The 133,875-nt window shown below is 37.9% G+C and overlaps 2 protein-coding genes across 2 annotated transcripts; both read left to right on the top strand.

Annotated features, from left to right (window-relative positions):
- The first annotated feature begins 15,380 nt into the window (after positions 1–15,380).
- Positions 15,381–66,965, top strand: LOC139731529 (dihydrolipoyllysine-residue succinyltransferase component of 2-oxoglutarate dehydrogenase complex, mitochondrial-like). Its single transcript, XM_071642411.1, has 15 exons — positions 15,381–15,462; positions 21,855–21,888; positions 25,330–25,384; positions 27,880–27,971; positions 28,586–28,660; positions 39,186–39,241; positions 44,360–44,468; positions 46,550–46,732; positions 55,859–55,944; positions 56,648–56,745; positions 60,671–60,801; positions 62,486–62,553; positions 63,913–63,996; positions 64,679–64,846; positions 66,135–66,965. Exons 1-15 carry the CDS (start codon positions 15,385–15,387, stop codon positions 66,267–66,269), a joined length of 1,452 nt encoding a protein of 483 aa, XP_071498512.1. The 5' UTR covers positions 15,381–15,384; the 3' UTR covers positions 66,270–66,965.
- A 29,914-nt stretch (positions 66,966–96,879) lies between these two features.
- LOC139731536 (uncharacterized) lies at positions 96,880–109,457 on the top strand. Its single transcript, XM_071642419.1, has 3 exons — positions 96,880–97,249; positions 103,565–103,764; positions 109,062–109,457. The coding sequence occupies exons 1-3, from the start codon at positions 96,880–96,882 to the stop codon at positions 109,455–109,457; spliced, it is 966 nt and encodes a 321-aa protein (XP_071498520.1).
- Positions 109,458–133,875: the final 24,418 nt, after the last annotated feature.

Here is a 133,875-nt window from a genome sequence, read left to right as displayed (position 1 = left end):
GAATTTTTTTTTTTTTTTTTTGGGGGGGGGGGGGGGGGTGGGACCAAAGAGGGACAAGGTCAATGGTATGGAAATGGAACCCTTGGAAGTTTGTGGGTGCTACGATTTTTCCCCCTTTTTTCCCCCGATTTTTTCTTGACGAGCACCTGTCTATCTTGTTACCCACTTCCTACCTACGACACATCGAGACTAACATTACAGTGTACTTCAGGAAAGACCTCAAAGTCTAGATAGAAAAGTATATATTATATACTTCATATTATTCCAAATGACAATATTTCATACCTCCTTTAACCATGACCCCTGCTGCACAAAAAAAAAGAAAAAGAAAAAGAAAAAGAAATTGCAGTGCCCTGGGCCAGCCTTGGGCTGGCTTATATTTTTGGTATAAATGCACACAGGACCAAATGCGGGACCAAATGCGGGACCAAATTCATAATGAGAGATGAGGCATGATGCCAGTGTATGCAAGAGCATGAACCACATGCACTCCAGCTGTCCTCATACTCATGCACCATTGCATGCAGAATTCCCTTTATTTTAAACATATCAATATTTCGAGATATTGTAGCTAAAAAAAGAGAAATTAATTAGTTTTGTATTGTTCTGTGGGAGACATTTCATCAATTAATGTGGGTTGTTATTTTTGTAAACTTTTTGAACTCGACACCAGTGTGAAAATTACATTAGTAAATTACTGTCCCATGCACCCATTTTCATTAAATGTCAAATGAAATTTCAATGAATGTTGCTATTCCTGGATCAATTTTACAAAGATTTTGTGAAAGCACTGACAAATTTTTCATTTACATGTAGGTCGGCCCCAAATCACCAGTGTAAATGCACAATTTGCAGGCCTGAGTACACACTTTGGGCTGGCCTGGCAGTGTAAACAGGATCTACAAGTATATGTGCCATTAAAAGCAGTCATCTTAATATGATGTCAACCCGCATTCTACACAATTATCAGTTTTTCATTTGCATGTTTGTCAATAACTGCCTGAAAACCTATGCTGATGGTTGCAATAGCTTGGCAATGCTTCTTTCTCAAAAATACAAAGTCTCTTGAAAGAAACACTAATATTTGCAGGTACACAGAACACATACATGCATTTATACAACACACAGACAGACATTCAAAACATACAGGATGTATGCATTAGATAATTCATGTTCTATGAAGAACCCTATCAATGTTCCACAAAAACAATCACAAGGAGATCGCACTGATTCGCATTCCTGCATTGCCAAATCTGGCAGCAGTTGAGTTGAGTTTTGAGTTGAGTTGATTTATTGAAATTTACAGGAGTTTGCTAGAAATTGGATGGCTTAACACAAAGAAAGCAGTACTAGTACTACAGCTGAAAATGCACAAATGGCAAGAAGGGAACTACTTGAAGGGTGGCCAGAATAATTTCTCATGGAAAATGCTCAAAATAAGTTTACCCAAGACATAAAACTAGTTCAAGTAGAGGCCCACTGAGAATATCTTAAAGCGTGGGAAAATATTCTCGTAGACCCATCATGTTTCACTTACCAAATATGACTTGAGGAAGTCATACATTTGTTCAAAACTTCAATCGTAAATGGGTGCACTTCCTGCACGAGGAATGGAGGGCAGAAAAGGGAGCTCTTACAACACACAACTCACAGGTGGTTATAATTATCCAACAGCTCCTCAGATGTCAACTTGCCAGCTACTGTGTCACGAATGGCCAGCTCCTTTAGGGATGTGCGCTAGATAAGAAAAACAATAATACACTGCACCTGCTTCCGTCAGGAGGAACCCCAGAGGAACACGTAATCATCCTCCGTCTTGAGAGCTTGCTTTCTCGCCTTGTGGTGGCGGTGCGTCCGTGTGCGGACGAAAAGGAGACCAAGCGAGATTGCGGCTCAGCCTGGTTATATAAGCCCCATATACCTTCCTCTTCAGATAATGAGCATTAAATCTCTACCACTGGACTCTATCCTGCTACCAACTCCGTGGAGGTCACACAATCAGCTATAATGCATTGTCTTCTCTTCCACCTTACAGGGAATCTATACTGGCTGGGGGAAGTGGAAAGTATTGATCTGCGGCCATATGGCCCATTTCACAGAACACAGTCTTTAAGGACACTCTCATATACACCTTGGCATTCAGCGGTATTTGACAAGTCCCTCCTTTTGTTTGAGAAGGAAAATAATACACAGTCTTGTGGCGACACCCAAATCAATATCTAGCAGTATGCAAGCTGTTACGTTTCTTTGCGAGGACAAAGGTTACAGAATTTTACATGCACATTTACATGATCAAAGAAAGGATGCAAAGAGACTGCTCAGTGTTGAATACTCGGTTATAACTCTACCCTCTGCCAGAAAAATTACAATTCATAACTTATCAAGCAAGCAAAAAAAAGAAAAAAGAAAAAAAAGTAGTACACATCCTGAAACACAAAAGAAATGCAGAGTACAATGAAAGCTGCTTTTGTTTTCGTTGAATCTCCTCACTTTCTGTCTTGTAGAACTGTTGTTTAGAGAGCCTTATTCATACCCTTATGAAACAACCGACTATCTTATGTTATAACGTAATTGCCACATCAACAGTACGCAAAGTCTTACAATGCCGTTTATCAAGACAGGGAAATTGAACAGCCATGTAGGAGTCAGCAGTATTCCTAAACAAATACAACTTTCACTGCAACTGAACATTGACAAGGTTGTAACAGATAGGCCCTATATCCCCCACTACCAATGTAATCATGATAGAACATGAGATCTCCACTGAGCCGAGCACTGCTATATATACCTGTATAAATGATTGGCTGTATAGAATCCTCCACGTTTCCAGATCCTTGATAATCTCGGTTCTTATGAAATCCTTACATCTATAGACTGTAAACAGAAATGCCGGCACAGATGTTCCTGCTCAGCTCATTTGCATTTTAATCACCTTCAAGAGAAGTTGGCACAGCATACCATCACGCTCAGGGAGACACTCTCAAGTTCCGATCAATAGGTACTGATTTTTTTTCCCCTCCCTGTTTCTATGCATCATGTCTAATTGCCTAGAGATCCAGATCGGTGCTAACAAGAGTAGGGAAATAAAGTGTCCTTTGATAAGTACGAAAGAAATCAGAGTAATCAGCAAAACATAAACTTCACTATGCCTTGCTCAACTTTGTGTCTCATTGAACTGCTGTATAATGAGCTGTTTTGTTCTTCTTCCTTTTATTTTCTCTTTGTGCATAGTGCACAAACATAGAAATGCTTTTAGATATCTATTCTTAAGCTGCATCTGATATCTGTGGTCTTTTACTCATAAAGCGAATTATCTTATCAACCATTAAGAACGCAATGCTCAGCCAGGTCATCAGTATAAATGTATTCCTTGCTTTTCAAGTATATTAACCTAAATTTAAGACTTGCTTGCACTGTGCTTCCTCTCCTTTGTCTTTCTATAGTTCTACTTAACAATGCGCATACACAATTATAAAATGTGCATAATCATATAATTTTTCAGCACATGATAACAATACAGAAATAAATGTATATAAGGTACAGAGTATGACCTAAAGCACATAAGCCAAAGTAGTAAACAATTTACATAGCACAGAAGTAGATTTAAACAATTAAAAGTGGATGAGAGGAAACAATGCTTTGTATGCTAATCATCAGAGAAAAAAAGTTAATGTTGAGCCCTGACTAGAGCATATAATGCATGTTGGGCCACAAATATTTATGTGTGCCACAAGACATATCAGTGTGCACATTTTATGATTAACTATGATATCCTAGTACTAAATCACAAACATTTAAACTGAGACAATGGTCAAGTAAGGGATTTGAAGAATAAAAAAAAAGAGACTGTTATCAAAATTTGAGTTTGATATTTACTGGGCTTTTGTCCAATTTTCAAAGTGTAAGGATGATTCAAAGTGATTGAAGCACCTTGACTACCTCTAAAAGTGACTATTCTCTAAAAACTGTGTTTCTGTGATGGTCTATTCTTATGGTCAAATATCACAAACATTGTGAGACAATTAATAAAATAATAATAATAATAATGAGATATTGTTGGAGAGCTTAGAGCATGGAGAATTCACATATGCTGAATTCTTATCTTAATATGTGTCATGTTTGTCTGAATAATATCCAATGAACTTTATGATATATGAGTCTACAAAATTTAGTCAATGCTGAAGCAAGGATCTCTTTTATAGAGGTCAAATTCTATCTTAAGTTGATTCCAACTGTGACATTGAGTTTCTTGCACTGTAGCCTTACTCAAGTTGTTCTACTTAGCTGTGCTTTCATTTTCAAACTAAATCTTTAAGATATCAAAATCCCCATAACCAATCTCAATCATCTTAATCTTGAGACTTATGGCTGCGCTTTACGATACAACCCTTCTGAAAAAACAAAAAACAAAATCAAACAAGCCAAACACAAGTGACACCTCACCTCATATCGCAATTTGTGACTGTAGTGTTTGTCAATGCATTAAGTTCATTGACCTTTCGACCTTTGACCTGGTTGGCTTCACCACTATTTGAACTTGACTCGCATCTTTAGGTGATGTACCTGTGGTGTGAATTTGGTGGTTATAGCTCAAAGCTGTGAAAACTTTTGAACAGTACACCACAATACTATGAGTACAGTGATTAGGTAAAGTTCATTGACCTTTTGACCATTGACCTTGACGGACTTCACCAATAGTCCAGCTTGACCAGATAGGTGATGTACCTGTGGTGTGAATTTAGCTCAAAGCAATGGAAAATTATTAAGAGTACACCATAACACTGTGAGCAAAGTGCTTATAATCAGGGAAAGTTCAGTGACCTTTTGACCTTTGACCTTGTATGACTTGCATTTTAAGTTATGTACCGATGGCATGAGATTGGCGGTCATAGTTCAAAGCTGTAGAAAGTTATTGAGAGTACACCAAATTGTTGAAAACGCTGCTGCCAATGCGACGACAGTGACAATGACTGAAAAGTGATGCCTGTTTCTAGCTTCCACTACACAGGCAAGACAAAATGAAAAATACAATAACAAACAAGAGACCTGGGGTCTTGCAGTCACCTGAGTATTGCAACATCACCTTCCACACATTCTTGCTGACTATTACCCAAGAAGAATACAACAAACTTGGATGGACATTTGAACAAATCTAGATGCTATCACTTTAGGGATGCTACAATACTTGCAAAGTTTGGTGAACTCCATTATGGAGTTTTCAAGAAGAAGCTGAAAATTGCCCTTGCAGACTCGAGAATGATATCTAAATAGTTTCATATCTTTGTCAGCAAAAGAAAAAAAAATATATCAGGGACCTTCATCTGTATTTCAATTATTGCACACAAATGTACAGAGCCCCACATACAAGAATCTCTTTTTCTTAATCTGTCCTTGGAATGAGGAGACATGACAGTAGGTCCAAACTGCTTTCATGTTTATTCAGACTAAGATCTCTGATTATTGTTTTATTCTCTTTTGTATTGCACAATTCTTTTATATATCCTTAGTACTGCTTGTTTGCAGTCTGACTGAACTGTAGTGGAGAGTTCGACTCAGATTTGCGGCATTTCCTCCAATCGCTCTGGGGCTTAGCCCCACTCAATAAGAAGTCTGATGACTCCAGATGTTCTAAATGGCAGATCAATACACATCCAGGACAAGGAACACTCCCAAACCTTTCCACGTCTCAATAATTACCAGAGTCCATTAAACCCAGTTTGCTAATCAATACGTGAGTAAGATTCTGACACGCGACAGCTGCCCTACGACTCACAGTATGCGATTCATCTCTTCATGACCCTCCAGAACTAATTCAATATTTTCATTGTGTCCACCCAACAACTCAATTGCATGTTTCACAGACTTTTTATCCTGTAAACATTGCTTGGAGCTAAACACAATTTACCTAAGAATAAACTTCTTTTACTACATCATCTGCAGAGATAAACTTTTTCAACTACATCACTTTGTCTTTATGACCATAGCATATACTAAGGTACAATCATCATTATCAGAACAGGCTGCTCCCTACCCTTTGCTTAGTTATGAAGAAAATCATCTTAATAATAGACAGTTGTTACGGCAGAATTGATGCAACCAATCAGAGAAAGTCTGCATGAGGTCTGATTCTGAAGCTATTACAGCACCTTGAGGGGAAGTGAATTCAATCCAGCAGGGATGTCAGAGTGGCTGTGTTGGTCTAATAGCCATGCTTCCACTTGCATGGAATTTCTGATTGTACAATGAGACAAAATATGAACTTTCTCCACTTTGTATAAAAGCCATCACAAGTTTTCTACAGGGAGAATACATAATAACACAAAACATTTAATATTCATTTGTACCTCAGCAGAGAAAAAAAAAACCTTTGAATAAACACCGGAAAGTAGGGACATTTTTTTAACGGAACAAATGCAGAGTATTATGTAAGAGAGGCCATACACACATCTACATTCAAATTACTCTTTCAAAGTGGCCACAAAAATCAATGTTCAAAGACTTTAACATGGACATTTGCAAACATCACAACTTTGACAATACTTGCCATGTATTCTCAAAGTCACAAGTCTACTGTTTTTTGTCAGAAGAATATAAAGTGTTTTTTTTTTTGTATAGGGCATATTTTCCTTCAATGAAACTGAGACTGGCTAGAAAGACTGCACAGATATGCGTGGGCACTCATGTCTATTTTCTTTGTAGATTACTTCTTCTTTTTTTTTTGGCATTTTGTTGGTTCACATAATTTCATGTAACATAATCTAGGATATTGCAAATAATTATGTTCCTCTTTTTTACCTTTGTGCCCTTCTTGTTTCTTCTTTTTGCCAGTATGTTCTTTCTATTCTTGTGACTAGTACTGTATCATGTGCTATTCTATTCTGTAAATCAATGTACCAAACCACTGAAAAACAGCCCTGAGGCTGATAGTGGCTTTTTTTGAACTGTATCAAAATGAATAAAACAAAACAAACAACCAAGTCACACTTCAGTTGCCAAAGAAGAAAAATATAGGTTGCTTCAGAACATCTTCGCTAAAAATCAGTTTGTGTGCTAACATTCACTCACACTCATGACTAGAGCGTGAGATTTGCATTGGGATCACTGGGGCTAAATTACAGAGTAGTGACTTAAAATCCTAATATGAAATCATTTTTTTTTTTTCAAAACGTAATCCACTTTGACCTGCTGCAACAGTCTACAAGGCAGAGTTTCCTGATACAGCGGCTTGAGTTTAGCTAGGTAAGATTTCAACAGACGGATTGCCGTGAATGGATGCTGTGTCAGACGCGGGAGATGATTAATGACGAGTCTGTGACTCACTTTCTAAGATGTACACGGAGAGCGAACACTCTGCTCGATCCTCTCAAAGACTGTCCCGCCTGATTGCAAGTAGCAACTCGTCGTTTTTCCAACCTCTGCCACTCTGACCTCCTGCGTGACAAAGTGCCGCTGCAGCTTGCTCCAAGACAGCTGCTGAGGTTTAGACGACGACACCTTTCCACTTAGCTGGTGAGGACGAATGACGACACACCTGTCTCACAGCCACCCTTGCCGGCAGGAAGGCCCCTCCCCTCCTTCCATTTACTTCATTTCTCCCAAATTTCTTCCTTTACATTCAGTTTGAAGCAATCTCAGAGTATCTAATATAGTGGCTTCTCTCTTCTGAGTAAGTCATTAATACATCTTCACATTTTCACAAGGCTTTTCATTTTTTTTTTTCTTTCAAGGAGAGGGAAAGCTGTGCTTCTCTCCGAGCAAGGGATACGCCCTCCTTCTAAATGGACAACCAGAAGTCAGGAAGCTGTATATTTACTGTTATAAAGGAGATAAACCATGGCACTTTAATTTTCATGTGTGACACATCATCATGGACTTACTATGAAAATCATTGTGGCTAAATAGGAAGAATACGGTAACATCCATCTAATTTGTTGAGCAACAGATGCTAGCTAGAGAGTTACTTAGCCTAGACCATTATCCAGAAAATAAGTGGGCTGCAGTGCCAATCTGCCAGAAATTTGTCATAATCAAGGATTTTTTTTTTTGAATGACAGCTGCAAAATAATGCACCTGGATGGTTCAGCTTTGAGCACAATGAAAATTTCTTCACAAGTATGATATGGCATTGGTATCTCAACACTATTGTTTAATACACATTGTGACATACAGATTGTATGACCTACAGATATATCATGATTGAAACACAAAAAACCTGGCACCCAATGCTGGTCATTAAAAAAAAAAAAAAATACTAAAATGGCAATTATTCAAGTATATTTCATAAAATCACTTGGCATAATTCTACCCTGAGCATGACAAGGTTGCCATCTTCTGACAAATCTTCAAAGAAAAAAAGCGTAAAGGAAGAATACGATCTTATAATGGATGACAAAGCATAATCATTCTTTCATTCAAAAAAACTCAGTGTCAATCAAGCAATTTTCTAGAAACTCAGAACTGGTACTTTTGTCATGTGATGGAGACTTTACCTTGAGGTACTGAAATAATGCCATAACTATTCAATGATCATGTGACTGACAGAAAATTTGTGAGACTATTTTAATTAACTTTCAAACTTTGCTGACACAAATCTTGCTTCTATTCCAGGGGTTTCTTACCAAACCAGGAGACTGCATCTTATAGTAATGGTACCAGTGGAGTGAAATTTCACACAAAATAGTGAGTACTTCTTGTATAAAATTTGGTATGTCCACAAATGGAAGGTGGAGAGTACAGGCAGTGCAATATAAAATGAGTACGATTGAGGGAAATGCAGAGTCACATTGGAGAGTAAAGAGATGGTGTTAGGATCTCATTAAATGTTTTAATTGACATTATTTTACAAAGCTTCAGTGTATGATGCAGTCCTGATTTACCAGAATTGCACATATTACTGAACACTGTGACTCGCTCTTGGCCTTGCATCTGAACATCTTATCAGGTTGTTCATATATCATGTAATTTGAAGCATCGTCTTTTCAGTCTGTTTTACAGCAATGTTAAAGAAACTATTAAAAAAAAAGAACAAATACTTGAATACCAGCAAGTCAGAGTGACAACATATGGTGAAACCATGAGAGCTCTAGCTAACTCCATGAAAACATTTCTCATGAGACCTCTCATTCATTTTCCACATGAAATGTCACCACTGCTACATGTACAACTTGTATTACATGCATGCATATGTTTATGTTTATATGTCATATAATAATCTCTGATATAACTCTGCTCACAGTTTAACAACATAATGCTCTAACAAACTCTGCAAGACAATCTGCAAGACACAAAAGTAAAAATTACAGTGATTATCTCTATATTATGTGAACAAACTAAATTAGAAGTACTATGTGAAGCACATGATAGTTTTGCTTGCATGTGATTTTAGAAATATGTACACTAAAATCTTCCCACGGGATGGCCATGTGATAACATTTATCATAATATGGACCATTGTACTTTCCGTTTCCTCACTGTAATTTTTCTGTATCTTTGTTGATCTGGTGCATTTATGCTCAAAGCAACTTTCTCTTTCATGCAGGTTTCTCATTTCTGGTATCAGTACGCCAAACAAAAACAAAAAACTGTCAGTCCGATAGAATGTACAGTACATTTCAATTTAATGAAATCTTTCCCAATTTACCCTTTACCCCTGACCTTTGCTGTATTTTCCTCCACATCAATTCATTTCATTTCCCTGTAATATTTCATTCTTGTGCTGACTTTCACCAAACCAAGAAGCATACCCTGATGTCCATGTGTTAAGGAAAAAGAAAAAAAATGTACATTTAGACAGACAAATGCTACTTAGGCCTCTTGAAATACATGTTGGTAGCTGACAAACTAAATGGAAATTTCTCTGGTTGGCACATATACTTGTACACTTTGCATAGAATACCTGGCCATAGCATCAATGCAATTCATCATAGGACTTTTTAAAATGACAAATGGTTTTAAAATGGACAGATGACTATAATGCCTCTCACAACCTTTGGGGGCTAGAGATATCAAAATATAGTGATTTCAAATTCTTTTGATTGGAGTAACTTAAAGAAAATGGTAAAAATGCAAGGTTATGGATTTAATCAAGTACTGTGAGATATAATGAAAAAAAAAAGAATACTCATAGTACATATATGTATATATATATATATATATATATATATATATATATATATATATATATATTTATATATATATAGTTATTTGCATTTTTTTTTTCTGTACGACATTACTTAGTATACACACATAGTGACGAAGACATTGCTGGAGACAGGGTTGTCCGAGTGTGAGTGAACACTCCACTATCTTTCTTCCATAAAGTATGCAAACGATTACAGTTCCCATGGTGCTATCAAGCACAGGGAAACAGTACAGATATAGCATTATAAATTTACAACACTTTATTGTATCTCAACTACAATTCACACAATCTTCACATCCATTATTTCATTTCCAGAGCATTTATCAGGAATTTCACATGAGATGGATTTACAAGAAATGTAACAGTTTATCAATAAGACATTACAATCCCTGATCTTCTTCGAAAGATCATTCAAAGAAAGAGAGAGTGGAAACAAAAGATCCCATGGAGTTCACCTTGAGATTTAAATCCTCATTTTGCATCATTCATACTGCATACAAGAGACTTCAATCACTTCTTTGCATTCAGTAATGGAAGTTTCCATGGTGCCTGCCTTTGCATTTTCTGCAGATGAATGTAATTGAAGTCAAGAAGGCTTCTGAAATGTCACATCATACTTCATAAGCTGCAGTTCTGCATCATTTGCTGATCTTTCTACTCAGAATCACACCATCATTACAATGAATCTTTCAGATCATAAACAAAATTGCATTTTGGCAGCTATTTCTATCTAACTATCTAACTATCAAACTATCTATCTATCTATCTATCTATCTATCTATCTATTGATCCTTCTTGATTTGAGATTTACTGGTAGATGCAGAAGTTGTCATTATTACCATTTTCATTGACTATATTTACCATTATCATTTATCATCATTACTATTTTCACTGTTGTTATTGCTACTATTTCTATCACTTCTATTACTGTGTTACGCAGAAACTCTCAAAGCTATATTCATTTTGCAGGACATGTCCTATACAAACACTTTTTTTTTCTAATTATGAAGCAAAGGTCAAGCTCAAGTATTTAAAAAGCCTTGCAGGGCATTTTTCTTATCTGTTACTATTTTTCCACTTGTACAAATGAAATCATTATGACAAAATCAACAACTTTCACATCAAAATATAAACAATCTTTAGTTGTCAAAAGAAATAGATATAATTACTTGTATGTATATGTATATACACTCAGCAAAAAAAGTAAGTTCCCCCCTAACATTTTTGGATATATCTCAAAAAGTATTTTACGGATGTTCATAATTCGAACGGGAATGGATAGGGAATTTCATTACTCATAACATGAATGGCATATCATTGCCACCAGATATCATTATTGGTGTAAAAAATCGCATTTTATGTCAAAATGCACGGGAAAAAAGTTGCACTTTAGGCCATAGGAAGCATATTGTATAGATTTCCTGTGTAAGTTATCAAATGATCTTTTTAAATTGTGTAATTCTCAGGAATTTCTTCAGGTACAATGTGCTTCCCTATTAAACAGATGTTATGCATACTTTTTGAACAATAGGCCTTCTCAATATGAACATATTGGTAGAAGCCATGTGATTTGTAATTCCAATTTAGGTTGATCACATTAATGTGCCTGTGGGCATTTTGCATCATGCCCTCAAGTTGAAGATCAGTTTGCTGAGGGAAATGGCATCGAACGTATGGAGAGGCCTGCAAGATCCCCTATCTGTAATCCAGTAGAGAATCTTTGGGATATCATTGTGGAGAGCGAGCAAGAAGGTGAAAGATGACACTTCACTGCAAGAATTTCAGCGCATCTTGCAGAGAGCATGGGCCAACATTGAGCAGCTCCAAGTACAAACTTTAGTTAACAGTATAAGGAGGAGATGGCGGCTGGTCATTGCGGGTGGTGGACACATCAATTTTCAAATACTTCACTATATGCTCATGAAAAGAAAGAGATAGAGAAAATAAATATGCAATAACCCATGCTTAAATGTTCAGAATCATGAGTGATTGTTTGATTATTTGTGTAAAAGTCATTGCAAATCACTAAAGTGCAACTTTTGTTTCCATGCATTTTGACATAAAATGCATTTTTTCACACCAATAATGATATCTGGTGGCAATGATTTGCCACTCATGTTATGAGTAATAAAATTCTTTATCCATTTCCGTTTGAATTATGAAAATCGGTTGAATACTTTTTGAGATATATCCACAAATGCTAGGGGGGAACTTACTTTTTTTGCTGAGTGTATATGTATATATGTACATACATTTCATCGTATCTATAATTGTTTGATGGTACATGTACAGTTTAACTGCTTTTGCACAGGCAGACTACCAACCTGCCCATTCCTTGTCAATAGGCAAGAAGAATCTCATTTGGTGGCCTTGAAGGTTCTTGGAGAATTGCGGAAGGAACAGGTTAAGCTAAGTGATGTACTTGGGCATATTAAGAGTTTAATATAAAAACAGGCGGACACTAGACAATGTGATTTTTTTTTTTTTTTTTTTTTAATCAGAGCGATATGTTTGACACTTTTTGTATCGCTCCTGATATTAGGTGAGATAGATTATCATGTAATCAAATGGCACCACATCCCATCCCCCTTTAGCTGGGCAGAAGCCTTAAAATAATAAAAGTCAGATCCTAGATGGACCCATTTGTAAGGTGTGAGAGATTAGATGTTGATTGCAGCATCTAATTCTCATGCATTTATGGCATTACATCCGGTACTACGGTGCTTTAGACACAAGAATTAAGGTCATGTAATCTTCTTTGATGGCATTAGTCATTACCGAATGAAGTGGTTCACAACATTTTACATGTCAGCAGTCTACTTGGAATCTATGTTGATTGTACGACATCAATCTCATTCATTTCAATGATGCCCTTGCCGCCGGGCAAGTCAAAATGCGTAGACGAAGATTTGGCACTTCAATAATGCTAATTCTGTAGCTGAAGTTTGAAACTCAAGCACAGAGGTGGATAGACTGTCTTTGTGGACTCAAGTGGAGAGCTGACTGGGTCCTCGCGTCAATCGAACGATGGATTGAACGCAAGTGACTCCGTCGTCGCCCGACCGAGCGAGATCGAGAGAATCCACTAGGAACTAGCTAGCTGTGAGCTAGTAGTAGAATCGAGTCGAGACGTGGAGACAGACAGCGAGCGCGCGGCGCACAGCATGCGGCAGAGAGAAAAAGGGGGTAAAATGTAGGGTACACCGTCCATTATTTCTCGTCGACAGGGAAAGGTTTCATCACAATATAAAAAGGAGAACTTAGAAGATCACACTTCACACATACTTCAATATCGAGGCAAAACTTTATACTACTCTTACTTGTTTACAGCCAGCAGGCAGAGGTAGTAGGTAGACAAAGTACCGCGCATGTTGTTCTTTTCCGTCCAGTCGTAGGGGATAAACCAACGCCGATTTACTGTGGGTGTGTGTACGTGTGGTGTGAGTGTGTACAATGTGTTGATAACCACGTGCGCGGGCGCAGACTGGTGTTTACAAAATGATCGCGATGTGCTATTTGTTTTTGTTTTGTTTTTCTGTGTTTTTCCCTTTTCAAGAACTCGGTACTTTTCTCCTCTGTAGCTGAATGGGAGGGTGGGGTAAGTCAATGAGCCATTTAGAAGGAGGAGGAAGAAGAAGAAGAGGAGGAGGGTCAGAGCAGGGAGAAAAAGACGAGGAGGGAGGAGGAGATAGGAAGCCGAGGAGAGGGGGAGGGGAGGTGAGGCGCAGAGGACGAGGGAGCGGGATTCAATCCTTTGAGGAAGACGGGGAGGAAACATGAGAGGGATAAGCGTTTCGAGATCATTTTTTTTTTTTTAAATCTTAATGGACTTGCCACCTTAAAACAAAACAGAGAAATACACTTGTAATATATTATGTTGAGTTTGGCTCTTTCCTTCAATTGTCTATTCAGTGCTTCTGCTTCTTACTGAACCATGCATGGCAGGATCAAATGCCCTGGAAAGTTGTTGTTGTTGTTGTTGTTGTTTTTTTTTTTGGGGGGGGGGTCGCTGCACCGTCGGGATGGGTGCAAACTCTGGATGGGTCAACCAGGGTCACGTTTCATAAAACCAGGGAGGTGGAAAGAGCACACCTCCCTGATAAAACTAATTGTTATCAGTGACAACTGCCAAATTTCTGTGACAAATTTGCTCTTAGCCAATCAGATGCAAGGATTTCAGTAGCTTATAACAACCATGACAACTTGTCACTGCATATAACAAGTTTTATGAAATGGGGCCTTGGTCATCTATGGTAGGCGTAACTCCTACCCCCTCCGGAGTTGACGGAAAAGAATCTCCGGATGGAATCCTCTGGAAGGGGGTTTGTTATAATTTTTAATAACTTTTTGAAGAGCCAATTTTTTTTTTTTTTTTTTTTTTTTTGCTCCTTAAAAACAGGGAGGGGGCGAAAATTACATAAAACCAACCTATAAACGCAAATAAAAGACCATGACTCCTTCAGCGTTTCTCCAAAGGTGGGGATGGTATGATTGATCCTTGACGCCCCTCCCTTATTGGCCATAGCCCTCTCCCCTCCCCCCCCCCCCCCACAAAAAAAAAAAAATCCAATCATATACCAGTGGCAGTATAGTATTAGGCCTACATATTTATACGTTTTTTGCCTGTCAAATCAAGACCGTAGATGTTATTGGCGTTTTGATCATCCACCTTTCCGACAAAAGAAAAAAAAATATCATGTGTTTTGTCCGGGTATCAGTTTTCCTGCCCCTTTGCTACTCTTCCTTATTACTTTTTTGTTTTAATTCTTTGATTCATCGCACTGTTTTGATTTTATCACTACATTGTAGTTATGGTTGGCCTTCTGTGTATGTGTCGGCTTCCCTTCGATGAATCGACGTTGCGATATGGACAGTCTAATACCGTTCGTTGTAATCGATAGAATAATTTATAATCGATATACATTAGACTTTTTATCCACGAGGATTTTCGTCTTTCGCAGAAAATTCATCCTCACAACATTGGTACTTGTGTACTAACAGTGTGATTAGAGACTAATGTGAAAATATCCATAATCGATCTGCTTATAGAACTTCTAATTAAATATTTTTTATTATGATATATATCTTTTTCAAACCCTTAAACCTATCACATATAATTCATTTATTCTTTTATTATTAAAAATCTTATATTTGGCAGTTTCATATTGCTCATCAATCGGTAATTTAAACCAATAGCGCATGGGAGATATGCATTACCAAATTGGCAGCTGAAAACCGGCGAGATGGCGATGTTGTCGGCTAACATTTTGCGACGGATTACGCGATTTCATCCTAATCGTGTCACATTTTCAGCAAATCAGGTATATTTCTGTTTGAATATACTTCAAGTGGTATGTCAGTAGGTCAATTATATGTGGATCCACATCAGTAACGAAGTCTTACGTTCATTTATTACACCCTACTGATCCCTCATAATCATCAAATGGTCATACAAACTCATAGTCGTACATAGGCCTAGTCCGTACAGCATATTACTGGAATACTGGCAATGCATACAGACTGTGTAGGCCGATATTGTGTGCACACAGTCACAGTACAGTAGTACACGCACAGCTACAACTTCACTTCGGCTGTTATTTTGTACTAATTGTAGAGTTGTAACCAAAGACGCTTAACTGATAAGACAGGAAAGTGCGCGCTAATCCTGTACAAAACAAATGGACTGTGCGCGGTCCTCATGCGTATTACGCATATCACCTGAGAGTGAGACCACTCGGTTAACTTTACAACAGTGCGTCTCGGCTCATTGCCTCAGGTGATGTGCGTCTTTGCCTGAGACGCGCTGTCTTTGAAGATGTTGTTGTTTATCAAGCGTCTTTGTTTGTGATATCATGTCATTGCCAAATTTTTACCTCTACGAAATAATCCTTATTACTTTCAAATCTCGTTCTTTAAAATAATCCCCTTAATTGACAAAAAGCTACGACTATAATTTTTAAATCTTTTTAAGATAATAAAAATACCACGACCTTTGGAAATGAATGATGTTTCTAGGTGTACCGTAGTTATGGGTAAACTCGGCCTAGCGGGTAAAGTCGCCCCCAAGCGCGCGCATTACAAGTAGTTGTGCTGCGCGCGCTGGGGGCCGACTTTACCCGCTAGGCCGAGTTTACCCATATGTACGGTACTGAGTTTGTACTTATTTCTAGCTCTCTTTTGTATTGTCATGTAGGGTAGCCATTTTGTGTCCATTTTTATCGCCCGCCTTCGTATCTTGTTATCTCTACTATCTTTGGTTGTAACCAAAGACGCTTAACTAATAATAAGACAGGAAAGTGCGTGCTAATCCTGTACAAAACAAATGGACAGCGCGCGGTCCTCAAGCGTATTACGCGCATCAACTGAGACGCGCTGCCTTGACGCTTGATAAACAGCAGCAGCAGCTTCGGGGACAGCGCGTCTCGGGTGATGTGTGTCTTTGCCTGAGACGCGCTGTCGTTTAAGATGTTGTTGTTTATCAAGCGTTTTGATTGTGAGATCATGTTGTTGCCAAATTTACCTCCACGAAATAATCCTTATTACTCTAAAATCTCGTTCTTCAAAATAATCCTCTTAATCGAAAAAAAGCTACGACTATAATTTTTAAATCTTTTTAAGATAATAAAAATACCACTACCTTTGGAAATGAATGATGTTTCTAGGTGTACTGAGTTTGTACTTAGCTCTCTTTTGTATCGTCATGTAGGGTAGCCATTTTGTGTCAATTTTTATCGCGCGCCTTCGTATCTTGTTATCTACTATCTTTGGTTGTAACATGGGTTTTGTCATGCCTGTATACAACATAGCATAACGTTAGTTCCGGTGTAGATAAATGGGCATACTTGTGAAATAGGCCCCACCGCTGTGTGTCCGTACTAAATACAACCTTACCTTGTGTACCTAACCCTTAACCCAAACCCTAACTTAACCTTGCCTGCGAACGCAAGGGTGCACGCGCACTGCGGTGGGGCCTATTTCACAATTTTGAAGATAAATGATTCCTACCGATAGCTTGACTGGAGTCTCTCTATATGGCGGCAACACATTGGCACAGACTGTCATGTAGATCTAGACTTCTAGTTCTAATTTTAGCTCTCCGTACTAGTGGTGTATGTTGCCATTAATTAAGTTCCAACCCTGTACTGAGCACTATGGTTTGACTGCCGTATGCCATGTATTAAATTTTACGCAGCGCCTTGGTCAACGCAGCAGCGCAAGCGCGGATCCCTGACATGCATAATTCATGTCGCCCCAGAACCCACTGAGAATGCCTGCCGCTTCACCACTCAACTCCCGATTGCGTACAGAATATCGTTATCTCGACTATCGGCTGTGCGATCGCAGCAAGGAGAGAGCTAAAAATATCTTGGCCTCTTCTCTCTCGGGCTCTCTCCGCTCCGCGATGCGCTTGCCAGGTCTTACCTCGTTGCTGATTGGCTGAGTCACGACTGCATTGGCCATGTATATTGTGAGCACCGTGTCTCGCTTGCTGCTTCGCTAGCATGCACAGCACGTGTAGTCACTGCACACTATCCCGCTCTCGTAACCCGTTTGTATGTACTCTAACAGCCTCGCAGTCCACCGCTGGTATCGGGTAGGTCGCTCGCTACGGAAATCAAACATTTTCAACATTGATCTATGCACTTCAAACATCCTCGCACATACATTGCACATACTCGCACACGGTAAAAGTAGCATCAAAACACTGATAAATCGCTCGAGAATTCATTAAAAAATATCACGAGGATGAAAAAAAATTGCATGTACGACCAAAACTACTCCTTTGATGACATATTCCTGGCACAGATTGCCGGAAAATTCTATAATATAGGGCGAAATTATATGGAAAATTTACGTTGTTTTCCAATAAGCCATGGAGGTGTACATGGTATCAACGTAAAGCTTATGAATGGAAGAAAGCGATGATGTCGTTTTTGGAAGGCATTGTGGGAGAGCAAGCCGACCAACGAGGGAAAACCCTTCATAGTTGAAAGCGATAGCAAATCGATCATCAACCGATACTAGCTTGCCGTCGTCTGCTGTGGTCTGACGTCATCGCTCATGAATGGCGGGAGTGCAAACCGTAGTGCTGAGTGATGAAATGGCGGAGTATGTAGCCATAGACTGAGAATATGATGGGTCTACTGAGCAAGTGTCAATACATTGCATAATAGTGTAAAGTATGACACTGCACTGTCACTGTGGCCTGTGTATTAACGTTGTAGTTAGACCCCCTACACATTGACCACTTTTTGATTAAATACCTTGTATTGTAGAAAATATCCCTCAGTTTCACCTTTGATATTCTCATTTCACTCAAATGGTCAAGCAAGGAAGGCAGAAAATACCGCAGATTCATATCCCGGGCTTGCCTTTAGATTGTTGGCTTGTAGACAACTAGTCGAAAGTGCAGAATTCGTGATGACAAACGCAAGTAATATCTTTTTACTGCACGCTGCTGGTGCAAGCTCACTTTAATTGACTGCCCATTCTCCCATTGATAAAGTGAATGGCAAAGACATGTTAACAATGCAATTTAATTACCGGTATGTGTATTAGCCTATTACTAGTGAGGGTTTTCTTTAGTCCTTTTTCCTATTGTTTCTTCGGGTTATTTACCTGTAAAGCAAGCTGCCCATGATTCGACCATAACGCTGTCCAAAATTCGACTGCCTGCTACATGTACAACGTACAGCGTGTGGTCGAATGTTGGCACGGGAGGGGGGGGGGGTGGTCGAACCTTGGCATTTTTGCTTTATCACCCTAATTTCTCTTGTTTTGTATTCATGTTCGAATATTCCAGCATATTGCACTCTGTCCCACATGTATTTTTTATTTTAAATGCAAAAAAGCCAATGCCCGAGGGTCGTTGATCTAAATACATTTTGTACATGTACATGTACATGAAGGTGGTCAATGAGTAGTAGACTTTCTATAATGGAAGATTTGATCAGCATTAGATCGGGCTCGATGCAGGAACTAAAAATCAATTAGCAATTTTGGCAATTTAAAGAAGTTCAAAATTTGGAGAAAAAAAATGCATATTGACATTATGTGTGTGTGTATCTGTGTGTGTCAGTTTATCAGTCTTTATGTGCGTGGTCTTGTGCAATCAAGGAACTGCATGTCTATCCAACTTCATTCAACTTGCCATAAATCATTTTGTTGTGCAATGTTTTGTTTTTTTTTTTCTCCTGGTTTCTTGAAAGGGTTGTTGTATAATATTACATGGCTAACAGTTTCAGATAGTGCAGGCAGTGTACACGGAGATCGCTTGTATTTGTAAACTAAAAAGCGAGTTGTTTTGAGTGACGACATGAAAGTCAACGTCTATATTGACACTACCCACTGACTGATTTGGTTCAAAATTACGTGAGTGACTGCAAATTACAGTACGTACAAAATAAGATGTTAAGTATATCATGTGATTTTTGATTTTGGTGCAATTGGGTTTCTGGAATTTGAGATATCTACCCGGATCCGAAAGTTCATTAGCGCTGGTTCTATTCCAGTTCAAGACTGCAGGCACAAATTGTAGGCTTCTACTTGGGGTTTGTTACTGGGTAAATTCCAATAATTTAGGGTAATACTCCAGGTTTGTATCTAGTCTATGGAATTACATGGAATGACATGTTTGCAGCTGCAGCTGGCTGGTGCCTTCTTCCATATGGTTTATTACTGCAATCCTTGTCTACTTTGCAGTTGTGTAATAATTGTACAAATTCAATACTTTAGTATGTTATTTAGTACTTTGTTAGTTCTTGATAAAATTATAAATGTCATAAGCAATGCTGTTATGCAGGATGCATGCAGTGTACAATTGTATGTGGATATGCACACACACACACATACAAAAAAGAAAAAGAAAATAGGTATGCTACACACTGCAGTATACTCCCTGCCTGTGGGCATTTTGAAGTTCGCTAATTATTCAGGAAAAGGTTTTTGACATCCAATATGAAGATGCAAATAGTGAAGTGATGATGTTATCCCCTGAAACCTTGCAATATGATTTATACATACAAACTTTTGTAAAATTTCCAGTTTTTCATTCAAATGCAATTACGCTCCAATATGAATTCCTGATATCTAATTGATCATCATTCTGAAGTTATTCAACCAGAAATTACATGTACACATTATGTTTAGCAATTTACAACAGAAACATTGAATTTTTGTATTTTTTTTTTGTACATGATCAATGGAAAATTGTGAGGTTATTACAGTTGTACATCATCAGCTCACTAATTTGCATATTCATATCATCTTTACAAGAACTGTTCTACAGAAATTAGGAAAATTCTACAAAATCATAACGTCCCTAATTCTTATCCAATATTGATTAAATTTTCACTGTTACGCTCATAAGATTTACTCTTTCTTATCAGACTAACTTATAACTGGACTGAAATTCCTCTTTAAAGATCCAGTAGCATGGAGACACCATGGAAATTGATTTGGAAGGCTGGCTGGCTGGGATATATATATTTGAGAATGCCCTTAGCAAAGTGTGTACTGCTTTCTCGCTGATCTCTCTGTATTACACACACAGCCAAAGAATCTCAACTGGAGTCGACTGATACCAATAGAGCGTACGCTTTAATGCACATGCAATTGCTGATAGGCACTGTATGTGTTTTTTAGCTGAATGTGAAAATTTCACGCATTAGTGATTAAAGATGAAATACTTGATGTAAAACATTAATACATTACCAGGCTTTATTTTGCACAGAGCTGTTTGAAGTTGAAATTAGAATTAGGGAGGAAGAGTATCGCTGTTCTCTTCTTGTACTGGAAAATTTTTTCTCTAGAGATAAAAATCATGAAAAAAAAATGATATAAGTCAAGGGTATACCTGCTCCGTTCCTGTTGGGGAAAATTTTATGTGGATACAAATCTTGGGTGTAATTGTGTGTGGCATTATCCCATATATACCACAAGAACAGTAATCACAGTTTAATAAATTGATATGAATTGATTCATATTCCATGATTCATTCAAATTAGTTCAAAGGGTAATCAGTGATAACCCCGACCATATGCTAATGAGATCTTATTTTGAATGTCAGAGACGCATGAGCAATGTAAGTAGAAAATAGTGTCTTTTCACTTTTAACATGATCGTCTGAATTTTCTAATCAGTGTGATTTATCTTAGCTTTTAAACCTTGCTAATTGAAACTCATGGATTATTTGCAAGGGTGGAAATAGTGTGCAGTTTAAAATCACTTATAAAAAAAAAAATCTCTGAAATGATCAAGCTAGTGCTCTTGTGACTTATACCCTACAGTTTAGAAGCAAGTTTTGATCATTTGTGTATCATTAAGATGCACAAACAGATGAAAGTCATGCACGGAATTTATAATAATCTACCTGTCAAATTAAAATGCCATCAATTATCTCGGTTTTCTCTTTACAAAAATCTTAGCCATGCCATAGACATTTCGTTAGCATGTGTGTGTGTGTGTGTGTGTGTGTGTGTGTGTGTGTTTAGAACAAAACAGATGAAGAAAAGTCTTCCGTAGCCTAGAGATGCCCTTTAAATTTCAATAACTATGGGATTCTGATGAAACTCCCACAATTCTGTTGATTTTATTTGATTCTACCAAAACAACAAAAGCATGACAGTGAATTGCATCTTACCAGTTGGGACTCAGGAAACCTTTAAGTTGCCATGGATTGCTCTATTTCTCATTTTCGGTTTTGTCTTTGCAGACTTGCTTGCCAAGGACCATTCAGAAGGAACTTGGTAAGTACAGGACAGCTGTGAGTAGTTTTTATGCCTCCGCCATGAAGTGGTGCCGGAGGCATTATGTTTTCGGGTTGTCCGTCCGTCCGTCCGTAATGAATTTTGTGGGCAGCGTAACTAAAAAACCTTTTGAGGTATCCTAATGAAACTTGGCATGTATGTGTATTAGGGGGTGAAGTTGTGCCTATCAACTTTTGGGTGCACATGCTCAAGGCCAAAGGTCAAAAGGTCATGGTCATATACGTAAAATTTCACTATTTCCACCATATCTATGCAATGCCAGAAGATATTTTCTTGAAACGTAGTGTATATACATGTATTACCCAATTAAGATTCTCTGGTAGAAGTTTGGGGTCATGAGGTCAAAGGTCAAAAGGTCAAGTAAAAATATTAAAACTTCACTTTTTTTTCCGTAACTTGGAAATTGTTCAAGGTATCTTCATGGGACATAGTATGTATACATGTACTAACTGGCAGTAATTATCTAGAGAATGTAGGGTTCATGGGGGTCAAAGGTCAGGGGTCAAAGGTCAAGGGCAACACTTCAAAATTTTACTATTTCCCTCATATTTATGCAATGCCACAGGATTATTTTTTTTTTTACACTTGGTGTATGCATGTATAACCTAATAGAGATTCTCTGGAAACTTTCTTCTTTTTTTTTTCTTCTTTTTTTTGCCTCAAAGGTCAAAAGGTCAAAGATCAAGGGGAAGTGCTGAACTAACTTTTTCCTCCATATCTCGGAAGTGGCTCAAGTTATCTTGAAACTTAGTACATATTTATGCATGTTCTGCCTGACAGTGATTATCCTATGAATTTTAGGGTCAAAGGCCAGATAAAAATAGTAACAATGTACTTTTCAATACAGAAATTGCACTTTTTCTCCATACTTTGAAAATTACTCAATGCATAAACTTATGAATGAGTCAAAGTCAAGTTAAAGTCCTTAAACCCGCAAATACATGCTCTCGTATTCATCCAATTAAATCTAGGTCAAGGAAGGTGAACATTCAACACATTTGTTACAAACTTGTCATTGTAATATTTTGCCAATTTTGTGAAAATGTAATCACACATTGTCCACATGTACGTACTATAGACCTATTTGGAGAATCATGCATTATGGCGGAGGCATACAACCAGTCGCCTTAGCGACATTTCTAGTTAGCCATAGTTAATACAGTATTCAAATCCACAACATGACTTGACTTGGAGATAATTAAGTAGACTTCTCCCAAGCAGCAGTGAGATGTCATATTTGCAAGTGATGGTAAACTACAGCTGAATATAAGTAGTGTTCTGATCATTACGTAGATGTCAGAAATAATTATTGCCATCAACGTGAATCTTTTAAAATGTATTCTTTTGTACCTTTCAGCAGTGGCTAGAGGAAACAATAGTTCTTGTCTCTATTAAAGTATCCTATGAGGGTTTTAGGCTCATGAAATGCATAATCTTGACTTGTGAAGCTTACATGTACAATACATGCATGTATAGTTCTGATAGATGGGTGTGGATAAAATGTTCTCCAAAGCAAAAACATCCCCAAATAACCCTTTTGATGTCAAAGACCAAGTAAGTTAAATCTATTGTCAATCTGGCAAGAAGGTACAGACATATCAACAATGCAGGTTAATGTGCATTGTAATTATAAATTTGTGTTCAGCGATTGACTACTCAAATTCTTAAGTATTGGCAAAATAAAACTGAATGAAATGGACTTGTGTATGGGGAGGATTAAAATTGTTCTGTTCTGCTCTTTCATCATAAAGTTAATCTTATCTATGACCAAATAGCTTACGCACGATGATATCATCTAGGTATTTAATACTATGAAGAATATTTATGATGATAACTTTGTGATTGTTTTAAAAATTAGGTAATTAATTGAATGGGAAGTAGCAACATTCTTGTCCAAATTTCATGTGCCTGTACATCATGATTTACATACTATGTATGACATTTTCTGTGATATCATCAAAAATATGTGTGAAGACAACAAAGTTATGGTGATTTTGGATAGCTTCAGGCAAAGACTACCCTTTGCTCTAAAGCATACTTCTGCCAATTCATTTGCACAAAGTGCAGGTTGATATTTTTATGGGTGATTATACTATAGGTATGTTGTGATGTCCTTGACTATAGAAGGATCTATGTAAAATTTGATGATGAAGAGATGTTTTATAAGCAATTTGGAAGAGAAGCCAGAAGGTCACACTGCTATGCATTACATTACTCTTTTACTGTTGCAAATCATTTATACTGTTAGGACGATACAACTGTATTTTATCTCAAATAAGAAGTTGTGATGGATTCCATTGATAATGATTGACTTCAGTGGTTTCAGATAAAAATGAAAAGAAGTTTGTGAAAAACAAATTGGCAAATAATAGAAGTGATGCCATTTAAATAACATTACATTGTATTTAAAAACAAAGAATGTGAGATTTTTGTTTTCTTAGATTTTTTTTTTTAATGGACTTTTCCTCTCTGTCTTGGAGGATTGTAACAACTTCATTGTTATCAAGCCATACAGAACATGTGAAAGCAGCCTTAGTTTGTATGCTCAGATTTTATTTATCTTGATACATGTATTGCTTACCTTTCTAACTTACTGCAGTCATTAGAAATTACTTTTACATGGGAGTATTTTTCCCCTAATAGAATGTCAATACATGACTATCGAGCATTATACCATTTTGGTCCATGAATTTTGTGTGATAAACTGCACTGACTTTATGCTCAAATGCGGATGTTACTATTGTTACTATTTTGATTCATTTTCAAATTTTATGCATGACCAGAATGAATGTATTAATGGAATATTAGAAGTAAATATGAGTTGCATAGATTTTCTCCCCTCTAAAACAACATCAGGCAGAAGAAAAAGGATATTGAGTGTTATTTTGTGAACATATGAGGCAAGGTTTAATGCAGTATGAAAGTTGCTGCAACCAAGAGTAGTGGAATGAGAGCAATTCATTGAGAATGATAGAGTAGAGAAAATGTTAATTATCTACAACTTTCTCAGTATTTTTTCTATTTTGCTCAAATTGTCGCATTTCACTGCTCTGCCTGCACAGAATTGTATTTATTTGTTTGTTTGTTTGTGTTTGTTTGGGAGGTGGGGGGGGGGTGTATTCTTCATCTTATTTAAAAGTGGCCAAAACATTCTCGCATTTGTCTGCATTGCCTTGAGTTTGCTATACTTTTGATGAGGTATGAAACCCTCCCTGGACAACCAAATTAGTCCTATCTTCTGCTTTGTAAACCCTCCCTGGACAACCAAATTAGTCCTATCTTCTGCTTTGTTACAAGACAAATGTATTCCCCTCTCTTTTATCTTTCCATCACTACTTGGCAATATGCAGAAGTGCATAGTTTACACATTGTTTTCATTGTGAGAATAACAATTTGTCTCTCTTGCTCTGCCTGGGGCAGGCTCTGATGGCTGCCCAGGAAGATTCTACAGCAGACACTGCCATCAGTCTCTAAGGTAGGTAGACCACAGTCTTACCCCATCCTCTCTCCCTCGCCACGGCCGAGCGTCTTTTCATGCTGGCTCTTAATTTCACCCCCGAGTAACCACATTAACGGTGCTGACGGGCGACTTGTTGCTTTCCATTCACTGGCTTCACAAAGGATCCCCCCTACCACCGATTGTTGGTAGCGTTATTGATCGCAAGAGTATGGAAACTTGGGGTCCTTCATTTCCATTCTTACAATCATATTGATATGGATCATTAATAACGAAAGAAGGCCACAGCGGGAGTACAAATTGTCTCGCGCATGGCGGATTATGAATAATTCACACCCCTGCTTGGATGCATTAAGAAGATCAACAAGACGACAATAAAATAAGGGAGTTTTATTGATGCCCTCTTTCCCAGTCAGATGAAATAGAATGATATTAATTTCCATCTCTCTCTTTCTCTCTTGGTGTGCTGTTATGCAACGAAGCATGGACAAGTGATGGGGCACTCTTGTGTGGCAGGATAAGCAGAAAGGATGCTGCTCATCTTGCAAGTTGGTCAGAAATGGGCAGAACTCGGGGGAGAGACAATGCAAATATTGTAGCTCTCATGAATGAAATACAAATCAGTCATCAAAATGGAATCGGTTGTCGAGGGAAATGAATGAATTGGCAGCAGGGAGCACACAATGGGAATAAATTGCACTGCAGAATTAGCGTTTTTCCAAAACTTGGGAAGGTGGAAGAAACCTCTCCATCAGCTAGATAATATGTCTGACCCATTTTAAGTGCCCACAAATTATCTTGCATCCCCTTGATTAGGTGTAGTGCTCCGCTATTAGATTAGAAGCGAGAGTCTCTTTTTGTGTGTGGGTAAATGCACTCTGGAAGTAGGCTTGCGCTATCAGTCATCTGAGGGAAATCAATTGGAATTGATGAAGGAGATGGATGCAGCTTGCCGCGGCAACAGGTCTCTGCTTGGCTTGAGACCGATGTGTGAGGATTAGCCTCTAATGTGTCGCTCGTTTGTAATCTTTTACCAGCGTGGTGAAAGGCTCATTGCGAAATTGGCTAATGTGTAATTTTTCCTCTGAGATGTATATTCATTAAGTTTCAATGTCATATCCTCAAATTTCACTGGCGTTTGCCTTCTATTGTGGTGGCAAAGTGTCATTCCCGTGGGCCTTCTTGTGTTTAACCACATCTTCATCCCTCCTTTACCAAGCAGAAAGGCCTAGATATAGCGAGCAGTTAAGTGGCTTCTTCACAGTCATAGCAATTATGGCCTTCGTAATTAAAGTACCAAAACTGCCATATATAGACAGACAGTCATGTTCCACACAAAGGGTGTATTTGTGTGTGTGTGGGGGGGGGGGGGGGGGGGGAGGCAAAATAACTCTGCCCCCTGCACCACTGGGCAGCCATGTTTACAAATTGCTACCGATGAAACCACTTATCTGTATATGTAAGCAAAGCTACAACATCAAAGTGGTTATAGCTATGGAAAATGTTCTGTGACAGAATGTATGTGTCTGTCTGTGTTTGTGTATATATCTTTGTTAACTGTAAATTTGAAATAACATAAAAATCTCCTTAAAGCTAGATTTCACCCCCATGCTAAGTGAACAAATGAAGAGAAAGAAGAATTTCAGCATATTAGACATATAGCATAAAGAAATTTTAAGACTTTGAAGGAGTTTCACATCCATTTCAATAAAACAGTGCTATTCAATTGTCAAAACGACATTTGCTGGGTTATGATGTCATTTCCCCATGATTCTTCTGTTGACCTGCACACAAATCTTTAGTAGATTTCAGTTGTTGCACTGAATTCTAGTAGAAACAGTTGTATCCAAGACATCAAATTATTGTGATGTTGAAGTAACCTGGCAGTGATGCCTGTAGATGGAAAGTGGTTGCAGTTTGCTAAAGTATTGACTAAGAATACTATTTTCGTAAGATCTTCTGAGCAAACCAATGTGAGAGTTATGAGGTAATGACATTATTACTTTGTGTGATGTACAAATGTGGCTGTGACCTCGGTCACTGTCCACTGAAAACAAGACGCTTGTTCATCTTGTGTCTGATTTTGATTAAAAAGTGTGCCCTTGTGTTCGGTTGATTTTAGTTTACTCTGTTTACGAAGGAGAGCCTGGATGATGAGTGGCTTTGCACTTTAAGTAGCATCCTGTTCAGAAGTAGGGAAAAAAGGGTTTAACAAGTTCTTGTAACAGCTTTAACCCAAATAGTGAGTCAATGCCATTTTTGGCATGCAAGAAACAGTGTCAGTTTTCATTGAACTTGCAAGTCTTATGATAGCATGGTGAAGTAGGACTATTTACTTTCACACTGTTTTAGTGGTGCTCTTTTTCTTTTTTTCTTTTTTTTTGTGTCTTTGGAATGTGTAATTGTTACACTGAGGTTTGTTTGTTTGTTTGTTTGTTTGTTTTCACACCCATGCTCACTTTAGTTTGATTCCCCCCCCCCCCCCCTCGTATGATGGGATTGCATTTCTATAGGCTACGACCTGTGGCAGCTGCACACCAGAGACTATGTGACTGGCAGTTCTTCAGCACACCTTGCAGGGAATTCAGAGTCACAGCTGTTGCCTGTATGTTCATATAAGATTTTCTTACTCTTCCTTATTACTATTAAGTTATAATTTGTGAAGTGATGGAGGCCTTCCTTTCCTTAGATAGTCTTCTGAGGCAATGTTGATCTATTTTGAGATAAATCAACATCAAGTTTTGTGTGATTTTGCTGTGGGATGTCGTCGGAACAAACCCTTGAGATGAGCAAATCTGACTTAGTGCCCAATGTGCAGAAAGACAAAAGATATTAAGGTATACAGACAAACTGTGAGACACAAGGACTGAATATGCTTGCTAAGTGAAGTTTTATTATTTCAGTAATTCTCCATCATATTTAGAATCCACTGTACTGATTTTTTTGTTATCTTTATTTTTTTTTTGTGATTTCACTGCCTTCATATGTGCTTATTCTGTGCTGCATGAGATATAGCATGTTCTGATATAAAGGGTAACCAATTTTCGAGCTTAACTTCCATACCATTGATTAATCTTGCAGGACATATTTATTTGCAGGATTTAGTATGCCATAGGTTTGTAGTACATGTCAAACGTTCTCCAACGGTATGATTACACCTGGTTTCATTGACTCCACAATTTTTTATTCTCTCTCTCTTTTATTTTCTATGTAATAAAGGTGATGAAGTGAGAGTAGTTGAGACGCCACCCTTTGCAGAGTCTGTGTCAGAGGGAGATGTGAGGTGGGACAAAGGTGAGTAACAGCACACCATTTTCTCAGATACATATGTCTTTGGTGTAAGTAGTGAGAATATTGATCCATTACAGGTTGGTTGAATGTTACGCATGTTCCTTAAAACCCGTCAGTGGTGCAAGCTATCACAGTTTTTCCATAGTGAATAGCAGGAAGGTATTATAAAGTCCATCTTATGAGTCATCATCATTCGTACATAGAGAGTGAGAGAGAGAGAGAGAGACAGCGAGGGAAAGAGATTGAGAGAGAGAGCTGTGTCACGTTTGAAAACATCCATCTGCCTGTTCAGCTTAGCTGAGTCTCTCATTGCAATGGCATCATCTTTGCTACTTTAGATGTGATTGAAGAAAAGTAAAAGGGTGAGCACAGGTAGTTTGTGGGTGGAATGAATAGAGAAATAAATAGATAAATCAATCAGAATATTTGAAATACATAAATGAATGTGTATTCATGAAAAGTTTATTTGTTTAGGCATTTACTACCAGGAAAAAAAAAGGTGAGTTGTATATTGTCGCAAGACAACAAACATCAATATTTTTATCTATGTGTCCTTTATGACAGTGAAATGGGAAAATTATCAAACACTTATGAGCCCATTAGCTGGAAATCTGGTCAAGTGATTAATGTATTTTATGTGTAGGTTTATTTACCCATTTTAGCCAAGAAAACCAAAAATTGGGTCCATTTCTTATGTGATACTACACATATTATTAATGAGAAGTTCTCGCATATATACAATATAAAGCTGTAGTAGGTTGTATACTTACATTTGTACAGCTTCTATTGCTATTGTCAGTGTTGAAGTATTAGTAACAGAGGTCAGAAGTAGTGAATAATTTCATTAATTCCTGGCAGGAGCCAGAATTGCAGCTATGAAATCATATTAAAGAAGTGGGTTGCCAGCCATTGAATAGTCAAATTTCACACAAGAAACTTGTCCGCGAGCCACGTGGTGAGACCGTTGGAGGCGTGATTCTGTACGATTTCAATATCAGGAAGGATTAAACAGGGCTATGAATCCATGTGAAAAGAAAAAGACATCAAGCACCATTCTTGGAAGCTGTGGCAACACACAGCTGTACTTCCCCTAGCTGCCAAAGATTTCCTCCGCCAAGTCGAAGAGGAGAAGCCCGTTGATGTGTGTGTGCAAGGGAGATCGATGTCGCGAAGATGCGGATGAAAGGGCTTCAGGGGTGATGCCGAGGGGGATATGAGCTTGAACCTGACAAGTTCAAGGTGTGAACAGCTGTGGAGGAGCCATGCGCTTCACACCGTGTGACTGCACAGGAGTGTCAGCATTTCCTTCTCGGACTTTTCCTCCAGATGGCATGCCTCCCAGAGACTTGTTGTCGTGATGTGTGTGGAAGTGGCGTTTGAAGTGAATTTAATACCTCAAGTGGGCGTCAAATATCGCAGATCAAGAAGGCAATGTCTGTCTAATGAAGCAAGGGTTGTTTTTCAACTTGGAAAACTAGGTTTTGTGGGCCTCTTTCTTTGGTTATTGAATAACTTGTGTCACCATGTATTTGATGTTTGTTTGTTTGATTTTGTGTGTGTGCGTGTGTGTGTGAGTTTTTTTTTTTTTTTTTTTTTAATGGGGGGCAGATGTTAGATTCCTTATAAATGCCTCATTGTGTTGTTGATTAAAAAAGGAAAGCGGTACCACTGGGCGAAAAAAAGAAGTCTTTATATGTGTTTTATTTTCCTATCATAGTAACAGCTTACCCTTGATTCTGGTTGATCTGATTTTGTAGTGCTTTTTATTTACTTGGCAGATACATGAATCAATAATCAACATATTAATTGTGGGCGTCATTAGCGAGACAAGATAGATTGAATAAAAGGCTTGAATGGTGAACTCTTGAAAACACAAATACAAGATACCACAGTAGGCTTGTGAAATTGATTTGTAGTGATACACAAGACAGTTTGTGAATAAAACTTGTACTTTTTTATGCCTCCACAAGGCATTATGTTTTCGGGTTGTCTGTCCTTCCATCCGTCCGTCCGTCTGTCCGTCCGTCATGAATTTTGTGGACAGCGGAACTAAAAAACCTTTTGAGGTATCCTAATGAAACTTGGCATGTATGTGTATTAGGGGGTGAAGTTGTGCCTATCAACTTTTGGGTGCACATGCTCAAGGTCAAAGGTCAAAAGGTCAAGGTTAAATGCTTAAAATTTCACTATTTCCCCCATATATCTATGCAATGCCTGAAGATACACTGTATTTTCTTGAAACCTAGTGTATAGCGTCCACGTGTGTATTACCCAATTAAGATTCTCTGGTAAAAGTTTGGGGTCATGAGGTCAAAGGTCAAAAGGTCAAGTAAAAATGGTAAAAGGTATCTTCATTGAACATAGTATATATACATGAACTGACTGGCAATGATTATCTAGGCAGTTTGGGGTTCATGGGATCAAAGGTCAGGGGTCAAAGGTCAAGGGCAACACTTCAAAATTTTACTATTTCCATCATATTTATGCAATGCCAGCAGGATTATTTTTTTTTTTAAACTTGGTGTATGCATGTATAACCGAATAGAGATTCTCTGGGTATTTTTTTTTTTTTTTTGCCAAAAAGGTCAAAGGTTAAAAGGTCAAAGATCAAGTGAAAGTGCTGAACTTACTTCTTCCTCCATATCTCGGAAGTGGCTCAAGTTATCTTGAAACTTAGTACATATTTATGCATGTTCTGCCTGACAGTGATTCTCTTATTAATTATAGGGTCAAAGGCCAGATGAAAATGGTAAAAATTTACCATTCAATACAGAAATTGCACTTTTTCTCCATACCTTGAAAATTACTCAATGCATAAACGTATGAAAGGGTAAAGTCAAGTTAAAGTCCTTAAATCCCCAAATACATGCTCTCCTATTCATCCAATTAAATCTAGGTCAAGGAAGGTGAACATTCAACACATTTGTGACAAACATGTCATTTTGATATTTTGCCAATTTTGTGAAAATGTATTATAAAATGGGTTCAAGAATGTAGACAATAGGAAGCGCTGAAATGAGACACACCTCCTTCCTTTACTTCAGTACAATTGCACTGCCTGTAATCCTATGGTAGATTGCCGATCGTCTGTGCGCGCGGCGGCTCCTTTGATGAATTGCATGCATACGCGCTGTCAATCCTGTAAACAACTTCTAGTTCGGGCTGCCGGCCGGCCGGCCTGTCTTCCCTTGTGCATAACATGTGTGGCGTACGTACGTATACTCTACTATACGTACACTTTGTACAGTACAGTAGACCAAGCGTTATGGGACCGGACGCGTACATGGAGTCACTTTGAAGAGCAAATCCAACGATTTAGCAGGTTAATTCTCACGCCGTTTTCAGAGTATGTTGTCTAGTAGGCCTATATGAGGAGTCTATATCAAGTCTTTAAGGTAAAGGGTGCATATTCTATGTAAAATAAGTAAGTTTTCATGCGGGAACTTAAGTGTCCGGAAACCCAACCCCCCATTATACTTATACTGTACATGCGGGACTTCCGCGAGTGCGACGTGCGTAAATGTTTGGGACGAACATCTTCGGACGTCTTGACCCTCAAAGGTACGTGAAAAACGCTGAAAAATGATGTTAGTTTTCGAATTTTCGACCCATTTTATAAAGCAAATGATGCACAGGATTATTTTGTGGCGTTAGTGGAGGCGTAGCTCACACTCAGATATTTACAATGTAGTGCAACATGCACTCGGCTTCGCCTCGTGCATGTTTCACAATTGTAAATACCCTCGAGTGCACCACGCCTACACTAACACACTCTATCCTGTGCATCATTTGTATAATCACACATTGTCCACATGTACTATAGACCTATTAGGAGAATCACGCATTGTGGGAGGCATACCAGTCGCCATAGCGAGATTTCTAGTTTTTCATTATATATTCTTTAATGAATTCATCTGTACATTGTGTTATTGTATTTAGTGTGTATCAATGATGTATGCCACTCTCTGAAGTTGAGAAGTGCTTCTTTTCTTTTCTTTTTTTTTGTACCCTTATTTATTTTTTGCTACGCTCTGTGTCAGATTGACAAAGCTTATACTTTCCTCTTCACATTTATCTAACAATGGTGGATTTGTTATGTGTAAATATTATCACTTTTGAATTCAAATAAGACTAAGAGGTGATATATATTTGTAAACCACATTTGAAAATCCAGAAGCCAAGTTGTAGCGTCTTAGTGGGTTGAGTGAATTTGTCTGTCTGTGTGTGTCTGTGTCTGTTTGTGTGTGTCTGTGTTTTATTGTCTTCGCTTAGCAATGTACTTAACTCCAGCAGGAAGGCCATGGTGACACAGTCGGGATTAGGGGGATTAGGTAATCTCTAATCATTATCATTGACAATAAGTTCCCAGACATCTGTGTCAGTCTATGAAGAAAGCACTCCATCTTGCTTGCTGATTGGTGTACAAAGCACAGTCAGTAAGGTTATATGCCATATTGACAGACCATTTCTTCTCCTGATCAGGAGCGTAGACAAACAGGAACGACGTGTACCTACTCAAAGTGTGCAAGCCAACAACAGACCGTCTGAAGAGCTCAGGGAAATAAGCAGAGATAATTATGGACATGCTCTTTGATAAGTTGGTTTCTGAATGCAAGGCCATGTAGTCAGTAATATTCTTATTTAAAGTGGCCAAGTGATGACCAAGTGATGGCGAGTGTCATCTACTTTACATTAAAATCTTCACATTCTTATTGATTTGTTTAGGGGTCTTGAATGAAAAAAAAAAAAGTATGGCTGTGCTGTAAAACGGACATTCTTGAATTTAAATCATCCTCACGCTATCAAGTAAATATGGACTAAAGAATTCAAGATGATGAAATGAATGTATATTCAGTATTTAATATCTGCGTTTTATGGTGGATCATTTCACTGCATTTAGGCCCTATATACGTAGACATATTTTTCCAATCATTTTCTTTTTTGACTGTTGTACTATACGTACATCACAGAAGTCTGCTGTCAGTAATAGTGTTATATTTTTAAATGTATTATCTTGAACTAGTTAAAATAATTTCTGTCCGATATCAGCGTTAGGATTTGTGTATATGCATGTGCAATGTATATACCTGTTCATGTAGTGTCACATAAAGCAGACTGGAGGGTTTGTTGCTTTGCTATATTAAAAGAAGTGTTCATTTGGCATTCTTAATTCAATTGGAGTATGCAATGTACAATGTCGTCCCACCTGTACATATCTTTGTATATTTACTTGTATCTTTAATAGAAAAGTAGAAAAAATTGAAAATCACATGGGTAATTTTTTACTTTGAGTGATCAGCTGAGTAAATTTTGATCATGGATTTTCCTTAAAACTGTCAATGCGTGGTCACACATGATTTGTGACACTTATCTATAAGAAATGAATAATGGATCAAAATGTGTTAGTCATGTAGCCACACTTGCATGAATTACATTGTATGTCATCCCGAATGTACTTTGTACTGTTGACTTTTGTAACTTGGTGTAAGCACTACTCAAAGGTATGAAATCACTGAAAAGATTTTAATGAAAGTTAGAGCAGCATACAGAATAAAGCTGTTTCCATTGAAAAAAGCCAGCACACAGGCTGAACATGATGTATGCTTCTCAATTCTTTTTTTTTTTTTTTTTATTGAAATTGATGTACCTGTTGTGTTATGAGCCTTGGTAATATTCACCAGAATCAAATTTGGATTTTATGAGTTGTTTCATTTTTTTTTTTTCATTCACATCAATTAGTGTTAAATGTTGATATTTCTTGCATAACATCTACAGCACCAGAACTACAGTCAACTTGATTATTAATTTAGTAATGTGTCAATTATAGTACCTCCTCAAGTGGTATACAATACAGGCTGCATGAGAAATATGAAAGGGGAATGTCAACCAAATATATATGTGGAGTGAATGAATGCAGCAATATTTGTCAAACACACCATTTAATTGCAACTAATTGACAAAATAGAAATGTTGATTTCCAGGAACAAGTAGAGTTAATGAGGGGTGGTTGCTCTGAAATGCCTGGAGTACTAGTAAATAGAAACAGTGGGATTTTATCAGTCACCAGATCTATGTAAAATTAGTATGGCTAAACATGAATTACAAAGGATCAGTCAGCTGGTATAAGATATAATGTAAAAAGTTGTCTTCATATTTAGCATTTGCTGTTTGGTAGTTTGTTTGTTTGTTTGTTTTTCATTTTTGCGTTGATCTTTAACTCAGCTGAGTTTTAAATTGGTCAGGAAGATCACAAGCTGTTATGAAGCATTTGATAATGTGAGAGTTTGTATAAAACTCTGTCTTGGAATCCCTGTAAAACTTCAAAATGAATCGCTAACACACACTTCCATACAATGTACCTGCATACATGTTTAAGGTGATGCCAATTGTGTTGTTGTTGTTGTTGTTGTTGTTTTTAGTACTTCACATCTGATGTATTTCTTGTTATACTGTGGAATTATGATGTTAATTGACAAAATACAAATGAAAGGTGGATCTTTCGATACCCAATGGCCGTGAAAGAGCCTTGTATTGCCTATCTAAAACATAATAGCCATTTAAAACTTAACACCTTTCAATGGGCCTCCTGGATTTAAAGATTCAGTCATGTATACATGTTCTCAGGAATACATTAGGCCTCTTTCAGAAATGAGATATAAATGTACAATGAGAATGAATATTGCCTCTATATATATTTAAATACCAACACCATAAAAAAAAAAAAAACTACTTGAACGACATTATCAATAATAAGTGTCCTTTGTTGATGACTATTGCAATCATTTTATTGCTGCCAGCAAGTTCACATCTCCTTATGATTTCTGACATTGTACTAAATGCTCCGTCAGTCAACCCAGGCAGGATTGCTCAATTACTTACAATATACTCCACGCTATTCTTGGAGTGCTATCAAATATTTATTCAGCATGGTGAAATGGAAAAATAAAATCACCATCGTGCTATCCTTGCTTATCGCTATATCAGTGGGCAGATGAGAACACAAACTTGTGTCTTTCAAAGCAAATATCTTTTCTTGCAGTTTTTTTTTACCTTGACTCACTTAAGCAGATATTACCATACCAGTTATTGATATTTTGCAAAAGAGACGGGCAGTATAGATTGTATCAAATGTCTACATTTAAAACTTGTCCTAATGCTTGCCTTGTCTATGACTTCTGTGCCTCCAACTCTGTATGGCCCCTCACCTTATACAGCCACTGCAAACTCCTGAGGAATTATGTGTTTAAGACTTTGCAGATATTGATAACTTGTTTATGATGGCAATCATCATCCACCAAATACATGTTATGTGTCCCCAAGGGCCAGATTTTCCTGGGTCTCTTACCCAAGGACTCCACAGCAAGCCCATTGTCTGCAAACTACGAGAAATTCCATATCTTGCTCATGGGCCTCTGTACTATATGAATAGTTACCGAGAGTGAAAGAAACGAAAACCAAAATGCTTTGTTTATGCTTATCTAGTTCTGGGATAAGTATGTGTTGTCAAGTGTCTTGATTTTGTGCATTCATGTTTGAGAGAAACGAAAAACAAAATGGGTTGTATGAACTCCTCTAGTTCTTGGATAAGTGTGTGTTGTCAGGTGTCTTGATTTTGTGCATTCGTGTTTGAGAGAAACGAAAAACAAAATGGGTTGTATGAACTCCTCTAGTTCTTGGATAAGTGTGTGTTGTCAGGTGTCTTGATTTTGTGCATTCATGTTTGTACTTATAACTTGAATGCAATGTCTATAGATGATATGCATTGGTGTCAATTTGACCACCAACCTGTCTGTACTGGCCACCTGTCTTCAGGGGTCACTAATGTTTTGGTTGCCATTTTATGGGGATATGACTGTATGTGATTACTTAACTGGTTTGTTGAAATTCTTCTCTTGCATAAGGAAGAAATTAAAGAAGTACTTTAAAAACAGTATCTGAACAGTATCTGTTCACAGTATTTTGTTTTAACCAGTAACATGTCAATAGTCAGTAAACCTACAATTGAATGATGAAATTCAGTGAATACATCTGAATGCAATATAGTGATTGCAGAAAATTTCTGCTTTATACAGTGGAATCTAGTGCAATCTTTTTTCTTTTTTTTCAGAGTACATTGCCATTGGATAGTAAAGTTGTATGCAGTCAATCAAAAGCTGACTGCTCTTTCAGTGCTCTTCTTGATGTGCAATTGTAACCTCTTCATCTTGTAGATGTCATGCCTTTCCGAGTTATACATGTACCTCGTTTTTTGTCGGCCATTTCTCTCAATTGAAGTCACTCTGAATTTTTCATGTATGTGCATATAGTGTGCCAAATGCTTTGTGTGAATCAAAAAATAATGGCTGAGTGATGAAAGATTTGGGGTGGGATGGGGTAAGATGATGTCTCGTCCCAGTCGTCCTTGAAAGTTTCATCCCTCAGGAGTGAGGAGAGCTGACTTGAGCAATCAATGCCGTCAGGTAAAAATAATTGGTAGTTTTAGGAGCTGCCTCTCCGCTGTTTGGGCCACGAGTCATTTATTCCCATCTTACTGACACCTCATTTAAAGACAAGGCTAATTGAGCTATCCAAAGATGAATGACAAATTAGATAAAGTGCTCATCCTTCTTGTCCCGAAACTAATCATTTTCCAGTCCTTGCCTTTTTGTCGGTCTGTGTGTGTTTGTGTGTGCTTACATTTTGTCTGATACCTGCCGTGTGCTGCATACAAGTCCCATTACCGATCTCAAGGGGCTCGTTGGATTCTCATTTCCAACGCTTCATTTGCTCGCCTAAATAATTGATGACATCTTGCTGCTGTCGCATCCTTCTCCCTCCTCCTCACTGCATCTTTCTCTCTCATCCAACTGTTGCTTTTTGCCGCAAGTATAGGGTATTCAAAAACTCAAAGATTTCTACCAGGGTGTGACTTTTTTTCCCCTCTCTCTCCGTACCGGTATATGAATTGTATTTGAGGAATGAAAATGCCTGAGTGCTTTTGCCTCTTTTCATAATCTTGCTATGATATTGTTTTGGAAGAGGTTGTTCTGGATTGAAGCACTGCATCATGCATTGTATTGAAATTGCACTCACAAGCCACATCATTACACAGTGGCACTCCGTCATACAATTGTACCTCAGAGTACAGAAGGAATCGTGTGCTGTTTCAGAAGAGACTTGAACAGAGACTAAGGTTAAGGATACCATGTTATGTCTCTAGCAGTTGTGGTCCTACAGGGGTATGGAGTTTGAAGTCCAATGTAGATTCCTCATAATGTGAAAAAGGTGTTTACTTCTACACAAGATAGTGACACGTTGCATTATCTCTGAAAGTTTGCCACCAATGGCAACGAGAGATGAAATGTTGGCTTGGCATTTGATATGCAAGTCTGTCAACTTATCATCTTTGCTGTTTTTATGTTCTATGTGATTTGTCGTTGTTGTTGTTGTTGTTGAAAAGTACTTGAAAATCAAAAATGTACATTATATACGTAGGTGTATGTGTCTAGCTGAAGTGTGGAAGACAAGGCCATGAGTGCACAAATGTACCTGGCATACTACAATGTACGATGTGTATGTTGCCACCTGTGGGCAGTGGCATTACAATAAATATGCTGCATCACAACTCGACTGGCATTGCTATCAAGGGGAGATTTAAAGAATAAGAATAATGAATGAACTGATTCCAGGCAGATTCTTCTCCAGAAATGTATTATTTATGATACATGTGGTGAACACAGCCCATGAAAGTGTGATTGTAGCACTTCTCCTTTTTGGTATCCCTTCTTCATCTTTCAGCATACCCTGTAGCTGTGATCAGGTCTCAGTTTGTGGCTTGGCTGTTATCATCTAAAGTGCCTGATACATATTTGATAAGACATTTCATGGAATAGTTGCCATGATGGGATGGTCTCCTTTGCTTCATCAAATTCTTCTCGGGGGCGAATTAAAAAGATGTTGATGATTTTGTAGTCATGTAATGAAACTGAGTATCAATGTGTGATTGGAACATTTTTTTTTTCTTTTTTTAAATAGCAGATTAGGTGTGGCTGGAAAGAACTGTACGAGTACGAAAAATGTTGTCATGTCGCTGTATAGTGCAGGCAATCTTGTTTCCCTACCATGGGGCATTTTGCTCTTATCCATGTGATTAGAAAAAGCAGTGGTTTGGTTTCAATATCTTTGATTTTCAGTGTAGTCTTAAGAAAATGGTCTCCCAATACTCTGCATTTCAGAGCATTTCAGAGCTATCATAATGTCACTCATTGTGTGTAGATACGGGAGTGTTGGGATGATTGGGGGGGGGGGATGTGAGTTGACGTGGGGTTGAAAAGGGGACAGTACTCGGAGACTGCTTGATACTTGGGTGACATCTCATCCCCTTGAGATTTAAACAGAAAATATTTGGTAGTTTTTATGAATCACTTGATGCCAGTGACCCTTCCATGTCTGTTAATTGAAGTTTCTGTCTGGAACATAATGATTGCTGAGGACAGTTGAGGACTAAATGTGTATTTCCAACTGTGATTCTCATCTTTTGCCCTTTCAGAGGTTGGTGACTTTGTCGCTGAAGATGAGGTGGTTGGTGAGATAGAGACAGACAAAGTAAGTACACCATGTGTCACTCTGTTCTATAATCCCCTTACCCATACAATGGACTCAGACAGTGGAGTGCATTATGAGCGTATCAAAAAGCTTCAGTGAAATCAACCTTGAAGACTTTCTCTGATTTGAGATACCTGTAAAAAACAAACAAACTAGAATAATACCACAAACACATTACTACTCATACAGTAGTTGGTAGACAATTTTGAGGAAATGAAATATTTGGGTCTGGAGAAATGAAAATTGAGATTCATACTAAGATATCCAGACTCCCTTACCAGTGGAGTGCATTATGAGCATGTATATTTTAGAAAGCTTCAGTGAAATCAATCTTGCAGAATTTCTCAGATTTGAGATACCTGTAAAAAAAAAAATTAACTAACAAAAAAAAAAAAAAAAAAAAAATCACCACTAGCACATTACTACTCATACAATAGTTAGTAGATAATTTGCAGGAAATGGAATATTTGGGCCTGGAGAAATGAAAATTGAAATCCAGACTAAGATAATAATACTGGTAACTTTCACTGATAGCCAATACTACCTCATCAGCTTGTTGGCCCATGCATATCTGGCTATTGTGATAGTTGTAAACCTTGTGAGATAAAGTGGCACAATATGTACTATTCACCATTTTTATACCACCACAACTATGACATTGTACCCCAGGGTAAAATTTTGTGGAAGGGTGATATCAGAAAGTGAACGTAGATCCTTCTATTCCTTTTTGCACATCATGCTATTGAGAAATTTTACTCATCAAACTGCTGGCTAAGAACTAAATTGTATATTTCATTTTTGGAACTCCTGATATAGAGGAAGGCGGTAGCTGAAGAAACACCATTAGGGTCAGATATTTGTCTAAAAATATGTTTTCATTTCAATCGAGCCTCATTACCCATAGACTACGTGAATACTGTAAAACCAGACATTTTTGCGTGCAAGAAACTTCTGCGAATTTCGTGAGGAGCCAAGATTCGCGAGGAGCCAAGATTCACAGAAATAAAATGCACCCAAAGATGTGTTCATTACACAATGCACTGAATGCCAGTGGCAATTTGCGATAGTATCATGCTGCCAAAAAGGCCGTCGGCTCCAATTTGGGAAAGTTTCATGCTGCGAATTTGTTTGGTTTTACAGTAATCATTGATGAAGGACACATTTTGAACATGGGAAATTCAGCAGCATACAAATGGGAATATCAAATGTTCCTGTAAGGTATAGTTTCCACATAACTCTTTGACAGTGTGTGTCTGAGTTTACTACTAGCACCGGACATGTGGTATTCCATTAAGCACAATATCTAAATAGTAATCACAAAAAAGACCAAAATATTTACAGTGTAGGAAAAATGCGGAGCAAATTTAGATGCACTACAAGTATGTCAGAGGTCTCTGCAGAAAAAGTGCATGAACCTTTGGGGGAAAAAATCTTCCTGTTTCAGTGCTCTGTGCTGTTAAAATAGCCTGCAGATTGTGTGTGTGTGTGTGTGTGTGTGTGTGATTGATTTACAATGAACGCAGAGATAAGCTTAGTTCCTGTAGAGACTTCTGACCTTGCAAACATTATCAAATGTTGGCACTCCTGATATACAATCCCAGTAATGGATATCAACGAGAGTCAAAGTCAAGAAACAGAAGAGCATCTTAAGGAAAATGGTAGGGGTAGGTAGATCTTAAAGGAAACATCACAGAAGTCAAGGCCACGAGTGCTCGAAAAACCTAGTTATATCTACTCATACTCCCACCAACTGAGTCGCTCAAGTAGCATTACTTGTCCTTCATTCTGATTATAAGTTCAGTTGATTTGCATTTGTCTCATTGATTCAGTAATAGTGGTGTTCTAATTTCAATTTTTTTTTGAAATATAAAGTTCTACCAGTTCAGATAAATTTATTTCTTTTACTAAAATGTATGTATACTTCATAGTGATGAATAGTCAAGTATATCCTTAATATGATTTTTTTTTTTGTAATTTTTCAGTATTTTCTTGTACTTGATTAGTGAATATTATCAACTATTTTCTGTGGATAGATATCAAGAAATTGCAACATATTGAATTTTATGAGATTTCTCCCTTCCCATGGTTTCAGTTTAATCCATTCTTGACGTTTGGTTAACAAATTTTTGTAGAATAATCAGTTTCCTGAAGATTTCAGATGTGGGCATCTGTTTTACGTCAACTCAAATCATGGAAACATATTTCCAATCCAAAAGGACATGGCCAGATCTTGCCCACCAGTACACTGTAGACTTTCACACAATATTCTTTATATTTTATGTATCCCAGCACCACAAAAAGTTGCACAGGTTTATAGCTTTCCAGGCAGACACATACATGTACATGATTTGGGGCACTCTTGGGACAGTACATTACAAGATTTGAGGTAATTTTGGTAAATTTGAGGTTTTGGTATTTTCTAAAGCATTTGTGAAATGTAAGCAATTTATTTTGCAAGTTTTGTAGACTTCTTCATTTTCCATTGATGAGGCACATTGGAGTGTGCATGAAAACATTGCACCCAACTTATAAAGCTGTCAGCCGTAACATTGATACTTTATAATGATAATGGCTAGAATGTTCTTAATGAATGTATGAAGTTAAAGGTTCATATAGTTCCTTCACAGTGGTTACCATGAGTTCTTCATTTCCTTTGTGTTCACACATGGCAAAGGATAGCTTGGTAGTCATCCTTGAATCAGTCTTTACTGCCACCGCCCCCTTTCATAAAAGTAGCATTCCTGCATGTTTAATTTTACATAATTTATCATGGTGGGTTAGGTGAATCCAATATTTATGTTTGATTATATCATTCTAAAGTTCAGAACTTTCTCTTTCAGAATTCTACCTCAACTCAGAATTCTTCCTAGCTGTGTTTTTCGTTTCTTGCAGCATGGTCACGTATGTGATCAATCACTATGAAAGCATGATAAAGTTGCTTAACGACCTCATTTTTTAGAAGTAATAATTTTCCAAATTCAGAGGCTTCCTCAAAACCTGTAACTGTCCCACTTTGTTTGTTTGAAACCTGAATTAGAGACAGAAAAAAAGCCACCCACCTCATGAACTTTCTTGACCTATGTTCATCCATAATTCAAGATCAACTCAAGTTTATTTATATATTTTCATTTTGAGTTATTGTTTTTCATTTCTGAACTTTATTACATTTGTCTCTTCCTGCTGTTAATGAACGTGATGTCAATATTTTGTTGTAAAATACTAATATAATATCGACTGGCCTTGAGGGGGATACAACATTTATTGCCTGAACTAGAATTATATTGCCTGAGTCGAAGACTCAGGCAATACAATTCTAGTGAGGGCAATTAATGTCGTATCCCCCGAAAGTAGACAGTCCATATCATTATCATTACCCATTTCAGGCATCTTGAGCAGCAAAATAAATCATTACAATGCAAATTTTAACAATTTTCCACTCAGCGCCAGCTCGAGCTCTACACCACACTGCGCGCTGCATCCCTATACACCCCTATCACACAGACGCAGGGATCGTCCCCTATTTTTATGTGTTAGCCTGTAATAGTGGAAATTTTTGCGGTGTTGAAATTTTCGCGTATTTTGCGCAACCAGACACTAGCGCGAAAATATGAGCGCGGGAATGTTTTTGTTTGCCATATGTACCTGTACTTGGTGTCTTGATTCCGCGGAAATAAAAACACGCGAAACTCCTCTTACCCGGTCAAGCGCGAAAAATTAGTTGCGCGAAAATAACCACTTTTACAGTAACCTGTGGGAATTTGCCTTCTGTCGCAAAACTCTGGTATGCGGCGCGTGTAGAAACAGCAAGGCTTATACAGTAACAGCAATCATCGTTTAGTTTTAAGTGTTAACCAATGAGAATTTGCCCTTCGTCGCGAAACCACTCCACGAGAAACTGTCATCAACAGCAAATTTTCCTCACTGGGAGCTCAAGTGCCCGGATGCTATATTCCCCTCGTTTTTAACACACAAATCCCATAGGCGTTTGTCAAAGAGGGGAATATGGAAAATTGCTTCTCTTCTCCCTGCTAGCGCGTTATCCCGCGCGTAGGACGAGGAGAATACAATTTCGAAGAACCACAGCTCAGATGCCTGATACGGGTAATAATAAGTATTATTTGCAGAAATGCAGAAATAAAGTTAATTTTTTAAAGTAATTTCACATTATCTTGCTGTTTTCTTGCCTCTGATATCTATGACTTTGTCAGGGTAATTTGTTAACAGGTTATATGCAGGTAGTATTACAAATTCAAAATACTTTTTTTTTTCAATAATTGGCACTGATAGGTTTACGCTGCCATTCATGGCAACAGATTGTGTGCACAAAATATGATGAGGTTGAATTATGTTTAATCATAATTCTATGCATAATTTTTTGTCCTAGCTTGTTTTCAGTCTTAGGTGTTCATCAATTGGCAAAGTAGATGACCCATATTGATGCAACTTATGTGTTTCTTGATAATCCTTGAAGGAATATCATGGAATAGATCTACTTGTCCCACTTTCAGCTTTACTGGAGAAAGTAAACAAATACAGACAGGATTGACTTTAGGCAGGAACCTTTCAAGTTTTATCTGGAATTAATGAATTTTGGCCCTAACCTCAATGTTTAAAATGAATGATGGTATGAAATTTGATTTAGACACAGTTTAATGTATCTTGGTAATGACATGACTCTGGCAATGTTTATTTCCCTGCAGAGCAATTTGCACATAGTAGCATTTTTGTATAAAGACTGCATGTATTGAGTCACTTTTGTGTTTCTCATCATAATTCTTGTGAAATGGCAAGTAGCCTAGTTCTATTAGTTCAGTAATTAGTTTTTGCTCATGAGGGGACTGCAAACTACAAGCCCTGCGTTGCAGCAGTCCCCTCCATTTAAAAAAAAACTTTGTTTTGGTACTTTGATAAAAGTCGCAGTTTATTTCTGTCCATAGTATTTTCTCTTATTGTAATGTTGCACTGTTTTGTATAGTTATGTATATGGAAATGTTATACTGTGATTTGCATGTTGATGGAAATGAAATGAAATTATGTGAAATACATGTCTTTCTGACCATTAATTTGTCAATCTTTCTCTCTCTCTCTCTCTCTCTCTCACTCTTTTTGTCACCATAGACATCTATCCCAGTGCCGGCACCATGCAGTGGTGTCATCCTGGAATTTCTGGTTCCCGATGGAGAGAAGGTTGTCGCCGGACAGCAGCTCATGAAGATTCAAGTCTCAGGTAGACAAAGAGAGAGAGAAAGAGAGAAAGCAATCATTTATCAGATGTCCATGCATGGTAGTGACTGCTGCATGTGTAGTGATAGGTGATAGAAGCTGGTGGTACTGTAAAAGTGGAAATGTTCACAGTGTTGAAATTTTCACACATTTCTTGCAACCAGAAACTAAAAGCATGTGAATATTTTTGCTTGCCATATGTTCCAGTAGTTAATGTCTTGATTCAGCCAAATCAAAAACAGGCAAAACTCTTCTTGCCTGGCCGAGCGCGAAAAATTATTCACATGGAAATATCCACTATTACAGTATGTGACTTCCAGGTTATCTACGAACTTTATAGTGTGATTCCTATGGAAGGGGATTTTGTGTGTGTGTGTGTGTGTGTGTGTGTAGTTTTTCACGCTCAGCAGGGTAAAATTAGTTTTGTTTTTATTTCCATGGAATCAAAGAAATGAACCATGAAATCATATGCAAATGTATTTGCATGTTTTTGTTTTCATGCTAGTTGCATGTTGCGTAAGATGCGTGAAAATTTCCCCTTTTACAGTGCATTATGCACGGATCATGAATCAAGCATATGTCCAGAATTATTTGATGCTTTTCTGTTTCTAGGGTTTGTATAATGTTTTTTTCGGCACTACATGGTAGACTTTAACAAAATATTCTGGTCTGACAAAGAAAGAAAGATAGGAATGAGCACGAGATATTGGAGTATTCTTCCCTTTTTCTCGTACATATGTGTACCAGTACTTATGGAAGTAATATGATTGTGTGCCTAATGTACGCCTGCTAGTAGACTGATCATGGCATGACTTCTCTCAAGACAAATTATCAAAAGGGAGTTTGAAGTTTGAAGAATCTTACAGGTAAAACAAAAGATGACGGCGTTGCTGTAAACGCTACCTTCCTTTAAAACTATACGCCTTGAGTAGGAAAGCGAAAAACGTGCAAATGTGGATACTGCAGTATCCTATTTCAGATGAGAGATGCATGGTTTGAAGGTTCAGCTTCACTCGTGTTCTTGGAAGGTCTGAAGTGGTTGTCTGTGAAAAGTGCAGGCACTTGGATTCATGATTCCTCCAAGGAGGATGTGGCTAAATGCTGAGATGGTGAGGCCACAGAAAAGAATTGAGATCAGTTTGTGACCTCGAAATAGAGCTGCTAGATATGTCATTTATACGGACTATAAACAGTCAATCCAAATAGCACGGCGCAATACTGTATGCTCAGTCATACCAGTACATTACTTGAAGCTATGTCATGTTTTGTAGATCTTGTCATTTTCTACTAATACCATAAATTTCTTCTACTCTGTTCAAACCACAGGAAATACCAGTATGTATAAATAGAACATTAGAGGTAAATGATGGACCAAGGAATTACAATGATTTTTTTCTTGCAGTTGCAGTAATACAGATATATTAGTATGTATATATACATTGTACTGAAGTAAAATCTGAGAACTAGCCGATAAAGTCTGGGAATGATCTTGTTTATTTTTTTTTTTTTTTGGGGGGGGGGGGGGAAGGGAGGGGTAGGGAATTTTTGAGAATTTATGAAGTGTTGATTTGAAGAGTTAGATATTCAATGTCCCACGTTGATTGTATTAGCCAGCATAATAGAAATGATAATTGTCCAAAGTGTTGCTGAAGATTAGGAACTCCGTGAAGTATGTCAATGAGTCATAAAACAAGTTTATTTAATAGTAGTGCAATGTTGTGATTTTCAAGAATTTGGCTGTTTGACAGTTATATCACCAAGAAGTCTTCAGTCATATCATGAACAAACAACAATGTTTTTTTCGTGATGATCTCCCATATGTGTAATGGGGTCTCATATCAAGTATGATTCTTTTTGACTTTCACTGCCAAGTGCTGGATACACTGGAATATATAGAATAGTGTACAACTGTGTGTGTTCATTGAAGTCTAGTACACTCATTTGTTTGTTTTTTTAACCATAGTTGGAGTGATTTGTGCGCGTGTATGTGCTTATGTACCACTTTTGTGTCCAGGTAATGAAAAACATCTTTAAAACCGCAAGCAACTGGTCATTCATGATGCTTTTTTTGTGTGTGTTGTTAAGGTGATGCCCCAGCCAAGGCTGCAGCACAACCTGCCGCAGCGCCCTCAACTCCTCCACCTGCTGAGGCTGCCCCGCCCACCACGCCTCCACCCCAGCCTGCTCCAGGATCATCTGCAGGCCCCATACCAACCACACCCCCTCCTGTTCCACCAATGCCAACATCACCTATCACATCAAAGCCAGGTTTGTTAGTGTCTTTATTGGTTTGTTCTCTAGATTCCCAAGATGATGTCATTTTTGTTGCCATTGTTTTTACTGATTTCTAGACAATTATTTTTCCTAATTTGTAGACTTTTCTGTGACATAGTTTTGTAAATGGTATGTGTGCTGCTACATGACATTCCCCAAAAATGTTACTTTCTCTAAATAATGATGAACCAGACACGAATTATCACTTATAGAGGAGATAGTATTCATTCTTCTGCGCATTAAAACTTTTTGTTGGCATTTGATCAAGCTGATTGGGTCCATATAGAGTCTACAATGACTTTGTATATTCCATTTGATTGTGATAACATACAATTTCAAAAACCATACCTGTGAAAATAAGGTTTTCATATCCTTTCCAGGCAAATCCTGTTTTATGTCTCCTATTGCATGTAGTGATGGAAAAAAAAAAACCAAACAAACAAAAACTTTAAGGTGTTTGCTATGAAGTGATGGTCTTTGATTATTTAAAGTGAATGGTCTGTGAAGAAGATCTAAAAACATCTAGTGTTTTGTCAGGAAGTTACAATCATATGCATGTAAGCATATTACTTGTAGTGGGGTTCATAAAGCCATGAAAACGTAAAGCATGAAAACAGAAATGTGTAGTTATGTGCTTTATTCTCTTGCCACAATGGTTCTATGTTTTGAATGTTAGAGGCATGTTTGGAATTTACACCATATTGATGATGTATAGACAAGTCAATACTTTGATTGAAAGAGGCATTTCCGTCAAGAAAGTCATAAAATCTGTAGCAATTTGCACCAAAAGCTGATAAGTATTACATCTGAAAAAAATTTTTACAATCATATGACTAAAACAGCTATTTTGAGCTGCTTGCAGGAAACTTGATGTGACCGGTCGACACTTGAGTGGTTGTAACATTACACTGTATCTTCATGTCTGTATTTCTCTTGAGTTCCCTCTGAGCTGTTGCTACATTTCACTGTTTTCTTTCCAAATAACCTTTTTTTTTGTCCGACGGGTTTGTTTGCTTTTGAATTATTATTTTGCAGAATTGATGGAAGAAAGACAGAAGTAATTTTTACGTTTTAAAATATCAGCGATTGAAGCAAGAGAATGCATGACCATCTGAATGGGGGTGAATCGTTCTCTGAGAGGCATGTAGTGGGCATATAGTTATTTAGTTCTTTTGATTGTGGCATTGTTTGTTTAAAACTTTTTTTTTCCTTTTGCAGAAAAAGAAAAACAAAAAGTGAAAATGAGAGAAAACGAGGAATGTACTTTTCTGACATTGGATATTCAGAAGTTATCTGGAGGTAGTGTCGCGGAAAGAAATTGTCCTGTGAACGGAGAGGAATAATATCTCTGTAGAAGTGAAACTAGAATCAGCTGATGTGTCATGCATTTCTTGTCTTGTTAGTCAACTACTGAAAGGTCAGTGACCTATACAGTGTACCCTTTTTATTCGGCTTGTTTGTTTTGTTTGTTTTTGCTGCGGGTGAACTGAGGTCTGAGAACTTTTAGGGCAGGCTATCTTGATTGACAGGGCATGTTAACTGTTTAAGTTTTCTTCTCATGGCTGTGTGAGTAAGGCATGCCAGACAAATGAAAGTCTAATGACATGGGGGGGGGGGGGGGGGGGAAAGAAAGAAATGCAACCAACATTTGAAAGGTTAAGTATGGTCACATTTGGAGGGGATTGTAGGTGCTATGTCATCTTGCCATTCAACCCATTTTGCCACTGCAAGTTCATTCATATTTCTGTGAATCATTGAAAAAGATCCTCTACAAGTTTTTTCTGACTCCTGCAGATGAGTTCGAGTATTTTTTTATGTATGTTTTCTACGAAGGATAAAGTCAAGGCTGCTTTTATCAACTTTCCCATGTTTGAAACACATTTCAATACCCACTATCCAAAGTGCATATTGCATACGCCTTTCAGATCGTATTGTGCAGTTTGACCCAAGGAGCAGAGATGTGTAGTTGGCAGTGGTTGGTGTGGACAAGTCTGAGCTAAAAATATGTTTCAAAACGACATTGCATTTATCAACCCAACCGGAATGTGTTTGCGATCACCCCCTTTTTTTTTGGACATTTCAGAAATGAGTCTTCAACCCCTTAATCAAAACAGCTTTAATCAACTGCCCAAAACTCCCCAAAAGTGCCAGAAGTGAGCTGATAAATGCACCCAAGGAGACAGCAGTTTTTGAAAGTGTAGCACAAGTGTCAAAACATTCTAACCAATCAAAATATGGTCAAAGTGAAATATATTTTGGTTATTGCATGTTGCAACACTCAAGTAATACTACTGGATTAGGAAAAAAAATACCAAAAGACAAACAAATAAATGGACTTTTTATACCCCCGCCAAACGAAGTTTGAAGGGGGTATATAGGAATCAGCGGACGGTCGGTCGGGCGGTCGGTCGGGTGGTCGGGCGGTCGGGCGGTCGGGCGGTCGGGCGGTCGGGCGGTCGGGCGGTCGGGCGGTCGGTCGGGCGGTCGGTCCGTTGCAAATCTTGCGTCGCGAACTACTTCCTCAGTTTTCAACCGATTCCCATAAAACTTGGCACAGATGTGGTTGTAGATGTGCAAGACATATTTTTTTACAGTACCCAAAAGTACGTTGCCATGGTAACGGCATATTATGGGCAAAAATGGGTACAAATCTTGCGTCGCGAACTCCTCCCACAGTTTTTGATCAATTTTTATGAAATTAGGTACAGATGTTCATCTGAATATGTTAATGTGCAAGACACATATTTCCGCAGTGGCAAAAAGTGCGTTGCCATGGTAACGGCATGTTATTGGTAAAATATAGGGCAAAATGCTTCATGGCAAAACTGCTTCATCAGTGTTCTTCCAATTCTCATGGAATTCGTATTGAATGTTTGTCTTAGGATATAGGTCAGCATGACACATTTCTTGACAGTGACAAAAAGTATGTTGCCATGGTAACAGCTCACATATTATGAGCCAAAATGATGGAAAATTTTGTGTTGCAAACTACTTCCTCAGATTTTTGCCCAATTTCCATGAAACTTGGTACAGATGTGTGCCTTTGGTTGTAGATGTGTAAGACGTATTTTTCGACAGTACCCGAAAGTACGTTGCCATGGTAACGGCATATTAATGGCAGAAGATCAAGGAAAGATCTTGTGGATTTAACTACTTCCTCAGTTTTTTGACCAAAGCTTATGAAATGTTGTTTTGACCAAAGCTTATGAAATGTTGTTTGGTGGGGGTATAACCAGTCGCTGTAGCGACATTTCTAGTTTGTGCTTGTCTCAATGATCGGAAATTAAGAGCTTTACATCTTGGATTTAAAAGTGTCATACACCTGTAATTTGGGGGAAACTTTGAAGCTAAAGACTAGTTTGCACAGACCAGTAGAGAGTAACCTGTGGGGAGAGCTTTTTTTTTAAGTGTACATATTTATGGAGGACTACAATTTGCTCCCAGTGTATTATGTTTGTATGTTTTTGACACTGACAGCCAATGAACTGCTAAATAATCACAAGAAAATCAGTGTGGTCACATTATCTTACATCTAAAAGGGGAGGGGACGGATCTAAAGCTAGGTCATGTTAGGAAGATTTGAATGTTCCGTGTGTGTTGCAGAAATACCTTCTTTTTTAATTCCTCTGCCTTGAAGGTTGAAGAAAGCATCTTTGAAAAAAAAAATCATTTTAAAACCATGTTAATACCATTCTTCTTCTTTTTGTTTGTGTGTGTGTGGACTTAACACCCCTTTTGCCGTACTGTAGGTGTTTTGCTACCAAAGTATTAAAGTAGCACTAGGGAATGTAAAGGGTGTTTTCCATTGATAACAACAGACAGTGGAGCTGTAATATGATCCTACCGGGGAGTCACTTTTTCACAGATAGGTGGAGAGGGATGGTTTGAAAGAAAGAGAGAATGGTATAGGCGTTCCTTTGTTCTTGTTGTTTTTTTTGTTACATTTACATTACATTTTAAAAACTTTTACATCCTGTGCCAACATGAGGGAAGCTCCAGAATGCCTCTGTAAAGATACAAGGGACATTAGTGGGAAAGTTTCATTTCTCCGTTTAAGACCAGACGTGAGATTGATTCCAAGATTCAACACATGTTGACAGAAATGCCTACAGCTGAAGTTTCCCATGTTCTCACAGATAGGCTACTGCCTCCCACCGCCCTGAAATTATTTTCGATACATTCACGTTCTTCAAGTACAAGTTTTTTTGCCCCTTCCATATGCAGTGGTTGAATGATGAAAATAAAGTCAGTGTAGTTGCTGAGGAAATTTAGCAGCTGAACCACGCATTGCTATTTAGTATGTGTGTGTGTGTTTTGTTTTATTACTTTCTCAGTCAAAAGAGATTGTATATATTTAGACTATGTTTGCACTTTAGCTCCACTGGAAGGATTCTGTAACTTCCCTGAGTTGCGATACCCAGTGGCTTGGTAAAAAAGGGGTGACTAAACCAAGACAGATTAGATATAATGGGATAATTTGATAATTGAAGATAATAAGTACAGGTTCTCTGAGCCATTTCTGGGACTGTCAGTTGATAGGAGGGCTTTTGTCGCCCTCCAATCTTGCTGATTACAAGCATCCTGTGAGGATAAAGCTTGCCTGACATTCTCAATTGTCAAGCCCAAACACTTAGGAATCACATTAGACAGTCAGTTCAGACATTCTGGTCGGCATTAATCCCGATAAAACCAGGGGTCACTGAATGTACTCGGGGAGAAATAAGAAAGTACGAGCCTGGGTCACACGATCGCCATGAGGTGGCACAATCACGTAACAGTTGCGAAACAAATGCTTTTCCCCCCTTTTTTCCCTTCCTTTCTCGTCATCTAGGATTGTCACTGAGAAATCCTCCTAATCCAGCTAAATTCTGTTTCTGCCATTTTCCAAAATCAGATTAAGCTGAAATCTTGGTGCATTTTGAAGCAACTGTTCCCTGCGATCTGTGTCAGCCAGATTTAACACAAATCTCATTTTCTGCTCTCTCTGACAGTCATTTGTGAAGGAATAAAAAGTCTGAAAGTTTCAGAAAAGAATCGCTTGACTCACAAATGTAATCAGCTTGGACAATAGTCCTTATAATACCGGAAATTCCTCGTTTGAATCCTAAGAATGGTTATTCCACAAATGTCATGATCAATTTTTGGTTGTGCCTTCCACGGTCCATGGTGCTAATCCTTATTGACTGAAATAACCCCACACAAACTCACCTCTCTAGGACAATAAGCATGGGCATTACGTAAATTGTGATCTGTCATACGATTGTAGATGTTAATACCCATGATGGAGGCAATAATACTCATTTATTTTTGTTGCTGCATTTGGCATAAATTTATGTCTCTGCATGACTGAGTTGTTTGTGTGTGTGTGCATTTGTTCCTGCATGTATAAGTGTGTGTGTGTGTGTGTGTGTGTGTGTGTGTGTGTGTGTGTGTGTGTGTGTGTGTGTGTGAGTGTGTATGGGTGTTTGTTGTCCATGACGTGACAAATGATAAAGAAGAAAACAGGAGTAAACCATTTCATGCATGGACAGTTTGAACTAAGACTTAAAACATATGCACAGGTAGCTCTGTAAGTTTGATACATCCAGGTTATCATGCTAAAAGATATTGTAAGTGACAGGCAGTTTAAAAACATGTATTCCGCCAAACAGTGTTCATTGCCTGTAACATGTGATTCACATGCTTGCTTGTGGAAGTACCATGTGCGTACTGACATGTTCACACATGGCATTATACCCTGCATATCGAAGAGATTTACCTTGTATTCTGTGAGCACTAAGGTATGGTTTATGATTCATGTTCAAGCATGCAAACCTGTTTGTATGAACATAGATTTTGCTTGAAATGAGATGATACCTGTGTAAACAGTTATGAGACAAAAAGGCATGATAAACATGATCACACAAGCGATTCGTGCATGAACTGCTTTAATATTAGTGTACAGCTTTAGTCCATAAATGGTATGCATGTACCGGCGGGTAGTCATCCTATTGTTGAACTCAGTTTGTAAGTAGCTTGAGACAATGTATGTTGGGGTATGTGGGCAGGTGTATGCTGTATCATAAGGGTTTCACTGTGTTTCAGAAATTTTAGCAGTAGTTAGCACTCAGATTCCACCCAAACTTGTTAAAAATACATGCCCTCATGCACTCCTTCAAAAGTTTGCCTGAGGACATCATGGTACCAACAAGTTGTTAGCTTCCCTGTCTTTTACCTTCTGCCATAAACTTCCAATATTGGCAGACATTTTTGCCTTTTCTTCTACCTACCGTCTAAGTTTACGGTGGCACTTTGCCGTAGACGCAGCCCCCTCTGATTGAATCACATCCCTTCCCGTAAAGTCTTCTTTTTCTCATCAATCACTTACTGTCTTGGATTATTCATTGCAGGCATGTCTTTGAGGGTGATTTCCAGTCTTCAGCAAGCCTGGAGTTTGCTTTTAATGTGAATAATTCACAAATCTTTGCTCACACATCTCCACCCAAGCACCCTCATTACGCTGTGCCTATCAGCAGACTGCTTTTAGCCTTTCTCTCTTGTCGCAACCATTTTTATAACTTTTGGGTCAAGATTTTATGGCAACTTCTTTGCGATTAAGATTTGTGCACTCAGGCTTTTATTACCGTATTTCTCTTCGATCCAGACTGAAGCGATAGAGCTTGCATAAGAGGTTTCCTGGCAAAACTTGTGTGAATAATTGATCAGGTCTAAGTGCTGCTTTCCTCTTCCTCGTGAGAAAACTGTGCTCAGAGAAGCAAAGGTTAATATGGCTCTGTGTGTTTCTGTTTGTGTGGATTTCTGGTGTGTGTTTGTACACCAAAGAAGTCCATTTATAAGTCTTTCTGTCTGTTTTTAACCCTTCTTGGGCTTGACTCTACCTTCTCCATTTCTTGAGTAGAGAGTCAACTGGGTTTCCTTACCGACTACTTTTAGCAGAAGTACTGACCCTACACACTTTCATCCTGTAGATGTAGAAAGGAGGAGTCGGTTGAGACTACAAATTTGTTCCACTGTCAGTTTTATGCCTACGGTGGGAAAGGTGCAAAAAAGTTGATTACAATTTCAATTCTTTCTAATGATGAAGGGCAATGCAAAAACCAAGTTGAGATACTGAAGTCACCACTTTTAATGGATGCTGTGTGTACGTAAATATCATCCGTTTTCTCATTTTCTGCTTTGGTTTTCAGTGTCACATGGTTGTGATAACACCTATGATACTCTTTTCTTGTTTGTACTGCAGTTCACTGGCAATACTGTATTCTTAACAGTAATGATACAAAATGTACGCAAACATTGTTTTTTTTTGTGCAGAAATATTCTTTAGCTTTAATTGGTTTGGTAACTCTTTCTGTCTTGTGGGCAAGATGTTGACATACAATGTCAGTAGGATTTGAAGATGGCAGTTCAGAGAGGATTAATCTGGCTTTGTGTGTTGTTATCTTTCAGTCATCATTCGTGTGTTTTCCTCATTTTCTTTCTTTCTTTGTTTCTTTGTTTCTTCTTTTTTTTTGGGGGGGGGATGGGTGGGGGTCTATCACAGCCTTGAATGTCATTCACCAGCAGCAGTTTGCATGCCTTGTGTATTCACAGAGAGAAAATTATGCTAATAGCAACCATCTGGAACCATCTATACACCATGCCACTGCCATGGTGTGTAGTTTGTCATCATCTTGTGCTGACGTCAAACAATGAACGAGTCAAGAATGTAGGACTGAGTGAAAAAAAAAAGAACAAAAGATGTAGTTGAATGAAATAGGGTATTCTTTGATAGCAGTGCTTAATAGTGTGGAATAATCTGCTCTTTATGCATTGATGCAACTTGTTGATTTAGTGCTTCTTTGGCTTAGCTGTACAACTTCTTGAGCATTATGCTTCATTTGCTGTGTACACACCACAGACAAAATGGGATCCTTCCCCCCCCCCCCCCCCCCATAATGTCATGAAGGAATTTTTTGTGACTTTTTTTTTTGGGGGGGGGGCAGAAAATGTTGAATAACTCACATTTTAGATATCAAGTGCATGAAATGTTACTTCATGTAGGTTCACAATCGTTTACATATTTTGTAAAATTTCCTCAACACCGTGTGCCATATGACCTTTTTGCACTCAAATTACCATGGTAATCACTGAACGATTTCTGATATTATTCTTTTTGCGAAATTTCACGTACCTGATGTTTTTGCAGATTGCTTATATTCAAAGTATAATTTTTTATTTTTTTATTTTTTTATTTTTTTTTTTTGGGGGGGGGGGAGATATTGCTGCGATTTGATTTAACCTGAGGATGCCGGTATTATGACATCGTATACCCTGCTCAAGTGTTGGTGATTTAATAGTCTGCATCCAAATAAATGCAGACAGTACTAAAAAGATTGTGTTCACATAACCATGGGAAATCCACACTATGTTTTACAAGTGCCCATTCTACAAGGACATGATTTTTCAAGCGATAATCATGTCTTTCGCATTAGCATGTCACTGTGCATCACCGTGCAGCTAGTAATGTTGGGGATTGATAAACATGCACATCAGGCAGCACATGGTGCATACCACACATATGGGAAGTCAAGGAACCTTATGACCAGATTTTCCAAATTTTCTTATATGGTGAATGTATCCATGTATTCTAACTTGAAGAATGTAGATAAAATTAGTTCAGTAGAAATCATGTTATCATTTTTGTGTTGTTTTAATGATTTAGTATTTAGATCTGTATACACAGTTTACTGAAAGAGGCATTACATATTTCAATTAATAACAAACCCAAAAGACAAAAAGTTGTGTATAGACAGAGTTGTTGGGGAGACTTCACAGTACAGAGATCAGTCTGAGTTATATTGTGTCCATGGCCATTTCTGTTCAGTGGACATACATCATGTCTGATCAAGTGACTGTGTAGAACCTTTCATGTACTCTTTTCTCTTTTAATTCATGATGATCCACAAGTACCGCTGTAAGTGTATGGTGTATGGTATAGGCATAGCCATGTGAGATGATGTCACCACTCATGTATTCTTGGAAAATTGCCTGAAGAGAATTCCATTTTATGGAAGCCTGCATGAATATGTCATGGATCTGCATTAATTGTTACACACTTGTTGTTCTCCTTGTTTATTGCAGCTTCAGAGGTACCCATTCAAGCTGCCTCTCAGCCAAGCACACCGGTGGAGTACGCAGCTGGCTTTGCAGCGAGGACAGAACAGCGGGTTGGTAGTGATGCTTGGCAGTTTCACTTTTTACCAAAAACATTGATTTTTTTTCCCTATTTTTTGTTGTTGTTGTCTGAACAATGTTTTGAGGGTGCAAAATAGTGATGTCTTGACGTGGTACAACACGTATGAGATATATGTGCCTGGAATTAAATTGCAATTCAAATAAGATAGTTTCAAACTTTCAGATTTGTTTTACTTTAGTTCTGTTTATTATTTTGGTCTTTCTATACTGACTCTTCATATCTTCAAAAGTCACCCATCGAGTACTCAGTAATGCAGATTGAGCAGGTCCAAAAGTGCTCAAGTGAAACATTTAACATGTGATCTTTAGGTCTTGTATGTGTTTCAGTCAGTCAAGAGTCTGTTTTGTTTCTGTTTTCACACAGTTGTGCAAAGCTGTGCAGCTTATTTCTGTATTTCCAAACTCACAGTAACACACAGTATTCCACAATGATGGACCCATATGGAAAGTATTTGATATATTCTGCTGTAGTTTTTTAAATGACAATAAAAACCAGATTGCTACTTTTGGCACTTTGTACTTCAGTAGATTGAAGAAGACACTGAACATCTATGAAAAGTCACTCTTTCCTTTGCCATACTGGTTGCATGCAGGAAAAAATATATATATAAATGAAAGTCTGTACTGAAACACTTCTTATTGCTGTTGTTGTTGTTGGGTTGGTTTGTTTTTCAGGTGAAGATGTCACGCATGAGGCTAAGAATAGCACAGAGACTTAAGGATGCCCAGAATACCAATGCCATGCTGACAACCTTCAATGAGCTGGACATGAGGTTAGAAGTACCTTCAGTTGGTATTAGTAATGCTAACAATGTCAATGCAAATTTTACGACTACTACTGCTAATACTACTGAAAATAAAATTACATTGATGATGATATAATGAAAATAAAAATGATAATGATTGTAGCAAAGGTAATAATTATAACAGCAGTGACCATTCCTGATACAGTCTGACCTCTGTGATCCAGTCATCGTGTTTCCAGATCACCCTATTATCTGGACGTCAGCTAGCGCATTATTGTCTTAGCCTTGTCATGCGTGCTCAGAGTGAAATGTTACTAAAACCAAACACAAAACAACAATTCACTTGCAACATAAAAGTCAGAACATGAATGTGGGGTTACTATGACACAATGTATATTTGTGACCCGCGACAACGGTTTCAGGCAAAAGTCGCAATAGCAAATTTCATCCTAGGCGGGGTACAAAGATCTCTACCATTATTTTTGTCGATTTGGGTTTTTTGCAGAAATCGAATCTTTGATATGTTTTCTACATCTACACTAAATTTCGTAGCATAAGACTACGTTTTTCCTATCGAAAATGGAATTTTAAGCACCCTATGTTGGATCGCACTCGTCAGTTTCGAGCTTCTTTTGAACGCCGCGCCAATATCCCCAGCGTTGCTACGGCGCAAGGTCTCGCATGCGATTGGCTGGTGCGTCGCGCACATTTACATAATTCGGCTTTCGGAGACACCAGTTGCAGTGTTTGGGGAATGCTTTGTCCACGCGTGCATGTGATTACATGCTCCATTGTTCTTGCTATAGTGGTTTATACGCTGTAGTGCGTGCTCTTCGTTTGGCTTTCTATCCAAACTATTCTACCGCAATGTTCGACAACGGAAGTGAAACAAATATCATGTACGTAGCACGACATAATCGTGTGAAAAGAAAAAAAAAAACAAAGTTTACTTGTACATGTAGTAAAAATCATGACAGCAGATTGACTCAAGGGAAGGTACACTGTAGATGAGAGGAAAGGAGAGGTCACATGAAACCAGTTATATTCAAATACTACACATCAAGATCGCACGAAACTAACGAGCCATGTTTGTTTGTTTGTTTTGATATAATTAACACCACCAAACAAGGCAACATATGCGCGGCTTGTAAAAGCAAAACAAACAGGAAGCGTGATCTTTGCCAGCACTGTCATTTATCTGCCTTCAAAAGGGTCGGCAATGATAAAATCAAATCAACAACAATGAAAACGCGATTTGTAAATGTGTGGATTCGCGAAACGCTCCTGTTACATGCACATGGTCATGGCGTGTGGATGCCATTGCGTAATGCGTGCACCATACACATGTACACCATACGTGCAATTATCGTATCCGCCATCTTGAAAGACGTAATGGTAAAACAAACCCGAGCGAACCGCATTGTTTTTCTGCTCCATACGCTGAGCTGCTAGGAAGGGTGCCCGGGAAATTTGACTCTCTCAGTGATCCAATCAGAAGGCGATGTGGTTGCTAGAGGCGGAGCTTAACAGCGATTGGCACCATCGTACGGATGGGTGATTCTCACCTCGCATCGCCGCTCGGACATTGTCTTTGAGAAAGAGGTGAATCTTCAAAGCCCGTTTTCTCGCAATTTTGTCAGGCTAACAACTTAAAAAAGTACATTTAATTTCGTTTTCCATGCCCACTTATGGTGCCGAAAAATGCAAGTGTTTTATATCAATGCAAAGCTTAGGAAATGGGCAATGTGATTCAGTGAAAAAATGAATTTTCAAAATGCCCGACTTTTGCCTGAAACCGTTGTCGCCGGTCACATTTTACACTGCCGTACGATGCTGTCACTGAAGGGAGTGTGCCACTGGTCTGGTGGTCTGTTTAATTAGATGGTTGTGGGGGAGAAACCTCCCATATTTGGTACTCGTTGCTTGTTTGTTAACTCAAAGAAACAAAAACAAACAAGAAAGAGTAGTTTTTACGCATACAGCTAACTCTGCGTAAGTCAACCTTGACGGGGAAACATGTTGACTTAAGCAATATCAAACTTCTACGTATGCCCCCCCCCCCAAAAAAAAAAGTGTCCCTATCATAGAACGGGAGTGTCATGCGGCTACATCTGATTCAACTTGTCAGGATTGCAGATTGCCCCAGTGGACATGAGCATCTTGAATGCAAAGGTTCAGGTTGCAGACGCAAGAAGATTATTATCCCTTGATTTAAAATGTCATTAAGGCGTTCATGAAAAGAACATATGCGGGAATCCATTCATCTGGACCCACATTGCGCTATCTGTACACCTCGAATAAATCCTTAAATTTACGCTGTATAAACATGCTCTGCGATACAATGTGCATTCTACATTAACACAATATTGATGACTAGAAAAACAGGATATGCGACGTGAAAGTGCCTAGAGTATTTTCATGATTTAAAAAATATATATATATATCTTGATGCTTTTTGCCCAATGTTTCGAATATGACAATACATCTAATTATGTCCCATGTTAATGAATCTTCGCATCATCTACGTGATGTGGAGCAAGAAGGAAACATGTGACAGGCACAAAGAAAACCTTACAAAACAGACAGATCTTTGAGTACTTATGATTGAAATGAGAAGAAAAATGACTGAATAAAAAAGAGAGGAAGAAAAAAGAATGTGCAGCATCATACTGTCAATGCTAATGAATAGGTATTAATTAATTCAAATAAATGTGTTTATTTCGTGCTGACTTATAAACACCATTATAAGCACGTCCCAAGCTGATTTGGAGCAATGGAATTGGTTGTTCTCGTACAGGAAGAATAATACTTATCTTCGGCAGTTTGCTGCTCCATCTTAATGTTGGTCTTTGTTAGGCATCTTCATATATTTCTGATTGTATAATTTTGCATGATATATAATCGTCTTGATTTGTCATGAATTCAAAATGTAATGTTGAAGACATCCTCCTTCTCCCATACCCTGTACCTAAATCCAAAACATCTGCTACTATAGATAATCGCTATTGCTGCACATGTGCGCTGTGTGATTCATGTCAGGGAGATGCAACTCTTCCCGAAAAAAATAGCCTCATGGAAAAGTCAACACACTCATTATATAAATCATACAATTAGATCAACACAGACGAAGGTTTGATTTTCTTGCCTTGTGGCTTTACTCAATCTCAGCTGCACATGGCCTTCCAAGAAAACAGTCATGATGGTGTGCGCAATGTTTATGTAGTCTTCATGTATACGGAGATACATACAGAGCTTGCGTAGTAGCCAAGGGGCGGCAGCAAGTCTGGAGTCTTGCATAAACAAAATGCATGGTCCTTTTTTTGCAGTGATTGATTACACCTTGCGGCGTAATTCGACTTAAAAGGTTCAAATTTAATTACTTTTCTTTGAAAATGTCCTCAGAAATTGATCAACTTCGACGATAAGCCAACTAAGAAAAATCAGTTTGTACAGGTGAATAAATACATAAATCGTTGAATGAAAATTGGGATTTTCTATTTTCATTGACTTAGTTGGTTATTCAACATATGCACAGTCGGCTTACCGTAGATGTCTGTATTTCATTTCATTTCCACAGCATGGAACCATGAAACATGCAAATACGGAAATAAATATGGTCATGGTGAATTCACAATGGCTTATGTGCACCAACTTGCTAGAAGTGGGACTGGGACACCCTCTTCATACTCACAAAATGCATTTTGTTGGAGATCCATGCAAATGGGACTCACATTGCTGGGTCACACGCTTTCACTCAACCAGCACTGACTTATGCCTGACTTTGATCTAGGAGGGATTTAGCAAAACGTATGAAATCATTTAGAGTTAGTTATATTTAAAGAAGTGTGTGGATAGTTCAGCTAAGTAAGGATGAAGATGGCATTGCGTACATACACTTATAACAGAAAGTGTTTGAACCTTGTTTGTTGGTCCGTCTCGTTTGTCACATCAGCAACATCATTGCCATGAGAAACAAGCACAAAGACAGCTTCCTGAAGAAACACGGTGTCAAGCTAGGATTCATGTCAGCATTTGTCAAGGCCTCAGCCTATGCACTCAAGGACATGCCAGTGGTGAATGCAGGTTGGTAGCTTTGGTGTAATTATGGTGTACTTACGGTGTTACTAAAGATGAAGCTCGTGTATATCTAAGGTTTAGCTTGGATATAGGTGGGGTGAAGCTCATATGATAGCAATGGTGTAGTCGGGATGTTGAGAGGGTGTAGCCAGGGTGTCACTAGGATAAAGATATTACGTGGTATAGCTGTAGCAGGGGCAGCAAAATATTTTTATTTTTGTTTTTCTTAAATGGAGGGGGGTGGGGTTGACCAACACAGGGGGTCTGTATAAATGTTTCTGATGAGGTCCAGAGTTACTGTCCCTATGAATCTTGCAGGCAAAACCCCTATATAGTTGATGGGTTTTGTATTTTCTTTGTTTAAAGGCAAACGTGTGCCTGGGCTGCTGCTTCAAGCCTTCCTACATTTTCTGGTTTAAGATTTGGTCCTTGGGGCTCAGTGTTATTCCTTTGTAGTACTTTAATTTATGCTCTTTGACAAAACACTTCGTAATGAATGACAGCCACTGTGAATGCCCAGTTGCGGAGAAAGACCCAAAGCATAAATGACTGTTCTTCAAGTATATCAGAGGTTAGATCTATCTAGCATACATTTTGTATGGTGTGGCTTTGTTTTGTAGGGATTTTATGAAGAAAGAAGTCTAAAATGTTCCCCCACTTTAATTTTTCAAATACTTAAAGTACTGCCAGATTAAAATGTTCCCATATAGGTGTCAGACACCATATTGATTTGTCATGACAGTAGGGGACTGTCTGTATCAGATGCGAGGGCTGCAACCATTTCATGTTGGACACATGTCAGCTATTTATAAGTAGGCCCGAAGAGTTGTAGGTATGACCAAATGTGAGATATATATGCAGCAAGCGCCTCAAATCATTGCAAGGTGACAAACATGATGTTGGTTGGGTCTGTGCAATGTTTGAGGGGTGTCAGCTCTGGGGGGATTATCTGGCCTGTCACGCCAGGATCAGGAGTAGAGGGTGCTCAGTGGAGTCTTAGCCATCACCACAATTGCCTAATTCTTTGGTCCCATTTTTGTGGGTAATAACTAGTCCAGTCTCTGCTAGAGGGACAGGTCTTTCTCCGACGAGACAAAGGGAATTAAATCTCCCTCCGATTGTGCTCTCTGTTCCAGATTTCTCTACAACTTAATCTGTAGGTTCCTCCAGGGATTTGCCGGATCAAAAATATAATGCCGAAAAATAGAAATGGATGGACTATTTTGCAGTATGCTTCCCCCCCCCCCCCCCTCATATTTCATTGAGGAACAGGAGAGGTGAATTCTAAATCAGTTCCAGACACAATTTAGGGATTTTAAATTCATTTCTTTTCTGGTTTGAGGGGACCTTTTAGGTAATGTCCCTCTCTGCTGTTCACTTTAATTCAATAATTTTCCTATTTGACACACACATAGTTAAAACTAAGCAGTTGAATAATACATGATAAAATTGTACATGATAAAAAGATGTCGTTCATAACATTCTTTGTATTCTGTCTCAATTTGCAGCATTTTGACCAATGGCCATGTTCTTCATTGGAATTTTAAAATTATGGCGTCCCAAACCTGTAATATTTCCCACAAACAGGCAAACTACAAATGTTAGAGGGATTGCTGCAGACAAGGTCATGATTGGCCCATCATTGATAATTACTTGTGACTTTCTATATCTTCTCTTTTTGCCTCTGCAGTGATTGATGAAAATGAAATTGTTTACCGTGACTATGTGGACATCAGCGTGGCAGTAGCAACTCCAAAGGTGACATTTTACCACTGACTCATGTTTCTATGAGACTTTTCATAACAATTATGTTGCTTGATGCAAAGGGCATTTTACGTAGCATTTTTATGAGACTTGTTTGTAACAATCATATTGCTTGCTGTAAAGGACATGATCTACTGTAAAGAGTAAGCATGATATTCGTAATTGTTCACATTCTGCTTTCTCCCATGAGGCAGAATCCCCCCCCCCCCATTTTGGATGCTCACCCTGGAGAACATCCCTTCCTTTTCCTTGACTGCCATTACGTTTGATTTGGCGCAGTACCGTTTTCTGACTGCTGCTTGGTCCTTACAGGCATTGTTTTACGTTTGCAGATGAAACAAAATTCCAGCTTTAGTGCTTCAAAATAGTTTTGAAATGTGAGTTAGGAATAGAGACAACCAATGTAAAAATGTTAATCAGTATAGTCAATGGTAAATATTGTTAAATATACAAAATGTGAACAGTACTTATAATGATTTTTTTTCTACAATAAATCATCTACAGTTATCTTTTTTTAAAATAGAAAAATAGTGATATCTCCTTCATTATTCTATAGGCTTTTTGCAAAATTTCTACATGGTAGGATGTTTTGTGATACAACTGACCTACCCATATGCATCAAATGTGAAAACTCAAACATTTTTAAATCAATGTTCCCAATGGTAAACAGTACCTTAAACTGCCCTGTGTTAGAAGTGGGGGGGGGGGGGGGGGGGGGGTATTGAGAGAGAAAAATGTGTTGTAGGAAAGTTTTGATTGACCCGCTGCAACTTCCTGGCTTGGGAGAAGGGTGAGTAACCTGAAGCTTGAAACTTGGCATTGTGTTCACCTGTTATCACATTCTTATCTTGTTTTTATTGTGCATTATGTAACGATCCCAAGGTGAACCTGTTGCAAGCTAGCTCTTCATGTATCTGACTGCGCAATCTTCTTTTCAGGATTGCTTTGTGGTGTTTTTTTTTTTATTCGCAAATGAAAACCTCAATTTTTTTTTTGATGAATGTATGCAAGTACGTTTCATAGTTCTCTTTTTTTGTATCAATGAAACATGGTGCTTGCATAGTTGGTTCTCTGCTTTACAATATTGAAAATATAATTTTTTTTTCTTTTAGTCTCTCATTGAAGTCCTTGGTGTGATTCAAGTTGTGAGAATGATGTATTCTTTGTTTAACATAGGTGATGAAAAGGACAGTTGTGGTAGAAATAACATTCAGGCTAAGATTGTCTGCATCCTTCTTCATATCACCATTGATATGACTAGTATTTTCCATATATATCAAAAACTTGAAACCAGAGTTGATTGTGAAACAGCAATCTTGTTGTAACTCCTTATCTTGTATGTGTCCCTATTAGGGCCTGGTTGTACCCGTTCTTCGAAATGCGGATGCAATGAGTTACGCTGACGTGGAAAAAGGCCTCAATGAGCTTGGGGAGAAGGTAACAAGACACGTTTAGGTTGCTTCATGGATATTCTTCTTTGTTTGTGGTTAGGATGGTGCAAGGGGAATATGGAGAGTTCAAATCAGTGTTACTCCCATTTCCAATCAATAACATATTGGTAGACTGCAAATGTTGTCTGGGAGCCAATAATCATTTTTTTAATAATTTAAGCTTCCATGCTGGTTGAAAAATATGTGTATTCAAACAGTGAAAAGTGATACTAGTACTCCAAAAGTATTTAGAATAATGTTTGGACTTCTTACTTTCATTGAGAAATGCACTTTTTAACTGTGTGCCACATTATTCTGAGACTGTTACGTAGGAGCACTTTTAGAAAACTTTTTTTTTAGTTGTAGATATTTTGCATCAGTGATATCAAGACAAAAAGACTCATGCTTTAGAATAAGAGGATTTTTGGTAAACAACCATAAAAAGATACGACACATCAAGCATTGAAAGAAAATTATATAAGAAAATAGAATGACAAAATATTTTCGCTTCTCTCTCTGCAAAACCAGTAGGCTGTAGGACCTTAAATATGACAAAATTATTATCACGTTAGATAGCATTTGTCAGTGGTATTTGGCAGAAATGGAGCACATGTGCCCAAGAAAATTGACATTTTCCCCCCCCCTTGTAAGTTTTTCAAGTTCCAGTCCTTCCATTCTGTCCCGCACAGGCTCGCAGTGGCACACTGGCTGTTGAGGACATGGACGGGGGCACGTTTACCATCAGCAATGGGGGCGTGTTTGGATCCATGTTTGGCACACCCATTATCAACCCTCCCCAGTCGGCCATCCTGGGCATGCATGCCTCCTTTGACAGACCCGTCGCAATCAATGGCAAGGTAAGGTTGCTTTCTCTTTCCCCACTCTCTCTGGACATACATTTATCACCTGTACAATTGCTGATTTGAAGAGTCAAGGCAATATGCTTGAACTCCATGTTTGTTCTGTGTGGCATAGTTTGCCTATTCAGCATCAACACGACTTGGACTTGTTGAATGAGATGAACGTTGAGCTCTCGTGCCAACTTCTCAAATTGCACCTGCAGCCCATGAGGGTATCTATCTGAGATGGAATGCATTGTTCCTGAACCCCATTTCTCTTTCATTTTACCCCCTTAAAACTTCAATAGAGTTTCTTGTATAAGCAAAGAAAAAAAAAAGAGGCTTGTGGGAACTTCGTGTTGTAAGTTTGCCGATGATGTAAGTGCAATCCAGATACAGCCCGATGCGCACATACAAACACCCATTAAGTGTTATTGACTATCATCCAAATACATACATAGCCCTGACATTTTTGGTGGTGAAGCCCTAGTTCTTGCAAGAGGTGCTAATTAGGTAAAATTAAGTTGCATGTGTGTTCGATTGAAGCCACTGGAACTTTCTGACAAAATATTTTTCCTTAGTCTGAGTGCCTGTGCCTGACGTGAGCAACACATTAGAAGCCGTATTTTACCACATTTTGGGTTTTCTTTTTACTTAATTTAGGAAATGTGACCTTAAATGAGCAATATTAGAAGCCTTATTGCTTGACATTTTCTTCTTTCCTGACTTAGTTCACTTTTGGTGTCATTTTTTTTGTTTGTTTGTTGTTTTATCCAGTTATATTATCATTGTGAGTCAGATATACATATCTTGCATATCTACAAGGTTTAGTGGATGTGAAGAGTGCTTCCTGATAATGATGATCAGTAGTCACATTGGATGCATGGATGACTGTCGTAGAGTCATACTCTCATGAGGTGGGTGCTAGAAATGAAAGAAGTCAGCCTAGAGTTTTCACTATCACACAGTGCTGCTAAGAGCCTCTTCCTCTGGACTCAAACTTGTTGCTGAATGACTCATGTCTGCTGCTATCCTATCTTAGTAAAGACAGAAATGTCAGTGAAAGAAATGCCAGTTCACCCTTCGTCATGGTCATTCCGTGCTGGTGGCTAAGTGATAAATGATGATACTTGTTTGTGTCGCTGCAAGATTACCAAACAATTTCTCAGTGATGATGAGAAACATGCTATGTCACCATAGAAAAGATTTCTTGGCAGCGAAGCAGAAAAGGAGAAACATATTTGTACCATATTCGTTGTGCTTGACTCTCTTTATCATGTATTCTTTTTTTATGCCTTCCTTCCAGGTGGAGATCAGGCCGATGATGTACATTGCCCTGACTTACGATCACAGACTAATCGATGGGAGGGAAGCTGTCACCTTCCTCAAGAAAATCAAGGCCGGTGTGGAAGATCCTCACATCTTTTTACTAGATATGTGATGCGTTGGACCCCCTGGGCATATTTAATAGATTAAATTTGAAGCGAGGGAATTTCCTTCGATAAGGAACAGCATTTTGAATTCACGATATGTAATACAAAAGATAGATAAGGAGAAATTGATTGATGATGAATTCTTAATGACTCAAACTCCTTTCATCCTTGAGTGAGATATGTTCATCATACCTCGATATATCTGTCATGACAATATTGCAGGTCATCCACTTGTGCTTCAATTCAATCAGGTCTATTTCAGTAAGCATGTATGCAGCAACAGTTTGGCAATGTGCACAGAAACAATGTGCTTTGGGTTTTTGGTTCTTGTTTTTCAGTTGCCATTCATGTGTTGAAACTTGTGCTTGTTAAAGACTTGTACAATGTAAGTGTTAGTGAGCACTAGACAAAAAATATGCACCAAACTATATTAAAAAAAAGAAGAAAAGGTCAGTGCAGTTGTTAATTGCGGTATGTTTACGTTTCATCATAGTCCTTACATTTTAATGACTGATGACACTGGGTCATTCAAATTCACTGTTGTCAATAGTGGAATATATATGAGAAATATTGACATGAAATATATGCATTGCTTCTTGCTGAGGAAGAGAGTTTTCTCTTTTTGCTTGTCTGTGTTACACTTCTCACTGTCTTCCCTGGCATTGCAGCTTTTTCGATTTTTTGCTAATCCTAGACAGTGTTTGTTTGAGAGATTTCCCAAATTCTAATGAATTTCCCGAATTAATCATCATCAAGTTATCCAATGCTGCATGTATCATATTCATTTAACCCTTGCATTCTTCTGCAATGCAGTTTGGTCATCCTGTGATGAATCCTAATCAGCTTTTCCAGGGTGTATAGATGTCAAAAGGGGGGCAGGTATGACAGAGGGTAAACACCCTAGATTAAGACCCCCTTCGAAAGGTTTCATCATTGAATGGGATGAAGAAAACTCATTTTTGAGAATCTTCATCTCTTTTTATCTCTTTCTTCAACCTTGATATTTTGCCAAAGTATATTTCATATGGCTCTCTAAGTAAAACTTAAGTTTATGTTTCTGATTTTGTTTTCTTCTCAAACTGCATTCTCTACAGTAATAAAAGTGCGTAGTCATATCCATGGATTTGAATAGAAATACTTTTAATCAGGGAACTGTGGCAAGGAGGGTAACATTGATTTGAGATTTCAGTGTCTGACAAACCATGAGAGGTGGTCTCTTTTCTTGTTTATGTTTGCACAAAATATATTTCTGCATTTTATCTCGACCTATTTTCCATTGGTGGGAGAACCAAAGGGTGTGGTTTGTGTTCCTCTACTCATGTTATATGCAATTAGAATTCTGTAATATTACTCACAAAGGAAAAAAGATTCTTCACAGTTTAATGGATTTCAATTTTTCTCGGCTAATGGTAGCCAAGAATGAGACATTATATTAATTTGTTACCATTTTATGATGTTTTCGACAAGATGGTCATCTTTTATCTCAAAGCTCTTTAGTCCTGAGGGGAAAAAAAATTATAACAATGAATTATTGTGTGACAATCGATATCAGTCTAGTCACAAGTGGTGCATAGAATTTGAAGTAAATATCTTGGGTGTTATCAGTCAGACAGGGTGCATCATCTTGAATTCAACCATCTATAATGGACACTCCCTGCCAGTAGAGCATTTCTTAGAATAGAAGAGTGGATATCATACCACGCAAGTCTTCGTTACAGTTAGGGCCACTGGCATTTTGGGTTGTTGTTTTTTTTTCGCTGCTAATGCTTTCAACGTTCTCACGTTTTTCGTTGAGGCAATCGTACCGAACGCAACAACCGTTTATGTACACTGACATGAAATATGGCTATCTGGGATAGATGTGCCAATTGTTATCACGTAGTCATTGTGAATGTGTGCGTCTGTCTGTGTCTGTGTCTGTGGTATCGAACCGCTCAAATAGCATAGCCGCACGCAGGCCATCACCAAATTGCATCATGTGTATTCTTCCGCACATTTTGTGTAAAGCATTAAGCACATGCATTGTACCCATACAATGTGTGCTTGTTACATGCACTCTGTTTTTGATGTTCTGTTGCTAGAGAAACTCGGTATCACTCGTACACCTGCACAGTGAAAAACAGGTATAAAGGTGCAGAACTTTTTACCAATCATTCAACATTACAGAGCTATTTTGTTGTATCAGAATTATGTTTGTTAGTTATGTCTTGTAGTAGGTAATACACTGCACTACCATGTGGTGCTCTCTTGTGAAGGATCAAAAAGAAGGCATTATATCAGCTGTCTTCGCCATCTAACGCAAAATGTCGGTGCAGTTTACAGTTTTATGAGCCCCACGCTGTGGCCGTATGATATAGTTCATAAATGTGTTCATGTAATACCCATTTGATAATTCAAGAACAAACAGACAAACAAAGGAAAATGGGAAAATTGTATCAATTGGTAAGCACAGAGTGGAGTCACATTCACATTCACCTGGAATTGCTGATAATTCAGGTCATATTGGCCCTGCCATATCAAGGCTCTAGGAGTACTGTGTGTAAAGCGGCATGGCAAAGGCATGACTTTGATATTATATGTGCTCCATATGCCAAACAGATCTGAAATCTTATGATTGGATCCTGAAATTCAGTAAAAATACTCTTGTCTCCTTGTGGGAGGTGGTGTAGAAGTGCTGATGACTTATAGGAGGGGGGAAAAAAAAGGACACTGTCAAAGCGTGTGATGGGAGAGTATAGAGTGTCCACTCGCTGACCAATTCATGGGTAAGTGAAATGCTTTGGGACCCTTGAAGAGTATGAGTGACCATGATGAAGTGGAATGCACAGCATTACTGTGCCAGAATTAGATCTCTCTGACCTATTAAAAGAGTTGAAATGTTTTACAATTCAAATGTTATGAATTATCCCTGTGTGTTGTAATTCTTGTTCATTCCTTCTTTTTTTTCTTTTCTTTTTTGATATTGGGATGTATGTATGTGTGAATGCATGCATGTATTTGTGTGTGTATATGCATTAATATATAATTTATATAAATATATATATATATATATATATATATATATATATATATATATATATATATTTATTTATTTATTTATTTATTTATGTGTATTTAGTTATATATACATACATGTATACATACATTCATAAATATTTATTGATATAATATATATACTGAGTATAATTATATACATACACATTGCAAACATACATCAACATACAGCACATTATGGCACACAGCCCTGATAGTAATTGTGGGTTTTCTGAGTAGAATGTATAGTGGGAGGTCATTAAAACCATTGAAATACATGTTTCGGTGTGTTGTGTGTGTTCTGTTTTGATCATGCTGTACTTTCTTTGCATGTAGACACAAAAATCATGTGTTTGTATTGATAGCAAGAAGAAAAAGAGGTGTCTAACCATTGAAGAACTTTAATCACTTTTAAGCTTGTTTTTCTGCAACTTCCTTTCTCATAATCAGTACAAAATCATTGATAGACGTGATAAGGCATGCTCAAAACATCAACAGTTGTTAAATTTTTCATGGGCTTCGTGTGTTATTTTGACTTCGTACAAAGATGGTACATTACAACTGTAAACCAGACTTGACTCGATTATTGATAACATACCTCAAGTTTATTAAGAAAACCTAACAATACACTGTATCTGCGTTCAGTGTCATTTCCATAGAACATTTATCGATTATCAGTTAAGTCAAGGTATCGCACATCAGATTTGTTATTTTTCATTTGTGTTATTGCTACAGGGCAGCCCTTTCAGTTAATAAACTGCTCTACTAAAGGACCCTGCACATTTAAAATATATACAAATACATGTATTCAAAAACACAAAACCACGACTAAAACAAAGGTATAGATACATAACACATGACAAACATAGGCAAGATTTCGCAAGATTACATTTCTTAAAAATGCACCAAAAAAAAAAAAATGAGTGAAAAAAGAAGACCCCCAAAACAAGGGGGAAAAATGGAGAAAGATACAATTAGCATACACATTAAAGCAACAGATTTATGAGATGTCAGTGTTTGTAATAGCGTATTAAATTCTTGTGTTTGATCAAGTAAACGAACGCTGAATGAGCCTACTTTCTCGATTTTAAAAGATATGAACTCGTTTCATTTTAAGAAAACACATTTCCTTCTTCAGTATCTGGTTCACACGGCATGCGACATTTTCACATAACATTGAAGACCGTTCTATAAATTCCTACGCCCTAAATGTTGAAGAAAACCGTTTGAATACCCGAAAACTGAAGAGAACAGAGACAAACATGGATCAAAATGCTCAAACGGGACCACGATGAATTCAACCTTCCTAGGCCATTCCCGCCCAGTTCACCACGTCCTCTGTTAGTAACCAACATGGGCAAAGCATTTGCCTTTGTCATGCGTTATGTCAACTGCTCCAAACAACTCCCATTTTCCAATCAAACTTTTCCGAAAGCGGGACATTTACCTCCGATATAGAAATGAAAAGAACCCAGTGGCTTCCTTCGTGCAGTTGACCAGTTTCTGATACTTATGACGTAACGACTGTTATTCCTGTATAAAAACCTGAAATGTATCTTTGTCGCTGGGGTCCGTTTCATGAAAGTCTTAAGAGAGATTGATTGTTCAGTAGATAGGTCACACTTATGAGAGACTTCACGAAATTAATTTAACCTCTCTGCATAGCTGCATTATGAGTGGGACTTTGGCCATTCTCTGTGATTTATGTAAACATCTTTATGCGATGACTTCATGAAACCAGGGAGGTGTCCACCTCCCTGATCCAACGGACCCCCAACGGATCCCTGGTGTAGGCGACTTCTTTTACCCCTGTATCGAAATAGGTCGGTAGCCGGCTCCTGGTCATACTTCTTGCCCTCTGATATGAGAAGTAAGTAACTGTTGTGAGTTGTCTCTCTTGTTGATAGATTTTTCATTACAGCAAAAGCGCGCCTTTTCTATCACCATCTTTTTTTTTTTTCAGGAGTTAGTGGTATGATGAAGTACATGTATATCACGACAGAAAATAAGATGTTATATCTTTGATCTTCACTCATGTTCAATATGTACATTGCATGCGTCATGCGCAAGTGAGGGCTGCTTGAATACTATTTTCTTATACAGTGCAAAATTGAGTGGTGTTGATCTGTCATTCTAACTTTATTTTCTCTTAAAACGCAAATTTCTATTCAGTGTAATTCACATTAAGAAAGAGATAAAAGTTCACATAAACTAATGTATTGTGAAGCAATTAACAAACAGAACTTTAAAACGAATCACACCGCAGACATTAGTTGAAAGATATCATGGTCAAAATAATGTTTTCTAGGCTTAATAATCCCTCAGCAACGAGGATAGTAACGGTAATGAAAATCATGATGATGATGATGGTGATGATAACAATAATAATGATGATAATGGTAATTAGAAAAAATAAAATGATAATAATAATAATAATAATAATGATAATAATAATAATAATGATGATGATGATGATAATAATAATAATAATAATAATAATAATAATAATAATAATAATAATAATAATGATAATGATAATAATGATACAAATAAAAAATTACTGTAAGAATAATAGGGATTATAATGCCAATGACAGAATCATATAAGAAAAAGAATGATAATAGAAATAGGGGGCCAAATGACAGCAGGATGCAGTAATATCGAAAGTCTGGTGTAATCAGGTCCTTTATGTAACATTGTCAAAGTAGACATTTTGTTGATTTTTTTTTTCATTTATCAAGTCGCATCTCTACAAATCAGACCATATTATTGCTTTTGTTCAATCTTGCCGCCGTCCCTTGGCTGCTACAGGGTTAGCGCCAGGAGATATTGGCCTTTGGTGGTGGGTCATCCATTCGCAGCACGCCGGGTTGAAACGACGGCAGAAGCGCTACGGAGGGAGAGCACAAGACATAAGACATCACATTAAAAGAATGACAAAAGCCTGAGAAAAGAGAAGCTTCGGAGGTGGAGCAAAGTTTACAAAGAGAAATTGCAGTGTAAGATGTTACCACCTTTCTCTGCTCTCACTTTTGATTATGTTGCAAACAGATTAACCTTTGCAGTCATGTGACGTTTATTGGGGGGTAAATAGGTCACCTTGAAAATTACTTCTGCGAATAGTTATTTCGTTTCCGGTAAAGATACCAGCAAAGATATCCGCGTCATCATTTCGTTTCGGTGTCCGTCTATCAGAGCAATGAAATGGCAAACGATTTCAATTGCCGTCAAGGAATCAAACACGGACAAGCATTTTGAACACAATAGATGGCGCTGTTTCTCTAGACGATACTGTCAACCGTACTCGCGTTCACCACCATGTGAATCAGCGCCGTTCTTTTTTGCTCACACCCACACCAAGCACCCCCCCCCCCCCGATTTCTGTCTCCTTTTTTTAAGTGATATCCACTTTTACAAGGGGACCTCTGGAAGCTTGCTTGGGGCGTGCATCGATCAAAAACTAAAATGGATTCAATGATAGTGTCTCCTTGCACTCCCACTTCTTTCATTTTGATACCAGCACCTGGCATGCCTTGGGTGAGATAGAGTTAGATGGTATAATATCCTCTTGTTCTTAATTTTTCTAGCACAACAATGATATCCGTTGTAATAAACATGACATGCAGAGTTTCGATGTTATCATACATTGTGCCAGACAGGTGAGACCTCACCTCCCTGATTGTGCTGATAATTATAAAAAGAGACCATCCTCCTACCTGGCTGGTCCAGGGGATCAGTTCCATTTTCGACGGAGGGTGATTTGTCGTAGTGCATCGTGTGATATCTGAAGCTGGAAAAAAGGTGAGAGAAAAAAAAACCCACAGATGAGCATATTGATAGAGAAATAAAGAATGATAGAAAGTATTAAGTCTTATGTACGTAGAAGTGCGAAGACATAACAAGGAAAGAGTGATAACAAGAATAGAAAAACAAAACCCAAAAGACACATGATAATATTGAAGTAGGCGAGAAAATCGAGTAACATCCAGCCTGCATGGTAGTTACCGCAGGAAATAGGATTTGGATATGGAGTAGAATTGATGTAATTTGCACTTTAAAAAAAGAAAGAAGCACATAAATACCAGTGGTAGTTAGCGATTCGACGGTAAGAAAGGAGGCGCAATGATAAGAAGAAACTTAGAAACTCCTGAGATAAACTGTATGATGTTCAATGCCCGTACATAGAAGTACCATTAAACAAATTGGAACAGTAAACAGACAATTATTACTGATACTATTCTGTGAGCAAAGTGGTACATCTTGCGACAGGGTGTGTAATCTTTGTGTAATGTGTCAAACTTTGTTGTTGTTGTTGTTGTTCATGTTGATTCCTGTTTCAGTACTAATAGGCCTACTAGTACTCTAGTAAGATTGTTTAGTGCCATTTCATTCTGTTTCAATGGTTCGTTTTTAAAGTGGGCAAATCATGGTAAGCAACCAGAGCGCTTCCTCTATTTTGTTTTTTCTGTCCCCGCAATGTAAAATTCTGTAAAGTTCTATCATTTCTGTAGGGTGCTGTGCTGATGTGGGAGGGAGGGGTGTAAAATGTCCGTGGATATTGTTGGAGGGCAACGAAAGTTTGTGACCAATGTCCTAGTCTACATTTAACCAAGACGATATTATTTGCCTCAACGGGGGACAAAAAACCCCAAACCAACACCAACAACGTAGAATAATTACATGTCGCGATTATCTCCTTAATCACGAACTTTCTGCGACACCGGGGCCAACTCTGAATGGGCATGCCATGTTATTACGGAGATTTCTTTACAGGTGTTCTGCGCGTCGCTAAGGCTTCACTGTTTCGACTAACGAAAGGCGAATCAGATTAACGGGTTGTTGAGATTTAACTTTCTCTTTCTTTCTTTGTGTCGGTCTCTCTCCCCCTCTCCTTTCGCTCCCTCTTCTTTTATATTTTTCTTAACACTTTATCTTTTCTCTCTCTTTTCGCGAGATAACATAATCGAGAAAATGCCTTAAAAGATTACATTATCCGAAAAATGGACAAAGAAGAGTGAAGGGAGAAAACTAAAAGAATTCATGAAAGCTGGTATTGCACAGGTTTCCTTGTTATCGAGATCTCATAGATGAATACAGAGAATTCTTTACAGAAGTAGACAATCAAATTTTTAAAATGAGGAAAGTAGTAGTTATTTCTTTTTTTTTTCTTTTACAGGTTGGTAAGCACGGTAAAGTAGGTCGATGAACCAAGATATTTGAAATGTCCAGTCCCAATCGAACTCGAATTCAAGTTGTTAATCGGCAATAAAGTATAAATTCTCCGATGAGCTGTGCACTGCTCTCTTTTGATAAAAGTTACGCTGATACTTTAGGTTATGGTAAGGTTATATCTATTTAACGATTTGCAAAAAGGACCTTGTGTGGGTTACCATTTCTTACTTTCTCTTACTTACAATAGTTTACCTCTACTATTATCACAAAATGCTCTGATTTTCATGTTTACTAATTACAAATTATCTTAATCATACCTATGTATTTCGATTCATGTTATTACTAAATGAATGAATAGGCCTAACTGATAATGTGAATTAAATCATATTCATTGAAATGCGTCTAATAGCTATGATAAGTATCAGATCTGATATCAGTTCATGGATACATATCAAATTCATTCCTGCATTTCTTACACATTCGTGTCATCTTAAGTTGGATAATTAGGCTCCTAAGTCTGACAGCAAATTCGTTGCGATATGCAATCACTATTCAGTCACTTTAGTTCCATGGAACGAAATACGACATCAGAGGCATTGTTCACCCATTTGTTATGTTCTAGTTATATACAGTAATAATTTCAGCAAAATGGATTCCACGAATATGTTCTAAAATGAATATCTTCCAGCGTTTAATTTGGTTAATCTCTTCCAGTTTGAATTTGAATTTCAATTCATTTATTTTCATTCTTTGCTTTCAACAAAACCTAACACAAAATATATCAGGAATTTTATAATAAGCATTGTTGAATGATAGTAGTCATGTTGATCGTTTCCCTGTTTAATCTTGACTGTATCTATTCATTGTGGGATCATTGTGCTGTGTGATTTTAAAAACAGTTAAACAGTTTGATACGCTTTCTCTTCCCATGATATTCTTCTATCTTAAATGTTGATTTTTTCCCCTATTGAGACAGTTTGCAACTTATCAAATATTGATACTAAAGCAATTGCCTTATCGATTGATTCATCATTTCACAAGCTGAATTTTAAGCAGACATAGAGTTTCAAGTCTCCGTAAATAATGAAGACATAAAACAACTACAGTATTGTATCTTTCTTTTTTTCTGTTGTCGTGGTGAACGAATTTTGTGTTAGAGATTAAGAAGTTACCATATAAGTTGCAGGAACAAACAGGTATGTATGCCGACTGTTTTTACAACGAGCCATTCCTACAGCGGAAGTATACACGCTTCATGTCACAAGCGCAGCTATCGGTTAGCTCTGTCCGGTGTCAGAAATAACCAAAGAAAAAGAAGTCAATACATTCTGGCATTGTGGAATCGAGCCATGCTCTATACAACACACCAACAAACAATAGCTATTGTAAACCCGAGAGATTGTGCGAGATTGAAGATGTTACCCCAAACATGAATGTGTTACACGTTAATCCCTCCCTTATTCAACGTAGGAGATTTGACAGCCTGGCGCCGTTGCTATGACAACGAGAAGGTTTACGCATGATACTTTGTTGGGCAATAATATCAGAAAGACGACAACAACCCCGAGAAGACGACAAACAGAGAGAAGAGAGAGAAATGCATGAGATATCGGCTTAAAGTCTAAGTTATTGTAAAACATTAAGGAAAGGCTGAGAACGGAAACCCCTCTCGTGTCGCGTTTATGGAGCTGCAGTGCGTTGTTTTCCGTGTATAGGAAACCTTCTCACTGTCGAGGCCTGGTGCAGGATTACCCTGATTAGCGAGCCTTCATCCCCCGCCAGATCCCCGCCAGCTAATGGGCCTTTGTGCGCTCCCCTTGTATCGTGTTTCCGCGCGGAATTCATTCCCGACTCAAATCCAAAATGGATGATATTTTATCCGACCTTGCTTTTAGCAAATCCTTTTCATATTGCTTCAGCGCTGTTTACTTTTTGATGCCTGACTGTGAGTAGGCCTTACCCGAGCATTAGTCTCAACTCTTGGGGATTATCCGCCTTGGATTTGCATCATAACTTTTGGGGTTCCTGCGAACACATTTCGACAATGTTTGAGGGAGAAAACTGACTTGTAAGTTACCAGTTGATTACGCTCAGCATGTGATCCAAGGAAACATGCTCCGCTGAGTAATTGTTGTAAAAAGGAAGCACGTTTTACTAAAGACGAATTGGTAACCACTTGAATCTACCTCCCTAAAATAGTCTTCGTTCTTTTTATAGTGCACCTAATATGACTTGCCTATGTTATTTTTTTTCTTCTTTTTCATTTTATACCCTTTACCCCGGTTGTGCTCCGCGGAACTATATTTCACCAAATAGCTTTCTCGGCACAACGCAAAAACGACCACCATGACTACACTGAGATATAATCGAATATGTTCTATTCTTCCCAGAACTATGTTTTATGGTTGTGTTGTAATCCATATTGCTATGAATTCCCCATAAAAATTAGTTTCGTGGATCCTCTCGATCTAAGCCCATTCTGATTTATTCCAGAACAAAGGTGTGAGATTTTCTATTTTTTTCATTATTATGTTTATGCAAAGCAATTCAGCTCTAATGTATTTCGTCTTGTTGTCAAAAACTTGAATCAAAGAATGAGATCATTATGGAAATTGTTAACTTGTACCCCAAATGAAATAAAATAAACACTCACTATCTTTCGTGACAATATCACGTTTTATCTTCCTGACAGTAAAGTAACTTCTCTCTTACAATGCGTCATCTTATCAAAGCAATACTTTGAAAGATTACCAAAATGTAGGTTGATGTATAGCCTACAAAATAATTAATGCTCCTAATTCATAATGATCTTATTGAATATCATGAGTGTGCATTATGTGATTCAGCCATCGATGTTTTCCCTAATCTTGATTATGATTGTCAACCTTGTCATTTTGGTTACCTCGCACATCAAATAGATTTGTTTGAACTTGATTGCCAAAAGCGTGGACAAAATAGGATGCATCACGAATGTCACTGATGCAGGGCTTTTCCGCGACCCGCCGATGGAACACGTTTTCTGCTGCAACAAAGTTTGAAGATTGAGTTTACATTAATTTTGGTACATTTTGTGCGAGTGAATTAACGTTTTCCACTTCGGATAATATCACACGTTTGATAAGAGAAAACATAATAGTTGTCCCTATCAACAGAAACTGTGGCAATAGAGCATTCAATACAAAAATAAATTCCGAAATTCAAAGCGAAGAGATCTATGTAATATCACTCACTTGAAAATGCAACTATTTCAAAACGCCTGTATAGGATAGATGCATTCCAAAATTGATTTGATCAGCGCTTTATTTTTGTTTTTGTTTTAAAGAATATTTTATTCTTCATCAATGGAAACATAATATACAAATAAATTGATACAAAATTCTCCGGACCAATTTTATAGTCCTTTACATCAATGAATGCAAAACTGATATCAAAAACTTAACATCGGTTTAACATGTTTTGATACACTCTGGTACATTTTTTTTCATAATCCCTATACACAATCCATATGAATATACACAATCCATATGAATATTGTTTCGATTCGATCCTATTTTCGCTGAATTGTTTTAATGTTTGTGTATATCAAAGCTGCCATTCGTTAAAAGAGCATCCAGCTTCTTGAAAATTCTCACTTAATGAAGTTGACAGTACCCAATAGACACTTATTACAAAGAAAAAGAGCAATACATGAGCAATACACAGTATCAGGGGTGCTTTTCGAAACACCGCTTAGCGCCTGGTACGAGTATGACTTAAAGCTCTGCGGTTTGACAGTGATGCGGAATGTCGCCCTATCAGGATGACTGAGGGGAATGAGAAGAGAAGGATTATCCTTTCGCTACGGAAATCTGAGAAACACAGAAAGCTTACTAGTATAGAACTTACATTCTTTTGACTTTTTTTCTCTCTAGCCCTACAATTAGCGCATTATGAACATGATGAGATGACTCGGCAAAAACGCCATAAAAAAAATGAACAATTCGAAGGCATTATCTACGAGTACAGAAAGGGTATATAATACATATGATACTATACAGGGCGTATCAAAAAAAAAAGTTACACTTTTGAAAAAATTGTCTAAATTACATTTCAAAATATTTGGAAGATTTTTTCATATTTATGGATACCCAATAGTCTCATCTATCAAGTGCAATCAACAAAACAAATTTTTGTTCACGCTTGACTGAACACTGACGCTCTTTGCCCAGAGTATGAAAAATAGCTTGCGCCAAATTGAAAGAAGATGGAAAATTCAGCCAGCAGTCCAAATACACCACGTAAGTGTTCTCTTTCAAACAAATTGCTCTTTTTTTACAGTTACAGTTTTTACTATGTTATGATAGTTTAGGAATTTTCTGGTGATTTTATGTAACGTTTTAAATGATTCCATTCTGTTATAGAAGGTTGATTAACAACATCAAGATCTTTTAAGCACAGTTATCATGCACAAACATATCGAACCCACATGCCAGTCACTCAGTCAAGAAGAAAAGTACAAAATTAATGCATCCTCAGATCATTCAATCAACCCAATCAATCAATCAATCCATCAATCAATCAATCAATCCATCAATCCATCAATCCATCAATCAATCAATCAATCAATCAATCAATCAATCAATCAATCATATCGTATCAATCAGCCAATCCAATCAATCAAATCAAGCAATCAACCAATCAACCAAGCAAGCAAGCAATCGATCATTCATTCAATCAATCAATTAATCAATCAATCAGTCAGTCATGTCACAATTGTATGCATGTTTAAAGTGGCAGATCGACATAGGGAATATCACCTCCTTCCCGTGTCTTAAAGGCTCGGTTTTTTGTTTTGCTTAGGTTTTTGGTATTTTGTTCATCCAAAATGGCCACTGCTCTCTTCCCTTGTTGTTTTCACCACCAGCCCCTTTACTCATGTATTGATGGGTTGATTGATTGATTGATCGATCGACTGATTGATTGATTGATTGATTAATTGGTCAATCAATTGATTGATTAATGGGATGAATGATTTGAATGTTCATTAATTTGGTACCACTATACACATTAATGAATAACTGGCGTATGGTATTGATGTGTCCGAGTATTGTGAAAACTGTGCTTTAAAGATCTTTGAGTAATTACATACTCTAATTCTCACCAATTGATTTAGAAATGAAATCATTTAGATTGCTATAAAGCTGACAAAAAAATCTCAGACTATCATAACATAATCAAAGCTTTAAGCAAAAGAACAATTTGCTTGAATAGGAGCACTTATTTGGACTGCTGGCTGAATTTTCCATCTTCTTTCAATTTGGCGCAAGTCATTTTTCACACTCTGGACAAAAGGCGTCAGTGTTCAGCCAAGCGTGAACAAAAATTTGTTTTGTTGATTGCACTTGATAGATGAGACTATGGGGCATCCATAAATATGACAAAATCTTCCAAACATTTTGAAATGTAATTTAGACAAATTTTTCAAAAGTGTTGCGTTCTTTTTGATACGCCCTGTATAGGCAAAATGCATCAGCTTTTATGAATTCAACTAGTGTTTTTTTAATTGTTTTGTCTTTTGTTCGTTTGTTTTTCTTTTTGTTTTCTTTTTTCACAAGAGACGATACTTCTAAAGTGCAAAGGAAGTATTGGACACTAAGATCATTTCCAGAAGATTACTTGATTTTTTTGCCTTTAAGTGCGTGGAATCTCCATATTTCTGATTTCCATCCTGCAACTAACGCAGAAAAAAAATCTCATGATATCTCTATGGAAACAGCTATGAAAATGTGTAAGGCCATACCATAGCCTCAATTGTTTTGTGCAGTAATAATTGATTTATCATTAATATGGTGGAGCTGAATAAATGTTGGAAATGTCCTAAAATGAAAGTAACACCAGGAATTGCTAACTATGAGTCCTAAAAAAATACAAAGAAACAGTAAAATTCTGCACCATTGCAAGAAGCAATGGTATACATCATTTCGAGCATTTGAATACTCACGTTTCGAGGAAGTGGCTGAAGGCAGATCGATTGAAGAAGTCGTTCCGATCCCAATTATCCATGACGCCTGACGTCGCTGACCTTGCCCCGCCGTGGTAATCGTACGGGTAGTCGAAGGTGTTTTCGGAGGCTAAAATGGTGCTCAGAAGCCGTATGTAGCACGCTGCGCCGCGAAGGACCTAAAGGAACGAGAAAGAAAGAAGGGGGGGGGTCGAGACGAAGAAATATAGAAGCAGGAGAAGATAACTTGGACAGGGGTGCGTTTTTAATTTTGCATTTGAGGTGCCTGTGAAAGGAAATATTCTCTTCAACCAAACTTCCAAACTTCCAAATGAACAAAAAGATCTAGGAGTATAGTAAACCAGGTCATAATACATTTAGATGCTATCAGAGATAAATACCAAGTTATTCGTGACGAAAGCAGTAGTGGCCTAGGTGAGTGCCAAAAGGGAAAGCAAATTGGGTCCAAGGAATGAATTTAAATTTTAAATCTTCGACTGTATAATCACATCTTTACCAAACGTTAATAGGAAACATTCTGAGCATCAGAGGGTACAAAGGTAATCAAATCGGTCAGATTTCCCCATAGCGGTGTCAAAGATGTCTGTGTGTGTGTGGGGGGGGGGGGGGCAAGGACGCAATATCAAGTGCATTAAAAAATAAAAAGTAACACATTGGATCTCCACTGCACTGTCTAAATTCCAGAAACATTAATTGTGAATAACTTCTTCATATCAATCTCTTGCGGTATTGTGTGTATTGCTGAAAAAAAAAAGAAGCAACAAGCATGACAAAACACCTGTCTTTGTAGCGTCACCAAAGGGCTCATAGATAAAATTACCTTTGTCACGATTTCCTTGAAATTGATACTCACCAGCTCTGACAGGAAGATTTCTTTTGCAGGGTAAATACGGAATACTAAATTCTTTCGAAGGTACACGTTGCTTCTCTCTTCGAATCATGTACATTGTAATCTGTATTTTGATGTTTTCTGTGATACTGAAAAGAATTTTGATTTATGTATGAAAGTATGTTGAAGAAAATCGAATCAAATGAAGTAAAATCAGACCACATCGAATCAAAGAGTGTCTTGGGGTTGGGATACTGAAGGAATATTTTTGGTACGAGTTGAAGGATTCATTGTCAGACATCAGTTTTGCCAGAATTAATACAAATGTATTGGTCGATATGATTGGGTCGATACAGAATAGTTTACCATCCACTTGCCAAGTGAAGCAGATAGATGTGTTAAAAGGAGATTTTAGGTGATTAACTTTGGTATTGCTATATGCTGTAATATTTCTAGAATCAGCGAAGGCTAGATTTTAGATCTTAGATTGTATTTTTTTGGACTGGCAAGAATTATGTAAATTAGATTGTATTTATCTCAAACTAAAATCGAAGGGAACCGATAAGGTCGAGAATCTCAACTGTCCTATTGTGACGAACTTCGTCTCTATCGCTGCTTTTGAACCAATCACGATCACGTCCTGTAAGTGACATTGATACTTATATTCCAAAAGCCTTGGCGAAGAGCCAGGAATAAGTCACCATTTTGTCGTAAGTTGTCATTCTAAGCAACCATCTTACTGATAAGACTTGAAACAGCTGCATCGATGATATTATGTTTCTTTCTGAAACCAAACTGCATAGAGCGATATATAATTTGTCAAATCTCTATCTACTTTATATACAGAGCGTATAAAAAAGTTACACTTTTGAAAACATTTTCATGATTACATCTCAAAATGTTTCGGAGATTTTTTTCATATTAATGGATGCCAAATAGTCTAATATATCAAGTGTAATCAACAAAGCAAATTTTTGTTCACGCTTGGCTGAACACTGACGCTCTTTGTCCAGAGTGTGAAAAATGACTTGCGCCAAATTGAAAGAAGATGGAAAATTCAGCCAGCAGTCCAAATAAGTGTTCTCATTCAAACAAATTGCTCTTTTGCCCTCAGTTTTGATTATGTTATGATAGTTTAGGAATTTTCTGGCGATTTTCTGTCACGTTTTAAATGATTCCATTGTGTTATGGAAGGTTGATTAACAACATCAAGATCTTTTAAGCGCAGTTATCACAAATCATGCACAGACATATCGAACCCACATGCCAGTCACTCAGTCAAGAAGAAAAGTACAAAATTAATGCATCCTCAGATCATTCAACCAACACAATCAATCCAATCAATCAAGCTGACAAAAAAAAAAAAAAATCTAAGACTATAATAACATAATCAAAGCTTTAAGCAAAAGAGCAATTTGTTTGAATGGGAGCACTTATTTGGACTGCTGGCTGAATTTTCCATCTTCTTTCAAATTGGCGTAAGTTATTTTTCACACTCAGGACAAAGAGCGTCAGTGTTCAGCCAAGCGTGAACAAAAATTTGTTTTGTTGATTGCACTTGATAGATGAGACTATTGGGCATCCATAAATATGAAAAAAAATCTCTCCAAATATTTTGAAATGTAATTTAGACAATTTTTTTTTCAAAAGTGTAACTTTTTTTATACGCCCTGTAGTTTGATAGACGAGGAATAAGGCCTCCTGATTATCGTGAATCTGTCAATACAATGTTACTTGAGGAATGGCGCTGTTGCATATAACATGATGTATATATATATATATATATATATATATATATATATATATAGTTATATATACATATATCGTACACACACAAATATACGTAATATACCTGTGTGTGTGAGTGGATGGGTATGCGTGTGCGTGGATGGGTGTGCGTGTGCGATGGTGTGTGTGTGTATCTTTTTTCAGGATCTCAGAAAATGTAGTTAGCAAATACGCTTGTCCTTGATTTAAGACAAAAATTTTGTCTCCTTTTTAACGTATATAAAGTAATCATCCTAATCATGTTAACCTGATGGTCTCTGGCAAATAAATAAAGAATTCAAGAAATATTCACACCACAAGGTTCAATAAACAATCCATTAACTTGTTTGAAAGTGAATTTTTAGTGCCCATCATGGCCTGCCGTGTTAATGTATTTCAGAATATGATATTCTAGAAAATTTGAAAAGACATTTGGGCAGTTCAAAATCTCATGAGATGACAGATTCTTGAGAGTGTATTTCTTGTGCCAGAGTTGAGCCAATAAACTTGGAAATAAGAATGATATAAAACATTCTGTTATCGTATATCTATCAAAGACAAAATTGCCATCAAAGAGAATTTGCCCAGTCTTTTGTATCTTTCCTTTATAGATCAAGCAGACTGCTTGCTTCTAACAAACTTACGCCAAGATTTTAAAATGTGTATTTTGAACTGGCATGCCATCATCACATGAAGCGACTTTCAAATTGACAACATGCACCCAACATCTCTTAAGGGTAAATAAAAACAAAACAAAACAAAACAAAACAAAACATCAGTTTTTGATACCAAAGACTTCTGAATTTGATAGTATACCGTATACCAAATGCACCTCTGGGAAAGTTCGTTTCAAGTTTTGTAGTTCTCACCCTTCATTGCCCTTTCTTACTCTTTTCGTCTTCTATCCGACAAAGCCCGGTATGGAGTACGGGCAGTCATATGACACTTAAAGTTTTAAGATGGGATAAGCTACGGATATTATACATCTTTATCTTGAGTGTCATCATTTGACAAGAGGCACGTATTACCACGGATTTGCTGAACTTGCGTGATTGCGGTACAAAGTCTCCACCTCTTCAGAAAGAATCGTAACAGCAGGTAATCGTCTAATCCTTTGCGCAGGAATTTCTTAAAACGATCGAAACACATCCTCTGAATTCATCTCTAATCCTAAAATCTTCTTGTTGGAGTTGCCTAATTCTTCGAGAGCTATTTTAACTGCAAGAGGACGAGAGGATAGAAAAGAGTTTAGAGGAAATCTGATTAGAAGAGTGTCAGAAATACGGTTTGTACCGTATATAGTGACTGTCATGACCCGTTCCACGCACCCCTGTCCTATTCCGCTTGCGCTGATTCTGATGGCTGGCACATCAATTGTAGTTGGACATCATCCGTCAGATTCTTGGAGGAGATTTCATTAAAGATGAGGATTTTAAACTATAAAGTGCCTTTGGTAAAGTCGCTTTCTCAGATACCACTGACTACACACTAGACAAAGCAATGAAATACCTGACTTAGAAATTTCTTTTACATGAAGAAATTCAGTCGAAAGTATACGCAACGCAACAGTAATCATTTGAAGATATCCCCGACTTATTTTTGCTGTAGTTTTAAGGGGTTAAACACTGAACGACTCCAGCTTGGCCATCTTGAATGACAGCTGTGGTCACACTAGTACATGCCCGCGAATATTCTTGTCTTTTTTAAGTGACGTTGATTACGAGTTGCTCTATCGATTCGTATGAAGTAAGATCTTTATTGGCCATAAATGTTTGATAAGTTGTCAGGTGACGCCATAATATTAAAGTTAACAATACAGGTAATCTGGGGAACCAGTGCCAGGACGGAAGAATTTATTACATCCAATAGCAATTCAACTTCACAACTCCCTTTGAATCCTATGTACGAATTCGCACAACTTCGTTACTTTTTATTTCACCAGCTATCATTAGAAGTAATTTTCTACTATGAGGTATAATATCAACCGATATGATATGAGCAAACGACACATGTCGCCTTCCAACAGCGATCATCCTTCATTTTATTACATATTTTTTTCATTTCCAACAATACAATGTACATACACATGATAACATAATATCAATACGAAGAAGTAGCGACGAAAAAATTATGTGAAAATAACAATATTACGCATGACTTTCAGATGATATTGAATTAAACTTTATTTATCTATTTATTCATTTATTCAGTCTTCTTTAAAAACAGGGTAGTCTTTTCAGAGCCAAAAGGCCCGCTTTTAAAAAGCGCCCTGTTAACATAAATATACAATTACACATCAAAACATATATTTGCATAAGTGTAAACAAAAAAGTAATTACATCAAAACCAAAATATACCAAGTCAAACATAATAACAACTAAACAGGAAAAAACAAACAAACTTAAAGTTGCATCCTTCTCTCGAGTGTCGCCATTTCACAAGCAGCTGATAAGAGGTGTATATTACAACGGATTTGTTGAGCTTGTGTGATTTTGACAAATTCGATTTTATTATCTGTGAGCATCAAACAATGTTACTTTCATGATTTCTTTAGATAAGGGCAAAAGCAAACTTGAAGAAGCATCTTTACCCCTTTAAGGACATACCCTATAGTTTATGTACATATCCTTTTAGTGAAAATGATTTCTTTAAAACCCCTTATTTGTATTCAACGAATGGAACTTACTTCAAGTTTGGTAGCGTTGCCGAGAAGGTGCTGCGGTACGTAGTTGCTGAGATCGGAATACGCGCGGTTCACCTCAGCGAGTCGCCTTCGCTCTCGGGCCGTGGCGTTTTGGCGGACACGGAGTTGGCGCACTTGAAAAGAGGACTGCAATTCCGAAGGCATTGTGTTCATGATGAGCAAAACCGCCAACTCCAACTTTGTGACCGTTCGTTTGTGATACCCCTTTCACGTTACATCTCTAATGATACTGAGATGGTTTGGATTCATCCTTGTCGATGTAGAAACACTGAGTTCCCCTAAAAAGAGAAACATTTCTGATCTACTTGGGAGTTTCTTATCTATTCGAGAAGCGGCAGAGAATGTGATTGTGGGACAGCAACTCACTGGCTTTATCGAATACCAAGGGTATCACCTGACGGAGAGTCCGGGAGTTCTATCGGCAACTCTACGCCGGGTTATCCCTGATACCAAGACGCCTCCCACCCACGTATGTCTCACCGTGCTTTGTGTCTCTTTGTATGATGGGAGGTGATGTCCTAAGATGGGGTCAATGAAGTAATCTGCGCCACCCTCTCCGTCATCTCGAAGCCATCCGTCATTCGGCATCGCCCTGGCCCCTTCGAGAAGAGACTCGAGATTACAGGCATGGGCCAAACACGAGATTGACAAGCTTAGGGGAGAGAGCATGCGACGATCACGACAATAATCGGGTGTTATCTGGGCTGGAGAGGCACAGACCTGCTGTATTAGGAGTGGAAGCAGCAAGCAAAGAGATAACATAGATTAAAAGAGCTATAAGGTAGTCTAACGAACTCTTCTTCATCTCTGCCTTCTCCGTCAACACTTTCCTACCTCATTTCTTATCTTTATATTTCATGTTTACAATTCCAAATAAACATACATGATATTCTCCTTGAACACGCGGTCATATTTACATAAAACATTATTTTACATTAACATGAAACATATCAATTTAATCATTATTAGACATCAATATGTTATTACAAGCAATGACAAAAAATAAAAAACCACCCTTCGGTGTGCATAATAATAAAATACATTACTAAAATTATAAGAGACTTAGGCCTATTTCTATATTTAAAGCTTCAGTTTTTAAGTCAATTAATTCATAAAGGGATCTGTCTTGTGAATATAAAACGACTCTATTCCATGCTTCCCAAACCGCCTGAATTGCTTTTTAGATACCAGACTTCCGATCATCTGAGTGCTGATTCTATTCAGAACGATGTAAATACAAATATTTGACAAATAATTCAACCTCACATCAGTTCTAAACCTTCACCCTTGTATCATTCCACGACACAAAGACATGAACAATAACATAATTTTTGACCATCTTTTTATAATTTATTGTATAAAGATACCATCCTCTGAAACGCACAAATAAGAACAAATCTAACAAAACCCAAAGGTTTTGTCACAGTGCTATAATGATGCACGTAGGATGAAATACCAGGGCCTCATTTTATAAAAGATGTTAGGATATTTATAGCAACTCTTGCGAGAATAGCAACTTCCATTGCAACAACCAATCAGGAAGCTGGATTCCTGTCGTTTCCATGTCAATTGCCATTCCAGCAAGAGTTGCCTTCCTGGCATCTTTCTTTTTTTCTTTTATGTAATGCAGCCCATTATATTCCCCATACCTGAACATAGTGATTTATCTTTTGTAATTTGGCAAAATTAGATTTCATTACCTGTCCAGTGTCTTTTGTTTGCGGTTATTATTTCATTTATTTTGTTTTTGCAGCTGTGATCTAAAACCCATGAGAACACTTGACGAAAGTGAAATGTTTGAAGGCTGTGCATATTTTGTGATATTTCCCCTATCCGGAAGCATAATACCTAGAAATGGTTAGGAGTGTGCCTTCTCTACTCCTCATTTATTGTTTTTTATTCAAAAAAAAAAAAAAAAACAGTGCAGAGTCTTATCAGAATTAACCCATCAGGTATATTTGGGGAATCATGCTGCTGAGTTTCATTATCTTGTCACCATTTACTCGACGCTTCTGAATTTCATTACACATTTTATGTCTAAGAAAGCATGAAACTTAAAGTTTGTTTAACCTGTACAAAATCAGAGAGAAACATGCACAAATTTGCCACTTTTAAAGAGAAATGAGAAATTGAACATTGTAAAACGCACAGTTTAAGAATCAATCAGAAATATATCATCAAGCAATTTAGAGGCTTCATCACGATTCTGCGATGTGAACAAGTCCCAAAATTAGGGTTCATAATATATGAACGTTTTTTATTCTAACATATGAAACTTTACCGTTGGATGATAACGTCTTGAAGAAAAGATATAACATCTAACCACATAAATTTAGTTTCTAGAACTTTATGGCTGAAAAGGACAGGATCCATTGATGAACAATGAACGCTCAAATATCGGTTCATATCAACTATGGCTGCAGCCATGTTAAACTTCAACACGAATGGCTCTAACATCTGGACTCTGTCGAGTGCAACGTAAAAACAGTGAAGATGTATGATAATCCCCACTAACAGAAGATGCAAAATCATAGTAAGATTAAGACGATCATTATACAATACCTGTCAATATCCCAGGCCCCATTTTGACTAGCTTCCGAGTTTTTTAGTTTTTGAAGAACCTTTTTCCTCCTGTGTGTGTGTGTGTGTGTGTGTGTGTGTGTGTGTGTGTATGTGTGTGTGTGTGTGTGTGTGTGTGTTTACAATGAAGCCAGGTAGGTTAATTTGAAGGGACTCTAATGCTTAGGGTCTCCCAGAACGTTATAAATGGAAACACCTGTTCAAAGATAAAAGCATTCGCTCTTATCTCAAAACTTTAATGACGCCAAAATTGCATGGAAGACTCTGATGTAGACCTTATTGTAACGATGAAGGTCTACAATTTAACAAGTTCAATAAAATGAATAGCAATTTCCTGGCAAAATTGAGGGAAGAATCTATATTGGGTGGCATTCTGAGGGATCAACTTTCAGTGTTGACGGTTGAGGACTATTGAGAAAAGCTACGTCAGGAACTCTTTCATGGTGATTGTTGAAAATAAAGTTTATATGAGATAGCTGTAAATAAACCCTTATCATATCATTCAAAAGTGAGACTATCACGTGCTGTAGGCCACCTACGTATGAGATTTGATACAGTGATCCTGAGCGGGATACAGTGATTAATCCGAGATCTCACAGGTGGGTAAAGACCAGAAGATAAGATCAAGAGGAGATGGAGAGAGAGAGAAATTAAGCAAGGTGAGACTGGTTTGGAGGAGGTTACATGAGTATGCAAAGGTGCACATCACGAGATCGAAACATCACGAGATCGAAACATCACGAGATCGACACATCACGAGACCGACACATCACGAGACAGACAGCCAAGAGTCATATCAGCCCATGTGTCATACAGCCCACATGACCCATGAGTCTTACAGCCCACGACTAAAACAGTACATGAGTTCGACACCTAAAGCAAACAAGGCCCACTGTATAGTTTGATACAGATGTGCAAATATACGTAACTTAAAAATGAATGAAAATAAAGAAGAAATGCTGGTTAGAAGAATCTTTTACTGAATTTTTCGAAGCCAAAATATGGATTACACTTTTTGTTGTTCTTTATCATTTAGGAGAAGAAGTTAGGCATAAGTATAACGATGAAATAAAAGGATTTTAAAGATTTTGGGTAGAGTCGCAATAGTTACGAAAAAGTCATCAAAACTAAATTTCTTCCCTAGCTAAGTCCTAAAAATAATATTATGTGTGTATGTGTCTATTCGTTCTCTAATATTCAATGATCACATTGTCTCAATGTCAACACGTTAGAGTGATCAGCAAATGATTTCAACGCCTCTTGTTGAGGTGTCAGGGGAAACGCTTCAACTCTTTTTCTTTTGTTATTCACTTCATACGAATATCCCAGTCCTCAAGGTTCGTGCTAATGTTGTTGTATTAAATATGTGTCATCTGCGTTTTACAGTCGTCTGTTTTACGTCATTTTACTTGCTGTATTCATGAGTACTCTCTCGCTTTTTTCTCTTTCTTTAAAAATTATCCACAAATGAACGAACATGGATCAACCGAATCAGAAAGTTGAAAACAATTTCCGCCCTCTCCAAACGAAGGAAGAGACAATGTACTAGAAAAGCAACAAAATTTCATGTGACTTTCTAGACAATAAACTATCGACTCTGCAGAATAGTCAAAATCACTCATTTGTCTGGGCGTTGTTTCGAGAATCTCTATACAGTTCACTCTCTTCGTCCGTAAAACAACAATGGTTGAAACACGACGTGTGCTGTCATAATAACATTCTTGTTTTTTATACACATTTAGTGGTCTCCAGTTATTCTTGCCAATGTGCTCCCTTCATCTTCATTTCGGTTTAGGAAACCAAGAAGTAAATTAGCTCAACACCGGTTAACAAATATCCGGCGAAACAGTAGCAATTAGCTGGATATTATCTCATGAAAGAGAAAAGAAGGCGAAAGTGCCATGACTGCGAACCCAGTATAAGGATGAGTAATTGGGTACACAAAGTGGTGCCAAGAAAGAGCCATCATGATGGAAGGTGGTGTAGATAAGCTTTAAAGCATCTTACAGTTGACCTACAGGGAATAGCTTGCCAATCTGTTCCGCAAACAGAGCGTGGTGAGAAGAAAGCTACACCGGGAGTTCCCTGTCACAATCATTACGTAACGTATTCTCCTCTTTCCACAGAGAGATTCTAATTCATAATGCCATTCTTCCCCCCCCCCTCCGATCTTCTTACCTATGATTTCTTCCTGATGGATAATTTTAAGATCACAAAAACAATGTGATAATCATAATGAAAAGAAGACGTTATTTTTATAGTTTCAAAATGAAATGAAATGAAATGAAATGAAAGAAAATGGTGATTGAAAGAAAGATGTTCCGATTAAAAACAATGATAATCATGTAAACTAGTACAAGTCACATTTAATGATTAAGTGGACAAAATCACTCTTGCTAATAATATGTACGTGTATAATGAAATTGAATGCTCAGTTGTGAAAATCGATCACTCAAAATGACTTTAAAAGTGCCTTGAGGTGCTTAAATTACCTTGCCTATCGCACTAATCTATTAAATGTACAATTTTGGAAATTCAAGCCCAAACACGATATTAAATGCTTACATCGGTATTTGAACTTTATAATTTGTGTGCCTAAAACGAATCTAAAAGCACTAACCTTGAAATCGTTTGACCAGACCTACTCCATCACTACATACATACGAATTTGAACACACATAAAACGAATATGGATGATAGTTTTTCGAAATTGGACGGGCAAACCTACATTGGATAGATCTTAGCGGTTTTCTGTTTTATGGAATCAGGTGGGAAAGGAGGAGAATTGATTTTGATTTGTTTGTTTGTCTAGCATTTGTTCTAAACAACTCACTTCAAATTTCCGGTTCTATTCGCACATTACAATGATTATAGTTATAGTAGAATTAAAACATCTTAAATGTAGTCGAAGAAAGACCTATAAGGACAGAGGCGCAAAGCAGTCAGACAATAAGTTCAGGTGCCACTCCACTTGCTCATCAGAAACACAACTATAATCAAACCTGTCTTTTACAGCCGCCCAATGGAGACGAAAAGTATGGCCCTTTCAGACAGTTGGCCACTATAGACAGGCGGTCCAACATTTCACGTGTATCATACATTTACATGTATTGTCGTTGTATGAGTACTATACATGCTTACATAAGATTAGTGTGTATTTGTGAATAGTTATGCAGGCCTACTTATATTGATTGATTGGTAGTATTTCAAGATTACAACAGATTAAAAACAGAGATATATTTATGATATAAATAGATATTATACATAAATGTAACTTCCAACGAGATTACATGAAAGTAATGTCTGAAGACAACAAATAAGGGAAGACCAATAGGCTCAAAGAGCTTGACAGTGGGATCATCATGCAGCTATAACATGAAGGTAATATGATAAAGGTGAAAATTTCTACGATAAACGACAAGATTTTCCTGTCTCTGTTATCCCATATCCACACTCAAAATGCCTGCAGTATTTTTTTTGTTGTTATTTATATGAAATAAAATCAGATTGAGCTAAGGATGAAAAAGATAATCTTCTAATTAAACTGATTTGAAACAAATATTTCTTCTTTAAATTTCCTCTTAAATGTAGACAAATGTGACCATTGCTTTGCAGCAATAGATAATAAGTGCCAAACATTGGGTCCTCTGTGTTGTATTAAACTTCAGTTGCATGCAACTTAAGCAATAAATCAGTGTAATTATTTTGAAAAATCGAAGCAAGAACACCATTATATTGTTGTAACTAGAACAGGATGAAAGATTTGCACAAGATTATGTGTGCATTAAAAGAAATAAAATATTTCAGTTTATACGTGATGCAATAATAAGGGTGATCTGAGATACCTGAATAAAGTACACCACTCTCAGATTCTTCATATAAAACATCAATAAAGGAAATGAAGACAATACAATTCAAACTTTATCCATGACTACACTAACTTAAACAACAACAACAATAACAGGGGAGCGAAGCGACCACCTGATAGAGTTACTTTAAGTGCGTGGTAACGCACTCGAGGATCGCGGCTAATGGAAATGAGATTAACTCTAGAGTGATAATTGCAAAATGATGAAAACGTAAATGGCCTTTGCAGCATACCGCCAAATCACGCCAAGCTGTTAAATAAGACGAGATTATCTTCAAAGACCAAGAACTTCGTACATATTAAATCGCTTCCACCAGATGAAGAAGACGAGAAATTTGTCTTTGTTTACCAGCGTTGTTGTAAGTTATTGTTGTTTTAGTCCGGTTTGGTGTACGTTTCAAATCACACATGAACGTTTTTTTTTACGCGCTACCAAAGCTATATTGTTGATATTTTGAGTTAACTTAATTTTCCCCACGTTTATTTGAACGATATCAAATATGTACATATATATATATATATATATATATATATATATATATATATATAATTATTATTATTATATGCCTAAATTACCAATATATACACATATATAATGTGTCTTTAAACCCGGACAAATTAAGATCTTAATAGAATGTAAACATTACGTTGGGTCCTAAGGGTGAACTGTGCTTTAATCTGAGAACATCGCACTTATTTGGCATAACGAAAGGAGCTACTCTGATCTGTCTGACTGTTTGTGGCCAAAGCCAAACATGATACACGTCTTTTGTGAAAGTGAAAGGTAAAAGTGAAGCAAAGATTGATGACACAATGGAAAACATCAATAATCTCTGAACATGTTCTGTTCAGTTCAGTTTGATATCATTTCTGCATTTTTCTATGAAAATCCGATACAGAATAATAAAACATATTTGAACAAAAATCAATATAAATACGCAATGTATATGTTACGATAATTTTCAAAATATTCCGACATATGAATTGAAATCAAAGAAGTCAATTATGCAATTAATCCAATTTAGAAAGAGACAGCCAAAAAAAAAAAAAAATGCAGAATTCTGTCAGCTCAAGCAGGTGCTTGATAACTGATGGCTGCCTTAAAAAAAAAGAGACAAAAACTCCACAAAGAAGTGGCTAACTTGCCATTAAAAGTTGTTCTGTACCGAAAAGGAAGAAGAGTAGGGAAAGCAGGAAAGAAAGAAAGTAAAGTGCGCAGTGGTAAATTACGTGAGTTAAAAGGTGTAATCTGACGCGGGCTCATATTGTTACTGTGGATGCGTGAAGATATGTTGGGCCCAATATTAGTTGTTGATATTCATTCCACCAATACATCGATTTGACTGTTGAATATATCATATTCATATTCAATCTAACATCTTTACCTCAATAATAAGATAAGTCCAACTATCAATATAATACAGATGATGGCGATGCTGATGACAATACTTCTGACCCTCCCCTAACGTAACGTTTATCTTCCTGTTTTTGCTATTTTCTGTCAGAAATGTAAAAGTTCACAGGCCAACGAGGACACACATAAAACAATAATTATTGAAAGAATAGATAATTGACTTTGCGAAAAAACAACAAAACTATAAATGGGTAAATATAAAATTCAAGGCAAACGTTGTGTCATGTTGAAATTGTAATCAACAGTCACACACAAAAAAGAGTCTTTAGGAGGAAATCCATCCCAAAAGTAGATAAACTACAAAAGAAAGAAAACAGAAATTCCCTACAAAAACTGTTCAAAAATGAAAAAAAAAATCGGATAAGAAATACGGAACATAATAACGTTTTGAAATGTCACATTTTTTTTTTCCGGAACACATTTCTTGACCAGTCCTTATAGATATTCTATTAAGCGAGTTGATGATGCCATGCCCTCACAATTTTTTTTCAGGCAACATAATATTATGAAATATGCATTTTTTTCTTTTTAGTTGATAAAGGTAAAATCATATTCCCATACCAAAATATATCAGAAGAAAAATCTTTATTCTTTTTTTTTATTTTGGGTGGTTTTAAGGCCAAGTTTCATATTTATATAACTGAAATATGAGATTTTTGTCATTTCTGCATATGAAATGAATAAGACATTGAGAGCGCATGGCATCATCAACTTGCTGATTTGAATATTCGTAACGACTGGTTAAAAAAAAAAAGTTTTCCGAAAAGTTATAAAATTTCAGAATGTCATAACTTCCTTATTTTTTATCCGATTTTGATCATTTTGGCACTATTCGGGATTTTGGGATTTTTTTTCACTTCCTTACAAAATTGATAAACTTTTGGAGTGGTTTCCTTTTTTAAGAAACGTTATTAAAAACGCACTGCCAACCATTATAATAGGTCCACATACAAACCGGATACTCCTGTTTCTGTCAGCAAACTTCAAGAACAGAAAAAATAGGAAACCATCGACCTTCAATCTCAAGAAAAGAAAAAGCATAAATAGGAGGATTAGTTCTTGATACAGACAAACTATCAATGGCAAGGGAAGTACGCAAGAATGACAGCACGTTGAATAGAAAGAATGCTTATTTTGATAAGAAGTGCGTGTCTAAAAGTATATAAAGCGGTGGTATTATTTGTTAATTTGAAGAAAAGTGGAAGAGATGGAAGAGCCCTTATGCCTTAATTGGACACTTTTATATGTTGACAACGTTGCTTTCAGCACCAAATTAAGGGGAACATTGCAATACATGATTTAGGATAAAATCCTAAGTATCCAGGAAGTGGATTTAAAGCTTTGTGATCGATTAAGTTTCCCAGCAAGAAATGTGAAAGACACGTGGGAAAAAAGTGTTGAGCAAAATCATTGCTTTACCACTCTTGCATTAGTTTGTAATCCTAACTAGTCATTTTCTTTCGTAGCGTTGTTTTGCTCGAGGTAGATATTTGCTGCTCATTTCAGGTACAAAGCAATCTCCGTCACTAATTGTATAAGCTCCAAGGCATACACCCCGAGCACCATTGCTTAAAGAAAAAGAGAGGGAGAAAAGATGTTTTGAAGAACAAAAGTAACAGTGTGAAGAAAGGAAGTGTTATACCACTTTGAACTAAGGAACGGCCGGGTGGCCCATCGGTGTACCTTTTTCTCTGTATCACAATGGGACTGAGTCACTACTTAGCAGTCTTGGATGTGAATATAGAGGATTTCTACTCTTGGGCTACTGCTACCACGCACTCCAAACAGATCCTAAAATGGTTTAAAAGTAGAGTACTTTGTTTATTTGTCTTTACTAAATACGACCAGCAATAATCACGTACTTACTAACAGCCTAGAACCAGAACTGCAGTATTATAATCATCTACGTGTACCTACCTCGTCATCAACTAAATGGTTCAGTTGCTTGGTGATTGAATTCATTAACACAATGAGTAGTGCGAAAGCTCAATCATTGTACAGGTATGAAATAACTTCAAATATCCCAAGAGAAGTTTTGTCAACCCTACGTATGTGTCATCGGATTGCTGGCATTAACCACCCCCACCCCCTCCCACTTTATACACATTTTTCAATTTATTGGGCAATGCTAAAACCGTAATTGGAAACTTTCCTAATTTTCATCTGTTGAACATGGTTAACTAGGATATACAATATAACGCAAAACAAGATTAATATCGTTTCAATAACCAAAAAGATAAATGTGATATTAATCATATTGAATTTGAAATGTAAAGGTAACTAAATGAGAACGTGTAAATCTTTCGATGATTAGTTTGATGGGAAGAACTCATCGAAAAAAAAATTCATATAATTTACGCAGTCTAGCTATCAAGAATTAATGCTGTGATTGACAGGTCTATCTTTGATAAAATAGTGAAAATGGTAGACCTATAGCACAAAACACCTGCTTGTGTCTGGGCGCATCGAGCTATCGAGTTAATATGCAGGTGGAATGCATTTGTCAGACACCCCTTTATTCTTGAATTGGGCTGGATAGAGACATTTACTTTGATGATCTACAGACAGTGTAATTTGATGAAAATGGCGATAAACCGCGGTGATCATCGAGTCAAACTAGGCGGATATAGAACACTCCGTCTTCTCCATTCAAAACTGATGCGATAAATCTTGACTGGTAATTATACACTCTCTGTGGACATAGAATGCTCATGATTAGCTTCTTTTCTCTTACTTTTCATTAAACTCTTAGCTAGAGTGACAAGTAAGGGTGGCTTAATTTCATTACTCAGCCATTTAAGCTAAGAGGGTGGCGAGCGACAATGGACCGAGCCGTTATGTAAAAACATCCAGTGGAGTGACAGAACGCACAATAGAACGGCTTACGCCTTGACGAAATGCTCTGAAGCCGCGAATAGCTACCTATGCCCAGCGAGCTGATGAGGGATCAAAAGCTAAGGGGTGGGCAAGACCAGGAGAGTCGCATAAGATGAATAAAAGTTACATGTAACTCGGCTGGTGGACAGCACGCGCGCACGGCTTCATCTGGTCTCAGAAGCTTCAGACTCCTCCTCAGCATCACTTATACCAAAGACAGCAAGGCATCCCCTCCATCGAGTCACCTCAAATTCACAACTCGATTAATTTGTTCTTCTTCATCGTTTAATGCTTGGCATTGTAGGTGTGATTGTTTTAAGCACTGCTCACAGTGAGCGATCGTGATTACATGTGAATTCGCATGGTAGCGGTGATGGACTGTACTCTGCCGAGTTTGCCCCGCGATCGCAGCCCTATGAACACCGCAGCCCTCCTGTCGGCCGGCGTGCCAGCTCCGCCACCACGTCCCCAACCATCGCCTCCTTCCTTGTCCTCGCCGTCATCGCCAGCCTCGACCACACCTTCCGTGTTGCCCTTTTCCTCGTCTGCCATTTCGCCTGCGGTTGCCGCCTATTACAACGCTTACACCGGCTGCGCCATGACGGGAATGACGGCGCCTTCATTTACCATTGAAAACATTCTCGCTCCGAGGCCGTACCCGGCACTGCCGCCTCGGCACGCCCCGTACCTTCCGCTGGCTCCACACCCTCACTTTCCGCTTCTGCATCCCGAGTACCACTTGGGTGAGTGCCGCTCCAGCTAGATCGCCTATATCTTTATTCATTATCACAGAGTCACATTAATTCATAGATTCGTCACTATCACTCCTTTGAATAGATATTACAGAAAGTCGTGTTATCAAATTTCAACTACACATTGTTCTCGCAAATTTCGGATTTCGTTATTTGGAACATAAATGTCTAGAGTATGGAACATTATGTTTAGACATGTTAGAGTAAGAAAACGAGTTATGTTCCATCGAAAAAAAAACCCCACAAACATTATACATGTACATGTACATCAATGACTTAACACGTGCTGATCCACATATACATTGACATGATTTCTTCATCCAGCGACGTAAGGTTGGTAGGCTCCTTCTGGTACGTAGTTACGATGCGGAAAAGACAGTCGGGTACCTATAGGGGAGTATTTCCCTGTACGATCTTGTCAATAATGAAGAACGCGGAAAACGTAGGCGGGTTTGCGGAATCTTAAAACAAAAGGAAGAACTGCAGATTTGGCACCATTCAGGGAACTTTTCAGTGGTAACGCCAATGTTTTCGGTGTACATGTCTGTAGGTGTAAGTTGCTGACATAAAGTGAAGAGAAGCCTAGGAACTACCGTGTAATTTCTTAACATTACATTTCACGTATAGTCCTCTATCAATTGCGACTATTCGGAAAAGAAAGCAGCCTTTATTTGTCATGCCTGGGGTAAAGTTCGTTTTCCTTATAGCTTGAATACTTCGAGTAGATGCAACTGCCAAGATTTTTTTAAAGATAGAAACCCCTCGCCGACAGACCCGGCGATTGCAAAGGATAGAGATGTCGTTGCTCATATCTTCTTCAACCGACACGTGCATTACATCTGATGAGACTCTATAAAGTGGCTCTCAACAAAAAATATTTATGCCTGGTGAATTATGTCTAATATCATATTAATTCTCTGATATTCCTTTTGGTGATAAGAAATTGAGACGTGTTATCTATTTTTTTCTTGTGGTCAATTTTAGCCGCATTGAGGTAGGCTGCACTGATTCTACGTCTTCCTTGTTTCTTCTTCTCCGTTTTGTTCACTTTCCCTTTCTCCTTATTTGTCACCGTCTTTGCTATCACCGCTTTTCCATCTTCTCTTGCTCCTCTTCTTCCTCTATTTTTGTTAAAATTTTTCTTCTCCCACATCTTCGTCATCTTCTTCCTCCATGTCACTGTTCTTTCATCCCTTCTCGTACTTTCTCATGGAATCGATTGATAGCTGCTGATGTGCTATTTATGAATCCAGAGATGCTCATCAAACTTCATCACACTCCGAGGAATTGTCCATGAGCACGGCTTCCTTCTTGAACAAAAGAAATAAAACAAAGAAAGCTAGTGAGATACTTCCAGCTATATGCTTCATGTTGCACAGAAACCATGCAAGTCGAATTCAAGATGGTGTCTTGCCTCGTTGATGAGCGAATTGTCACTTTGTCTCCACGAGAGAACGAGGCAGAGCAACAAGAGTCTAAATTGTACCGTGATCTGTACTAGATTCTTTTTTTTTCTTCTTTCTTGGTATGGAGGAATCTATAGGTGTACTTGTACTGATTTTTGTTTGGGTTTTGTTGAGTACGGTTTCAAGAAAAGCTAAGTTGATGGTAGACATCTTGTTATACGAAGGTGACTTATGCAATTTTTTCACAGCATCAAACAAAGACGCCATGATTGAATAACAACTTCGGAAGAAGCACAGCCGTAATTTTTGCCCCCTCAAATACTAAGAGTCTACCTTTCATACTAAAATAAGATGACACACTTTCTATGTTTTGACTGTCATCGATCGAAATAAAAAAAGAATAAGAATAATTTTGCAACGTCATGTAATCAGCCCCTCCTTTCTAACACCAAAAGAACTGACGTAATGGAACTATTGTCAGTACTTGACAACAGTTCATGTATCTTTGAATCTCTCTAATGTTCGATCCAAAAAGCGCCTGAATTGGCAAATGGCTAGATTGTCCTTCATAATTTTTGTCTTTTCTTACACTCATCCTGACAACAATGCCCAGCATTACTCTTCCTCCACGTGTCATCTTTAAGAATATTTTCCTATCCACCGAGACAACAACATTGATTTGTCAGTGCTCGCATGACTGGAGTATAGATATTTGTTAAGTAGTAGTTTAATTGTTGTTGTGATATATCTAAATATATATACATCGAATGAAACTCATCCAAATTGTGCAATGGATAAGTTCGCAAAAGGCAGCCGTTTAACTTTGTTCATTAAGTGAACACTTTAAATCCATGATTGATTTCGGTTATATCTCAATGCAAATTGAGAGCTGATTTATTTTTCTCCCCGGACAAACCACTGACAACGAACTTACGGATATCTTCCCATCTTGATATGATAAATGATGGATTTGAATCTCACTGCAAAAAAATTCTTATGGCGTACGATGCCAATAAACAGTGATCTGCCAGAAGTGAGGGTCGTTTTCACACCCTGCATGTTTTATAATCATATTCATATAGAGAGATAACCAATTTGTCCCAACGAATCCATACAGTCGCTTGAGATATTGAAATTATGGCCTTTCTCTCACCCCACCCATCTCTCTAACACAACACACACACACACACACACACTTGAAAGCTGTCATACTGTTTCAAACATAGACATAAATTGTGAAAATTCGTTGCCTTTTATGTTCTATATAAATCATCACTTTTCAGCACATCATAATACATCAACATCCATAAAGTTATCGGTTTTCTTTAGAGTAAATAACAATAGTAAACTGAACACTACGTGTTCACTACAAACTCAAGAGCAACTCGAGTTTAGAAGAAAAGAAATTAAGTCCTCAACCGCTTGCATTATACACTTTCTACAATTTATGAACAATCCATAGGCTCTCCAACAGGAAAATAATCGAAAATGAAAAGAACTATACCTAAGTGGAAAGGAAAGCGAAATGGAAGGAGAAAACTTTTGGCCTTTGATTTGCTGGTATGTCCCGAGAATGCCCATATAACAGGACAGGAATATCACTTATTTCTCATACATCACAAAAATAGAAGCTAGTGAGAAATGGGAAAGTTCCATATACTTGGATGCACTGCCCTGTCTTCGTCAGAAAAATCGTGAATTTGCAGATTATGTGGCCCGTTCCGTTCAATTCCTGAGTAACGGTTAGTCGTTTTGTTATACGCGCTGAAATATCATGGTTTCGAAAAGCTTGTCTTATAGGTTCGTCTAAACCGCGCCATGGTGTTGGGTAATGCAACTTATTCAAAATCATGAAATTGCAACTTGTCGTTGATCAGATCCTTTTCATTGCTTGTCTCTGTGTCTTAGAAGAAACGAATATTCATATATTCCAGTACATCTCCAAACTTATAATTATGTCTAATTTCTAAGGTTTAACTTCCAAATATATCGGAATGATGAAGAGCCACACCGGTTCCATCAGTTTTTCAACAAAAGACGATTCCTATGGGATGAAACAAGCCACGTAAACTAATGATTGGATTACATCTCTTTTTATGTCTTTTTCCTCTCTTATTTCGCACTCTGATGACCCGTCGTGTTTGAAACTCTCGAACAGTTGGGTAGGTGAAAGGTGAGATAGAGAGAAAATTAGAGGTAGACAGATATAAAAGAGGGAAAGAGAGTGAAAAGAGACAGAGATAAAAGAAGGAAGATTGCATTGTTTTCTCAATGCTTGTTTATTTCGGATCGAGAATTACAATGAAATCTCAATTCCCGCTTTTCACTCCTTGCGAGTATAAACGTAAAGGAAAAGGTGACGCGGCTGTACATTGAACCTCAAGAGAAAAATTTAGGAGCTCGACCCAACCTCAACGCTGGTGGTTAAAGATATTGTTGACTCTTGATCCCAGACTCATGAAAGGGCTCATTTCTCGGGAGAAAGAAAAGCTACGGTGTGGCCAATTTCCACTGTGCGTTGATCTATTAAGAAGAGGGTCGTTATCACGCCTTCTGTTCCGACATCTTAACCCATCAACACAAAAAACAAGTAAAAGGGCTCAAGAAAGGATCAATGATGGAGCGTCAAAAGGGTGTCATTGTTGGTCGGCTGCAGGTGAGAAGCGGTCAAATTGAATCCTGCACCACAAAATCCAGCCCAATCAATACGACATTATTTTACCCTTAATGGTTCATTTTCAGTGACAGCGAAGGCAATTGGATAATGCGTGTTTTAAGTGTAAAAGAAAGAGGGGTTTAAAATGGCATGAATGGTACTAAAATTTTTAGATCTCCCCTCTTCTTCCGTAGTCGGAGAGGCCAATGTCCTCTCGAAAAGGTTGGTAAAGGTATAGGCTGGAACATTTCTGTACCCCTCGATCCCCCCCCCCCCCCCCAGGAAAAAAACCCCCCCAAACCAAACACTTCATTTACATCAGGTTGAGTGTACTGCACAGGCTCAACACAATATTTGGTGTATTAGGAAATTGCCGCAAGTGCATTTTTTATTTATTTTTTAACAATTTTCTTAAAATCTATTCATTAACATTTTTGTTCATAATTTTGTTATATATCAATTAATGGGAGAGGGAGGGGAGACTTCATTATAAGCCCAAAGTGATTGAAACTTCTAGTACCACGAGTATGAATAAGTGGTTTTTTTTTCTTACCTAGATTTCTCCTACTATTTTGCTTTGTTGTTGTTATTGTTGTTTTGAAGGGGTGGGTGTTTGAGCTTCCCCTCTTTCTTTATCTATTTTCTCCTACTACAATTATTATATCAGTTAACGAGTAAGTTTGACCAGTTTTTTTTTTAATCAATCTCGTTGATGCCTGGTATGTGTTCTTTCGTGACAAATTAATCAATTACACGAAACCAAAGCTTATTTTCACATAACAATTAAGGACGGTGTCTATTGATTTACAAAAGAAATGGCTCATACATGTTCTTCAAAACGAAATATAGAATGCCTATGTGTGACCTTTTTTTAAAACTAACAATATTTTCTCCATCAACCAACAACATTTCGCTCCATCTGTTAACCTGAAAAAAATTGGAATTGATGCCGAGCTGTTTCCCGTGGATATATGTCTTACAGGTGAATTATTGTGTGCAAAATCGGATGGAAGAAATAAAGATTTGTCGGATTTTGACTGGTCCTAATCAGATTTAGTCATCAAATCCAAGATTTTCCTGTATCTGGTGATAAAGGGCCGTTTAAGAATTAGCTGTTTCTGCAAGAGGATTACAAGATCACGAGCTATAGAAGACGGATGCCTGCACAAAGCCGAGGAGAGAGTGTTACGCGATTACCCCTCGTTTTAGCAGCCTCAATAATTGTTCCCTAAGTCTGCCGAGAAATATTCCTTCGTATTGGACACGCATACTTGTAAGCAAATCGACTTTTTACTATTACCGTTTCGCTTGCTTTTTCACCCATCTTAACAAACGTAATCTTTTAAAACCTCAAACCATTATTACATGGGGAATGAGAAAGGAAGTATTGGAGCTCAATAGCTTGCGAGATGCATAGTACATGCCAATATACTTTGAGAGAGATTGCGAGATTCCGCAAAATGCCGCATGGCTGCTATTATCTCCACACCTCCTCCTCTTTCACGCAGACATTGATCAATTGCAGTGAGGGAAACTGCGGTCCTAGGCTATCGGGACCGTTGGCGTACGAGGTGGGGGATAAAAGCTGAAGGAGTTGTAACCAGATAAGATAACAACGCCAAACCTTAATACCTATTCTCGTCCATTCCCACTGTCTCTGCCGAGTGTGCGTAGACGTTGGCCAAGACTGAGATGATGGATAACAATGAAGGAACCAGGAACACCTTAGTTTTTACTCTTCAGATTATCAACAAGTTCATTACAAATGCGTTTCATCACTCAAAAATGTGAAATATCATGGTAGTGTTTTTCCACATTACTTTGTTGTAAAGCCATGTTAATCAATTTATCCTGTCAACATTTAAATACACATGATGTTTGTAAGACGTCAAATATAGTTATAAATCATAATGCTAGTACAGTAATGATAATAATATTTATGAACATGATAATAATTACATCAACAGTGATCACCATAACCGTCATAGTTATTTCATCATAATAATCTCAATCATCATTCCTATATTTATTCCAACTAACTAGGCCACAAATTCTCGTTCACTGCAAAATAGTATGTTCCGTTTCCAGGTGCGTGTACAATCCATAAAAAGTAGGATTTTGAATATGTACAAATGACAAAAAAAAAAAAAAGTTCTGAGGGTACCTCTTTGGCGTATACAGTCACAAGGCAATGACGTTCATTGCACTTTCTTTTTTCCCCTGTCATTCGTTCCCCGACTGCAGCGGCCTATCACGCCTACACGGCGTACCCCCACATGGACCTCCTGGCTAGGAACCAAAAACGGAAGAGACGCCACCGGACCATCTTCACCGAGGAGCAGCTCGAGCAGCTGGAGGCAACCTTTGAGAAGACACACTATCCCGATGTCATGCTCCGCGAGGAGCTCGCAATCAAAGTCGATCTCAAGGAGGAACGGGTCGAGGTCAGTAAGGAAGCCAATGATACCAATCACTGTTATCTGCTCATTAAAAAAAGCAGAACATCGCCTAAAATAGCATGAAGTGGTCTAAGGGCATTCAATCCTGCAGTTGATTACAGGGCGTGCATGGGCTTCGATGATTTAACGTTCTACTATATATACTGTGCATTATTTTAATACAATCATATTTTGCGAAAGTGGCTGTGTCCCTTTACACCTTCACTTTTAATAGTAGTTTTAATAAAACCCGATTAATGATAATAATTGTAATAATGATGATGATAATAATGTTAAAAATAGTAATAATAATAATGATAATGATAATAAGACCATAACAAAATGGATAGGAATGATATTCATAACAATACAGATATTGCGATTAATATCTAACGCTAATGCCGTAACTTCCTGCAGTAAATACGCTCAATCTTGTTTAAGAACATACGAAATCTTTGTGATAATCTCCAGCTAAAGAAAAAAATTTAGATCCTTGGCCACTATTCCAATTCTATATACGACGGTGTACCCATTATACATAGACTACTATCATTTGACTATGTACTCGACGTTCTACTCAGATTTACACTAATAGTCAAATACTACCTCAAAGATACTTCCTTCTTTTCAATCAGTGTTGAGACTTTCTATTAAAAACGGTGATGATCGGTGCGGGTCGGGTCCATCAAGACACTTTGTGTGGCTATAGGTCACAACTCAAGTCTTCTTCTTCCTGTTATCCCCCCCCCCCCCGCCCCTTCTTCTCTTCATTAGAGAGCGTTGTTTCCCTCTCTCCACGATCTTGCCATCACAGAAACAGAGATGTAGCCTCTGTATCCCTTCCTTCTGGTAATAACTGAAAAAAATAACGAAAGAAAAAATTTTCAAGATGTAAATCTTTCGTGACCCAAAGCTCGCTGCTCGCTATAGGGGAGACAGACAAACGCGGCGGGGATGATCCGTAAATTCTAAGCACACCTCCAGATCACACACCATCTTCTAATCCAGGGATTTATCATAAGAACCGCGATTTCAGGTTAATGCTCGCAAGTTTCACTTCGTATCAACTTTGAAGAAAAAAAAAATATGCTTACGGGCAAAATATGATGCAAGAGAGGGAGAATGAGATAGGGAAAAGAGAGAGAGAAAAAACCCGACTATTCATTTAAGAGGATGAAAAGTACGAGTGTGGTTTCCTTCGGGTACAAAGGCAGCTAGAAAAGTCGCGGATATGTGCGTGTTGAATTTATGGGTATCAATATTAATCACTGACTCTGCCGAAAAACCATATAGCCTAGCCGCATGGGCAAATTCACGGATAAAGGCTGACATACCCCTGGCTGAATATGCAATATCTGTTAATGCTTGTTGATACTGATGATCTCGGAAATGGCAATCTACGGAACAAGTTATTTGTTTACTATATACTCTGATAACTAGTCTTCTAAACCAAATCCGCACATACTCTTTTCCCCCATGGATTTTATTTGAATCCGCCAGATTGTTGGTGTTTGAAGTAATGTGTCAAGGAAGATAATTCCACTGAACTTGATATAACTAGTGGACTATTGCAACTTTGGATATACGCTGTGGTCATAAATTAAGCATTCACCAATGTTAAGAATCGTCACGTTAAAAAAAAGAAGAGATTGATGGCACACTTTAATGCAAGTCAACTTAATGTTCAAGTTTCACAAAACACTTAATTTTGTCGCAACCTCATATGCATATTAAAGGACATGAGGATGCAATTTAATGGGTATTCGTTTGTACAAAATATCACAAAAATCATGCTTTCGTCGACTATATTGCAACTGCAGCCCCTTCTCAGAAAACATAGCAATTGACATTGAAATTCACATAAACATAATTATATTTCCACTTTCCCTTACAAACGTGACACAAAATGAACACAATACCATTTAATTCACAACATAATGGCAATATGAACATTGCAATGACATGTACATAATGTATATACACCTAATACAGTTTTAAATAAGTCAGTTACACATACCAGTTTTGAAATAAGCACATAAAATCTAATAGCTACAATCCTAAAGTTATCACGTCAAATATCCACATTATAATTCTGTGTTCTAATCAGAAATTAAGTTGTTTATACTATTAATCAAATCTTACTAATTATAGTGGGAGAAACCTACTGAAAAGCTTATAAGCTTGTATAAAATAGGTCCCTCGGAAGAGACAGAGAAAACACAGAGGTAAACAAACATGAAAGTGAAACACAGAAAGAAATGTGGGTGCATTGCAAATTTGATTCTTAATTGCACATATGCAAAGAATATAAGATTTTCGTTTTGATTCAATTGACAAAAAGGATAACGTATAGTAACAAATTTTTGAGTGTGGGTCAATCACGCAACTTTCAGTAAAAACATGTGATGCTTGAGAACAACTTTTTTCCTCTTCACTTAATTGTGAAAATGTTCTTAGTGCATTCTCTTTGCCTCATTACATACAAGAGATGGAAACAAATGTTTCAAACTTGCTCACTTGCGATAACTTATGAACGAGCGATACAATTCTATCAGAAGCAGTACTATATTGACTTATCGATTTATCATATTAATATTTCGTATCGATACGCCTTATATCGCAGCACCCGGCCCCTCAAAGGAACATTATTTCAAAGTCACTTTTACAAAGGCAGCTCTGACGTTTGACCTGTTTGATAACGGAGTTTCCGATGTGATCATATTGATGGGGTGGTGTTGAGGGGGTGGGGAGGGGGTAGTGAATTGATCTTGCATGCAGGTGCTGTATACAGCCCGCGATCTCTGAACAAAGATGATTTCAGACGCGACTTCATTGTCAGTGGTCGCATTGTCTTGGCCCTTAATTGTTGCTTTGCCGGGCGAAAATTTGGAGTTCTCTCCGTCCGCTTCCCCGACGGATAAGTGATGCCCCAGTAACGACGTACATCGCGTGGCAGTCGCATTTTCAAACGAAATGTCTTTGTTTTGTATTTTCATTCCCTCAAGTGTCGTTTTGGGAGTATACCATTCTTCTACTCCACTATAAGGTCGCGTCACGTATATGTCCAGTTGTAGTCTGTCGAATTACATGTGATCAGGATAGGGTGATCAAACAAGGATTATGATTCTACTCAAAGTTTGTTTTTATTTGATTTTAAATGCCATTTCGGGGGATTAATGGCAATAAATTTCACATGTTTACCAATCACTGATGATCGGGGTTTGTACTTCTGTGCATTATTAATCAATGTATAATAATTTATGTTAGCGACCTACAGTTTGTATAAAATCTACCCGTTATCTCTCCTAAATCAATATTTTAATCCCTATCAATAATTCGGGCTATCCCTCCTTGCCTAGTAAACTAACTCAAATGGACTTCTTTCTTTTAATTCGCCCATGAAACAGTAATCCAGAAAACAAAATAACCGATTCATTTCGCTTATCAAGATACAAGCCATAGCAGTGACATATAATCCTCTATGTTCAAAGAAACACCTGTAGAAACCACGAGGTGTCACGTGATAGTCTAGATGATCCCCCATTGCAAAAGACAACATATTGATGTCATTTTCCCTCCTCATGAGGGGCCAGACAACATCTTTTCATTTCCCATCTAAGGCTCATCTACCGCTGATGAGTCGTCGCATCTTCTGACACACTCACGAATACTCACGTTGTCCTATTTTGGCGCACGGTGCGGGAGTGCATAAAAACCAACGTGTGACGGTCCGTGACTTGGTTTTGATGGAGGGTATACCAAGGGCAATGGCTTTTGCTTGAAGTACCTGCCCGAGTGGTTGGTATCAGACTCAAATCATGGATGTAATTATCAGCTCAGATTGGGCAAGAGTAGAATGTGACTAACGAGGTGAATTTGTGACCAAATAGTCAAATGAGGATGGATTACAGACCGTGATACAAATTACCCCAATTATGACCACCTTTGTCGTGGCTTTTGCCAATTTACTCCTGCAGCTTGTCATTCATGGTGACACTCCCCCGAGCTCTTCGGGAACACCATGCGCGCCAGACCGCTGGACCAGAATCAGGCCAGAGCAATTTTCACTCAAGAAAAAAAAATCTTCTTGAGATAACTTGCTGCTTCATTCTACAATAATGTTCTACATTGTTTACTTGAGAGCAGGACCGGGCCACACAATGTTGCAAGCACTGGCAAGGACGCGGAATCACTAACCAAATGAAACTTTATGGCTAATTGCGTATCTTTTGAATTTTTTTTGGGTACTTGTACTTGTTTGTGTGTGTGTGTGTGTGTGTGTGTGTGTGTGTGTGTGTGTGTGTAAGGTGAAATAACATAGAACAATTTGGCGTTAGAACACAGATGTCGAGTTGGGTAGTGAGAATAATACGTTTATTGCAGCGAGTGACAACCAGATCATAATACTTTCATGAAAAATATTATGCTGACAGTCTATGAAAACGCGTTTATCCCTCCTGAAGTTGATTTATTTACGAAATTCGTGATTTCCTTAAGTAGACGACATTACATGTATACATTACTTATGATGCAGAACATTCATAGATTTGGGGAAATCGTGCATTTTTTTTACTCACGCGCACGTTGCGGAAGCTGGTCTCATGGCAATTTAAGTCGAGTTCCTTTTTTTTTTCTTTTTTTCATGAGGATTTTGAACACTTTGATGGATTGTGGAGAGGTCATGGAGATATTGCATGTCGACACGTTACAGTGTTTTCTCATCAATCTCTATGCGCTTATACTTCTAAGATTAAGAATAATGTCTTGTCTTGTCAGATACCACACTTCACATTTACACCGTCAATCTCCAACACGTCAAGATAAGGGCTTTTAGATTCTATAGAGTATACATCATTAATAATCCCCACTTCGGGGAGAAATCGTGGTTTACAGCCCATTGTGCACACGGTTTATCTCTTGTTTTCTTTTAATTTTTTCTCCTATTATAGGCGTACTTGAAAATGTGGATATACCATTTTGGTGTATTCTTATGTATGACAATTTCATGCCCATTTTATTTTGTTTAGATCCGATTCATTGGCTTTCTGCAAACATTCAATTTGAAGTTGTCTGTCTTTTCGTCCATAATTGCGTTCGAGTCAGAATGTCTCGTTCTCCAGATCTTTTATTTCTCCAAGAATAACACTGGAAAAAAAAATCCAGATACAATGTCTCTTCATATTAATAATTTTGTAGAAAGAGAGATTATTGCTTTCATATCTTCTTGTGATTTATGTTTTTTCACATCAATTCATCGTGATTTTTTTTCTTTCATGCTATCCTTCTTTCTCTTCCTGTATCAGGTTTGGTTCAAAAACCGACGCGCCAAGTGGAGAAAACAGAAGCGGGAACAGCAAGAGGCCGCCAAGCGAGCGGCCGAGGCGTCGAGCAAATCCGACCCGAGATCCAAGGCCGAGGAGAGATCATCATCAGTATCAACACTGTCCAAACCGACTTTGGAGAAATATTCTGGCAGCAGCAGCAATAACAACATCAACCCTAACCACAACAGCAGGCTTCGGCAAGGGCCGAGCGACTCTGAAATCAAGAACTCCTTTGTTCGGCGGTCGTCGGAATTCTCCGGAGAAGAGTCGGACTACGACGACCATGATGACGACTCACGCTCGACCAGCGCGCGATCCAGTCCCCTTTCCCTTAGCCGATCGCCTGCCATGTCTCCATTATATACCTCAGGATAAACACAAAAGCGAAGACCATCGGCATCTTATTTCACAGGGCCTTTTCACCATAACCTAATTTACAAGGATTAAATCAAGATTATTATTAAAAAAAAAAACAACCTTTAAAACTAAACTGACGCTTTTTTGGTTTTGTTTTTGTTTTATTTCAATCACTCTAATTAAATCAGAGGACAGACCCAGCGGCGAATCCTAGTATCTTGGCATCTATAACTTAAGCATTTTAAGCTGAATGAAACTCATGTTGCGTATCAGAGCAAGCTCACTCTGTTGATTAGATGTTTAGAAGCGTTAGTTTGAAGAAGAACCAAAAAAGAAAAAAAAAAACGCTTTTCTTAGTTGTACACGTTTAAGTGCAATATGTGTAAATAAGCCTGTGAAATTACTTCTTTTTAGCGTGTGTGTAAGTGACCGGACTATCTGTCTTGGCGTATCATTTTGCTAGCCATGCTGCAAGACACTTCGAGTTGACTATTTGATTTATGTATTACTCTGCAGCAACTTTTTTTTTTTTTGTACGGCCTGTAAGTACTGGACTTTGAAATATGCTTATGGATTGGTTTTACCTGGATTAGCAGAATTACTAATCCCAAATAAGCTCCATCCAAGGACTATAACCAAGATATTGTTAATCCTCTATGGGTTTAATCTGCGGCTAAGGGGAGATCATGAAGATTAAGGTAGGATCTTCTATTGATCTTAGCGGAGATCATCCCCGATACTATAATTCTAAATACTCATCATGCTCTTTCAGAGATGGGACCGAGATCTTACTTCTTTCTCCCTTTCTTTCTCTTTTTTCCTATTTTATTTTTATTTTTGCTTCTTCTTCTTTTTAGCTGTGATCCAAGTCGTGTAGAACATTTCAATGAGTTCAAAGAGTTTTCTTCAGGGGTATACACTAGAGAACTATACAGCATCGGTGTAATACCCTGAGAAAATTGTGGCCTTCAACATGATGAAATGACGAGGCTAGTTAATCTCAATAGACAGTGATGGAAACTACTTTTTCCGTGGTGTGACTTATGCAGTTCTGCGACATTTGGTGTTACTTGTGGTTCTTACCTAGTCAAACCAAGGAGCCATCACACACTTTGACTTGTGAAACGCCTAACCGTGATAGATATCTCAGTCAACTCTTTTATGACCATAGTGCACTCTCTCACTAACCGAAATAAAGAAAATTATTCAAAAAAAAAATGGCAATCACTTTGATCATTGTTCTTCGAAGTGTCTGTCAGCTGCTCTTAGTATTATCAGACCTGAACTAAACTGTATAGTAAGTTGTGTATGACATGTGTATTCCACGTCGTTCAAGAATGCGTGTAGACAATCGAACAGACTGTAAATAAGATATTTTTGTATGTGTGCAGAGGCCGTTGTGCTTTGTGTACAGATTTCTTTCTTTTTTTGTACAAAGTGAACGTTATTTATGGGGCATTTAATGCTCAAGGACTCAGACATGACACAGCAACAACAATGACGACAATTAGAGAAAGACGATTTGTGAATCTGTTTGTTACTTACAACATGTGCTGGGGAGGTTGCAATCTGTATACCTGAGAATGCCGTTGTGATGGGATGTCATACTAACAATTTAATCCCTCCCCCCCCCCCGAAAAAAAAAGGAACAACCCACACCCCGCCATGAAAACAACAAATCCAATAGAGAAGAACTTACTCTCCTGTTTATGTCGCGTTTAATGCGGTGATGTAGTGTTTGCCTATATACCAAATCTTTGTTTTCATACCCAATTTTCAGATCCCCTCTTCATAGTTTGCAATTAGGAGCTACTGACTTCAACATATCTCTGTAAAAAGATGCTGGTATTTGAGATATAGGCATCAATAGCGTTGGAATGAGAAGAAAATATTAATTCAACTAGAGATTGATGCTTTGGTTCAAATCTATAACTGTCGGAAGATTAGTCGGTACAGCTCTTGTAAACATCGTTACATACAACGATTTAATTTATATCGATACGAATATATGTTGATTGTTCATCACTTCTCCTTGTATTCAAATCGAGGTGATTATAATCATAAGATGTTAGTGTGTATGAAATCGTATTGTAATCATCAACATGTATGGCATTTTACTTCAACAACTCAGTCCCTGGTAATCGTTCCATTCTTGATACGATTGCTCTGACAGCGTTGAAAAGATGAATATGGCGTACTCATCAAAACGATGGTAGTGCTTCTTCTCAGCTAGACCTGTGTGTATTTCAGTGGATGTGTCGTTTGGAAAAGCTGTATCTAGTATGTATAAAGTCCAGAAGGATGTATGTCTTGTGTAAATCACGTGAATCATGAATAAAATCAATGAAGCTACTTCTACATGAAAGCGGTGGTTTTATTTCTATATTCTCCCGTTCGCGATATATTCGACCTTCGTGCGAAAAAAGAAAATACTACTGGATTCAATGCGAAGCCGAAAAGACAAACCAAAAGAAACAACAACAACAAGACAACTAAACACAAAAAAGTTGCAAAGTTGGTAACACAATATGAATTTTTGTCAACACAATCAATGTACACATTTATTTTCTGTCTTCGAATCATCTACATTGTAATCTTTCTATTGTTGTTTCATGTGATATCAATGAAAAGAAATTTAAATTAATACTATGAAATTATGTCGAAGAAAATAGAATTAAACAAACAAGCGCTATACGCTTTCACACAAACACTTTACAGACACAGCTGCTTTGTAATATCACGGCATTTTGATAGCAAAACGATATATTTCTCGTTGTTTTTCCCAATGTTGTTTTTCCAAGCATAATATATTGGCAGTATAAGCCTAGAGTTTGTTATTGCCTCTGGCAAATCAGTTCTATTGATAGTGTGTCTGTCCTCAACGATATGAATCAAACTCATGAAACTTCACGTGCTTCGACGTCTTCACAAGGTCTTCTGCCATATATGAACACTTTGTAGCGTTGTCAATATGGGTTTCCTTATGATCAAGAGAGATGAAAGCAGAAAAGTAACTATTTGCAGCTGATGTGAATTATCGATGAAGCATAGTGGAAAACACTGGTGACGTCAACTATACTCATGGAGTTTTAATTACTTCGTATGAGAAACCTTAGTTGCTGAGGGTTTTTTTTTCCTACCGAGTGAAGCAAAACATAAATACATGCGATCAAAATGAAGACACTACAATAAGGCAAGCTCGTCAAACAAACACATTGATCTCTCTGAGTTTTAATCAAGCTGTTGCAACTTCTGCCTGCATTATCCCTCCCGAGAAGAAATTAATATAAGATTTCTTACTTTAGCTACTTAACAATGTCCTCGGGCCTTGGGGTGTGGAATAATTACTCGCTGTAGATCTCAATAAACTAATTTTGTGTTCTCGACTTATGAAAAAAATCCGAGACAATCGGAGTAATAATGACGAAGATCATGGGACGGGCCAGACTCTCTTCTACGCACTCCGTAGGCCCGTTATTTCCCTAATTAGTCGCTCTCAATGTAAACCGTTAGGTATCATTAGTGGGGCTGACTTGGAGGCCGCGTCGATATATCGTGGTAAATAGCCCTGGGCATTGCCGAGGTTTCTCTTCCAATTGTGTTTCGCAGCGGAAAGTTTGGGGTCTTAAGTTGAGCTTTGTCTCTACGTTCAATGGGACCAATTTTAAACTGATTTAAACTCTTGTCAAATGATGGTTAGCGGCATAATATTGAATAATTATCATTAACCCAATAAAAATTAGACGGACCAGAAATAAGGAAAGCATATTAAAATAGTTCACGCCGTAAACAAGCCTGCCGATGCCTGCCAAGGTTCGGGATTGGAGTTTAGAACGTTGGTTGAAGTCACGGAAAGTGTCAAAAAATCACTATCTGATTAAAATCAAAGGATTGAGGCCAATGCAAGGCTGAAAAGAAAGCAAATTTCCATGAAACTTGGAAAAAAAGACTTGGAAAAAAAAAATCTCCATAAAGTATACATCGCTCGTTCTCGTCCGAACACCGTAGTCAAGCAGCGTAGGGCCTGGTCAGCACCATTGTTCAGGCTCCATCTCTTGAAACAGCGAGTCTATATGTCAATTTGTCCTTCTTAAAACAACGTAATTTTCCACGCATATTACACGCAAGCTATATATACTCACCTCCCTGGTATTATGAAGTACCATGCAGCAGTTGCAAGAACATGAAGAGCCTTTAAAGTTATTCAAATCGTACTTTTCACTGTCGCCATATAGTTCGATTGTTGGATCTTGATTGCCTCCTCATTGAATCAACACAAGAATAAAAGAAGAGTAGGCAATGCTTGAATATTTCAAACGAGTCTTAACATCACAAGTTACACAAAGCATAATGTTACATGGGCATCTGAATTTGTTCTGTGTGGACATGTGCTAAGTTGAAGTTTATTCAATCATGTTGGATCAGGTTCGATATAAAAATTATGAAGTAATGTGCGTGTGTGTGTGTAGGCTGGTGAAAGCATGTAATACTATACTCCTCAATTCGAGCAATGATTTAGAAGTTGCTGTGTGTGTGTGTGTGTGTGTGTGTGTGTGTGTGTGTGTGTGTGTGTGTGTGTGTGTAATGAAATAATTTACTTGTGAATGGGTTTGAATCATTTCAAGATTGTTAACTTACAAGGGGAATGTTTTCAGAGTGTTGCGTTGATTGGTATAGATCCAATAATATGATTTCTCTCATGGTGAGCCATTTCTATCCAGCATAGTATATTCAACAACACTATGCATACTGATTTTCAAGGTGCTAAATAATGATTTAGAATGTTTTACGGTACAATGTTCAACAGTTTCGGTTGTCATATTAACTTTTTAGGTGAAGAAAATGACATCCGAGCACATTTGGTGTTGTTGTTGTTGGTGGTGTTTTTTGTGTGTAGAGTAGATATACATGAACCCATGATTTTTTTTCCCGCTGTTATGTGGGGAGCTGTCTCGCTCTCTACGCCCCATGCTCGGGTTTGAGCGTCATCTATAACCTGCGGCGACACTTTCAGCGAGGAAGCCTCCACCTGTAAAATGGTGTTTTTCTGCCGGCTGGCGGAGGGTTGGTGGAGAGAGCTGTAACTAGTCAGTGGTGTTGCAGGCATGCAGTGATACGAGCCAAAGAATCAAACACTTATCCATTTGCTCTGAGCACTTAGAGGCTGCCTATGCAAATGAAACTCAGACCAAGACTTTTTTCCCCCTTTAGCGCTCATACCCTCTACGCTTGCGTGCTGCTACTTAAACTGCTTCACCTTCCTCTCTACCTGCCCCCTCCTCACCCCTCTCCCTCCACCTACCCTGTCTAAATGCTGTTTGCGCGGGGCGTATGTTTTTGTCAATCTATCGCCATGGACAAACAGCCAGAAGAGTGTGCACAAAGTAGCTAGGAATTTACGTTTCCGGTGTGAATGGGAGTTGGAAGTCTAGAGAGAGTGTATCGGCTGATTTAGGCTTTAATCACTCAAGAGGTTTGCTACTGAATTTGCACAATCGTCTCCTCCAGTGTAGTTCTTCCACCTTACAGGACGAGGTGTGTGCCATTAAAAAAAAAATCTGAAAATCTGAATCAAAAAGATCCGGAGGAGGTGTTTTTGTGTTTGTTTTTGTTTTTTACGGCAGGTTGAATTGAAAGGTAAACAATCTTGACAGGAAATATTAAAGCTGAACATTTTAAACAAAAACTTTGTCTTACAAGGAACTAAAACTTTATAACTTGTATCATACCAATACATAGTTACGGCAACAAAGGGGATCCTCACAAAATGGCGCCAAAATAATGAATCAATGACGCAAACCGATTGCCTTTGTTGTGGAAACCCATTTCAGGATGAAATATTACAATCCGTTCAACACTATGTACCACTCGTACAACGATTATGATCTTAATCTCTCTTTATTCTTTTCTTTCTTTCTTTGGGAATTAATATTGTCGTCCATTACTCGGAAACTGTCACAATAGACCTTACTTCTGAAAGCAGGTTATTAAATATTAATGAAAAATGAGCAAATGAAGTGGAATTCCATCGGGATTAAATCTAATTTTATTTACTCATCTTTCATTTATATAATTTCTGGTTAGTTCCCCTTTGTTTGCATTAATTGTATAAGTAATAACTAATAAGTATAAAAAGTATAACTAGGTTTCATGAGGAATGTTTAGAAATTTGTATCATGACTAAACCTACAAAATGTAATGCATGATAGTGCATTCATACATTAATACAGTAACATAAAGTGATTGGGAACATGAATTATGGCGGTTTGCATTTCAATATTCACGCGACTTTCACTGCAGCAAGAGGAAAAAATCACATAGTAAAATAAGGCCTTCTAGACAGGTCACTGACAATTACACCCATAGAACAGGTCTTCTAGACAGGTCACTGACAACAGCCAAAGCGAATCCGTCTGTATGCAAACCGACCAATCAGTGCTTATTCAAAATTGTCCAATTTTCGTCAAATCCCTGTTCGCTTTTCTATACCTTCCTTCAAATCCATTGCTTTGTTTCCTTCTTAACTTCTTCATTGTTTGATTAGACGACTTAAGTGATTGGGCTTCCCTCCTCCCTGGTAACAATGTCCAGCCCTCAGTTCACCTGTACTGTTACATTTCCACAACTGAGTATCTTCTCTTCTCCCCTCAACCGCTGCCATCTCCCCCCCCCCCTTGCTTCGCCACTCGCATGAAAGACCCCCTTAGTCACTTTCATCCTTGACGAAAGACTTAGTGGATTTCCATTTAATTTGAGGTGAGCAGAGTAAACATAGGGACCAGGCAAACAGGATATTCTTCTTGCTATATCCTCTTTTTCTTTCTCACTTTCTTTTTTTCCTGAAATACGTAGCCAGCAAACATCGGCGGAAACAAATCCGACAAAGTTGATTGGTCAACCTGCCATGGGGATGAACATGTTAGAAAACAGAGACAGATAAAAAAAAAAAAACAATCATCTACACTGGTATATACATATGCATATATATATATATATATATATATATATATATATATATATATTATACATATATATACATACATATATAATGTTATAGGTATATGAATATATATATATATATATATATATATATGTATACTGTGCATATGAATATATCTGCGCATGTGTGTGTGTGTGTGTGTGTGTATTCTGTACATATTATGAATTCATCCATAATCAATGTGTGTGCCAAGCGAGCTTGAAATAGAATGAGATGGTAGCAGAGAACATACAAATTGAGACTATGGTAAGATTAAGAGAGAAAGGGAGAGAGAGACTTGAAAAAAAGAGAGAGAGAAATAGAGAGGTAGGAAGAGCAAAAGAACTCGGCTGACTGTTGATATCACCATTCATTAACCATTTGCATGAAAGAGATTTGTTTGTTAGCTCTTCTTCTAGCTTCTCCGTGTCACACGCATTTACCAGTGTCATCTATTCGCTCGTTTCTCTCCCCTGACATTGCTACGTGACTGGTTTACTATAGTCTTTACCTGTTCCACAAAATATCCTGTTTCGTGATATCTTTTTCCATTTTATTCCCAAGAGACTCGAATTGAGCCATCACAATTACACTCAATGCACTGTATTATAATTATCACTTCCCTGCACTCGGAAAACATAACCTGACAAACCATTGTTATATAATTAACTGTGCTTGTGGTCTCTAAGTTCTGTTAAAGTCGTCATAGTCCTTCCTACTGAGTTGATTGATTTCAGTTATAGGAATATCTTGCGGATATTTGTTCACGTTTAAAGAAAATTAAGATAGAAATAACGTCAAAATAACTCAATGGGTTCAAGGAATTGACATTAGTTTAAAAGTTTTTAATACCAAACTATATGACTTAAGTAGACTGTTAACGAATGCGTAACTTATTATTTTGTATAGTACTAAACCTAAGACGAATAATGGTAATAACTGAACGACACTTTTTATTGGTTTTAGATAATGAAATGTTTGTTTGGTTGCCTGTTTCTTCACATGTGTATAACGTGGGCAACAAGAAAGCTATTGAATGCTTATGAGAAAGTTACCTGTTGAGGGTCCGTATAAGCGAAAGTGCGCCAAAATAGGAATTTGTGGTCATTGAAACATTTGTTTTTCATGTTCCAAACAAAAGATTACAACCTCTAAAACACCTCCGAGCTCTATTTCTTTTTAAGATTGATTCGCCCATCTCAATTATCGTGCACCTTGTGTGTAAATGCAAACATTTTTTATTTTTTTCCCAAACGTGTTGTTTAATCCACTTCAAATCAAACATGCTTGTTTCGAAATAGTTGTTCTAAGTAATCATTAATAGCTTTCCGTCAAACTCTTATTTCTCTCGAATTTATGCAATAGTTTTTGTTGAGATGGCGGACTCAGATTTCAACTTTTTGCGAGATATGAAATATTATTAGAACCATTAATGAAATATTAAAGAGCGTACAATTTTAAGAGGAATTCAAACATTATTTGAAAAAAAAGATCGGTTTTGAAATGGCTGAGATATCAAAATTCAAGGTAAAACAAAGATATCTAAGCCATTTCAAAACCAATTTTCATCAACTAAGCTTTGACTTCCTCTTACAATTGTATGCTCTAGTCTTTGATATTTCAAGAGTGGTTTCTAATCATCTCGCTAAAAGTTAAAGTCTGAAATCCCCATCTCAACCAAAACTATACAATCCCTGATGAAACACAGTACAATAATGGGGCAAAGCAACATTTTTTTTTAAAGCGCATATATAGTCAACATTACCGTCGATGGCCCTTTTTCTAGTCCATGCTTTACATTAGTTCCACATTTGCCAACTAATTTTTGAGTTTGTTTTTTTTAGTAAGAACCCATTTTCAGCCGCAAATTCGCCTCTTTTTTGACCTATATTGTATATGGAGATATAAAGTCAGCTGAAAATTAGTTCCAATGTCTGTGTGAATGCTTTCTTCTTCTTTTTTCGTTTCAATAAACGCTTGTTCTAAACCAGATTTTTTTTTTAATACATTATGATGTAGACCCACACTTGTGAAGCAAGTTGGGGTAATCCTTTATTCTATTCTATTTTTTGAAAATTGTTCTTCTTCGAAAGTAAATATATGCGCTGGACAGTAGAGGATTTTCTTTCTTTCAGTAAACGAAGTCCTAAAGACATTGCCTCTTCCTCCTAAAACTAGTACATTTAGAAAATGCTGAAAGATCCAACCACCCCGAACATTCTGGTGACACAGCAAAGAGTCACACTGATTTGGACTAAATTTAGAAAATATTTAAAAGGCTGATTTGTTGATGCACGTATAGCGTGTTTCTATTTCTGAAAGAAAATATGAGGCTGCAAGGGCCCATGTTCATTTTTTTTAAATGCTAATAATCTACTTTTCATGAAGTTTAGAATCATTTATTGACATTATATGAATGGCTTGACATTGGTTGGAGAGTTGTGGTCCTGGCTGCTAAAAATTGATGTCAGATCTTTAGCACCACCGTTCTTCTTCGGGCCAACAATATTTTCAATTACATGATTTGGTGACCCGAACGGGCCACAAGGGAAGAAAAAAAAAAAGATTAGTGTCTATCTCTGTAACATGAGTTATCAAATTTATTTTCAAGAAGGGATATCATTCACTAGCATTTCAAATGTCAAATTATTAACACTTAACTTATATCAGGGCTCCCCCTTCAGGCACTAAAGCACTGTAAGCCTGATCTCGAACATGCTTTTCGTTGTTTGTTTGTTTGTTTGTTTTCTAATTTCATTTTAAGATGTGCAAGCTTCAAGGTAGAGATCGTATTATAAGACACGTCGTTTATGCATATAGTTTGATTTAAATTTAGTGATTATGAATTTGACGGACCTTGGAGCCATTTGGTCCCACTGTGCAATGGCGGGAATTCTCCTCAGAAGGACTAATGCAACAAGGATAACGTGCTTTGCCCATGAAGACTCGAACCAGGCACCTCACTTTGGATCGAGAGTCTAGGGTCTAACCCACAGAGCCACAACGGAACTGTCACAACTTCATTGGGCGAGAGAATTTCGCAACCACTTTTTTTTAATGTTGAGACACATTTGCGATCATGAGGTTATGCTTAATTCAGTTTTGAGTGGACAACATGATGTTTATGTGCATGAGGAAACAAGGAGGAGGGAGAACATTCTTCTTCCAAACATTTTTTTTGAATGAAACTCTACGAATACCATTCTTGCCCAAGGAAGGTAACATTAATTTGCTCTCGATGATTCGAGAAGAGAAGACGAACACGGAATGACGAATAAGGTCATCTCCTGACATTTCCTTTCAGGATTGCATTCTGGGAATGCACGACAAAGGGGTCAAACATTTGGGACGATCTCTCATCTCAGTCCTAGTCAAAGTCTTTAAAGTGTCTAGCAGTTCGTCGGTCTTGGACATTTCCTCTCCCTTTCGTTTTGTCGACCAGTCATCGACTGCTGGAGAGACTCCTCCTTGTCGTTGACCAGTCATCGCACTGCTGGAAAGACTCCTCCTTATGTCGTGAAATACGTTTCAGGTTTTAGATAATTAGCGAATTTCATTGGTGAGACATTCAAGTCGAGTTTAATCAATTGATTTATCAAAATCCCTGAAAAACAATCCCTTAGACTTCCTCCCCTCCCACTCTTTGTGACGAACTCGTGATAAAATGCAAATAGATCGATTATTTAGGCATCTGTCAAGTGCTGCATCGATTATGCATGATGAGGGTTTGTGATCGTGAGCATCTAATCACATTGAAACTCTTACCAGCGATGATGAGTGAATGATTAGCTTCATAGTATGTAAATCAATCCTCTGGTTTCTCGAAGAAAAGACAAGTCGAATAAAAGGCAAACTGGACATGCGGTAAACACCTCTCCCTCTGGACGAGTTGTGGGATTAAATCTCTTTCTTTCTCTCTATTCCCCCTCTCTCTGTACCCTTTATCTTCTTTTTGTACATTGGCAAGGATTACATGTTGTTATTCAGTCGAGCTAACTCAGTAAACGGGTTTGACTTTCTGTAATCCGCGGTGATTTCAGCCTTTGTTCGTCTTCAGCACTCGGCGAAGATAAAGGGCGACTTGACAAGTTACAAATTATCGACACTGCGCTGATAATGCAAGGCTCGACTGGTCATGCCTATTTAAGCAACCTAATCTGCTCTGCTATTTGATTGAAGACGGAGAAAGACAGTGAGAGAGGGGGATCTTTCCTATATTTCCACCAAAACATGAAGAAGGACAAGCGAGCTGAAAACTGTCAAATCCGGAAAATTTCCTTGCCTCTTTTTGGAGATTAGGATTGTAGAATCGTCCTCGCGGGCTGTTGTCGATTTCTGTCGTCTGTGAGAAGATAGATTTGTTCTAGATTCACTTCATTAAAAAGCGATGAAGACCGGAGGCGATGATTAGTAGGCAAAGAGTGGGGGATAGAGACAAAACAAAACAACACAGAACAAAACCAGGCATGAATCTTTATTATGTACAATGTTCTCGTGATTCCTCATAGTAGTCATTTATCCTTTGAATATTGTGTGATGGCCTGGATGATAAATAGAGAGATCAGTCTTTTGGCCTTTCTGTGACCTTAAAGATACGCAGGGAGCATATGAATATGCAAACACGTCTCAGAAGACTCTTCGGGAGTCTCTCTTTTCGGTTGAGAGACTTGCAGATACAAATACAAACAAACAAACAAAGACACAAACAAAAGAAGACATGTGAAGACATTAATCAAACAGACAAATCGAATAACATTTTTCTTCTATTTAGCGTTGCTATCTTGATGTATGTGTACGAAAGACATTATGTGTATAATGCTATTATGTGTGTCTGTATGTGTGTGTTTTTGCGTGTCGTCTTATCACATGCATAATCAGGGCTCCACACTTTTGTTTTTCCTCTGTTGGCATATTTCGGGCCACTAAAAGCTGTAAGTTTAAAATGTTGGTGGCCCGAAATTGAATGTAGTGGACAGAATGATAAAAGAGCAGAAACAAAGAAATCCATTTCGTCTCTTTACTTTATGCGTATGCCTATATCAGAAGTATATTGTGTATTGTATAAATCTGTTCTATCTCTTCGTATTTCCTTCTGAATTGCTATTATAGGTATCGGTCCCATAAACTTCAGTTGATTCTCATCACATTATAAATATGAATATAATTTTGTTACCACGTTACTTTCATTATCATATAACTTAATTAATGACATTGATTTCTCTAAAAATTATTATAGAGAATGGAAACATAAATTTCATAAAGCTATGTAACATTCAACCGTGACTATAGAATTTCCAGAATTTGACCAAAATTCCCTTTACGCTGCTAAAAAAAAAAGCCTTAGCGGTTAAATAACAGGGTAGTATCTAGGCTATTAAGTAAATTCATATTGTACTCCTCAAAAATGAGCCTGAAATGACCAAATCAAAATGTGTGAGATGATCCAGTTACATTATCAAGTTCAAAATCTGATTTACAGACCTCTTCAAAACTTACAAAGTCGGAGTTCAAGCAGCTGGACATGACACCATTACTGACGATATCTACGCCACGTGCACAGGGCCGGGAAATCAGGGTTCCACAAACCTCTGCGACCTATGCTTTTAGCATATCCAGGTTCTGTCGATGAACGAAAACTTCATAATGAATAGTCGAAATAAGAAAATGTTTGGTGCAATATTTCCAACAAATCTTATTTAGATTTATGTAAAATAATCGAAATTTCTTTTGATATTGTTAAAGTCTAATCAATTTTATTTGATAGCCTCAGCAAAGATGAGAAACAAGATAACTCTTCCTTGTATTACAGTTCGTGGAGTAGCGCTATTGCGCTCCGCGACTTTAAAAATTTTCAATAAGTTTGAGACTCGAAGAACGCAGATATTCTCGACAAATCGCAGATACTTCGGTAGATTTTAGGGGCGTCAAAGTGATTGTAAGTTATGGATTTGTTTGGCTGAATCTTATTTGCCCAATCGAGTCACCAAAAATTAATCCTTTTGGAAGTTTGGTGTGGTCCGACATCAACTTTCAGCGCCCCGGCCAGCCCCCGGGCCAGTACTATTATCGAGCCCTGTATGTTTGAATGTGTGATTGTGACTAAGTGTGTAATTTATGCATGTATGAAAATATCGATAACTGGTTTGTTTGATATTCTGTGTTCATGATTGTTTACAAACATCTTTGCTAATCGAGCAGGGGGTGGGCACGACATGCACGGATCATTACCTAAAATGAAAGTTGCAGTGCAAAGATTTATAAACAAAGCAAAACAAAACAAATCCCTTTGGAGAAAGTCTGTATCAGAAAGGGGACTTTAAGAAATCGTTATAGCAATCACCGAGTTCGTCAAAACCTATAAATAAGAATTATATACGGATGTGTATGTTTCCCTGTGTGGACGTGTGTGTGTGTGAGTGTGTGTATACTGCTATTGTAGTTATTGTACTGTATTGATTTATGTGGAGCACACATTCATCTATTTACCGATAGTTCACTTAACGAATCTGTTTTTTATTTCATTTCAAAAACATATGATTACATTTTGATATACATAATAACACAACAATGATGTGAAAAACAAACTGTGAACAGTGATACAATTTTGTACATTTCAAGACAAATACCAAAAAAGAAAATTGTCGGAAATGGAGGGGATAGCTAAAAAGCAGAACTTTTACTAGTCTGCAGCCCCATCATTAAAAAAAAAAAAAAAACTAGTACAAAACTGATAAAACAAGGCAAAAAAAGTATAGTAAGTCACGAGACGAAGTACCCACATACAGACACATTAGCAAACACGAGACCAGCTCTTTTGTAATTGAAGAAAGTGAAAGTAAGTAAGCGTTGGAGGAATGGCAGGAAGATTAAAGGTTAATTGCATACAAATATCATATTCATATCAGAAATAAGAGACTCAACATAACATGCGAATCCCTGACTGATTAGATGTAAGGAAAAAGTATTTGTTAACAATGTCTCAAGGCAGGGTATACACTGACCCAGATCATGTATGTCTTCATCTGCGAGTTCGCCAAAGTCCTTATATTTGCAATTTTTGTCTTGATTAAGTAACACAAACGGTGAAATATTATTTGTTCATTTCGTGCAAGCTCCCGTTGTGAATTTAGTCTGATATTCTTATAATTTTGCTAAAATTTATGGTAATATGTCGACCAATGATAGAACTAAAGCCTCTCATCCCAAAACTCCTTACGGCTGACAACTTGTTTGTGTCAACAGAAATTGTAATATTTTCGACAAGAAATGATATTTAAAAAAAAAAAAAATCAGTTGCATCACAGCTCTGTGCTTATCACTGGTCAAAGAGTGAAGGTAAAGAAAAGAAATGGGGGAAAGAATGAATAAGGGGACCGTTATAGCTGCCGTCCTTTGTTCGTTGAAGACGATGTGATGAAGACCACGATGACAGAGCCATCATTCAGCGAGAATAGACCACTGGCATACGCCCTGCAGCCCCCTTGCTCCTCGAGGACAGCCTGTAGATAATATCGGCGAGCGGTGATGGTTTTCCTATTGAGCATGAAATCCGACTTGTGCCTCCCTTGCAGGTGCAGGTTAGCCCTTTGTGCCTGGATTAGTTACAGAGGATTAAGCGCATCAGATCAGCTTATCTCTCCCCCGTTGGAGGATATTTGGAGAGCTGATCTCCTTCTTGCGGTGACCTACGGTGGCTTCGTCGACTGGTGGCGCGCGTCACGAAAGGCAGAAAAAAGACGTAAGCAGACGACCCAGCCTTCATTCAGCAAAGGCAGTTGTATTCATGCACATGCACAACATGCGTGCGTAATATACATGTTTACATTAAGGAAACAAAGATAATTAATAAAAGAAAGATATTATTCAGAGGGGTAAAGGTTCAGGTGTGAGTTTCTTCAATTTTTCTCCCTCTACAAATTAAATTTGTTAAGATCCCAACCGCTGATCTGTAAATTAACAAACATGTCGGAAAAAAGAAGCCAGTGGGACTCAAACCTGTCATCTACTGTAGATGACAAATGACACAAAATGCAAATGAATGGAGTGATGGGGCGAATTTCTTTAAAGTCTAACTTAGGATTGTAGATGATAATGAAGCAAAGAGGGATGGTTCAGTTCCGGTTGAGATGGGGCTTCAGGTTTCCAACTTTTTTTTTCATGATGATTTTTTTTTTAATAATGAAAAACACTTATAAAATATGGAAGAGCATAATATCATTTTATGAGGAATTCAAAGTTCATTTGATGAAAATTGTTTTTGATATAGCTGGGGATAAGATGTCCAGAAAGCGATGTTTTGTTTTACCTTTTTTAACATCTCAGCTATTTCAAAATCAATTTTCATCAAATAAACTTTGAATTCCTCTTATGATGATATGTAGGCCTATGCTCTTTACAATTTCATAAAGTAGTTTCTAATTATCTCGCAAAAAGTTAGAGGCCGAATCCTCACCCCAACCAATGCTATATAAAATTCTTTAATTATCAATGGTTGCCTGTGTGGTGAAAATTAGTGGTGAAAATTAGAGGTAATTAACGAATAGAAAGCATGTAGGCCTATTATACATTGAAACCACACTTGTTACATTGTTTGTTTGTTTTCTTTTGTCCTGTCTGCGTCCTTGTTTTCTCCGAGCTTCTCAGTGTCTCTGTGTGTGTACTTCCGTTCCTTTACATTTTTCTATCGTAAGTGTGATTACTTGAGTGACCCACATTTTTACGAGCTTGTCTCTCACGTGGGCCGCTCGTTTCTAATAACACAATCATTCTGAACAAATTGCTTTATAATACCTTATTATGTATACTGTTCATGTTTATGTTGTTTTTCTTGAACTTGTATCGACAACAAAAATGTGACATTGACAATAGAATTTGATTTGAATTGCATTGAAATGATTCTGAGAAAAATAACTAGAGAGGAGCGTTTGTTCTTATGTGGACAAATCATGCAATCGACGCAGAAACTAAGACTTTCTTAATTACAAAACTTAAATTTTCTACATTCACTGAATGGTTTCGTATTGAAAAGGGGTCATAATTTCAAGTGAACGTGCATGGTATAAAGTGAGAGCAATTACATTGAGAAAACGGATAAAAGATAAGTAAAAGCTGACTTTTATAAGCTCAAAGATAGCGAAATAATTCTGAGACTGTTGTCTTGGGTATGTGGGACCTACGTCAGTAACTTTCGTATATCACCATTAAGGTATATATTGCTATTCTCCTCCTAGATTTTGGGCGACCACAATGTAAATAAAAGTAATGCATGCACAAAAACGAAAGAAAACTTTGATGTGTTAGAGACAGTAATTTGCATAAAACATATAATATCTCTATATAGGGAAAACCGAAAATAGAGTCATATCATATATCTGATAGACACCAAAGCCATGAGAAAATTATATTGATATTACTGTAAAGTTTGAAACTCTATGTTTACGCTTACTTCATCGAATCTTACTATTGTCCTCATAGTTATTATCATTACTATCATCATCATCATCATTAACTTTATCATCCTTATCATCATTATTATCATTACCAGGCATTTAAATACGTTATACGTATAGTTCAACTTTATCGCAGGGCTTACAAAAGAGACATGAACGAACTGACAAGAGTCCGTTAGTTTTGCAGCTAGTTTCACGACTTGTTTTTCCTCCCCATCTCCTTAAAACAAACCTATTGTAGGTCTCATAGGATTTATCTCTTAGCCGTCATACGTGAAAAACATGGCACTTTACCGGGTCGCTATAGACACACCTAACAACACAACTTCAGATAATCAGATTCCGATGTGAGGATTGTGCGCCTTTTTCTTTTTTGGGGGAAAGTGGATAAAACCCCTCTTTCCAACTACCATTTTTGCCTTCCCTATTTGCTCTAAAAAAGAGGGAAAAAGTTTACTCAGTAATCCTGAAAGCTAACAAATCAAGTGGCGGGGGAGAAAGGGCGCGTAGAAGCTGCGCATTCAACCCGGGCTTGTAGGACACGCGATGAGCTGGTTGGTGGCGTACAATAGCTTACAGACCACCTACTACCAGTAGCAGTCTGATACCCCTGGGCGGTGTAAGGGGGCTGTTGCTGATTCGCCTCTTCTTTACCACCGGACTCCTTAATACTTGGCCCACAAGAGATGGAGGACAGAGGGAGAGAGAGGAAGAGAGGGAGAGAAAGTAGAGAAAAGGGAAAAGGCTCTAGGCCTTCGAGTTTCGTTGTTGCGAGGAAAGGATTACCCATGCGCAAACAGTCTAATGCGTTCTTCTGATCGCGTAATACGAGCCCGAGGCGCGAGAACTTGTTGGGTAGCGAGCAGGTCCCGACTGTCTTCAGCTCATGGCGGACAAAAGAGTTACGCCACAAAGGTAAGAGGCTGACAAAACGATACTTTGTGTTCTGACCACCGCTTCGAGAGTTGTTTACGACGAGTTGGATGAATTTGCTAACACTCGAATCTCGCAGAAAGAGAGATACGACACAAAAGAGCTTAGTCAAATGCAGTTAAGCGTAAAATGAACACACAGTTATGGTGTGACCAAGGAGCAAGTTGAGGATTTAGGTATTTGGGTATAATGGCCAGAATGATGTGTCGTGATTGAACATTTGTAATCTCTCTCTCTCTCAAAAAAGGAAGGAATGAGTTTGGCCTGCTACAATTCTGGATAGGAGAATTTCCGATTCTGAGACGATAGAAGTTGGCCGCAAAATCCAAACACAAGTAAAACTGAAAGTAGATAATTTCCTACAAAGCCTTTTTACAAAGATCTGTAAAGATGGCATGCCATATAAATGTTGAAAGGATTTTTTTCATCTAAGTAGGCTTGGGACATGATAATCACAAAACGAATTTACTGGGTTATTTACAATGGTACTTCGTTAGGAAAAAGACAGGTTTTTCTTGTTTCTAGGTGACGGAACAATAACTCGCCTTATCGGTACATAGGCCTACTTTTTACATCTAGAATAGCTCAAATTGACCTCTGAAATCAAGCTGAGATAATCCATTGCTAATCCTGGATGATATGCCACAAACAACTTAAACGGTGAAACAAGTCATTGCTCCCTGGCCACAAAATATCATTGGGTATACCAGTTAAAAAAGAACACTCCACACAATCCCGAGGGGGAGGGGGAACTTGGCGGCCCTCAAAATGGCAAATAGATTTTCCAGAGTTTTGGGGGTTGAAAAATAGAATTGAAATGAAAAATAAACACGGAGGTGTGATAGAAGCAAGAGACAATTTTAATCCATAAGTAGAGCTCATGTGGACTTTAAAAACAAAACTGAAGTGATTGAAAGTCGAGACATCAAGATTCTTTAAAAGAGTACATAAAAATTTTCCTCGAAAAGTTGCACCTTGCTTTTCAAAGGACATGACGATATTATTATCATTATTGTATAGAATATGCTTTAGAATCTCTGCTATTTGATTGGTCAATAAAATCATCATGCATTGATTCTTACTGATTCACACTGAGCCATATGCATCCGGTAAAATTCGAACGAATGGCTCAAGCCTTGTACGTGTAACAGATGCATGATGGAAATAAAGAGGAATTTCGTGAATTACTCAGTAACGGCCCATTTTATAAAACAAATGATGCACAGACCTATTTCATGCATCGCTGAAAATTGAATGCTCTCGTTTAACTTTGGAAACACTCTAAAACCCACTCGCTGTACTGGTCCGATGGGTTTAAACAGAAAATTCCAAAGTTATACTCGTGCATCCATTTCTCACCGATCCACTCTGGCCTGTGCATCATTTGAATAATATCCCCATTTACAGGCCATATACAATTGCAATGTAACATACATAATAATTGAGATATAAAGGAGTGACACGTGTGTCAGGACTCACAAAAATAGAATACTTTGCTATTATCCGAAGGCATGTGAGTCCTCATGTGCCACTCTATATGAGCATATAATAAAGAGGTTCATACTAACTCATACTGACAAAACTGATGATTCAAAAACATCAACAAAATAAAGAACAAGCAATTATTAAATCCAACAATTATGACTGTTACAAGAAACAAAAACAAATTGCAATTCAATACATTATGTGAATAATTTATGGTGTAACCACGCTTGATAGGATATAAGATAGAATATTAGAAATAATATTGTTAGCATCATACTCACTCTTGTTGAATTTTACCACGTTTTCGTGAGATAACTATATAGTAGACATCGTGTGCCATGACGACTTCCCATCCCAAATTGACATTGATTTCCCGAAACAGAAATACGTCTGGTAATAAACTTGCTTGATATCCTGACATTCAAACCATCAGCTTTCTGGTGTGGATTTCATATCTGCAACACAGAGCTATACGCAAAGACGCTTTTGTCATTACATGTATTATTAAAAGTATGGAAAACTGGAAACGGTGGAAAATAATTTACCTTTGCTTAACTGGATGGAAGTTTCAGCAACCAGCAAATGATTCAATCGTCGAGTTTCCCTCTCGATCTGTTAGTTGGCATTATTTTAGATTTAAATATCAGAGATTCCAAGGACCAATTGCTGCCATGCTGTGTTTGTGTTATTGCGTGAAATGAAACTATGACAGTAAAATACTACTGAAAATGTATGCAAAAAAGCCTTTAAAACAATGAGCAATCATTGAGTGGCACTATTTATCACACTCATAACTTGCAAGAGAAAATGGCACTGAAATGAACCATTCACTAAACGGTTTATTACCATGGTGATATTAGTTAATATAGATATCTTGAGACTGAAAGCGTCATTTTCAAAACATTTTTCAGTGTTTTTTTTTCTTCTATCCATTTGAACATCATTAAATAGCTCGAATTGTTTGATACAAAGAAACTTGAGGTGACTACAAAGTATCTTTTTGAATCTAAAAGACAATTGTGACTGTAAGCAAATTCATGTTGTATCTACTCGCAATTATTTACCAAACACTAAACAGCAAGTACTGTCATGGCTGCAAACGTCCGAGTCAGATTTCTCCTGATGGGTAAAATTGCAGCTTTAGTGCTTCAAAATAGTTCTGAAATGTGAGTTAGGGATAGAAACAACCAGTGTAAAAAAGTTAATCAGTATATACAATGTTACGTATTTTTGAACATACAAAATGTGAACAATAGTTATATAAAATTGTTTCGAGACTCAGGGGCGTCACCAGCTTTTTTTCAAGGGGGGTGCGTTTTGACACTAAATGTTTACGAGATTTTTTTGGACAGACATTTGGAATATAGGAAGCTCTCAATCCCTAGACTTTTACTGTTTTTTGAGGGAAACCAAGCGGGGAAAGGGCAACGGCGCGCCGGTAGCTAGGATTACATCGGGGGGGGGGGGGGGGGGGGGAGGGTGTGGAAGTGCCGGAGAGGGTTGCATCCCTTATAAATGAATTATGGAATGACGGTGTGAAACGACAAATTACTGGCAGCGATATCAGGGGAATGGCATAACGACTACATACGAGCGAGCGAGCTTGGAAATTTTGACATTTGACAGTCCAAAAAACTGCCGTTTGTAGCCATATTTTTTTGCTTTGTAAATTAAGGGGGGCGCACCGAGCGCAACTGCTGGCAATTACTGGCAGCAATATCAGGTGAATGGCATGATAATTAAATGCGAGCGAGCAAAGAGAGCGAGCTTGGAAATTTTGACATTTTACAGTCCCAAAACTGCCATTTGGAGCCATATTTTTTCGCTTTGGAAATAAAGGAGGGGTGGGGCGCAACGGGCGCAACTGCCGGTAATTACTGGCAGCAACATCAGAATGGCATAACGACTACATACGAGCGAGCGAGCGAGCTTGAAAAATTTGACATTTTACAGTCCAAAAACTGCCGTTTGTAGCCATAATTTTTTGCTTTGTAAATTAAGGGGGGTCGCACCGAGCGCAACTGCTGGCAATTACTGGCAGCAATATTAGGTGAATGGCATAATGATTAAATGCGAGCGAGCAAAGAGAGCGAGCTTGGAAATTTTGACATTTTACAGTCCCAAAACTGCCATTTGGAGCCATATTTTTTCGCTTTGGAAATAAAGGAGGGGTGGGGGTGCAACGGGCGCAACTGCCGGTAATTACTGGCATCAACATCAGGAGAATTGCATAACAACTAAATACGAGCGAGCGAGCGAGCGAGCGAGCGAGCGAGCGAGCGAGCTAAAAATTTTTGACATTTTACAGTCCCAAAACTGCCGTTTGTAGCCGTATTTTTTTGCTTTGGAAATCAAGGGGCGCACCAGGCGCAACTGCTGGCAATTACTGGCAGCAACATCTGGTGAGTGGCATATTAAATGCGAGCGAGCGAAGAGAGCGAGCTTGAAAATTTTGACATTTTACAGTCCCAAAACTGCCATTTGGAGGCATATTTTTTCGCATTGGAAATAAAGGAGGTGGGGGGGGGGGGGGGTTCACCGGGCGCAACTGCCGGCAATTACTGGCAGCAACATCAGGAGAATTGGGTAACAATTAAATGCGAGCGAGCGAGCTTGAAAATTTGACATTTTACAGTAAAAAACAAACTGCCGTTTGTAGGGAGGTTTAAGGGGGCCCATCGGGCGCAACTGCTGGCAAATACTGGCAGTAATATCAGGAGAGCATAATGATTACATTCGAGCGAGCAGAACGAACGAGCTTGAAAAATTTTACATTTTACAGTCCAAAAACCGCCGTTCTTTTCTTAGCCATATTTTTTCGCTTTGGAAATTAAGGGGGAAGGGCACCGGGCGGAACTGCTGGCAATTACTGGCAGCAACATCAGGTGAATTGCATAACGATTAAATGCGAGCGAGCGAAGAGAGCGAGCTTGAAAATTTTACATTTTACAGTCCAAAAACTGCCGTTCTTAGCCATATTTTTTCGCTTTGGAAATTAAGGGGGCGCACCGGGCGCAACTGCACGCAATTACTGGTATCTAGCAACATCAGAAGAATGGCATAACGATTAAATGCGAGCGAACGGAGCGAGCGAGCTTGAAAATTTTGACATTTTTACAGTCCCCAAATTGCCGTTTGTAGCTATAATTTTTCGCTTTGGAAATTAAGGGGGGGGGGGGCGCACCAGGCGCAACTGCCGGCAATTACTGGCAGCAACTTCAGGAGAATGGCATTACGACTAAATGCGAGCGAGAGGAGCGAGCGAGCTTGAAAATGTTGACATTTTACTGTCCCAAAACTGCCGTTTGAAGCTATATATTATTATTTTTTTTCGCTTTGGAAATTAAAGGGGGGGGGGGGGCGGACGCCCGGTGCGCCCGCCGCGCCCGGTGCGCCCCTCCCCCTGGATCCGCCACTGGTAGTCAAGGGTGTGGGTTTATGTTCATGACTGGGGGAGGTATGACCAGCGAGGTGGCGTCGAAGTGACCAAGCGGGGAAAGGATGTCCAAAATCTGCACTTTAGAGCATCCCCTAAACTAATTGTGCGTGTTTGTTTGTGTGTGTGTATTATATGTACATGGAAAAGTTAGGAATTAGCCCAGGTCAAGTCTTTTTATTGGCAATGCAAGACATTTTTACATAGACTAATATGTAAAGCAACACTGCAAAAGCAATGATCTAGCTTTGATACAACGAAGCGTAAGGTACAAAGGTGCTGTACATTCTACATCACATTGCGAACCATTGTAGCGACTCTTCGTTCGGATGTACTGAGTACACTGCGCACATCCTGCTTATATGCAGAATGCCAACCAGGAATCACGCTGAATCACAATCTTTTGTCGGGTCCGGGCTTTTTGAACAATGTTTCACACTATATACCTATCTAATTATGGTTAAAAGAAATCATAGAAAAATATCTTATTTCTTGATCACCCTTTCATTCAAAAGCAGTTTACTAACACTTGAATTACTATTTCGGTAAGTCTTTTTTTTTTTACCAGCGGATTATGAGGGGGCGCACCCCCCCCCCCCCCCCCCCCCCCGTAGTTACGCCACTGCTTTTGGGTGAAATAATTGGACAGATTTCTTGAATTCTAACAAAAAAGCAAGACAATCTTTTCATCGCGGGAATTATGATCATGTGGGGTGGGGCAAATGGTGCGCTTGCCTTCCAATATTTTTATGGGGGCAACATTTTTGTTTTATTTCAAAAGCAAGAAAATTTCTCATTTCGGGAATTATTAATTATGGGGGGGGGGGGGCAAAATTAAAATATGCTTGCCCCTCCAATATTTTATGGGGGTAACTTTTTGTTTTTCGGTCCAAAAAAAAGATAAGAAAATCTTCTCGTCTCTGGAATTATGGAGGGGGGGGGGGGTATAAGTGCTCGGTATCGTAGGGATGTACAGTACGGTCGATAAATAGTAAACACTGTAGAATACTAATAGATATGTATAAAATAAGTGCTGCCAGAACCAGGGGTGCGAATTGATTTTGTGTGTGTGTGTGTGTGTGTGTGTGTGTGTGTGTCCCTGGTGCAAAATATGAAGAAAAAAATAGAAAAGAGTAATTATTTAGCGTCCGGCATTGAGGTCGCTCGCAGACTGATTCTTTTTTTTTTAAAGGATCTGAAGGGGGGTGCGTTCGCACCCAACGCACCCCCCCCCCCCCCCCCTGGTGACGCCCATGAGACTAAACCGTCTACAGTTATGGTTTAGTGAGAAAAATAGGGATATCTCCTTATATCTTAGGTTTTAGTATAATGGTAGGATGTTTTGTGATACAGCTGACCTACACACATGCATCAAATGTGATAACTCGAACATTTTTAAAATCACTGCTCCCAAAGGTAAACAGAACCTTTAAAAATCTGTTACAACCATAACTCTGAACAATTATCCTTGTACGTTCAGAGAAACTTTATCTTAAGCCTCACTTGTAATTTACTGCAGAACCTTTCTCGATATCCCAGAATCGAGAAAGAGACCTCTGAAATGGATCAACGCTTACGCGTCTTTTAACTTAATTCTGTGGTTTTGCATGTGGGACTTGGACTCTTTTCTAGAGCTGAATTTCGCCCGAAGGAAGGGCGAAATGCTCCAGTACGCTGCCAAGATATCAGCTGTAGTTGGAATAAAAGAATCAGTGTGAAAGTTTTGGTTAATCTGGGGTTGATCTCTCTTTTACGGTTTCCGGACTATCGTTGTCCATGCATCATCTTTCTCTCTTTTTTTTTATAATCAAAGAAAGGGGAAAAGCAGAAGAATACGGAGCAAGAAAACGAGAAAACCTGGGGTAGAAGGAGGCAAGGCTGCAGAAAAGCACCATCACAGTTGCTTATGTCATGTATGTCACCTTTCCGTTTGGATAAGTATATAAACTTTCCAGGGGTAGCAGAGGTACTATAACTTCAATTCATTGATGATAATTATATCTGACGTTTTATTCATAAACAAAAATGAAATATTTCCCCTGTCCTCAGCTCACTTTTGTCCATTAATAACCATTAACAGCTGGGTCAATTACTGGTCATTTACACCTTTCTTCCTACCAGCGACTTTCAGTGTATCCAACTTTTTCCTTCAAG

The sequence above is a fragment of the Diadema antillarum genome, unplaced genomic scaffold (genome assembly GCF_040938485.1).
Source record: "Diadema antillarum isolate AM-2024a unplaced genomic scaffold, OU_Dant_1.0 seq00000377_RagTag, whole genome shotgun sequence".
NCBI lineage: Eukaryota > Metazoa > Echinodermata > Echinoidea > Diadematoida > Diadematidae > Diadema > Diadema antillarum.
Note: the sequence above shows the minus strand (reverse complement) of the source record. Positions and strands in the feature narration are given on the sequence as shown.

Coding starts and splice junctions, on each gene's coding strand:
- LOC139731529 (XM_071642411.1), top strand. CDS start 15,385: ATGGCGATGTTGTCGGCTAACATTTTGCGACGGATTACGCGATTTCAT. Junction 28,661..39,185: donor AGATGTGAGGTGGGACAAAG/GTGAGTAACAGC, acceptor TTGCCCTTTCAG/AGGTTGGTGACTTTGTCGCT. Junction 56,746..60,670: donor TTCAATGAGCTGGACATGAG/GTTAGAAGTACC, acceptor TTGTCACATCAG/CAACATCATTGCCATGAGAA.
- LOC139731536 (XM_071642419.1), top strand. CDS start 96,880: ATGGACTGTACTCTGCCGAGTTTGCCCCGCGATCGCAGCCCTATGAAC. Junction 97,250..103,564: donor GCATCCCGAGTACCACTTGG/GTGAGTGCCGCT, acceptor CCCCGACTGCAG/CGGCCTATCACGCCTACACG. Junction 103,765..109,061: donor TCAAGGAGGAACGGGTCGAG/GTCAGTAAGGAA, acceptor TTCCTGTATCAG/GTTTGGTTCAAAAACCGACG.